The sequence below is a fragment of the Aptenodytes patagonicus genome, chromosome Z (assembly GCF_965638725.1).
Source record: "Aptenodytes patagonicus chromosome Z, bAptPat1.pri.cur, whole genome shotgun sequence".
Classification (NCBI taxonomy): Eukaryota; Metazoa; Chordata; class Aves; order Sphenisciformes; family Spheniscidae; genus Aptenodytes; species Aptenodytes patagonicus.
In genome coordinates, this window is record NC_134982.1 from 25,884,432 (window position 1) to 26,028,610 (window position 144,179).

At 41.1% G+C, this 144,179-nt stretch overlaps 1 protein-coding gene across 8 annotated transcripts; it reads left to right on the top strand.

Moving 5' to 3' along the window:
- The first annotated feature begins 12,107 nt into the window (after nt 1–12,107).
- Nucleotides 12,108–73,425, top strand: PIK3R1 (phosphoinositide-3-kinase regulatory subunit 1). 8 transcript variants are annotated; one of them, XM_076362446.1, is made up of 16 exons: nt 12,108–12,123; nt 17,055–17,818; nt 46,162–46,254; nt 47,512–47,586; nt 50,489–50,620; nt 51,518–51,719; nt 51,919–51,998; nt 62,300–62,402; nt 63,085–63,183; nt 63,309–63,489; nt 63,966–64,091; nt 65,135–65,277; nt 65,552–65,728; nt 65,823–65,891; nt 68,254–68,424; nt 68,883–73,425. In XM_076362446.1, the coding sequence occupies exons 2-16, from the start codon at nt 17,485–17,487 to the stop codon at nt 69,070–69,072; spliced, it is 2,175 nt and encodes a 724-aa protein (XP_076218561.1). In that variant the 5' UTR covers nt 12,108–12,123; nt 17,055–17,484; the 3' UTR covers nt 69,073–73,425. The 8 variants fall into 8 exon arrangements, with proteins under 8 accessions (XP_076218561.1, XP_076218557.1, XP_076218560.1 ...); XM_076362442.1 differs by lacking the exon at nt 12,108–12,123 and adding an exon at nt 12,190–12,253; XM_076362445.1 differs by lacking the exon at nt 12,108–12,123 and adding an exon at nt 13,273–13,294.
- Nucleotides 73,426–144,179: the final 70,754 nt, after the last annotated feature.

A 144,179-nucleotide genomic window follows, 5' to 3' on the forward strand; every position in this document is an offset into this window, starting at 1 on the left:
TCAATTAATAAATGAATGGTTATGTTTCTGAAATAATACTCGGTTCCATATGGGCTAACAATTTGCTTGGAAAGCAGCTGATAAAAATCTTAGACACAGAAGAGGAAATTGTTACTAGTTCCTTGCTCAATTATTTTTACTTTCAACACTGCCTCAGATAATATTCATACATTGCCCACTGAAGAATTCCAGCTCTTTTTCTCAGAGATAAGCATACCCACAGCCAAGATGTTCTCATAAAAGATTAAAATTCCTCCCCATATCAACAACAAATTAGTCATTCATTTTCACACTGTTGCACTCTGGAATCAGAAAAATATAAATTATTAACTATTCTTATATGCAATTTACAAAAGCAACTATTTTAGTTAATTGCTAATTTGAGCATGGCTTAAAAACAAATGAGAAAATGTACTGTAAATGTTAGCACTCAAGCATATAAAGTGGATTCTACCAGGAACAATATTAGCACTTAGCAGGGAGATTTGGGGAATAATTCTTCATAGGAATAACTCTTAATACAAAAAAGATTTGCTGAAGACTTCATTTTCCTACATGGTAGTATAAAAATGGATCAAGGTATTTAGGATACTATTTCTGTGTTATGTATCACTTATAACTAAGACTGTATTTTGTTCCCTCCTGTAGTGGAGAGTACTTTTATTGGTAGATACAGGAATATGGTTACATGCACTTGTGACTATTTAAGAAACCTGTGTGGTAAGCTAATGATAAAATCCAGTGAAATCTATTGACAAGATAAATAATTATGACAAAAATATTTAACACTTTAACTTCATAACATTCCAGAAAGGGAATCCTTTAAACAGATCTGTCTGCATCACACTCTTTTACTAGCAATGCACCCAGATACATAAATAACCCAGTGGCATAAATAAATACATGCTGGTTCACCTCAGGTGAGGATTGACAAGCAGGCTTCAACAGGGCTCAGCACAAGGACGTGGGACTATGTGGTTTGGTTCCTTTGTGGGACTAGATATGACAATGGTTTTCTAAGGAGTAAAATATCTTTTCACACAGGTAGGGTAGGTCCTGAAATTATAAGGAATGTTCAGTGGAATGTATTCCACTCAGAGTTATCATGCAAGGTAGTGGACGTATGTAAATAAAATATCAGTCAGCAATTTTCTGGTATGACAGAGGGCTGTCCCTGCCTCTTAAAGCTTCAGTTCTATGAATTAAAAATTATATTCAAACAGTAAAGCCATGCCAGAGAACGTTCTTTTTTCTTTCTTATTCATGAATCAAGCTCCCATTGGACTGAGTTGGTGATCCGTCTCAGTGCCCCACCAGGATCTTGTCCAGCTCTTCTGCAGATGAGAAGGCTCCAGCACACAGGCTGTGGCCAGGTGAGTTGGACAGAACAGACTGCAAGCACAGAACTTTGTACTTTCTGCTCAGACTATAGTATAAACAAAGGCTGGTGAGAAGCCAGAACTGTTGATTTGGCAAAAATGTAGGCCCACCACCCCAGGCCTATGTTCCATGGGCACATACGGGAAGAAAGAAGTTGTACTCTTATTCTGCTGCTATAGACCAGGTGCTGGATAAAGTTAATACGCAAAGTGTGAGCTCACCTGCCACAAACCGGGCTGTGCAGACTCCTAGCAGGTCTCTCAGCTTTGCACTGCTCTCCTCCAGTGGATCTGTGTGTTGCTTGATGCATTATGGAACAGAAGTTACTGCCACTAGCTGGAATCTAACTGCAGGGAAAGCATTGAGACTCAGGCTCTTCGTTCTGGAAGTCCTCAGCTTGATCCTAAGCCTGACTGTCCACTTCTAGCAACAACCCTGAGGGCTACCACACTTCCCTGCTCTACCACACTGCGTCACTGAATCAAGGTCACGTGCGCAAGTCAACCCCAACAGCAGTTTTCAGGGAGAACGAAGCCTCCAACAGAAACAGCACTGCAATAGTTTCCAGGATCGGGCACAGGCATGGGCAGTTTCTGTACTGAGCATACAGGGAGGCACTGGTTGACCTAAGCCCTTTACCCACCTCTCACCACACAGCTCCAGAGTGCACCTCCTGTTGCAACGCCTGCTCCAAAGATAAGCACAGCTGAGGCTTGGATCCCACTGATGCATCTAGCCACAGGGCATAAGCCAATGAAAATTGAGAGCTATGGATCACGTCTGTTGCTGTGAAGACACCCCTGCAGCAAAACTACTGAAGGGATCTGCCTTTTTACTTGGTAACAGAAGAGAAGTTTTCTCCTTTTTCTATAGTCACACTGGCCTCATCACTCAGCGTAAGCTATCTCAAGGAGGTCTCTTTTGACTGAGACAGCCAGGGCAACACACTGAATACCCCGCTGTTGTCATGGAGGGAGGGAGGACTCTTCAAGAAATACTGAGGCCTCAGAATGAATACTGGCATGGGAAGTGAAATCTATTTCAGAGTACCTCCAAAAATTGTCTCCCTTTAGCTTTTTCTTGCCAAGGCTCACTAACATTCCATGCAGTGCTGATACGATATGAAATATAGCACTGTGTAGGAGAAGCTCACCAGGCTTACCAGAATTACTTAATTCCCATTTTAGCTGTTACATTCCTGTATGGGACCCAGATCCATAGATCAAGCATCCATCCAGCCTGTCCCTGTTCCCATTACTAGTGGTGGAAGAAAATCAAGTTTGTATTATATGATCACAGGCCTTACAGAGAATTGTAATGCTTTATTAAAAATCTAGAATACATGATACTCTCCAACTCAAAATAAGGTAAGATTCCCAGTCCACAGTGAAGAGTATCTGTAGACTGTAAGCTCCTTGACTTTTCTTTTGAATAAGTGTTTTTTTCAGTTCACTACTCCATCACTGAAATGCTATTCTAAGCATTCTCTGCATTATTTTGTAGACCATTAACAACCACAAAAAAAAAAAAAAGACATAGGGGAAACTTGCAGTGATTTAAAAGTGAGATACTGGGCTGTGAATTCAACAGGCCCTGTCTTCCCCCAGCTCTCCTGAATGTAGCACCATGGGGCAGCATGTGCAACATAACACACACTGTTCACCCAGACCTCCCTCTGCTTCTCTCTACTGAAAGCAGAAACACTCTCCAAGGCCAACTGCTTACAACTTTTTTCACAGGTGAATCTACCACACATGCCCCTATAACTCAATTTCCATGTGGCTTATATTAGCCACATTTTTGCTCTCCAGCTTATTCCATTTTGCTGTTACTACAAGCAACTGAGAGCCAGTTGTAGCTTGACTAAGGCACATAACTCGGGCAAGGCACATTATAGGCTCACCCAACTTGGAGTTTCTCTGGGTGATACTTTAGTTGTGAATATCTAAATTATATTTATTACCTAAATATCTAAAGGCCTCTGTGCTGAGTGCTGTATAAGTACTGAGACAAGCCAACCTTGCAGGGATACTGGCCCTCCCTGGACCACCATTTCCTGCCTCCTGGCCTTCCAGAGAAAACGGATCATAGTCCTCAGGTGCTGCAGGGCAATCTGAGACACGGGATTTACTTCCCACAGTCCAGCCCCTTGGCAGTTTTGAGTTCAGTCACATACAAGAATAGCCACAGTTTCAGAACACGTCACACTGCTTTAATAGCACTTCCTCTCATCAGCTTCCAAGAAAATGTTTGCTGTACCAGCAATTCTTCTGTCCTGCATTTAACCATGATGTTTCTTACAGTGCACCTCACCATATCAGTCTGTTCCCACAGCCTATACATTTTGTGGGGGTTTTTTTCCTATACTCAAGCCATCAGCGTCTTCTGCTTCTTTTATGACTTTCTCTCTAGGACTTGTGAAAGTCAAACCATTTTTTTTCTGTGTCACATTTAAGACTTTTTTATGTTGGCTACTGTCTCAATCCATTTCTGTACTAAGTTCAGCTATTTCTTACATCTTCAAGGCTGTCACAAGATCCCTCTGAGATCTGACTTATGATATGACACAGCTGATGTACTACAAGTTCCCCAAATTCCTCTACTTTAAAAAGTGATGCTTCAGGAAACAGGCCAGAGGGCAGTCCTGCCTCTTAAGAAGCTGGTGACCCTACCATAAGCCACAGTTGCAAGGGATCTCTTTTCAGTAGCAAGTTGCATGAATAAATTGCACTTCATAACATAGTTTCTGCTTCAGGCAGCCGGCACACTCAAACACGGGCAGCAAGAGACCAAACCCTGCTCCAGACAACATAGCTCACTTTCATCATGATCTGAGGGGATGATGGTATCTTTGCACCAGCCACTGATTTTTGTTTGCCATCCAAACCTATGCCCATCCAAAAAAACCCCAGCCCCCTACACCAGCAACAAATACTCTTGGAGACTACATGGCTCTGTTTTAGGTCCATTTCCCTCTCTTGTAAAGGTTATTGGGAGGCACTCTTTTTGCAAAATGCATTTCATTTCCAAAGTCATACAGAAGAGAAATACTTGTTCTTATATGAAACGTGCAACAACAATGTACAAATTGGTGGGTAATGGGCAAACGCTACCATCCTTATCTTCGAATTGCCATTCTTTTCCTTAGACCCCAAAACCTTACTTGAAAACTGTGGTTTTCTCCACCCCCTCCCCTTTTCTTTGTGGTTTAACAGATAAAGTCAGAATGGGAGGAGGTTCCACCGCTTTTGCTGCAAGTAAAAACATTAAATTATTCTGTTATTCTGAGGCTCACTGATAGTATGAAGATGACAACTGAACACCAAGGATAGCATTTTCTTGTTCTGCTAGTAACAGAGAGCTTCTTTGGTTGGGTTTTTCAGTTTAGCAAATTCCTGATGCAACTGTCTTGATATGAGCTCTTCAAGTTTTTACCTCCATTTTTTCCCCAGAATAACATTCTTTTTCTCCCTTTTTTTTTATTTTTGCAAAGAAAGTAATTTCTAAACAACTATTCAGTTTATACTGAAATATACTAGCTCACATGCATTTGTCAAATCCTATTTTTCATCTAATTAAAAAGGTGTCCTAGTAGCACATACCAAATAAATATTCTTATAGAAACGTCACATGTAATATATTGACTCTACTACATTCCAAATGAAAATAAAAGCAAGTCAAATTCCATAGAATCACAGATCTGCAGAATAATTTAGGTTGGAAAGGACCTCTGAGGGCCATCTAGTCCAGCCTCTCCAGTTTGCTCCAAGCAGGGCTAGCTTCAAAGTTACATCATGTAAACAAAAAAGGTTTCCAAACACTAACTGCTCATATAATTGCTTGTTCTACACTGACATTCATTTAATAGCTTTGTGACATTTTTACAATAAGACATAATTTCTTGTAGTACAGCAACTACGTTGTTGCCATAAAACACCACAAACACCCTACTCAGATGACAGGCACAGTTAACAATCAATTACATGTGCATATGTGTTGGTACACATGGGCACTGAGGAGACCCATGATGAATTATCCTGTCCTACAGCTGCAAGGTGGAACTGGCACTGTTAGTTCCACTTGCTGTTTCTACCAAGGAAGAGGAGTAGGTAGGAGTAAGAAAGGCAATTTGCTGCCATGCATTTCCCCTTGAAAAAGTGAGAGGCAAATGTTCTCAGCTAACTGAGATTTAAGGAAGCCTGACTTTCTAAGGTGCAGCTCACAGCACTTATATTATCATTTTGGGCTTGCTAGAACGACGGCTGTCATGTTGTGTGATAATATTTGCAACAAACAGGTGGAAGCCTTGTTGCTACGCTGTTAGTTAGCAACAGAATACCATGATACAGCTAATTAATCACATTGCAAATTTGTCTCAAAATTAAAAAAAATGATAGCTCTGGCCCATCAGATTAAACAGCAAAGATTCATTCATTTATTGCTGCAATAAAAAAGACCTACTTTCCTAGCCCAGGCAGCAAAAGGAAACTGAATACACTTTTCTTCTGGCCCTGAACTCCTACTAGATTCACAGCATGAGCCTTAATTTTGTATTTGCTTCCTAGTACTGTAATTGTTAGAGATGTCACTCAAGATGTATTTTATGTAGGAGCAACAGCACATGTTCCTGCCTGGCAGAATTTGGATTATTCATGCCCATATTGCAGTGAATTTCGCAGGCTCTACAAAAACACGTCTAAATTGGCAAGCTTTCCAAGGCTTGCTCTTGCATCTTATGTACTTTGCAAGAGAAGAGAAGGTGCCATCTATCAAGTACCCATATTGAGACTTCCTGTGATGAGTGACTCCTATGAATAATTGATTTAAGTGTCCAGGATATCTCAGACAATCGGTAATAAGATGTGACCGCTTCCACCTCAATGTTTTTGGAAGAAACAAGACAACTCTTACTCTATACAAACTGATACAAAATGACTAAATGGTCTCAACCTAAATTAAACTGCATCTACTTCTCATACTGAGCTCACTATTGCAGGATGAAAATTTCCCTGTGATCAGATGTCAATACCAAAACCTACAAATGGCATCTTTAAGGAAACAGTCTCAGTAGAAAACACATCTACAGATGGCAGTGGAAATTTAGATACATTATTACTCATGGGGGTCTTATTACTCCTGGTGGTCTTATTCAGACGGTGCTGATAGACGTTGGGTGCACGAATGGTACAGTGCACGTGAAAACTTCCAAGATTTCTGTTCATGCCGCACCACTTGTCTACACAGAAGACACGAGTCTTGCACGGCTGTCAGGCCTAGACTTTTCTATCACTTAGCATACAAGCACTGAAAGAGTAGAGGAGGAATTACTCATATATTTCATAAAAAGCAGAATCTATGTTTATGTAATTTTAGACGGTTGAAAGATAAACACAGATGTTGCATTTGCAGATATGATATTTATAACACTATTTTATCAGTTGTGCTGTGCTTCAGACATGGAAAAACATTGTCTATTTGTCTTAATAGGCTGTAGATCAAAAAAAAAAATTCATACAGATTTTAAAAGGTTTCTTGACAAAATGTAAATTTTCATACATTTAGTTAGTCAAAGTTATGAGACTAGAGAAAAAGATTACATAAAAAGTCAACTTTCAGATGACTAAAAATAGTTTGGTTTTTTTAAGCAAAATATTTTGAAGACTTTTCATGAACACAAAGTATTTTCTGGCTGTGATTTGCACACAGAAATCTTGTTTTCCACTAGTTTTGTGTTTTAGAAATGTGGTCCAAAGCAAACTGGAGAAACTCCTTGCTAACAGATAATATTGCAGAGGCAAGGCCCTCTGCTTTTATAACTAAAGTCTTCTGGTTTTCAGATATCAGGTGGGAGCAAGGGAGCGATTAAAGTACGATTTCTCAGGGTTTGTGTCTTCTTCTGATAATTCATATATACATGCACTTACAGAATCTCCAGTGGTCATCTATTGCATCTCTCTGGCCGAGGCAGGACAACCAGTATCTCTGCGAGGCAGCTGTTCAGTTAGCCTTCCTAAAAAACTCCAGTGATAAGAGATTCCACCACCTCCTCAGTCGCCCTGTATGTTGAAGAATGCAAAAAAGCCTTAGATGTCCACCATAGCATGAAATGAATCATACACTGGAAATGTCTATAAAGGGAGATTTGTCTGATTAGCTGAGATACTGACATTTATTGCTGATGTCAGGATTTTAGCCAAATAGAAGCCATTCTATCCTTCCCACAGAACTGAAATAAATTCAAATCAAATCACGCTGTGATGCCCAGCATGGCTGGCACGCTGCTAATCAGCTTTCTTCCAGTTTTAACATGAAGGTTGTCAGGCTTACTTCTCTGATTCTTAATATGATAGCAAGCTTTGCTTCTTTCTTTCCTGGATTCCTCTATCTTATTTTTAGCTCATTTTTTTCCTTTCTATGCTAAAATGCTTTTAAGCAGGGAAGGAACCTGCTTTTCATGCTACTGTTTCGTCTTCTGAAACACACTTAAAACCACATTTTTGGGCAGCAATATTTTCTTTGTCCTAGCTATGACAGGAAAACATCACCATTCACAGTCTTTGATGCTTGTCCTTTTTGTGATCCATTTTATTTATTTTGTATTTAATTCATGTCTACAGTAACTACGGACAGTTTTTCCTGTCGTTTTCCTGACTCCCCACTACAGTCACTCTTTTGGGAATTTTACATGAGTCATTTAGCAATGTGTGCTAGTAGAACAGCATAGTTACACTGTATGAATTCATTTTCATCTTTGGGAGTAAGAAAGAATGTAAGCGTTGATTCTCCTTCAATTTCAACCTTCAAATCAGCTGGCTGAAACCCCACTGCTGCAGGATGGTACGATATTATGTCATGAATCACAGGACTCTGTTCTGAACTTAGTAAATGACATATGCCATTGGCATTTATCACACCTAAGGTGTATTCCAATAAAACTCCCCTCCACAGTCTCCTCAACCTTTGCCCACGCTACCCCAGGAGATCAGATTCAGCACTGATAAAATCCACTAATCTAGGCATCTCACTTTACAAATGTATTTGCCTCGATATCTTAGAAGAAACAGAAGGAAACCTCCCTGCTTAAAGTGTGCCAGTAAAGAAGAAAAATGGAGTTTGCCAGTTGTAGTGGAAGAGATCTGATGCTCTGGGAACTCTGCTTTCCCCACAGATCCTCTGATGAGTGCATTTTTTCCTCTCAGTTTCCATACTTTAAAATTTGCTTTCTAAGATCAAGTGAACTTTTTTTGCCAGAGGAAAGGAAACTTCCAGGGTAGATTCTCTCCAGTGCTGCATGACATTTACCACAGAAAGCTTACCCAGAGGTAAGATGCAAAGGCTCAAATCACCTGACTGCTACTAGTACTGAACAAAAGACCTGCTCACTTTTTTATTGCATTCCCTTAAGCAGCCTTTGGCAGAAATGCTCAAGAGATCTCCCGACAGATGGAGACTACAGTTGTCATCCTTAGCAAGAACAAGCGTGTATGGCTTGTACCTTGATAATCCTGCCCTCTACCCATATTTCATCCTTCTGTCTTTTCTTCTTTCCACTGACTGTTGCCTTGACAATCTCTCCTGTTTACATGTTGCCTCAATGACTTAACGTTTCAATTGGTCAAGAATATCCTTCTCAACAAATCTAGACCTAATCAAACATGTCTACATGCATTACACCCACTTTATATGCAAAAGCTTTATGCAGTCCTTAAGACCTCCTGAAAAGTAGCTGACTGAAGAAGGAACCCAGGTTTTCAACTTGTGCATCCCCCTCCTTATCAAGCTTTACACCGGAGTACTGCTTTGCAATGTTCCTAGAGCCTTCACCTGCCAAGATTAGAAATAGGAAATGATTCCTGGAGACACTGGGATATGCTGGGGTCTGTGGGGAAAGGGATGTGAGGGAGCTGGAGTGACCTTGAGACAGAAGTCACAACAGGCCTGGCAGTAAAGCCAGCAAGTGGTGCAACAAAGCAACCTGCTGCTATTGCCTACATTCCCTCTTTTTGGTCCCTTTCTCTCCTTGATTGACAGAGAAAGCAGCAAGTGAGAGGTGCTTGAGGTGAACTCAAAAGTCAAGTTCAGGGAGGAAAACTGGTAAAGAAAGCAGAGACCAAGATGCTCAGCTACTACAGAAGGGAGGCAGGAAGGAGGTCCTGGGCCCTGCTCCAGAGACTTTCCCCTCCAGTGAGGGACACCATGCCAACGGGAAGGGAGCACAGCCATGGACTCTAGCCCTGCATTTCACCTGTGGGACAAGTCCAGTCTCACCAGTTGGGAGGAAGGAGGTCCTGGACCCTGCTCCAGAGACTTTCCCCTCCAGTGAGGGACACCATGCCAGCGGGAAGGGAGCACAGCCATGGACTCTAGCCCTGCATTTCACCTGTGGGACAAGTCCAGTCTCACCAGTTGAGAACCATTACTCGAGAGGTTTTTAGTTCCCTTAAATACCCATTGTCAGTCCAGTGCCCAGGGCTGGCATTCCAACCAGCCAGTCTGTCTAATCCCCTTCAAAATCCATGCTGTTTTTGCCCTCAGCAACAACAAATGCCAGAGACAGCAGTCTGGACAGAAGAAATGGAACATTCTTTCTTAACTCTGCTTCTGCCTGTGTTTTCAATCCCACAAAAAAATGTATGAGTTTTCCCTCAACAATTTTACTATTTAGTATTTAAATTACAGCAATGCTTTTGCTTACGTACAAACACCAGTCTCTGTTCCCAAAGGAGTGTTTAGTTTAAAAGTCATTCTGTGTGTTTAGATTGCCAGATAGGCTAATGAGGACATTTTTACCATTTTCTGGGGACTGGATCCTGCGACTCCAAGGCTGCAGCCTTGCAGTGCTCTGTCACACCCCTGTGGGGTCAGATCCACGCTGTCATCCCAAGAGGCCTTAGCAGCTGTCATCTTCTCTCATCTGCAGTCCTGAAGTGAACAGAATCCTAATGAATCAATGCAGAAATGATTAATGGGTGTCAGGAAACAACCTTCTAGTGTCTCTTGGAAGCTTGCAAAGTTAGGAACTCAATGGGGAAAAAAGTAAAATCCTCTCCAAAGCATAGGAGGCCATGGAAGAGCACCTTTTAAAGAAAGTATAGCTGGTAAGAGATTTCCACTTTTTCCCCATACTCGGTACAACCAAATTTCTTGTTTTAGAACATTTTTCAGGAAAAATACCTCCGAAAGTCTAAGGATTCCAAAACCACACTCTGACGTATTGCACTTGGCAAAAACTAATTACACCTTGTTGCAGTAAAACTTCCACTTTTTCTCTCAGTTGTTCATGATCAGACTATAAGCTAATTTGCTGTTTCAGAATGCCCAGCTGCCAAATTAAAGCAAGGTGGACTCTTCCCACCCCCCCCCCAGCCAACACGTACTCTTCTTTTGATCATAAGACTTCAGGCTGTCTTACTTTACCAGTCCTACAGTTTCTCACAGGGTATTTCAAGGCCTGATCCTTGCACCCTGTCCTGACAAAATGTCTGATCTTGCTTTTGATGTTCTACGTATCTCTCATTGGGCTGCTTTTCATCAGGTCAACCCCTGGCACTTGTATTCACAGCACAGGTCTCAATGAACCTTTAGCTTGCTTCTTGCACAGCTGCCCTTGCGTTCATTCCCTGCCAGCCTGGATGTGTTATACCTTTGCTTAAACCACTTTCTCCTCTTTCACAGCGACACCTACAAGAACTGAGTCACGGTAACATATATAAGCATATTTAGTATCTAAAGATAAACAGAGACCTGTTCAAACACAGCACACATACCTCAGCAACACGACTCCCTTGCTGCAAACTCGTGGTGTTGTGTCACACCCTCGTGTTGTCAGATCCACTGGAGATTGTGTGCTCCTTGGGGCAAGGAATATGTCATTTTATTCTGTGCTACATGGAGCCTAGCAAACTTAGGCACCGTGCGATGGTAATTAATGGTATCAACTGAAGATCTCTGCTGCTGCAGACAGCTACCACCTCCACCCATTCAGCTGTGCCTGCTGCAAGGCAGCTCTGGCTAGGCTGGGGCTGAGAGGCGTTCGGCACAGCACGGGGCTCCTAATGGCGCAGGGCTGGACAGGGCTGAAGGGAGGACCATGGCCTGTTACGTGTTGTCCGAGGCAGGCTGCCGCCAGGCTGCCCCTGGGGGAGCAGATCCGGACCTGGTGCCCCATGCAGCCTGGCGAGGGACGGCAGGCTGCCATCGCCTTGCCGCACAGCATGACCCTACTCCGGACCCAGGCGGACACCCACAGACCAGGTACCGGGGTGCAGAGCCGGCTGTTTTGTTCTGGGCACGCTCCACCAACGTAACATATTGCATCAAGCTGGGGGGGTGGGAAAGAAAAACGAGGAGAAAAATCCCCAAAGAGGAACTAGCCAGAAGCACATGTTCCTCTCACTGCCGCTCCCCGGCCTAGCCTGGCCTTCCGCGGCCGAGGGGGCGCCCGGGCCTCGCTGGCACCGTCGTGCGCCGCGCCCGGGGTCGGCGACCCTGGACGCCCTTCGCCGCGGGCGGGAGCTGCGGGCAACCCAACGCCGCGCCCCCGCCAGCCGCCAGCCCGGAGGCCCGGCCTCCGCCGAGCGCCTGGCCGGGGCGGGGGGCGGGCGGTGGCGGGCACCGCCCCTCGCCCGCCGTCAGTCAGCGGGCGGGGGCGGGGGCGGCGGCGGCGCGGGTTGGCGGACGCGCCGGGGGGCGGGGCGGAGGCAGCGCCGGCGGCGGGCACGGCGCCGCTGAGGCACTGGGGCGGTGAGCGCGGCCGGGGGAAGCGGGGCTCGGGCGCGCGGTGGGGCGGACGCACGGCGGAGAGCGGGGCGACGCGGCGGCGGCTGCCCGGCGGCGGGAGAGAGACGGTGGCGGCGCCGCCGCCGTTACTGAGGTAAAGCGAGTGCCGCCGCGGCCGCCTCACCTGGCGCTGCCCCGCGGGCGGCCGCCGGGGCAGGGGAGCAGGGCAGGGCGGTGCGGGGCCGTGCGGCCGCCCGGCACCCGGACACCGGCAGACCCTGCGGGGTGACAGGCCGAGAGGGAGCGCCGCCGCCTTTTGCAACTTTTTCCCCCGTCCGGGGCCGGCTGTGGCGCCGCCGAGCCCTCCGGCGCGGCAGGCCCGGGCGGGCCGCCCGCTGCGGCCGGCGCCGAGCCCCGGGGGCGGCGGAGCTTCTCCCCCCCCGCGGCCGGAGGCGGCCCGGCCCGGCACTTCCTGGTCGGGCAGGGCGGCCGGCGCGCTGTGCCGGGGCCGAGGCCCGGCGACCGCGGGGCTGCCCGGGAGCCCCGGCCCCGCCGTGCGGCGTGGGGAGCCGGGCTGGTGCCGCCGCCCGGTTGGCGTCTTCGGGGCGGCGGAAGGGGTGTCCGTAGGAAGTGCTGAGGCGGCCGTCGCCGGGGGGAGCGGGCGGCGCGGCGTCGAGCCTGCTTGTCCCCGGGTCTCCGCCGAGGGCGGTCCCGGCGGCTCCGCGACCGTCCCCGGGCCGGGAAGCGCCGTCTCCGCGCAGCCCTGCCCTGGCGGTGGAAGGGCTGCGCCCCTCGAGTGGGGCCGGGGCGCGGGGACCGAGCTCCGGCGCCTGGAGAGAGGCTGCTCTGCGGCGGGGACCGCTGCCCGGGTGCACGTCGGTGCAGGACTCCCGGAGGGGTTAATTTGCCGGCCTCTTAACAGGATGGAGGCTCAGTTTGTACTGCCTTCCTAGGTTTTTTAATTATTATTGTTATTTTAATGATTTTTTCTGAAATGGTCTTGATGCTCCCCTGCCTTCTTCCATAGCTTTGCAGCCCATATAAAGTCTTTGAGATGTTTCAGAATGGGACATGCTTTACAGTGTCCACAGTGAGGTTAATGTACTACTTCTGTGTGTACGTATTTGAACTTGTTCGGCGGTAGAATCTCCACAGACTCTTTCCACACAGCTGTATACCACACAGTGGTATAAAGGTATGATAAGTATGCATCTCCTTCTTCACGATATATCATGGACCTCACATTCTTGCAGAAAATAGTGTTCCAATGTGGTATTTAACTTGGTCATCTCCATCTGGAGAGCGGCAGCATGGTACTTCAGAGATAACTGCAGTTTGAGTTACAGGTGTGTAGACACCTAGTGGGGAGAAGAGTCAGTCTCCGAGCAAATTCCCTGCTTACACTTCAATTCTCTTTATTTCAGTGCCTCCCTAAGTATGTTAGTCTGCTCTTCTATTGACGAAGCTCATAATTGCAGTGGAAGGGAAGTTCGTGTTAGGCACTGTTTCCCTGGGGATTTTTGGAATAAGTATGAGAGAGATGGCGGTATGAGGAGATGTGGTTATTAAATGTGTTAATATAAAGGTGAAGAAAGTCTTTGCTGTCTTGTATAGGGGTGCTGTATCAGTAAGACACGTGCACCCCTCTGGTTGGGCTGGTAGTAACGTGGATTCGTAGAGTAGAAGTTTTCATTCTCAGTCACCAAAGGAATGCTAGCTAGTGTGGGAGGAAATGCTTGGGTACCAGTGGAGTGGGAGCCAGACATCATTTTTAATAGGGGGAGAAGGGGGGAGTGGAGGGGAAGCTTTCATGTCCCCTTCCTTTTCCACTTAAATTTACAAGAATGTCTTGCATCTTTCTGTGGAACTTTAAATTTTATAGCTGCTTAAATGCCCAACATAAACCATTCTGTTGAGAGACCAGAATTCTGCCTGAACTCAGGAGTCTTTCATTGGGATCAAGCTCTTAGACAGTAAATAAAAAACAAATGAGCATTTGATTCTCTTACAATATTTATTCCTCCTTTTCCATTGCACCGGCCAAATGGAAATCCAGTAATACATCATCTCAAATATAACAATGTTTCGTGCCTAAAGTGTTTGGTGGGGTTTTTTTCCCCTCTACTTAAGATGGTCTCCGAGCTATTTATTTAAGACTAATCGGCTTAAGTCAGTTTGAGTCAAAATGTCTGAGTGTAGAGACCATGTAACTTCACTTGGAGTAAAGGGAATTTGTTTATATGGGATCTTAACAGAGCAGTAAGTAAAGAACTGTCAAAGAGAGCTCTTTGGAGATGCTGCACTGTTACTGGGCTGGTGTGGAGAACCGGTGTCTGTCCCTGCGTTACGGCTGTCTGCAAGGTTCTTGGAGTCTGAGTCTTTCTCCATCCCCAAAGCTGACAGATAGTGAGAATAGAAAAAGGCATAAATCCAAGAAATTCAGCATGGCTCACCCACGGGAGTGTCTCCAGGTACACGAACCGTAGATCCGTTGGGAGATAGAACGCTGGGGACCTTGTGCTGAGGGCAGTCCTGAGGAGTGAGTATGAACCGGTACTGCAGCTCTGAGCCCCAGGGAAACTGGATTTAGGGAAGCTTTGCTACTGTAACTGCATTGAGTTGTTCTAATACGCAAGTAAATCAGACCTTTTGTCCTATCTGATTCAGGTTTTTGAGTTTTTAAAATATGCTTAAAAACTGTCATAAGCAGTTTTTATGTTGTTATAACATTTCCAGTTCTGTATTGTCAGACCAAGCATAAGAGACACAAGTACTCATTTTAAATATCTGGCCATAAAGTTGCTATGATACATTTGATAATAAAAGATCAGAGGAGTAGGTCAAGTCAGTTAAATTATGGAGTGTTTAGAAGACTTACTTCGTTGACTGCCAGAATGCCCATAGGCAGTAGGAGTGAAATGAGTAATTGTAGCAGAGCACTTGTTGAACCTTTCTTAAAAAGAAAATAAATATTTTGGACTATTTAATGTAGTCAAAGTGGTAATTTTCTAGCAGGTTTTGCTGTGCGTAGTTGGTTTTGATTGGAAACATTTAGATTAGCTCCAACACTTAGATCTAAGGTGTGTAAGTGCATTTTGTTCCTTTGCTATGTGAAATGGGAGGAACCCATTCTTTTGAAAAGGCTTCTGTACAATTTAATTGATACTTGTGCTTTAGATTTGTTGCCTTTTTTTTTCCCCTCTAGTTCTTGTCTGTATGCTGTCCTCTGGTAGAAGAGGCAAAATGAAGTATCAGTGAAACTCTCTTCACGATCATTGCAAAGGCTGTGATGTTTGGTAGTGTGAGCTAAGCAGCATAGTTTGGTTTTTCAGAAGTGGCTGCAAGAATTTCTCATTAAAACTTTGGTGGGAGCTGGATGCCTAATCCACATGGATAGATTCGCAAGTTATTAAAATAAATACTTGTGTTAGGCTTTTTGAAACGAGAAGTCTAATTCAGGCTCAGATAATTCTTTTCTACAGCAAAAACTGGTTGGAAGCGATGATAAGGAAGTTCTTTGAGAACTTAGAAGACCTTCTGTGTTCTGTTACAGCAGATGTTGCGCAATAAGCTGTAGGGAATTATATTTAGACCTGATGGACTGAAGAGGAGCCACACACAAGTTAGGGATCAGGGTCATTCACTGGCAAAGGAAGCCCCTATACGTTCTTACAAACACTGTTTAGCTTGTCAGTTAGTCATGTTCCAGGGAATTGATGACTGAGACATTAGAGAAAATGGTGTGGAAAAGAGCAGTCAGAGGTTCCCTGTTGCAGCCCTGTCTACTGGTGTCCCTTTATAATGTAAAAGGAAGTGTTTGTCAAAAAAATCAGCTTTCTATACACTAAGTACCTAGTACACAGTCAATATTTTACCTACTGGTATTACAGAGCCCCCTCAGGTCTTTTTATTCAGCTGTAGTTTAGGAGTTTCAATGCAACTTTGAGAAGTTAGCACTTTCTGGTTCGTAGTGTAGCATTTCAAATTATGATTGGGCTTGCCTTTTTAAGTAGATGAAAATGAGTAACAATTGAAATAATGTTTAGAAAACTTTAACTGTTGTATATGTCTTTAAGCTACTGTTTCCTAAACTGATTCTTTTTTAGTCATATTTTTCCTTTTTACTTTATGGTTGGGCAACCTTGAGTCAAATGTTCAGGCCTGTATTCTCTTGCCTTTAGTGTAATTTAAGCATACACCCTGATACTTTCCTCCTGCTAGCGCTGCTTAGGTGGTCTGGGTGTGCCTGTTTCAGTTGCTGATTGTTTTTCTAGTATTATACCATAAACACATTAAACATCTGTATGTTGGGGGGAGTGGGGAAGCCCCTCTTTTTAAGAAAACAGAAATATGGTACTCATCAAGTAAAAGCATTTTGGACTTTTTGGTTCTCCTGCAGATTATGAAAAGACCGCTCCCACCAGTAGGTTTTTGGAATATAGGCTTTGGGCTGGGGATTGTTGCCCATCCTCATGCTCTGCATAAACAGCAGGAGACTGAATACCCCAGTGGTAAGTGTCAGCACTAATTACAGTGAGCTCCTCCTCTGTCCTGGCAGACCTCTTCTGGAGAAGGGTTGTGGCCGTGTGTCTTCAGGGAGATAACATGTAAAATCTTGCTGCCAGGTTAAATATTGCACTACAGAGATAGCTCCAGGGCTTAGCCCTCTCATTCTGAGACTTCAGTAGCCATAAGCCACAGAGAAGGAAGCATGTCTCATACTGCAGGGGTGCAAATTTGGTTCAAGTAATTAGACATACATCCTCTATAAAAACACAAGTGTTAGCTGGCAGATTTTTTTGTGACGTTGCCTTATTTTATTGTTATTTAGGGCTCTTTTGTGGGATACAACCTCTGCCAGGGTTGCAGAAAGCTTAAGTCATAAGTGGAATCCCAAGTTCACCATTGTCAAGAGAATTTGAAATGATTTCACCAGTTTTCTCTTCTCTTTCCAGGAAGAGCATGTGTGCAGAGTTCAGTGGCAGAATATTTAAGGTACATGGGCAATCTGTGGCAAGTACAAATGAAGAAGGTGTGACTAGCTACAAGAATCAGCTGAGCTTGAGTATGGAGACCCAGAAGTGCCAGCAAGCCCAGAAGAGGAACTAATTGGAAGAATATTGCTAGACATAGAAGAAGTGGAACACATACTTCTGCAACAATCATTGACTCAGAATAAATACATCAGTAAAAACATCAGCAGTGAAATGACAGATCCTGGTGCTTTTTGATTCTCTGGTGGATTTTATTACTTAGACATTGCTATTGACATTTTTATTATCCCATTTAATACATCTTGAATCTCTCTGTACATAAAAACATAACTGGACAATTGCATTTTCATACTGTTTGATAACACTTTTGAATGTTAAATCGTTTGCCAAGATGAGTGCCGAAGGATATCAATACAGAGCTTTATATGACTACAAAAAAGAGCGAGAAGAAGACATTGACTTGCACTTAGGGGATATATTAACTGTGAATAAAGGTACCTTACTAGCACTTGGATTCAGTGAAGGGGAAGAAGCAAAGCCTGAGGAAATTGGTTGGTTAAATGGCTTTAATGAAACCACAGGGGAGAGGGGGGATTTCCCAGGAACTTACGTAGAGTACATTGGAAGAAAAAAAATATCTCCCCCGACTCCAAAGCCTCGTCCTCCTCGACCCCTTCCTGTAGCACCAAGTCCTGCAAAAGTTGAAGCAGAGAGTGAGCAGCAAGGTCAGTACTGTTCTCAGAAGGCACGTGTTGCCCCCATGTTTTTCAGATATTTTTGTTTCGTAGACTTGTCTGTCTGTACATTTATGTGTATAACACCTGCTGATCAGCTTTTTTAGCACATGGCTCATTTCAGTCAATTAAGAATTGTTTCTACTTCAGAATATTTAGCTCACACTTTGTAGTTTCATGTGCTTTGTCTCAGGCACCACAGAGACCAATGACTTAGTGTGAGGTACATCTCACAGGTTGGAAAGCGTGCTTATAATTCACAATTGTAAAGACTTAAATGGAGAACGAGCAGGGTAGCATTTATTTTAGGTTTCTAAGAAGCTGGTGGAAGTATTTCCCTCTGTGGTTCATCAAACTCACTATTGAGAAACTTCTTGGTGAATCCGACAGTACGAATTCCAAATAAACAGTATGTTCCTATCATAAATCCCTTGCTAACAGCAAAAAATATGTACTTTGTCATTGAGGTTTACCTGTGGCATTAAAGGTAAGAGCAGGTATTTAAAAATGAACAATGGAATGATGATAAAGAGAAATTCAGATTTAGCATTTTTTGGGGGTAGTGCATGCAGTAGAAAAAATAGCACTTATATAAACAAAGGAAGATATTTCCTTTGTTTAAACACAGGTTGCTTTCTAACCTACATTTGCAACAGTGTATTGTGCAGAACTCAGAATTTGATCAGAACTCTTCTGTTAATAGAAGAAAGAGTCTTTTCTCTTTTTTAATTGGAAAAACTTCAGGATAAAAAAAACCCAACACCCTTCCTCCAAGTGATTTGTCTCCTTTACCTACTGACATTCAGATATTTGGGTTTTACGTATCAACAAGCCAAGTCCATTTAGATTTTACATTGGTCTTTCACTTCTCAAAAGTCTAGAATGGCTTATATTGCTTCAACATCTAATACGTCTTAAATTGTCAGTGTTTCTAGCTGTAGGAAATACGAGTTGTACTATGTGATCCTGATTCTCACAGTGACAGCATAGTCCTGGATAGTAGCATCACCCTCTTGCCTCCATAGAAATGTTTGCAGCATCACTTGCAAGGTTGTGGTATCAGTTTATCAGCTTCCATCCCACTGTGCCTATTATGAGTTTATATTCAGCTATGCTGATAATCAACGAAGATATGAATGGAAATACAGAAAATTGTATGTGGCAACCAAGTGGAAACCTGGCAGAAGCATTTCTAGGTTGTTGGGGGCTTAATAAAGAGTAAATCTGAACTGTTTTACACAGCAATGTTCTTAAGCCCTCAAGAATTGCTTGCAAGTATATAATGCCTAGGTGTACATCATTGTTAGAATGAAGGTGGGGCAGATGGGGGTGTAGTGGCATTTTAGGTTATACTGTCCCTATTTCTAAAGTCCTCGAACTCTTAGCCTCTAGTGATTAGAATCTCACGGTTTCTCATTAGATTAATTCTGAAAATGGGGTATTTGCTTTTGAAAGAAAACACTATTACTTCTTTAATCATTCCTTGTATTGGATATTAATATGTGCTGATCAAGTAATGTGACTTTTTTTCTTAACCCACCTGCAGAGATGGTTGTCTCCATCATGTGTAACTGCAGAATAAACATGGCTCTTTGGATAGACACCTCAATGCTGACAGGTCATTTTGAGAGGCAGAGGGTGGAAAGAAAATCTCATTCTTTACATGTGCATGCTTTGGTGAAGTAACCGGCATCCCAGACTTTGGTGCATTTATTGCTTTAAACTTAAAATAGTGCTTTGTAACTTGCCTGGTCTCTGTACTCAAGCTTGCTTGATGCTCCTGTTCACAGCTCCACACTCTGAGCTGGCCACAGCTGTGCGCTGCGAAGTCCTGGTGTTAATCTTGCAGCTTCCGAGCCTGCCCCAGGACTGCGTTTGTAACAGACATTTATGGGAGTTTCGGCTGCTGGGAGTTACTCTGGGAAATTCTGCTGCAGATCTGGGGGGCTTTGCTTAAATGTAGGCTTTCTGCTTCCTTGGGATGAGACAGTGCCACAAGCCTTAGTGACTAGATCTCTCCTAAACTGAAGTTTATTGCCTCTAGACAGAGTACTATTTGCATACAATGTATTTATTTTTAATAGCTTAGCACTGTGGGGATTTGAAACAAGAAAATGTGCTAATTTAACTGAGAATCTTAATCTCAAAGTCTACACACATGATCCTACCATGCTCCAAAATGTTTACGAATCAGCTTGCAATCCAGCCTTGTATTTTTCTGATTAAAAAAAAATAAGCTAAGTTCCCGTAACTCCTTTTGAATTAAAGATTTTAAGCTTTGTGTAAAAGGCTAGGCACCTTCAGTAATGCCCTAGGACCAGGGATCAGACCCCCCTCAACAGAATTAGGGGAAACACTGAAATTTGAACTCCAAATAGCTCAAGAGTTAGGTTTAATTACTTTTAAAATAATGTATGTTTACTTAAAAGAAATTGGGAAAAGTAGTAATAAGTGGTCTCTTTACAGATCTTTTTACTGTAAAGAACTAAGGCAGAGAGCGCTTTAAATCTTAGAAACAAATCTGGGAATGTTGCACTGAAAGAGTTTTATAATAAACAGAATGAAGGTAAAATTTTTAAGTGGGCAGAATGATACAAAAATTATATCTATGGTGAAACCAGAGGTGCAGGCAGAAATACAGTTCAGATAAAGAATAATGTAGCAATGTACGTTTGACTTCCAGGTGGCTTCACTATTTTTGTATATATGATTTGGTGCAGGGAATAGCACAGTTAATATTGTCCAGCAGCCAATGTAATGGGCAGTGGGCCAGAAGATTCTTCCCAGGATGGTACTTCTTCCTACACCTCTAGAGTGTATTTCAAATAAATTCATGTATAGTATGAAACTTGCTTGACCAAATACAGTCAAGTTTACATTTTCAGTACTTGATGATTTGAAACTGCTGTGGATCGAAATGACAAATTAATGGAGAACTGGAAGCAGACTTCTTAATGTACCTCAGTTATTTGCAATCCATATACTTTTTTCATTCTGTGAAGAGTCAGTTCTGTATGTACCTCTGTTGTGCATATGTTGAATAAGAATATCAGAAACTTAATTGGAGATTTTTAAAGACTATATATATTCATATGTGTTCTTTTAATTTTACTACATACATAGATTTATTTTTTTAAAGAAAATACTTTCTGATCATTTCAGTAGTCTTTAATACTTAATTATTTATTCTGAATTTTTTTTCCCTGGCCTTGTTAAGCTTGATCACTTGCTCACCGATGTCCAGATTGTTTTGTATTAGACCAAATTTGCAATGTTTAGGCACAATGCTACCAGTATTCAGAATGCTGCAGTACTCATACACAAATAATCATAGATATCTGAACAGACTTTGCAGTCAATGAGGCTAGTAACACGGGCAGAGTTGCTCATCAGGCAAGTGTTTTATGCAATCAGAGTCTTACTTATAAATAGGGAGCTCTTTAAATATTAAAAGCCAGTCTGAAAACAAATACAACTGCTGGTGGTCTCAGAATCTGTTAAAACATTCATTTATTTATTACAACACTTAAGTCAAATCTTTCCCCAGATTTTTATTTTATCCATGACCCATTTAAATTTCTAGAACCATTGGTCAAGACCAGAACTGGGTCGTCTTGACTGAAATTTTGGGACTGTTGCATTTTGCCCGTTTTCCCCTTACCTTTGTGAGTAAAGAAGTAGATTTAGTCTGAGTTTGTGGTTTGTTGGTTTTTTTTTTTTTTTATTGCATCTGAAAATATATGAAAATAAAGGGGCTACAAGAGCCCCAGGAAGTCTCTAGCACCTTTCAGTTTCAGGCCTGGTGCAGGTCAGGGCTATGGCAAGGCAAATTTAATTCCTGTTGCTGGTGTGAGGCTCTCACTGGCCCAACCTGCCTTTTCCCCAGGTTTCTTCTCCCACGAGGCAGGGGTGACTGGCTGCTGCTGGAAGGATCAAGGCACTTGCAACAGTGGAGACCCAGTATAGGGTCATCTTTATGCCCTCCACTAGACATCTGAAGTTTACATGAAGCAGTAAAGATTTGATATTAATTTTTTTTTCTTGAAATGCTTTTTTTTTTAAATTGGAACTACATAGGGCTGGTTCCTCTCACTTAGCCCAGTCTTGCCCAACTCTTTGAAAATTAAAAGTGCCTAAGCTGTACTGAGTCCAGCTGAGTTTTGTGCACTTTGATTCAGCTCATCTGATACAGCTGCATACATTCAGAGTTGGTTCATACAGTATTGTTTCTCTACCTGGTTTGTGAAGGCTGATCTTAAGCGGACTTTGGAGCATAAAACTTTGATTGATCGACAGAAATACTTTCAGATTTAACTTGAGATGCTAAATTCCCACTTTGAAATGAAGGTCAGATTGCAGAAGGGCAGACCAGAACTTTACATTAATAATTTGTCTGTTTTGATGTTTTGGAGCTTCCTGTGACTTCCTGTCTAACTTAAAAGGGTTGTGTATGTTGACACTTCATACCATTTCAGCTGAATTAGAGCCTAAAAATAATCCAAAGCTCTTCCTTCTTGTGATGAAACTATAACATAGATGTCTTAAAAAAAAAAACAAACCAAACTTTCTTTAAGCTTTTCTCTTAGAACAGATACAGATCAGCAAATTAGACAGCTAATGACACGGAACATTTGGAAACTCACTCCTTTCAGAGACTAGGTTATGCAATGTCTGACAAAGATCCAGACTGACGGAGAGCATAAAACCATTTGTGCATGCTTGAACTGAATATGCTGTAGGATTTGTTTCTTTAATTTTGCTATAAAGCCAGTAGAACGATTGTGTTTCTGAAAATTATTTACATTTGTAAATTAGGGGACGTAAGAGTGAGCGGAATGCAGTGAGCCTGGAGCCTCCATTGGAAAGAAAACAGTCATCATCTCTCCTGATTTAGGCAAATGGAAAAAGGAAATTATGGGGTGAAGTGATGAGTCACTATCGCATTTGGTAAATGTATTTGCCATTCAATCCAGAGCCCTTGGATTCATTCTAAAAAGCTGGGTTTGAGTGTAAGCCTTTGTCCTGGTGCAGTCATCAGAACTGCCCTGCAGTCACGGACTTCACAAGTTGGTTGCTTTTGACTTGCACTGAGAAATGGGGCAGGTTCCTGCCAGAGAGCTTGTGGTCACATTTCTTGGTGTACAAGGCAAATTTCTAGCTGCCAGATGAGCGCATGCATCTGAAAACAATATTTTTGCCACCTGCTTTATCGCTAATGAAAATGAAGATTTTGCAAGCTGCATTAAAGTGAGGCAGAGCATTTTTTTCAGTGATAAAATCAGGATGATGGTAACTAAAAAAGTCTTCGTAAGCACCACAGAGAGCACAGGGATATGCTTGCAAGCACTAGTACAAATTGCACATTAACAGTGAACCTGGGCAAGTTCATGGTTGATGCATGGCCCCACCTGCTGGTAGAGGAGGAAGGAAGCAAGAGGGAGGAAGGAGCTTCAAACCCAGCATCTTCCATGTTGTGTTTTAATAATAATAGTAAGGATAAGAGTAAAAGTGAGAGAGAGCTTTTGAGAAGAATATTTTAATTGAGCAATTGATATTTCTGGGAAAAATACATTACTTGGGGCACACAGAACCCTGTTTTGATCCTCAGAGATGACCTCAGACCTGAAAAGGCTCGTGTGGCTGAAATGCATCTTTTTTTCCTCCCCAGCTGTATCAATTAGTCTAAAAAAATACTGCTTTTTGTTACACGTTGTGTTTTAAGAAACTGAAAGAATAAGACACTCCTATTTTGATGCTACAAGAAATACTTGCCTGTTTTGTATCGCACCAATTTTAATATGCCTTTCTATAGTTACAACAGTGGCATTATGTTGAGTGACTTTGCTTATCTTTCTTTAGCCTTCTGTAATACTGATTCAGTCTGTTAATACCTCCTGCTGACATGAATGCTCCTGGGGCAGATTTAAAACAAGGCAACGGTGAAGTAGCCTGCTCCTCTCCCTTTGAATCATCTTGATCTGCTCCTGTAGCTGTGATCCAGGAACATCTGAAAAAAATACTGGTTCTTACTTAGGCTTGCATATGATAACATCAGTTTGTGAGTTTCAGCAACACATGGTGCTAAGTCTTTGCCAAGAATGGATCATTCTGCACCCAGAGCAAATAACTGTGCCCACTTAAATAGTTGTGTGATGCCATATATGCATCCAGATTTTCTTGTGTGAAAGAACACAGGTGTTGTAACTGCAGCTGGCTGTGTACTCTTTCACATCTGCGTCCTGCTCCAAAGCTGCTTTCCGTAATGAACATCCATGAAATCAATCTGAAGGCTAGAATACAAAGAACTGCTTTATTTTCATAGCTAAGAATGACAAGGGGAATTACAGGATTTTAAAGAAATATTTATTTTAACTGGAGAAGGATTTTAAGTCCTGAGAATACTTTGGTGAGAATCTAGGTACTTACAAGAATTTAAAGATAATTTTTGGCTTTAAAAAAAAAAAAGTAATAACCGTGGCTAATACATGGTAACTTCGGTTCATGCTTTCAGCAAAATACATGTCTAAAATACAATCCTATTTTGAGGTTTCACTAATAGAGATTTTTTTTTTTGCTTTTTTGTTATGTATTACATTTTTTGCACTTTGTTATAGAAATGCCTGCATCCTTGGACATTGCCTGAAGTCTTTTGGTAAAGTGTTAGCAGGTGTAACTTTTTGTACTAACTTGACTGCTTTTTGTTCAGTCTTCTATGAATGCTGTACGCAGCAGTCCACAAGAATGGCACCCAAACACTATTCTTTATTTTCACATATTGATCCACTTTATACAACAGTTTGCATGTAAGGCAGCATTTAAAAATAATACTTAAGCTGACAGCTTTTCAGGTAATAAGGATCTATAATCAAAATCTTCAGGACAGAGTTTCAAAAACATGTTACTGCCCTGAGCTAGGGAAAGATGAAATTGCACATGGTTTCTACACTTTAAAAATATCTTTTTAAGACTATCTTCTACTTCAAAACCACCATGTAAACTATGGCATGAATGATGAAAAAGGTCTTTAACAGTTCAGTTAGCTGTCAGACAATTTGCTTGTATAATCCACTGGATCTGTTTGTATACGCTTGGCATCATTTGCTGTGTTAGAGCATTTCCCAGAGGTTAATCTCTGAGTTTCTTCACTAGAGATTGTGGGTGTTGAGGGCAAGATGTGAGATGTACCCTTGGCAGGTCTGAACATACCCGTTTCCATTCATACTGGCCGATCACTTGGTGGTGTCTGGGATGGGAAGATGCTGCAGGAAGAGCAGTTACTTCTGGTCCACTCAGCTTCCAGAAGCTCTTGAGCAGCTATTGTATTTTTCAGTAAATAGGCAAGGCATAGATGAGGCTGATTCTTCTCTGTGGTTTCTTTGCCTTTTTTTTTTTTTTAAATTGAGTTTCTGTATGTTGGAAAACCAAACAAAGTTAACTCGGCTTTCCTTTAAAGTTTTGATGCTTCCTTCTAAAAAACATGCACACTTAAAAATGTAAAAATACTGGCCAAAAGTCAAACTATTCTGCTTAGACACATCAGATCGGTGTAATTCAAAGGGTCTCTTCCTTGCTCTTTCTCCCCTGTGGGACTGGATTTGTTGGATGCGGCATATCTGAGCACTTCTATGCTGTAGCCTCCTGCTCACCAGCTGGGAAGGAAGGGAGAGTAGCGCAACCTGAGATCTGTAGTCCGAGGAGGGAATGCACCTCCCAGGAGGCATGGCTGCACCACTTTTGTATGTCTTGTTTACAGATACAACAGTGAAATTTATTTGTTGGGGTTAGGAGAGAAAACTTTAGTGCTGTCACTGATTTCTTCCTAGATCTCCTCATCCCACTTGGACAAGATTGGTAGGTAGCAGATAAGCATGGAGGATTATCCTTGGCGAAGAAACTTTTAAATGGCATCAGACGCTACAGACCCATGTTTTGGAGCATGTTACGGCATCTCCAGCAGTCTGTCTCAAAGGGAAGGCTTTTAGTTCGTGATGTTACCTTTTAATTTCCAAGCCCTCTTCCTAAGCTGTTCTTGGCTGGACGTAGACCAAAGTGCTTGAATTAGGGAATTAATGAAAGAAACCACTAATTACGCGCAGTGGTAGATAAGACGGTACATCTGTGTCTGGTTTTGTTATCTTTCTATCCAGGAACATTGCAGAAATAGCAGTTAAGGGCAAAGATTTGCAGTCCTTTTCCTACTTGCACATGGTGTTCAACCCTGTGACCACACATTCTAGTCCTCTATTGCTAATTCACAATTTTTCATGTACTGCACCTGGACGGATACACGAAAATGACTGTTACATTTATGAACTTAGGCTTGAATTGTCTCCTTGCTGAGACACAGCTGCTTGGCACAGGTGAGGAGCGACAGAGGCCATGGCAAAGCCCTTCATCATTTCCTGCTTTCCTCCTAGTTGACTGGTGCACGCTTGAGGGGCATCTGCCCTGCTGTGGTCTGCAACGGGCTGTGAGGCTCCAGGGCACTGGGGTGCAGCGAGGTGTGATCTGCTCCCATGGTCTTCCCATCTCCGCTGATTCATGGGTCTTCTGCGAGGGGTTGATGCTCTTTGAGAGGTCCCCTAGGATGCTCTTGGCTGACCAGGCTTTGTGCCTCTTACTGTAATACAGCCTTTCATTCTTCATTAGATATTTATTGCACTGTTTGCAATATAGCCATTCCCTTGGGAGAAACATCAGAAAATGTCATCCCTTGACATTCTGAAGCAAGTTATTTTGGGTACTTTGGAGTCAAATCTGTACAGATGTTGAGTATAATTTAGAATATATTCTTGCCAGTACAAATCTGCTCCATTGTTCTGAAGCCAGAATTGCGTAGCTAGTCGTTAGCCTACATAAGCAATTTTCTTATGGAGAGAAAGATTTAGGGAGGCCTTTTGTTCAAGTGCAAGACAGTTCTGAGAATAAAGGGTTTTTTAGTGGTACTTGCAATCTGGCCTGGTCAATAGAGAAAGTGTTAAGGAATGAATATTGAAAACAGCAAGTAGCAAAAATTTCATCTCAAATATCTGGAAAGAAAGGACCTCTGTTCACTCAGTGAGGGGTCCTCAAGGGCACAGAGGGATGAATGTTTTAATTCTTTTTGCTGTGCTGTATTTATAATGTATTACCATTGGTTGAAAGATTAGCTTGCATTCCCCACCGCTTTCATGTTTTTCTAACTTCCTCTTGGGTCAAACTTAGTGCTGACAACTCCAAAACCCTTCTGGTAGTTTGTGTAAGCTGCAGCCCCCTACGTGAATTGAGAGATTTTCACAATCCCGTTATTATCAGGACACTTTTTGGGGGTTATATTAAATCACTGGCTTAACAATGTTTACAACAGAGCAACTAGCATGAAGTCTTGCTTCTTTTGAGCGGCTTTCTGGCTTTTGGGAGAATTCTGACTGTCTGCTAGAGCAACATTTGGCATTCGTCTGTGGTGCGTAATATTAATCATTGCTTTGGACTAACCTCATAGTGATAGTTAAAAGTCTCTTATATCTTCGATATTAAAACTTGCACTGAAAAGGATAGTGGGCTGTGGGTGCCTTCCCCAGTGATTTAAGATGCAGGATTTTTGAGTTGCATGTACAGTTTAGCAAAAAAGGGGAAGACAGTTACCAACTGTTACACTTTTTCTCCAGATGTTTCCTCTAAGACAAATATCTAGGGTTTTATTATGACACAGTAAGAACACGCCAATAAGATGAGAATGGTTGGGTTTTTTTTTTTTGCTTTTCATTGTCTGTTTGATCTAAATAGCCAGTCAATCAAATCCTGTGGTCAATTGTCTGGTATTTTAGATGGAACATGCCCATGCTTGTTAATGTGAGCTGCTCTCTTCTAAACAGAGTATTCAAATGCTTTATTCAAAATCCTTTTGGATGCAAACTAAAAATAAGATTATTTTAAAGTACTGATGTTCTTGAAAATATTATACATGGTTGGGATTTTTTTTGTTTACTTAAAAGACTTGTTCATACAAGAAGCAGCAGGCTCCTCTTCTACTTTTCCTTAAATTGGTGGCAAAACCCATTCTGACTTCAGAAGGAACAGGATCAGACCTATAGTCAAAGTTTAGCAGCATTGGGACAAATCCCACAGTTCTTATTCTCACTTCTCTCAGACAAAATTCCCATCACCTTTAGGGTCTGGAGCACAAATGCTAGCTCTGTGCTGAAGAGATTCCAGTGTACCAGATTGCATATAATATGAATGTGCATGAAATACTACACGATAAACACTGATGTAAAGAACAGTGTCTGTCTGTCCTTTCACGGATTTTGAAGTCACAGAACGGAAACACTGTTACGATCATTTCTTCTGGGGTGTTGGGCTAATGCAGGGCGTGGAATTTCACTCAGTAATTCCTGTATCAAGCTCATAACTTCTAGATAGATTTAAAGCGTGTTCCTAATTAGTCCAAACTCCTCCCTTTAGTACATATTTAATGTAGATGACTTAACTGTTTAGCCATTTGTATGTCCATTATACAGTAAGAATTGCAAATTTAGTAGTAGAAAGGTCTTCATTTGGGACACACACACGCATTTAATGGTATTTGGTGATGACAGTACAGAGATTATTTTCACCAAGTTATTTTCTTCCATTGTATTCAGTCCTCTTCACTAATGTATATGAAAAATTTACTCCATGCTGCTAGATACTTTGGCAAGCCTGTTTTTTTTCTTAGGGCTGCCTGTTTGAGTAACTAGTGTGACAGTAACGAGGGTTTTTTATAATTGAGGAAATTATATGGTGACAGTTTTAATTGTATATTCTGTTAATGTAACAAATTATTACATTTACAATAAATACAGCGTTTTATTACCTTCATGCATGTGCATATATACAGAGAATTATGCACTATAGTAGGAGAACGTTGCTAAGATTGCAAAACTATGCATCTGAAACTTGTGTTTGTACATGTAATTACACCTTCTTGTAGTGTATGCCATCTGATACAGTTTTTAATTACATAGTCGCCTGACCCTTTTTGCCGCTTATCCTTGCTTTGTTCATTGTCGAGGTCTTCACTGAATGGGAATTGCTTCATTCTGGTTGTTTAGTTTGTGGTCTTAAGCCACTTTTTCTTCACAGCCTTCAGGCTCCTCTCTGGAAACAGGTTTCTTCATTGCCTCTTCTGCTCTTTCCAGTGATGTGGCTGATAACCACATATTCATATTCACAAATACTAAGTCATCTTCTGCTCACTGTTGTGAGCAATGGTGGTATCATGATTCCTGTGAGGAATGAGGTAGACCAAAAAGACAATGAAAAAAATAACTACTGTTTTAAGATAGTTTAAGGTTGATCTCCTTGTAATAGAGAGGTCATGTGGAAAAACACTTCAAAAAGCTGAATCTGGGAACAGAACTCTTAACTTAAAGAACTCTTAACTCTAACACTTGAATGTTCATTGAGATAACTAAAACCAGGAACCCGAACTGCATTAGGTTTCACAGTGTAGGGCTTTATTTGTCACAAGGAGCGAGTACCATCTGCTTACTCCACGGCTGGCTTCAGTTATTGAGTACTGGGTGTCTAAGACGATTTCTTGCAGAACAAATCTTCCTGGCATACCTCTGCCTGCATCATCCAGCTTCAGCAGCTGGAATCCAAATATAAGCATCAAAAGCAAAAGAATTATTAGAATGTGAGTGCACAGATTCAGCAGATGTGGTGACATAATTTACTGTTGTCTCACTTGTTTCCCGATTCTGAGAATTCAAAGTTCTCAGATTTCAAGTTCTCAGTACTTTGTTGTACATGTAAAGCATGTCTTGCAATAGAAATACGCATTTCAGGGATGTGCATGTTTTCAGTACTTTTTGCTTTGCGTTTTTATGGTGCATATCTAGTATGCACCATTTTTTTCCACTGTATTGTAGTTGTGATTCACAATGCAGGAATTTTTGCAAATGATTATAGTATATTATATAGTAAATTACAGCCCTTGAAACCTGATTTTAGTTTTCTAATACAAATCAGTAACTCGTTTACTTGAAAGATGTTTTTGCTAGCATCTTTATTCTGCCATGTTGCAAACTGCAACCTTATTTAATCAAGAGGTGTGGCAGTGCACCTTCATCCTAGTGTGACAAAGTTTTTGCCTGGATTACTCTGTTGCTAGCATCATACATTGCATTTCTCTTTTGGGAAATACTAGTTTAGAAAGTGGAAATCGAGGCAGCTTCAGTGTGGATGATAGATGGGTAATGGGGGAGGTATGAAAAATACTCTTGACACCTGGAATGGTTATTCATTAGCTTTCCAGACACACTAGAAACATGGGAAGAGTGTTCTGCTGTGGAGGAATCTGTGCTGTCTTGCAGCAGGCCTCTACACCAAGTTGAAGGATAGGCTTACTCCATATGAAGTTGTCTGCACAACCTTTGTGTTTTTAGGTTTTTCATATTTTGTGTCTTCTAGATACCGATATGGAAATTGCAGGGTCATTGGGTTTGTATGTACAAATAAGACACAGGACTCTGAAGAATCATGGCATTTGATTTTTGAAAACCAAGAGTGTATGAATGCATGCTCCTATGAAAACCCTGAATTGCAAAAATCGTTTGTAGTGGGCTACAGAGGCATTTGACAGATTACGTGCAAGTACATACATGTGTGTTTCATTATTTGATTGCCTTAGGAGACTGGTGTTTAAGTTGGCAGATCTATTTATTAAAAGCAAAGCTCTTTGGCTGGCAGGATTACAGAATGCCAGAAGGAGAAAGAGACCAAATGCTGAGAGAGAAAGAGAGAGAACATGTAATGTGCAGAAAACATGGGGAAGCTATAAAGCCAGCAGGAAAAAGTAGACTTAAATGTGGTTCCAATTTGTTCTATTGGGCTCAAGTTGATAGCCATGCAGAAGTAAAAGCATGAAGTTCCCTCATTTCAATATGAATTTAATGTTTTGGAAAATACAGAGTTCTCTGTCATGTTAAGTTTTGGTCACCTGTTCACAGCCTGTCAGAAATCTTTAATCCATGCTTATTTTCCTGACTCACATTAAAAAAAAAAAAACAAAACAGGTTGCTTTGAAGCTTTACAAAGCACTGTCAGACCATGGCATAAGTGGACACTCTAACAGTCTCTGAAACTTTGTTCTTAGTCTTTATTAGCTTAATGCAAGACTACAGTATTAACTCGCAGTATATGTTAAATTTCTGCATGTAATTTGGTGATATGTAATTTGTAGCTATTTTGGGGAAAGCAAAACAAAAACCAACCCAGTCTTAGTAGTTTAGAACTAAACTATCTTGCAAGGTTTTGGAAGCAGCAGCCAAACAAGTTGAATATGTGAGTCTAGAGAAGTCTACACCTGTGGCCTTGGACTTTCTTGCTCGAGTTGGGTCCCTTCGCAACCTCAGGCAACACTGATTAGAATATTCACTTGGTCCTTTGCATTTTTTATTCTTAGCTGAATGCCATTAGAATAACCAGCCACCTTGCTCTGTCTCCAAAGAGTTCTCAGTTTGAGAGCAAGGCTTGAAATGTGGGAAGCTGACTGATGTAGTGGAACACAAGAAAAAGAGAAGCAGAAGGGCTGGGTCCCCTGAGAGATCAAGAAATATGGTATTTTAAAAAAAAAAAAAAAACAAAAAAAAAAAAGCATTTTCGTTTTCCTTAAAACAAGGCCTAGGTTTAGATGATTGCTCATACTGATACCTCTAAAAGAGGCTATTAGTGGCACATTTACCATGAAATATTAGAACCCTTTGGGAGGTGGCAGGCTCCTGATTCGCAATTCTGAGTCCTGCAAGAATTAGGTACCTGGTGGTAGGGTAGCAGAGCTTAGGTGAGTTACACTAGCTGTCTGCTGCATCTACCATTTTTGAGGAGCTTTATCTTGTAAAAGCCTCAGTAAAGTTCTCTGAAGATGCCATGGCTGAGCTAATTAGGATACAAGTTTTTCCGGCTTCATGCACAAGTTTGGAGGGGTAAAATTAGAAGGAGAGATAGGTAGAAAGATGCTTGTCCGATGTAGCAGGCAGTTCATGTGAACTACGCTTAAAAATGGAGTCGTAAGCCTGTAAGAATCAGGTCAGTTTAAAATTAATGTACTCCTCTTCCTTCTGTTCTCGACAGGGAGCTGTTTTTTCGGAAGGATTCTCCATCTGGGAGTGAAGTGAGACATCCTTTCCCTTCTTGGCATGGCCCACATTTAAATAAATAAATAAATTCATTTAAAAAGGTAAAATGAAATGAGAAAGAGGTGTTCCCTTCTAGTAGGGTCAAATAAAGGTAACTCTGGTTCTTTCTTTTGGCAAGATGACCAAGGGATTCCTCTGGAGCACAATAACAAAAACAGACATGTAAGACTTCCTTTTTTTCTCTTCCTCCCCCCCCATCCCCAGTAGGATAGCAGGAAAACAACCAGGATATACTTGGCCTTTTGACAGAATAGCAGCCAATTCCCAGTCCTTGCTGGCCAGTGTGGAAGAGGGCTTACTCCTTCCAGCCAGCAGCCTTACAAACCTCCACCCATTTCTTAGTGAGTCATAGCTGGAAAACCTTTTCACATGTTTGATCACATCTTGTGCAAGTCAGGGATGTATTTTTACTCCTTTATTGCATCCTATAATCGACATTCTGAAACAACTGAGTGATTGTAGCTTTAAGCTCTGTTTGTACATATGTGGAAATAGAGACGGATGTATAGATAGATAGTGCCATTATATTTTCAGATATGGATGGGTTAGTTAGAAGACTAGCTAACTTTATTGGCAGGAGCAGGGTGGTGGAACAACTGTTTGGGGTTTTTTGTGTGTGAGACCTGTAGAAGCTCTGTACACTTGCAGCACTTAAATATTCAACAGAATAGTATTTTTTGGCATGCTCATTTATACACTCAGTATTCCCCTGAGTTCAGAGGCAGTCAACTTGAGCATTGATCCTGCTCCCCATGAATTTTCTATAGGGAAGTTGGAGAACGTCCACAGCACGTTCCCCTGTGCTGGAGTAGGCCAGTGTAGGGCAGCTGCCTGGTGGCAGAGGCAAGGAAGGGAAGCAGCAGGTCAGAGTACTTCTTGCTTGCCTCTTGAGTCTTTGTAGAGGACATAAAAAGAGCTTCTGCCTCCCCGGCTTCTTCCTTGGAAGAGCAGCTTTCATTTGATCCACCTGAGTTAAAAATCACAGGGGGAACATGTTGTCAGTTCTTAACTGGATGTGTATGTTTTTTTAGTTTGCACAGTCTCTCTGCAGTTTAGGCTTTCCAAGACCACTTACAAAATACTTTCTGCGGTTATTTCAGCCTCTTCTGCTCAGTCTCACTCCTTCACAACACACTGCTTGTTTTCAAGAGGGATACATTTTTCTTTGTTTTAGACCCCAAGAAACTCTTTAATGCTGTAGGGTTGCATGGAGGTTGCAAAAGGATTTCTCTGAGTTGAAGTGCTTAGAATTATGCTTGGGTTTTTTTAAAGAGAGGATTTGCCTCTTGCTTTTAGTCTCTTTGCAAATGAATACTCCCAATGCAGACTGAAATCCTGTTCCATACCTCCTTACCCTGACTTCAGTTAATGTTTGGCTTGCAGACGGTGATGTGAAAAGAGCCAGTTTTTCATGCTAGCTTTTCATTAGCACCATCTTTGTTGTTATTTTCAATTCTTTTTTTACACTTCCAATAAATAGATTTTGCACTATATGAATTTCTGCAATGCAGTATGGTAGACAGTACACAAATAAAGGTCTTTGTCCAGTTGCAGTTAGCCAGCCAGTTGAGACCCTGACTGCTTTGTAAAGGTCCATGAAATTCATTCACCACTTTAACTGCTAAGATCTAAATTAAAGTTACTTCAGCAGTGGAGTGTGAACAAACAGTCGTTTATGGAAAAGACGTCTTTAAGTTCATGTGTTAAGTACATGTACTTCATGTTCTGTGACATCCTTTTTGTATAGTATCTTGATAGTGTGAAATATATTGGAATGAGAAATGAATGCTGACATTGCTATGCAGAGAAATCTCGACAGGTGTATGAGATGGGTGAAAAAATCTTATTACATACAGACTGAGAGTTTTCTTCTTCATCTGAAATTAAAGACGATAGTGGGATTAACTCTCTGTAGACCCAGTTCAGGAATTTCCTAATAATGTTGTTGTTTCTGTATCTATGTCAGATCAGCCCATGGCTTAATGGCTGTAAGGATTAACCCAGTTTTACTTTCTTATAAGAGTGCCTTTCAGCATTGCTGTATTTCTGTTACTACAGCTAGAGCCCTAAGCTTTTTCTTCCCCCTTTTTTTTTTTTAAGAGGAGGAAAAAGGCTTGATTTGAAATACATTAGTTTCCAGAATAAAAAAGCCCTTCTGATGCTGAACTGCTGTTACCATTGTTTGCATTTTTTTTTCTGGGTGACTGCTATACACTTATTATTTTTAACTTTCTGTGTACTTATAAATGTTTCCCATAATTCCCAAAAGATGAAGGAGCTGTTTTGGCTTTTATCTGTCAGCAGCTTCTGCCAGTGCTTTTATGTAAATCTTCTAGATCTAAACAACTTGACTTCTCAAGCACAGTAATACACAATATCTTTTTCTTGCAGTAGTGAAGCGCTTATTCTTTTCCTCTCTATTGCTTGCCTGTGGATAGTTTGAGGGGGATTTGTTGGCATTTTTTCCCCCATTAGTTTCTCCACAGCAAAAAGGTAGTAAAACAAAGTATTCTTTCAGAGCAAAACAACGTACTGTCCTGAATTTTTATGTATTGTGATTATTGAATAAAAAGAGTATGTTTTAAAATATGCTTCTCAAGCAGAGTTATTATCACAAACCAGTGATGGCCTTGTGTAAGAAACAAATCCATGGTACCAACAAAAAGGAAACAGCAGTAAGGAACAGGGGTCCTTTACAAGTGGGACAGGTCATTCTGGAGCGAGTTCCAGCATTCCCAGTATCTCACAGTGAATGTCCATCCAGCAGTCCTGTCTCGGTTACAAAGAGCATATGCTGCTGGAGCACCATTATTAACCATCACCATGGTTATGTGGAAAGGGAATTGAGGTTAGTAGTCTTGGTAGGTTAGGGCCAAACTACAGAAGAAAATACATGTCACTGCTTTTTAGGTAAAAACGGTTCCAGCACGGGAACTCACGTGATCTGTGAAGTTTTACCTGATGGAGTTCATTGAAATCATCTCACCATGACTCTCCACTAGCTGGCCAGAACTAAAATTTTCAAGTGCCTCTTGAGATGGACATCAGCATTCCTTCCCTTAAAAGACAGGCAGCTGTCTCTCTCTTATGTGACAAAGGTTTCCAGGAACAACCGAGTACGTTTTTCCTTCCCCACTTGCTAGGAAGAACTCGAGAACAAGTTGTGGAGCAAAGTACTCTTGCATGGGAAGCCGAGTTGATCTAATAGAAAATTCAAGTTTGAAGGGGAAAGTAAACAGGAGAATATGAGCCTACTAGGTGACCATGTGTCCTTGTACAATCTAGATAATGCTCCAGGTAATAAATACCTCAACTCTCCAGCTGGGTTCTGTCGCTTGAGAGCACTAGGCTTTGTGTGCTGAAATGGGCAGAGTAATTTCATGGGAAGAATGCTATGTCATTATGTGGAAAGAGACGAAAGGAAGAACTCAGATTCAAATTGTACATGCAGTCTTAGTTCTTTGTTGTCTTAAGTTTTGAGTGCTTGACCTAGTGGTCTTGATGCTCTTCTAATGTAGTTTTCTTTATTTGTCTGTGTAGTATAGCAGGCATCAGACAGGGGGAGCTTTGCTGCTGACTGCTTGTAGAGTGACTGTAGTAAAATACCATGTAAATGTATTAACTTACATATAGTATCTTGAAAATAAATTATGCTTTTACTAGAGTTTCACTGTTCCTTTTTTAAAAAAAAGTCTAGAGTGCAGAAGTTAATAGAATATCATGGCTTTAATATCCTTGGGAAAGACGAGGTAGAGTTTGTGGGAAGGCAGCTGGCATCAATTCTAAGACATAGCTTAGTTAAACCTCCCTTACTGGTCTTATGATTTGTTTGTAGAGAACTATCACAAGTTTGTTCTGATTCTGATAAGGGCTTCTAGGTACTACTACTACTGCAATCTGGATATTTAATGACAACAATAACCCTGAAGGTTGCGCTGGGAACCTGATAAGTAGGTCACAAGGTGCAGCTGCCAGTGGAACATGCTGTTTGTCCTCACACCTGTGCTATCCACACTACACTTGAATATTCAGTGTCATATATTTTCCTTCTTGATATCATGTATGGTTTCATGTCAAACCACTGCCAGAAGCTGGAATGGTAAGTTTTTCATTGCCAGTTAATATCTCTGAGGAGAACTGAGCAGAATTACTCAAATTCTTGTAGAGCTCAGCTCTTTTCTAGCCCTGGAGCAGCAATCCTGAAGGAGGAGGAGGGAATATAACAAGCCCGACTTGATGAAAGAGTTAATGTTTTGCACTTCACTGGGTCCAGCTTCTTGGTTGACCCTGTCCTGTCCCTCCCTTACTGTCACCTCTGTCATCATCTCCTTGCTTGTAGAGATGCAGTAACTTGGTACCCACGCCACATTTTATCTCTCATCTTCTAATATCTCTGACTGAAAACTGCTGGCAGGGAACCTGCAGACATCAACAAGACACAAAAAATAGGTGTTGGCTTATTAAAATACTTTCTTTCTTCGTCCTCAGAATCATGCTCTGAGGATTGTACTGGCTCGTTCTGTTTAGAGACATTAACCTGCTCTTCTATTTAAAGTGATGCTCTAGGGACTGCGAGAACACTGCTACCTGCCGTGCTCCTGCACGTCACACAGGGCTTGGGGTGATCCGTGAGAATGAGGGGTGCGAGGAAATTAAGCATCAGTCTGCCATCACTGAGAAAAGCGTGGGAAGCCTCTAGCCATGCGCTGTGCTCCAGACCACTGGAAGGAGGTGAGACGCATGTCTCCCGGAGACCGGCAGTAACAAAGCCCCGGTGCCACCCTGCTTGGAGTTCAGCTCCAGTGGTGTCTGGCCTGGGCCCCCTCTGTGCTCCTCAGCTTATTGAGTGCTTTCATCTACTTAGAAGCAGAAGGCATCTTTTACTACATTCTTGCTTATTTCTTATTTTACTGTTTCTGCTTATCTCACAGCTCTTTGAAAGAACAGTTGAATAAGCAGGCTGTTTTCACATCTCTTCCTTGGGTTTTTTGGGGGGTTTCTTTTGCGAAACAGTTTATGCATTATGTATGGCATTACAATGCAGTGTACTGCATGCCAGAATATTGCACTTAGTTAATATTTTTTTTGTAAGCCTTGCAATTTTTCCTCAGAACAGGGCTGCTTGTTTCTCTAATTATGTTAATTCTAATTGTAAATAGTTGCAGCCATTTCAAATCCTAAATTCAGTTCTAGTTTGAAAAGGAGTATTGCAAAAGCTCACCCACAGAGGGAAGCAGAATACTGTCTACAACAGTCTTAACGACAGGCTGCTTTTTAAAAATGATCTGTGCGTCAGTTGAAGCCAACAAAGAACATCTGTTGTCTTATTTATAGTTCCTATTTCTAAGAAGTATATTCTGTAGCAGATGAGAAAAGTCCCTGACAGCTCATAATTCATAAAGTTACTGAGGTTTAATCTGATAGAATATTATGTACAGAATTCCTTCCCAGTACAGACAGTATCACTTCCCTTTTAACAGATGGTAGAAATAGGGCTTTATGAAACATTAAATTAATAGGTGTGAAACATGATTAGCAGCCACGATTAAAAGTATTAAAGTATTATAAAGGAATATAGTATTCAACACTGTGTTGCTTGGTGGTTTTATTCTTCTGCTTATTTGTGCAGCTAAACTTCCCTCAAGCTAAACACCATCTTTTTTTTTCTTTCTCTCTGCACTTTAATTTTGTTTTGTCTTAGAGGAATTCTTTGTTGATTAATGCAGCAGCTCTGTGACAAACATTCATTTTTGTGTCAGAGAAGGGTGAAGAGACCCCAGACTTCTTTTGGGAGAATTGGTACATTATACATTATGACTTTCTATATCAAATCAAAGCTTTGTTCCATCTAGTTCTGCCATCTATTGTTTATAGATTATTTTCTTGCGCTAATCTGTATTTGCCTGGGCTTGTTCCCCTTCTGTTCCCATAGTTGCCCCTATTCTCCTTAGCCCTGAGAGTGCAGCTGGTGCAACTTTATAAATGGGGATGAAGAGAGTAATTAGTTCTCCCAGCCCCGCAAACTTCCTGTGTAATCACTGTGCACATGATATTTTATCAATCAGATCATTGCTTGCATATATGTGCTGATAACCCTGGAAAGTATCTAGGCAAAGTATTTGACTTGTCTCAGTTACGGCATTGATTTATACAGGTGACTATGTCTTTTTCCACATATTATGTGTAGCCAGGATAAAATGAAGTAACACTCAGTTTTTATTCTGACTCTCCTAGATTTAGTGGGTTGGACTATAAATGGCCCAGTCATAATATACATACATTTGTCCTCCTGGAAAAATGACTGCCTGGCCTTATTCTGTTAAGTGCCACATATATTACAACAAGTTGTGTACATTTTTCTACAAAAGTCAGTTTGAAATGCCCCTTTTTCAAGCTTATAGGTGATGTTGTCAGTACCTACCTCACGCAGATGATTCTGGAAGTGCTGGCTTTGTGTTTTGGGTGGTGTGCTGGGACTGACTGGAGTTCAGAAGGTCATGCAGGTGAGAACTCCTGCAGTCATCATCCTTTGGAATAAGCCCCTTGGAAAAGTTCTTGTCACTCTGTACTACTGATGTAGGATCACAGCAGAAATATGGATGCTTTAAAAAGCTATTTGAAGTCCAGAAGCATATTAACAGAGTACTGTTTATCCATGAGGGTTAAATGTTGTCATTGAGATGCCCTGGGAAGGGTGTTCTGCTTTATTCAGGTGTTTCTCCATTGAAGACAAAGGAGAAAGAGGAGTGACAGCTGATGTGATAAACCAGTTTTTCAGTACAGATCTGTATTTCCTTCTGTGGCTAAAATCTTCAGTGTACCATTAACAGAGAACATCTGAATGAAGTTGTCACTTCGTACTCTAGTTCATGCCCAACACCTACTGACCGATGGAAGAAGTAGACTGTGTTGGCCACATAGTACTGAAGGATTTTAGAATTGGCAGTATTTCAATCCAGCTTCCCAGTTGTACTCCAGTCATGTAAGGTCACCAGCAGGCATCATTTCCCTATTCCTTTTCATAGCTCTGGGGTCATTCATATCACAATAAATCTTGACTCACAGACATTTTTCTGCCTTCATAAAAATGGGCTTCTTGTGAGCCTAAAGGCTGATAGTGTTGGTGGGCCAGACCATTCCTTTTTCTAGTGCTGGGATAGTCTTCACCTCTCTTCATTTCTCCTGGATCTAGTCTCCTTTGACTGCCAAGGCTTCTGTGGTATTCTGAGTCTGCAGTCTGCCCGATTGACGACACCTGATAAAAATAAAAGACAAGTAATAGTAGACAAACTTATTAAGCCACTTGTAATGATGTGTCAAATTCACTGAATCTTAAATCTCTTTCATATTTTTCCATGAATAGTGCTGTCTTTTAAAAATCTTCTAATGAAACCAGTACTGGAGAAGGTGGTTGAGCGCTGAACAGCTCTTACTCCTGCTGCTTTCAGTGATGCTTTCAGTCTCTAGGAGAATTAACTATAGCCAATCTAAATTATCTCAGGTCAGTATGGTCTAAGGAGAGGTATTTTTCTCTTCCAACAGTTGCAGCTGAATTTACTATCTATTGCAGTCCTCGATTTATCAGAGACACACAGTGACATCAACTTCTTTGTCTTCGCTCTCACCTTCTTGTCTTTCATCCTTGCCCAGTGAAAACCTTTTGCTAATAGCAGTTGGGCAGTTCTGAACACTCTGCCTGTTCTTTTGGTAAATGCAATTAGGCTCTCTGAAATTGCAAATGGCAAGGCAAGGTTATGATCCTCAAATCTCAGTTAATTTCTCTCTGGTATTTATTTGTAATGCCAGACTCATCTTTTTGTGCCTTGGTCTGGCATTGAAGCCGAAGCACAGATCTTTGTGGAAACTTTCTCCATAGGGTTTAGGGTTTTTTTAATCTTTCATACTGTTCTACCAAAAGTTTCTGCAGGAACTTTCTGCTTCTTAAGTCTATAAAGAAACATATAATGGATGATGAAATGCCCTCTCACTAAAAGTTAGGAGTTTTGTGTCAGTAAGAGTTGTTTCACTCTGTGACGGGTTTTGAGGCTCAAGTAGCCTTTCTTCCCCAGCTGATGAAAGCAGGTGCTGAGGGGGCCACGATGGCTGAGACTCTGCATCTGGACCAGCTGCCACCACAGGGCTGTGAGAAGCATTGGGCTGTGCCGTCATCCGTGTGGAGGTACCTCCTGGTTACACTTCCACTGTTACAGGATCTGAACTCGTGTTTCCACAGGCATGGCTTTTGGTGTGTTCTCAGTGCAGTCTCCTGAACCACTGCTGTCTTTGGTCTGGGGGTCGCTAGCAGTCAGCACACAGGAGTACATGGGACTGCCTCAATTCATACCACTGCCTTAAAGGCTGTGCAGGAATGCCAAACTGCCCTCGTTTCCAATGCATCTTCACTTGAATTTGACATCATATACTGACAAGTGATTTAATTCAGCCATTATAGATCCTTATTGAAATTCAGATTCTATTTCAGGGAAGATGGGTGATAATAGTGGAACATTTTTTGAATTCCATTTCCCATACCTAGTAGAGTACACAACTGCTGAAATATCAGCATTTCAATCAAGAAAGCAAGCTCCCACGTTTCCCAGAATTTTCAATAGCAAGCATGAGTGTTGAACTTGTGGATAAACCTCCATTGTCCACAACTTGTCTTGCATTGTGCCACTGATGGTACCACTGGCAAAAGTATTTTAGGTGCTTGATCAGCCATTGTTTCTTTATAGTTTGCTGGCTAATCTTGTTGGAGGCATTATTACAACTTGCTTGACAATGACCCTTACTTTTGCATTTCTTATTCTGCATTAATTAATATGCTTATGTTTATTATAGTTAATTTCAGTGCTGGTCAAACCATTCACACTTGGACATGTTGTATGACTTTCAAACAAGGATATGTGTACATCTATGAATGCACAATTCGCTATGTTAGTGGATAGTTGCATGCATAAAGAGTATATCTGCATGCACATAAGCCAGTTATGATCATCTTAAGACCTGAGCTCTCAAATATTAGACGTTTATGTAGAGCTGTGTTGTCATCAAATGCAATATGTATGCACAAACTTAAATGCCATTTCTGAAAAAAGAAGAACGTGCATGGAGTAATCTTGACTCAAAGCTAAATTCAAATAATGTTGGTATATAGTTCCTGTAAAATATTTAGAAATTAAACTGCTTTCTATGGTGTGTAGTTACATTTTAAGTTATATTCTTTTTTTTTTAATACTAATTTTCATTCTTCTTCTAGTAGTAATGAAAGATTTGGCTCAGAAGCATTTGAAGTCAAATTGCAGCTTTAAATTTCCACTTGTCGTTGCCAGGTACTAACTCTAAAATAACTCTTTTTACTGAGAACCCTTCCAAAAGGTGCAGCTGTGTGCTGGTTTCATCTTGCACTTTGTAGCTGTGTTGGCAACCCTCGAACGTAAGGTATGCTCTCATTTCCCACATGGTGCCGTTGCCTTAGAGCTGTTTAGGCCTGTCTGTATCAGGGAGAGGGAAGAGTTTGCAGATTGGAGCGAATGCTGGCTTGTGGTTCATCTCATTGGTTCTCACTGTGGCAAGGTAAAAATAGAGCTAGTGGAAAATCCAGCTTTTATCATGTGTTATCAGAAGCTTCCTTACTATCTGGAGACCCACTACCAGACTTGTGGCTAGAAAGAAGACACGAAAACTGTATGACAGCTTTTCGGAACCTTAATATTTTGGAGACCGTGGAATTTCAAAAAAATTACCGGAATTTGGGGGAAAAAATGATTGCTTTAAGTGAAAAACTGATACCGGATTGTAGCAAAGGGATCTACAAAGTTGCTCAGATTCTTAAGAGTGGATTTGGTTCTCCAAACCTCTGTGCTGTGCTACAGCATGCTTCAAAGCAAAAGATACTTTTGAAATCAGGTACTAAATGCAGATTGCATGTGGGCTTTTGTTCTCTTCTCTTTTACTAAAACTCACCTACCTGAAAAGTTTTCCTTTTCCTCTGTAGATCTTAATACGCATGCTGAGTTTTCTTCTGGAACACCTAATCTAGAATCAGGACTTCTTCAAGGATATCTTGTTTTCTAGCTCTGGGAGTCAAATTGTTTTTTTTTTTCAAAATTAGGTGTAGTTTTCTTCAGTTTAGCCTCTGCCATTTCCTCTCAGCATTTTGAAATTGAAGGGCACTGTTCCCAAACTTGGCTGTCTTCTGTGCAAATGTTATAAACTGGCTTCAGTTCTATAAGTACTGTTAATTCTTTTTTTTCCAACAGATGTGTGTTTCGTGAGGCCTTTCGCCTTTAACTGAACATAATTTTCTATTTTGTATAAAAGTTGGGGAGTTTAAAGTACAAGTCAGTATGATGCTGTGAGTTAATTATATTGGAGATGGCGCAATGCGTAGGAAATCCTAGAACAGGTGGGAGGTTAAGTGATTTTGATTTGTTAATGCCATCTCCTACATGCTGATGAAGTGAATGTTTTTTTCAATGTTGCTGAGCACTATACCTGTGTGACTTAGATGTATTCTTCTGTCACTGCTGCATTGAAGGTAACTGCAGGTTTTGTACCTGCCATTGTGTGTGTGTTTGTGTCTTTTTGCTGTAGAGCTTATACTCACCAGAGTGTGCATATAGTATTAAGAGAGGTGAATATCCTAAGTTTTCAGTCAAATACACAAGTATTTTACAGTTTATGTATTTATGGAATAGAATGTCATTATTTTAAAGGCTCTCTTCATATCTAAAAGTTCAGTAATGTCTCTGGTAGATAGAAATTTCCAGACTTGGAGAAAAGGGCTGTAGGGAGGAAGAGGCATCAGAAATCCTCTGAACTCCTAAAATTTTAGTATTTTTCCAATTGCATATTTTAGGGTAGCAGAGGAGTGTTGGAAATCTTTCCTTTTAACCAGTGTGACATTTGCTTTACATACATATGTTCTGTAGACATTATAGATTTTTGCATAAATATAATGGTAAATGCATAGCTTCCAAAAGCCTTTCACTTTCCCTAAGAATATTATTGATCCAAGAATACTGTACAGCAAAGAGATTCAGTAACAGATTATGATACAAACCTAGTTTATAAGCTAAGATCCTGCTTAAAGTGTAGGTGAAAAGCATGGAGCGTCAGGTAGGTTGCAGGAAGAGACACTCTCTGTTTAGATAATCTGGATAAGGTCTACATCCACCCCATTCTTTATGTCCCATGGAGACAAACCATTTTCTGTAGTGTCTTTCTTCACCCTGCAAGGGCTTCTACCCATGAGCTGAAGTCCTCCCCTGACATTGCGTTCTCCTTTTTCCTTTGCTTGGACTTCATCCCTCATGTAGAAAATCTAAATCTAGTAGGAAATTGAGTTCTTTTTCTAAATACACCTTGTTTATAGGTACTTGAGTGTATCTCTTGCCATCATTTCAAGGCACAGTTTGGTTAATGCGAGAAAGTATCATTCTCTGCTGCTTAGTAGCCTGGATGGACCATCCCTAAACTGCTGAGCTGTCACCTGAAATGTTTCAAATGTCTGTCAGGTTTGACTTCCGTCCTCTATCTCTATTTCTCCTTCTTTGTCTCTCCTTTCTTTCCTCAGTTTCAGTTAAGACTGTTGACTGTTGCTGCACGCTGCCTCCAGCTGGAATTATGAGATGAGCAATTTGTTCAGAGATGATGCAATTTCATTGCTGTTATGCAAGAGGGAGAAAGGTACTTAATGTAACTAGCTACCTAAGGGAGTTACTCTCATAAGTAAAAATACGTAAACTCTGTTCTTAAAACCTGTTCTTCCTCTGCTACCATGTAAGGGATGCACTTTATGCCCTTAGCATTCTGTGAATCTATTGGTATCTCGTAATTTGAGTATTTTCATAGCATACCCTTTGGTATGACTCTGATCTGATCTTTCATTTATTCTTTCAATAGATTTGCCCTCATCATGAGACAGATTCATAGTCTGGGGTTGAAAGGAACTATCTGATCTGAATATTACAAATCAAATGGTCCATATTTCAGCATGCCTCAGCAGAGGCTGCTTGGAGTGCAGCATCTTCCATTTGAGCCCAACTTGTGTTTGATAAAGCACATGTGATGTTAAGCTAAAAGAGGTGTTCTGATGGAACCTGAAAGTGGTTTGAAAAAGAATTGAAAAGTCCATTCCTTCCCTGAGTAGCTTGTTCTGCTTTAATAACTATACTTGGAGATCAGCTGGTCAGCTACACCTATATAACATGTGCTTTTTTTAAATTTAGCTTTTAATCACGGTGTTATACTAAGTCAACTATCTGACAAAACTTTAGAATTTATTATGTCTACTCATTTGCATTTCTCAGCTAACTGTGGTGCCACCAGGGAAAGAAGTAGTGTGGGTTTTTAACAGAACCTATCCTCTAAAAAGCTATGCAGACAATCCTTAGTTGCAGTGCTCTCTTTTATTGCTTTATCATACAAGTCTAGTATCAGGTTTTCCTTTATTTTGCCCGGGATTGATAATGTAACTAGCATGTAGTCAACTTACTTGTACTTTCAGAGTGCGGATCGGGCACTAGAACTTTTTTGATCCCCATGAATTGCTCTGATTTTCCACGAGTCATTAAAAAGTAACGTCAGCAGGCCAGAGATCTGCTTAGGCAACTCTTTTGGGACTCCTGAATGCTCATTTTCTGGGCCTCCGAAGTTAAACTGTTATCACTAACAGATGTTTTTCTAATGTCCTTCTCAGTTATGAATGGACTGGAAAGTATTCCATCATTATCATACCATCATTCTGCTTCTTTTTGCAAGGGACATGTCTCAGTGTCCCAGTATGCTCCACTTCCATTACTAGTTCATAAATAATTATTATTTATTGTCCTTCATTTCTCTCCTCAGTTTTCTGCACTTCCAAACTTCTGTACCTTCCTTGCTGTCTTAACACTTTGAAATTATTTGCATTTTAGGAAGTTATATAATTGTTGCTTCCAAATAGGGTGAATTCTCAGCCAAAATGGTCTGCTTTCTCTTTCTCATTGTGGTATATTTAATTTTTTGGCTATCTCAAAGTTTTTAATTAAAAACACTCTATTCATATTTTGCTGTTGTGTTTTTCTTTCTTTTTGTCCTTCTACTTAGTTATCCTCATAATTTTGTTCAGTTTCAGTCTTCTAGAAATACGGTGTGTGTATGTGTGTGCATGTATGTATACATAAGCATGCAGGCACATAGGTGCATGTGCGTTTAAGAATTGCTCTCTATTTGTCCATGGTGAGTTTAATTGGGCAGAGATCACCATTGCTTAGGCAACTGGCAGCTTTTACTTCAGTGATTAAGCTTTGTTTATCAGTCATAATCCATCAAACTATGCCAGATGTTTCTGGCAGTAGTTTAATAATATCTTTATATAAATGTTTTTGCTTTCCAAGAGTTAAACAGGACTGCTCTAAAACTTTTGAATTACTCTTTTGGCAAAAGTAGTGCATTTAGGGATAGATCATCCCTCACATCACAGAGCCAGAACATTCCTTTATATAGTATGTTCTCTCCATGAAGAAACTAGATTGCGTGAAAACTGACTTTGTATAAAATCTGTATGCAGGTTTGTTTGAATCTGCAAAATGTCCCTTTCTGATTATACTGCTATTTATTCTTAACCAGTCATTGTAGAAAAGAAAATTCTTCCTTCAAAAAAACTATACTGTTAATAGCATTATGCTTGAAAATTGAAAGCAAACAGAAGTTATTAAACTTGTGTATGAGTGTGAAATACTTGTTTCTGCTGTAATTTCAGGCCTTTGTAAGTCTGTTTTACCCAGGAAATCAGAAACTCCCAGATGGTGATGTGTTTAGCTCCCTCATCTGGTGCACACGGGATGTAAATGTTTCAGACCAAAAGATATTTTCTTTTCTTCCTTGCATTGTATTTCTGCCCATCCATAGACTGCAAACTTTTACTGTGTTATCTTTTCCTAGGCAATATGGAGAGTGATTCTAGGACTGACTGAGGTCCCTAAAAGAAAATGCTATAAAAATGCAATTGTAATCAATTTTATTCAGCTTTCTGATTACTTGTGGAGTGTTCTTGTTTAGGCCTGACAATTGGGATGTTTGTTCCATACTTAAAAATTAACTGGTTGCATTATATGTCATGACTTTAATAAACAGAAATTGCATTCAGCTGTAGCTTGGCTTATTTTTCTTCTTTTTCTTTTACAGCTTTTTCACTTCCAGATCTTACGGAGCAGTTTGCACCTCCTGATGTTGCTCCACCAATTCTTATCAAGATAGTGGAGGCAATTGAAAAGAAAGGTAGGCTGAAGAATGATGTACCAAGGTTTTTTGTTACATATGTGAGCCAAGACTGCAGAATCAGATCCAGAGCTGGCATATCCTCTTTCTAGAGCTGCTAAAGTAATGAGATATAAAGTAATCTCATTTAAGGTTTATTGCATTGGTTTCTGCTCAGTAGAGGCTACTTGGACTGTAGAAGCAAAACCAAAGCTTACCTCAAATGACATTTAATAACTCAACTAAAAGTATTATTGAAAGGTAAGGGAGAAGGGTTTGGTATTGCTTTGTTTTTTCTAACTGATAAGCACCTTAAGTTGGTTAACGGAAATGCCATCATAACATTGAATTGGATACACAGCCAAACAAGTAATGTTTTGCCCCAAAGCAGGAAAAAGTAGAATTAAGTATGACAAAGTTACAAGAACTGGTTTTATGCTTCAGGAGCCAGTTCTTTTTTGCTGCTGTATGCTGAACCAGCCAGTGTTATTTTTTTTTGCTCTCCTGCTTTCCCATATTGATGTCTCTCCACCCTTTGGAGGCTTTCCCCTTTCTTGTGCTATGTCTTGCCTCTTTTGCCCTGTTTCTCTCCTCCTGACTCTTCCTGTGATGTCACCTTCGTAGTCCTGATGAGGTAAGGAGCAGCTTAGTGGGTCCTGCTCATTCAGTGGCCTTACAGCCAGGGAGCGAGAGGACAAGTGGTATCCTGATCAGACTCAGGCTGCTGTCCTTGGGGACATAGGTTCTCACATACTGCTCTGACACTTTAAGAGAGCATAAGCCTTTCCTGAATGAGTAGGATCTTGCTAGTATCAATGAGAAGGGCCAGTATTTAGCAACAATTTGCATAAGCAACCACTGCTTCCACTGCACGCTTCTCCACCTGAAAGACCTAGTGTTTCCAGCTGGCATGTAGAGTGTAAAGGAAGATGTTGCTCCCGTGTTGCTCCTGCACGCTGTTTTCTTCCCTGGGGTATGTGAATCTGTTTCCTAGTCCTGGCCTTCTACAGCCAGCCCATGGAGAGTTGTACAGAATACGTGGGACTGCTGGCATCTCTGATCTTCCTTGGCCAGCTGTTTCTGCAGACCCAGCAGTTTGCATGTACAAAGAGGTGTCTTACAGCCTTAAAAAGCAATCACATTCCGTAGTGTGATAGGTGGATGGTGGTGGGAGAATGTTGCTAATTTATACTGTATAATTTGAAGAAAACAGAAGTATGTTGTGTCATGGCAACAGTCACTGGAATATTAATGTATCCCATCGATTTTGTTCTGAAGGTCTGGAGTGCTCAACTTTGTATGGAACACAAGGCTCAAGCAGCTCAGCAGAATTAAGACAAATTCTTGAATGTGGTAAGTACAGTTCTCTTCCTTAAAGCACTAGACAGATTTTGTGGTCAGACCGCTCCTCTTCTCTTTGTTCCCCTACTCAGCTTATATATATGTGCTGGTTCTGAATAATATAATATCAAAAAGACATAAGTAAAGAAATTAAATATAAGTAAAAAAGGTTTCTAACTTTTACACTTAATATGAAAGGTATTTTTCACTTTTACAGGTTGTCTTTTTTTCATGGCTTCACTGCACGTTTTTTTCTAAGAATAATTATTTTAATCGTTTCTTGGTCACTTGCTTGTTCAAGGACTGACAATCTAGCTGTACAGAGAAAAACAAGGTGTTTTGTTCAGAAGCAAGATGAAGATAACTACTCCTGTAAGGCTGCAGGTTATTATTTTGTAAACAAATGGCCATTTGTTTACATACAGTTCTGTGTGTGCATTTTTTTGGTCCAGTAGGTGGAGAGGCAATAGCTGCACATTCCCTGCCTGCTACAGAGATGATGCTGGACGGGAAAGAGAGAATTGAATTAATGTTGCTGCAGTAGGCTGGGTTCTCAGGTTTTGGACAGTAAAATGCAGCTACACCACTAACACCACACAGCTGTTCAAGTTTCCTGAAATATATTTCCTTCTCTTTTTGGTACTCTTTATTTCTACTTCAGGTCAGAATATACTGGCTTGGCAACACTCAGTTGCACTATGAGAGACCAGGAGATACTGTAGGAGGAGTTGCTTGACCATGACTTTGCAAGTTGGGGTGCAATGTGGGGTGTGAGCTTCCACTTGCATAAAAGAGCACAAAAATACAAGGGCTAGAAAATGAAACTGGTTACATGCCACGTTGCCAAAGGGACAAAGGAAGCCAACTCAAACTGTGAATTAGCTCTCTTCATTTTTAGTAATTGCAAATATTAACAAAATGAACAAGAGATGATACTATGAGTTGTCTGTTCCTTCAAATCAAAAGAGCATCCTGTCCTCTGCTGATTGTGGTGGGAGTGAAGAAGTGTAAGTGCAGCAAGCAGGGAGAGGAGATATGCACATGGTGCTAGCAGCCTAAGCCATATTTTTAGTATTGTAATTATATTTTTCAGTCTAGATAAATCCAGATTTTCTGTGGCACCAATGTGAATGTATCTCTTAATTTATCTGAATTCCTTTTTAAGTCTTTAAACTGAGGTGTACTTTTATGGAAGGTTCATCTATCTCCTGAGATCAAAAACTTGTGGTTTACATGTATTGTTATTTAAAATGTAATTAGGTTTGAGAAAAGAAAGCAGGACTTTACCCTTTAGTAACAGTGTATCTTTCTGAGTTCTCTTTAAGATAGGATCAGAATCTTCCAGGACAGACCCGGTGCAGTGGGTGTCCAGATACATGGATACAGACAGATCTCATCTCCTCCGCCTACTCTCTTTGAATTAGCAGAGTGCTAATTCAGAGAGCAAAGTTGGCTTTGATCTCAAAAGTTGTGAACTGCCCTAGTGTGCTGTTCTGCTTACGGTTAAAATGCTCTCCATATTAATTGCATAACTGCCTGTTAGCTTCAATACAGTGCTATCTAGCGCCAAAATCAAAGCTGACTTGCATCTGGCCAGCTCGGCAGATGGAATAGTTCAGGTCTGTTTATGACATTACACCCAAAGAGTTGCAGAATACCACAAGTTTATTCTTACTCATGTATTCATTATAATAGTTTGGGATATACTTCAGAGAATGGGTCAACACTGAAAGAACCAGGATTTAACTTGGCTTATGAAATAAAAAACATCCTGGGAGCAACAAAACTAATGAAAACTATTTCTTATGAATTTGTGCTTGGATTCTCTGACACATAATTGCTCTTGTAGAACTCATACCCACACTGAAAGTTTTTTGTCATCTGAGCCATAGTGTCTTTTTTCTGATGTAAATTCTTTGGTGTCTGATAAGAATTGAGCTCATACTGCAAGCTTTCCTTTGGGGAAAATAGAAAGGAGATGGAGGAGCACTAAGTTTCTCACTATCCCCTCTTGACTGCCTTTTTTCACAGTACATGTAGACACACCGCATATCTGATTCCTCTCCCTCCCTGCTGAATTTGATTTAAACTGGCCAGATAGATTCAGGAGTTATTTTACAGGGGACTTGGCTAGCCTAGAACATTGGTCAGCATTAGCACGTCTAAATTCTTGTACCAAATGTAGATCTTTGTAAACGTTTAGACTTTACTGTGCCAGAGTTCCATGTTTTAAGATGAACCCTAACCTTGCTTGCGCTAAGTAAGCGTTTCTGTATTTTCCTATTTTTATTTTTGATGCTGATATTCCTTGCTCCAATGCTAACAAGTAGTCCTTTATGTGACACTCCCAAACCTTAGCCCAAGTCATAACTATCCTGGAAGGATATCAGGTTTTACAAGATAAATCCGAACAGCTGCATAAAACACCAAGCACCCAGTTCTGCACGTGTATATTTGTTTTGACTCACTCACATAAATATTTACAGACTTGGAGCCCCAAGTTGTTAATCAAACTTCCAGTCATAATAGAAGTAGTTACCAGTAGAGAAGCTGCATTTGCCCAAACCCTCGATTCATACTTCTTACACAAAATATTTACCGGGAAAACAGAGACCTGTTAAAAATATTCTGATGTTCCATAATATTGCCAACATGCAGCAAGTCACTACCGTTATTCTGAGTTCAGCCCTGCACTGTATATGACAGAAGGCCACATACAGCTGTGGAAGCCATTTGGTTCATCACATGCCAAAGGCTTGGGCATGGTCTTGAGCACTGTATGTTTTTCATCTCAGAGATGCTTCTTGGTGTCCTAAGTTAGCAGTTTTGGCTTGGTATAAAGCCCTAATATCATGAGCCTGTGGTTTTTTTCCAGTTTCTAATGTCTAAAAAGGATGTTGCTCTTTCCTTTTAGATGCCTCTTCATTGGATTTAGAGACATTTGATGTGCACACTTTATCAGAGGCTCTCAAGAGGTATCTCTTGGACCTGCCAAATCCCATCATTCCAGCAGCTGTTTACAGTGACATGATTTCTGTAGCTCAAGGTATGATTATCACATTATTTCAAATGTCAAACAAAAAAGCTTTTATTAGGATTCCGAATGTCCAGTGGTCCAGCTGTCACCCAGGGAAGATTCTGGGTGAACAGGGAAGATTCTGCACAACCTGGCAGCATCTCAGAAAATATATATACCTTCACAACCTTTGTTGAAAGCTGTTTCAATTCAGATCTAGACATGCATTATTTACTTACCTATTTAGGTAAACATATTGGAAAATATAAGGGATAACACAGTTCTCTTCATTTTAGTAAGTAGCATGACTATAGAAAAACTGGGGGGGGAAATCAAGGATTTATCTGTATGCAGAAAGCTAATTTTTAACTTTTTATCAGTGCTGACAAAGTAAATGTGTTAGAGGTTACGGTGTTCTGCAGTATGTTGGGAGTTGCAGATTATGAAGTGAGAAATACATGCATGTAAGATTCATCATCTACAGTGGTCATTTCAAATAAGTACGGCTTACAGGCTTTCAGCACGTGGGCCAAGTATTCTGTTATATATCTCAGGACAGGATATTGTTACTGGTAACCTTCAAAGTTAGAACACCACCTGTGAGACTTATCTAGTGCATCTCAGAATTACCCAATCATGTGTGACGCTAAACACAAGACAGACTTCTACCAGTACACTCTGAACACATTGTGGTTTTTACCAAAATGCATATCTGTTTCCATTTGACTTTTAAATACTTGTTCTTTATTCTTCCCTGAGCATTTCACTGTTTTCAAAAGAAGAAAGAAGTCTTAGGGCACTAATGAAGGACAGAATTTTTTTTTTTTTGCTGTAAAATTGATGCTTCCAAAGGAGTCGTATAGTTTCATTTTACTTGTTGAATGTTACTGTGCTGATACCAAGAGCCTTTTATCTGTTTGCTTGCAGAAGTGCAGAGCTCAGAGGAATACGCTCAGTTGCTGAAGAAACTCATCAGATCTCCAAATATACCTCCCCAGTACTGGCTCACACTCCAGTACTTGCTCAAACATCTCCTCAGAGTTTGTCAAGCCTCCAGCAAAAATCTCGTGAATGCAAGGTCTCTGGCTGAAGTTTTCAGCCCTCTGCTTTTCAAATTCCAGATAGCAAGGTACGTGGGTCATCTTTATTATGTTTTGTACAGTAAATATGGGTTAATTATATACAAAAGTAAGTCTAATGAATTAATTTTCTGACCTTACTTCTAATGTGGAGGGCGTTGTTGTAAATTTTTCCAATGTTTTTTGAATAATTCTAATGTAAACTTTTGCATTTTTCCTAGTTCTTATTGTCTAATCCATCTCTTGCAGCTCTGATAATACTGAACACCACATAAAAATCCTAGAGGTTTTAATCACAAGCGAATGGAATGAGAGACAGCCTGTACCAGGTAAAAACTATTATTAATTTAAAAAGTTATATACCATTGTTTTCTTAAATATTAAAATTCAATTTAAGGACAGTAAATGCGCGTTGTTTTTCTTTTTTAATCAAACTTATTGCAAAAGTGCATAATTACAGAACTAAGTAGAAGTTGTTTATATGTTCTATAGTGGTGTGCAACATTTGTTTTATAAGAAATTGTCTTTTTCATTAAAATCATTTTAGTACCCATAGTTTGTACAGCCTTAGGACTTTCATTTCTTTTTCAGTAAACAGTGAATAGGAATTTGTGAATTTTTAAGACCTGTAAACCTATAGAATACATATCATACGTGGTGGTGGTGGGGTAAATTCTGGAGATTTTATTTAACTCTAACTTTACTCCCAGGCAAATTTTCTTAGAACTACAATACCCCATAGAGATCATCAGAAGAAAGTAAGGTTTCCCCCTTTATTTACATATATGTATTTTTTAATCCAGAGACTCAAAAGAATTATTTATCAATATCAATAAACAACACGGAAAATACTAAAACCCCATTCAGGAAAGTTAGATTATACTTGTATTGATTCTGTGAGTTAGCATCTAGTTTAGTCAACAAACAGTAAACCCCACCTCTAATTTATGCAAAAATCCCTGTTTTTAAATCACGTATTTGATCGGAGCAAGGCAGAGTTGCTAACTGTGTGCAAATGAAATTATTAATGCTGGGGGACTTTAGATGTTAGCTTAAAGTAATTCATTTTACAGCTTATTAACAGAGAATAGCCAAACAAAGGATAGGACTATGGTGAACAGAACATTGGGCAAGCTGTAGCTCTCACACCTCTTTATTCAAAGTACGAAGTAAAGTTCATGGCAGTAGGATTTGTAGGGCTGCTTCAGATTTGAAGAGCTAGAACACAGCAGCAGAAAAATGCCTTATTTCTCATATTTCAGGTGGGCGCATTGTATAATCCCCTTCATCAACTAATGAAGATTAATTTAAAATGCCTAAGATTTTTGTTCCTACTGCTTTGATCGGAAGGCTTTTCCAACCTTGCCAGCTCTGTTAGTTAGGAACCTTTCCCTAACTTTTATTATACATCTATTTTCAGCTAGTTTATACCTATTTGGTTTTGTTCAATTTTATCAAAATAGTTAGGCATTTCCAGAACCACTGTGTATTTTTCTTCCTAATGCTTCATAACAGCCAGGAGAGTCCAAACTTTTAATGAGTATTTGTCCTATTTTACTAAGAATCAGCAAATAACTGCTAATTGTTAAAAGATTTATTTTCTTTGCCACCGTTAGAAGCCTTAAAAAGCAAAATACATTATTGAATCCTCTAATATTCTAAAGAGTTTGCTAATAGTATTTTTTTAAATTATATGTTTGCAAATGCTTTAGAGTATGTAAATTTATATGGCTAGAGGCACTGATTGGGAGGTTACAAAGGTAGGGTCAACAGTGAGAGTTTCTTAAGTTTCAAAGTGAGAGTTTCTTAAGTTGCACTTTAGAGATCACTTGGTTGCATATCATCCTGAGTTGCTTCATATGAGGAAAGTATAAAAGTGAAATGTGTTGATGTTAGAACTACTAATGAGGACAAGGATTCTAGTCATCTTGAGAGTATCATTAGGGCGCTTGAAGAAATGTGGCTCTATTCATCAGATTTATAGGGTTTGACACTACATTAATAATTATAATCTAACATCTGCTTGTTGTTAATATTGCTTCTGCATTAATTAATATTTTGTAATGCAATAATTCATTTTGAGGGTCCTCCTGGGATTTTTCATATGATCTGTTACAAAAATAGAACTCCTTCCCTGTGCATTTCAAAGTCCATTCTGGGCAGTGGAATGTTTTTTATTAGAACATTTGCACAGCTATTAATACGCTGAAAAAACCCTCAGATAAAAATTTTCAAGCTTTGTAGTCTATGGTTAGCTAGCCTCTGCTCTTAGGCCTGTAAAGCGCTCGAATAATTTTCAAAAGTTGAGTCTTAACAGAATGTTATGTAAGTTTACAGGATTAGGACACGAGTCCGTTTTCCACACCAAAATCATTCAGTAACCTGATCATCTGAAGTGCTCTGTTTTTGTAGTTCTCATAGAAGACTCTAAGATGTATTTTTCAGAATTATCATCTTCAAGATTATTGCTTGTAGTGGCTTGATTTTCCATAAAAATTGTTTAGAGACATTGTAATAAAAGGAAGATTCCCAGAAAAGATAACTTATTTGTCATATAAGTGTTCTGAGAATGACAATCTATAATAGAATTTTTAAAGTGCAGAAGTTAAGTCGTCTTAAGGAGAAAGAATCTTACTTGTTGAAAATAATGTAATGACAGCTAAGCCATAACAGGGAAGCCAATGCTGCCAGGTTTCTTCTCTTTTTCACAGGCTGGAGTGATAGCTTCCTCCCTGTTATTCTCAAGCTTCCTTCCTTTCTGTTATTCTCAAGCCTGGATGAAAACATTCTATCTAAAATGAGCTGTGCATGAAGTTTTAGTGGTATTTTACACAGTACATAGATACATTAAATGTAGTGTTGGGAGATAACTGATCTGAATAGGGAGGAGATCTTTGCACAACTGTGGGTTTTTTTCTTATCGCATCACCCACTAATTATCCTTCTTGCCTTAAAGCAATAGAAAATATGCAATTGGACTTTATGTCTTAATATGTCTTAAAATTAGTAGCTTAAGTTGGACATCTTTAATTGGACATCTTCTAGCTAGAGTGATGCTTTGCACACCATAACGCAAAAACAGGAGTTACTCCTAGGCCATTACCTGATTTTTTTATCACAGAACAACTCTGGACTGATTTTTTTTTTTTTTCTCTGTCACAGTGTTCAACAGCAAACTATGCATTTTAGTTCATGATTTAAAATAGTGCTTAGCCCTCCACAAAAGTTGAAGTACTGAAGTTAAAATACCTGTTGTGCCTATGTGTGTAGTAGGTGGAGACAAAGTAATGTTGCAGGAGAAGTAAGATTGGAGAAGTGGTTGGTGTTTTGAATAATTGGTAACCAGATCCATTTTCTGATCCTGTCTCCTTCTTTGAGTTTATCAGTAGGAGAGACAAAAGATGGTGTTAGTGAGCAAGCTAGGTGATTTATCATCCCGTTTTAACACCCCAACTTGATGAACAGCCACAAAGACATTAATTTAAAGAATAATGCTGATTTTACAGTCAGAAACAAAGTGCATGTCTCTAAATATGCTATTCAAAACAGTAGTATTTGAAGAAAATATCTTAATTGTAACAGATTATAGCTAACAGTGCTGCTTATGTCTCACAGAATCTCACATATCATATAGAGGTGTGAAGGCACATGTGCTTTTAGAGGTAAATATTGAAAAATAGGCTATATTTGTAGGTATAGAAGACTGGATATTTTTTTCAGTTCATTTTCAAGGATCATAAAGGCTCCTGGCTTTCCCGTCTGGAGGAGATCTGCCCTGGATGCAGGTCCCAGAGCCATCCATGGGGCATGGCAGGTGCTCAGGGCAGCGCAGTCGGTTTGGAGCTGGTAGCTGGGAAGGCAGGTCGTACAGAAGAAGGTGGGGCAATGGGAGAGTTGGGAGGGGATTTTTGCAGGGAACTCGGGGAGATGGGGGTCCTCTCAGGGTCAGGGGGTGTTAAGGAGTATGGAGTGGCTTTGGGTGTGTGAGATTAAGGTGTGTCTTATCACAGGAAGGCAAAGAGGAAGGGGGACATGGCAGGAGAGCGAGGGGACGTGGGGAGCTGGTGGCATTGTGGGGAGATGGGCTGGTGAGGAGCAGAGGAAGAGCTACTGCAGTGGCGGGAAGGAGCTGCCATCCTGTATGGATGAACTGAAGCCTCTAATGGCCTGTGCACTAACTCAAGCTGAGCTGCTTCATCTATCCCAGTTTACTCAAGTTTCCCAGGCTTGTAAATAACGTTGTAAATAATGGCTCAAGCTGTGAAATATTGCAGTTTGAAGCATGAAGAAGTAGGTTTTACTACTTACAGGGTCATAGCTAAGAATGAGTGAGGTAATGAGACTGCCTTACACTTAACTTCTCACTTGCTGGTGATGGGGTGAGAGTCCTGGCAGTATCCCCAAGGTGCAGACACTTTGCTTTTTTGCTGCACAAAATATTAGCAAGTGTGATAGCATTCCTCTTGGAATTGGACACAAAGCTCCCCTAGACTGCTGCGGTGGTCAGGCTCAGCCCACAGTCCTGTCGGTAGTGTCTTGGGGATACAAACAAATATGTAGGAATGCTGTCCCTTGTCAGGACTTTTCTGCATCATGTCACGGGCTTGGCTGGACTGTTGGCAGCACCAAGCGTGGTTTGGAGTGTGCAGAAGGCAGTATGTCCCAGGGAGAGCTGATGTCGCACGGGAGGGATATTGTGTGTCCGTGCCTCACCCAGCAGAGGGCTCCCCTTCTAAGCTAATAAAAATCAGGCTTTATACGCGATTTAACGGAGAGAAAAATGCTTTGTTAATCACCATACCTAGGAATGCTGTATTCTTGGTTTAGGTTTTGACAGTAGTCTATGCTTTATGTTTCTCGATACCTAATTGAAAGTATTTGGTAAAACTGAAACAACATGTACGACGTTATTAGAATTTTTTACAGATTGATAGATGTATGTATTTGTATGTAAGTATGTGTAACACATGCATGCAAGGCTGTCAAACCTGATCAGTTCTCTTCCTGTTTCATACATCGTTTTTTAGAAAACAAAATGCTTTATAGATAGAAGAACACTGTGAGCGTGACTGCAAAAAATAGTAGGCTGCTGACTTTCTGCAAATACAAATCTGTAGATTCAATGGGCACCACTCAAGGTTTTGAAATTTAAATTTAAATAAAAGTTAAGATAGGGCAATTGTGTGAAAATGCATGTGTGTACATGCCAGTATCTTTTTTTTGACAAGACACTTGATTCCCTTCTGCAGGATGATTAGAAACTCATTTTTGCACAAGGCACTGGAATCCGAACAAAAAAAAAAAAATTGGACTTAGGAACAAAGGCTTATCTTTTATCTCTGTGTGGGTACCTGTGCTTTTTAAAATGGTAAACAATTCAGCGAACGAGGTTTGGGTTGTCTTTTCTCCTTTGAGAACATGCTTCTGTATTGTAGCCCTATAAACCAAGAAGTGTTATCAACCTCTTCTGTAATTTTAACAGTAAATAGGAGGTGTATCAGTTACTGTCAGAAGTTGGATTAATTCAGAAACACAGGTTACCATCTCCTTACAGTAGGCTGTACCTTTATGACTGTGCTGCTTTAAATTATATATAAAACTGACAATTGTTCAAGTAGGCAAAGGCTAAAAGTAGAAAAGCAAGGGATTGTTATAGGTGAAGCTAATCAATCAACTATAAAACACCGAAAATGTACTGCAGATATTTGGGATTTCATTATGAGGTACAAGTGGGTTTGGTATGTTGTAGCATAGGAGGATTTTGGTAGGTGGAGTGTTCAGGAGGTGAAAACTTTTCAATGCCATTTGACTGCCATAAGGAGCACAAGCTGATCTCAAGGAACACAGCTACTAGAAGTTCTTACTGTTTCCAGCAAGTGGGAGGAAAATATTAATCCCCTTCTCTTCTTTCTCTGAATTAAATCTTGTGGTCTGCTTCTCCTTTCGCTTTGAATTTATTTCCTTGTAAAAGTATAGCTGGCAAAGAAGTTAACCTCTGTAGGCAAAGAGGAGCAGGCTCTTCAGTTGCTGCTCTGTTTGTTTAACAAGTCTGATCTCCACCAAACACTGAGGCAAGGAAAATATATTTGACCTAAAGTGCTCCCTCTCTCTATACAGTCCCTTTCCCCGCCTGCCTGCCCAAGAAATGAACAATCCTGACATACTGGAAAACACCATGGGTATGGACAGGTGTTTTTTCTACTATTTTCAGTTTATAGGAAATGGATAAAATGCCTCACGTCATGCTAAGGGTCTTCAAGCAGCACCTGTATTTGTGATCCAGCTTGTGTAGGAGGTGATGCTGTGCTTACAAGCACACTATTTTGCTTGCACAGGGCTGCTCTGAGAGTTGCAGCTTTTTTCAAGGAAGATTTTTATTCGTTTTTTTTTCTGCAGTAAGTTAGCCACTTCCTGTATTTGGCTGTTCATGGTGTTTTCTCAACTTTAATACTGCACTCAGCAGCCAGTGACAGAGACTATTTTAAGGCCTCTTACAATGGTCTTCTCATTTACTTAGCTAAAATGAGAAAGTTACCCCTGCATTGGCCACTTGTTAGCTGATGACAACTTTTACTTTGAATCTGGCTCCCCCTCCCCCACATGAAATCCCTGGCTCAGCAAATATTTGAACCTGCCCAAGTTAATCATGAAACTGAGATCTTTATCTGAGAGAGACGTGCAAGCTACCGAGGGCGGTGATGGTTTTTTTTTTTTTTTTACAGTACTAAAGTCAGGTTCACTTTTTAATAATGAACCAGAGTAAGTGGATACCTTCTGCACAGCACAGAGCTTTAAGCAGTTAAGAAGAGAGAGAAGGCTTGGATTTTCTCACTGCATGTTACAGCTTTTTTAGGGATTTTTATGGAACATTGGTTGGAAAGCAGAGCAATCTCTTTTTCAGAATATTTTTTTCTTCATTGCTTCAGAGGAGCTTCCTAGTAAAAGGAGGTTTTGGGGTTTTTTTTAAGCAAGATTTTTATAAGAGGAACCCAATTAATTTTTCAGGTTATTGGATTGTATTTTCAGGCTGTATTACAAGGGCGAGCATTTGCAATGCATAATTTACAAAGTAAGTGATTTTGAATTTCTGTGTGTGTTTTCTTCATCACCTCGTAGGATTATTTTACTATAACTGGTTGCCAGGTAGAGCTTTCATGGTCTTAAGATACATGAATGAAAGTCAAGTACCTCAGTACCTCTCCAGGTTATACAGGGAATGGGGAATCGCCTATCTGCCTCCTCTCTTTTCTTGCCTGCAAGCTAGGCTAGTCTGAGCACTAACCTGATTATACAAGTGTGGGCAGTCCAGAATTCGGCCACCAGTGAAACCCTGGAGAAGTGATTTTTCCTGAAAGCCTTTATTCAATGGAGTAGAAAAATCTTACTGGTCCCACATGAGACCTAAGTGCAGCAATGTAGTCTTTGTAGGAAATCTTTATAACCTAATTTAAATGATTACTTTGGCAACTCAACTGTTTGGGTAGCAGGTGGGCTAAAACCTCCAAGTTCAGTGTTTGGACTTGTGTCTGGGATGATTTTAAGTATCCTATTTCATTTTGGAAATGGAAGGAATCTTTGGAGCACGTCTACCTAAACAGGGAGGGGAGAGTCTGCTTCAGAATGAATTTAAGCTTATTAACATATAAAGCAAACTAGCATGCATTTTTTTGTAGCTGTTGGTACTCCAGACGTGTTCTTCTATGTTAATGCTTGTCTAAAAGGGGTAAGCTGCTGAGGGGCATAGAGAGAGGATGGATATGTGTGAAATATTTGGGAAGGATATAAATTGTGTTAATTTTTTTAATGAGTATTTGTGAGATAGAACACATTTCAGCCACACCAGGATTTCTTATGATGTAGGCACAGATAGTTGCTACAGCTACTCTTTGTTGTGGTTATTTTTGGTATCTGGTTTTCTGCCCCCATAGATTATAGTGAGTGTAAAGTATTCACATTACTTTATATAGCGTTCTGCTCTGGAATTAATAGTCTATTCTGTGTATGTTTCTTCCAAGAGGTCTGAGAGAGTTACAGTCAGCGATGGGGGGGAGTTAAGAAGGAGTATTTCTAAATGGTAGGAGGATACTAATGACAAAGTCAAGTGAGGAGGGAGACACTGACAAGGGACTCTTGCTTTTAAAAACAATCAACTTGATAAATATCTCAGTGAGAACAGGGTAGAGAAACAGTGTGAAAAGGCAGACTAAATCTTGTATCCTGACAGACTGGCTTTTTATGTTCAGCAAAATCACATTTCAAGATCTTGCTCAGTTTTGACTTTCTTCCATGGTTTAGGCAAGTCTACTGAATATAAGATTACAATATTTGGGGTTTGGATTTCAAAATGAGTTAATCTAAATTGATTGGAATTGTATTTTATTACAAAATGATAAGGGGGGGAAGACATGTCTGCAGTAAGCACATTTTATATAATAATACCAAGTATATCAGACCTGTGTGTCCATTAAAATAATATAAATCTGCACAGTTTAAAACCATAATCCATATTTCATTATGTGGAGATATATATGCCTGTGTGTATGTATGTGTAAAATGGGTGTGTAATGGATACACACACACACAGAGTCATGCTCTTTTCCCTTCTGCATCTTTAATATGTACGGTAGGTCCAGAAGCCTTTTAAAGCTTTTTGAATGGTAAACTTCAGGCATCCAAGCAGGAGAATTCAACTGAGATGTGACCGACCTACTTCTAAAGGGAGCTGCCCTGTGTGTGAGTGTGTGTGTGTGTGTTTTGTGTGCGCGTGTGTGTAAGAGCTACGTGCTGCAGCATATCAGCCTTTTGTCATCCTGCCAGGATTGGACTGTACCATGCTGCAAAGTCAGGAAAAGGAGCCAGGGAGGCGGGTGAGGAGAGCCCACTCGCTCCTTTTGTTTGTAATAGCAGGTTTATATTGCAGTACTGCTAAATGTAGATTCTTTCTGAAACTGAAATTGTTTTAAGATTAATGTAGAACAAAATGATGAAACAGGAGTGGTCTGGTGACATTATTTTGACATGATTGGCTGAGGATTATGATGTAATAGGTTACAGTGCAGCCCCTTATAGGTTTTAAAATGAATTCCAAGACACCATTACAAAGGGAGCCTGAGTCTTTTCTTGTATCTGAGCTTACTCAGTGAAACTCATACAAATGTACAATACTGTTTGGAATATGGAAGAACTGGATATAGAATATCCTAAGACAGATATAAATTGTGGCACAGACTTGATGTTTTACATAGAAATGGATCCACCAGGTAAAACTGCAGTCTTATTATGGAAGACTTAATTAATTTTGGTCTTTACAATAGCTGCTGAAAAATTCTTAGTGGATATGTAGGATTTCTTTACTTTGTCATTGATACAAATAGTTTTTAATTTTCCTTTTTTTCATAAATTAGAATTAAATTGTGGTTTAGTGCATGGTTATAGTAATTAGAATCATAATCTGTAGAAATACCTGTCTGCTTACTTAATTGAATTTTTACTGAAATGACCTGTTTCTGTTTTTATTATATTCTGCCAGACGTAGTTCTAGTTCTGCTATTATATCATAAAAATTTTGTATTCCTTTTACAATTATTTTTGCTATCTCTATTCCACAATGTGACTAAAAGGAGATGCTGTAATAACACTTTTATCTCCTGAAACAGTGATTATGAATCAGTTTTGGATTTTAGATTTTAAAATCTAGCAATATTAATTGAATACCTCATATTGCATCATTTTTTCATATCATATAAAAATATTATGCTATCTTGATATTCACTGCAACTTTAAAAACATCGTCTTTTGTAGCCGGTCATAATATATAGGGCAGGGACATTCGTAAGAAATGATGTACTTACTGGAGAACTAAAAGAGCTGGGTTGATCTTTAATCCTGATTCCAATGTAGTCCCCCTTGCTACTAAGTCAGGAGTGCTGCAGTATCTTCTCTGGCACCCACTGGTATACATATGCAGCTTTGACATTGAGAAGAGGGGGATGTGGTTTTTAATCAGTCCTGGCATTTGGAACACAATTTATTCTGTAGAATACTAAGATTAACACAAGGGATATTTGGGTCACAGATGGGTTTCTTAGAGTGTTTTTTTGGCAAATCATTGCACAGAATGCTGAGGATCACAAAAACCCAATTCTTCTCCTTAAAATATACAGTATTGCTGTGGGTTTGCATGTTTTATTACTCGGCTTCTAGGTAAGGAAGCAGCAACATTCCTCTAAGATCATTACATAGGAGGAAAAAAAAAATTTTACATTTTTTATTATTTATATTCACCTGAAGATAGTGGAAGAAGGTAAATGCAAACTTCAGAATTTTTTGTTCTCAAATGCTTTCTTCACAGGGGGTGGAGATGAGTATGGTGTTATATTTTGCTTAAAATATATTATTGCAAGAGTAACATACTTTTTTGAAACAGTACATCTTTGTTGTTGAATTATATTGTTTTCAGTAAAATATCTTGATTCCTCTAATGTCTTTTAAAGACTGTTAGTGATGGAAAACTCTATTTTGTAACTATTTTTTTTTTTCTCATTCATGTAATAATGTGTAATTTCAAGGAATATATGGTCAGGTTTTCAATGAGTTATAATCAACTTTTTTTTCCCCCTGTCATCTGCAGCACTGCCTCCTAAGCCACCAAAACCTAATACTGTAACTAACAACGGCATGAATAACAACATGTCATTACAAGATGCTGAATGGTACTGGGGAGATATCTCAAGGTAAATCAGCTCAATACATGTATTTCTTATGTTTGGCTTTATGTTCTTGCTATGCTATTCTGTGTGTATGTATTATGCTTAAGTATAGAAAAATTATAGGTCTAAGAGCCATTTTTAGGATATTTTCCAACAGAAACATTAACGGTTGGTTTTATTCCAAACATGACTAAAAAGTTACTGGCAGTCAGTTAGAATGTCGTATGTGAAATGATTGTTCTGTTACTTTAATACAGCTCTGTGAAACACTAGCATGAAAGGACAACACCAAGAAATAAGTATTTTCTTCTTGTCTTTCACCCAGAACCTCAGCTGTAGGCACAATAGTTAACAAGCCAGACTAACAAGTGCCATATATTAGCAACATTTTTAACTGTACTATATATAGGTGCATTAGACCGGCACTGGCTGCTCCGATTGTGCAGGCTTGTATGAACAAGCAGAAAGACCTTTGCATTAATATAATTTTGTCCAGCAGTGAGAGGACATAGGATATACCATTTTTATATCACAGTTGTTCTCCAGCAATGTTAAATAAGATATTAAATAACTGTATTTATTAATACGGAGACCAAGAAGGCTTGTAAAAACCACTTATTTTAAAACAGAAGAATTTAGAGCACAGTGAGAGGATAAATGAGTGAGAAGTAGCTGGAATAATGGGTTACTTTTGCTTTCATTTTAGAGAAGAAGTAAATGAGAAGCTTCGAGACACTGCTGATGGTACCTTTTTGGTACGAGATGCTTCAACCAAAATGCATGGGGACTACACACTTACACTAAGGTAAGATTAGTTACGCTAGGTCTGTAATACTTGACAGTAAAATGCAATACTGCATTTAAAATACAGTGTTCTTTAGGAAATAGTACTTGAAGTATGCCTAACTTTTCAACAAACTTTATTTGCAGGAAAGGAGGAAATAACAAATTAATCAAAATATTTCATCGAGATGGAAAATACGGCTTTTCTGACCCATTAACTTTCAACTCTGTGGTCGAGCTGATCAACCACTACCGGAATGAATCTCTAGCCCAGTATAATCCTAAATTGGATGTAAAATTACTGTATCCGGTATCTAAGTACCAGCAGGTAATTTGGTCTATTTTCTTTGTGTTTCACTTAAATACAGAGAAATTACTGCAGAGTGGGGAGTCATTTATCATTAAGAACTTCAGCTCTGTTAGTATTTGAAAAAATAAAGTGGGTATAAAAATGTGTATTTTTGTTTAAAACCAACTCCACAGTTTGCATATAAATAATTAAAACTTTAAATACTGCAGATACGTTATTAAGAAATAAACTTCCGTTAATAAATATCCCACTCATTAATGATGAGATATATAATTTTCAGTATAAAGCTGAACACTTGCAATGCAAAATTGCTTTTTGTCATTAATTTCTCATTTGCATATTATGCATCTAGTATATTATATCTCCATATTGATGAAAGAGGAGTCACATTTACCATGTAACTATCTAGGCATTTTTAAGCAGTTTTATCCTGAAAATTTGTGCAATATAATTGTTTCTTTACAAAGTATCTTTCCTTCTGCTCGTCATTCCAGGATCAAGTTGTAAAAGAGGATAGCATTGAAGCAGTGGGAAAGAAATTACATGAATATAATACGCAGTTCCAAGAAAAAAGCCGAGAATATGACAGACTCTATGAAGACTACACAAGAACATCTCAGGTGAGCTAGATTTGAAGGGAGAGTGGAAGATTTCTGTAGATTTAGAAGAGTATTACTGTAAATTCATACTGCCATCTTTGTCCATCCTCCTCCCCCTCCCTTCCGCCACCACTACCATTGCCCAAAAGAGGAAACATATCTGATGTGCTTGCTCAGTGTAGTAGAATCGCTTACTCATGTTTGAACAGTCACCACCTGTAACCTAACCCACCCTGTGCCCAAGTCTGACACCTGCATCCAAAGCAAGCACAGAACTATCTTGATTTACCAACGCTTCCGCATACTGACCTCATCAAGCCGAGTTATGGTTTTCAAGACACATTTACAGGGAAGCTTTGTATTTTATTACTAGTTTTTGAAGGGTCTGGTTTCTCCTATGCAGGGTAGAGAGATGACGTGTGTAGATACAGTGCAGGAATGAAAAGCTGCCTCTATCCTTCTTTCAACTTAATCAATTATTAGCCAAGTCTTGAAGTGCCAGTGAATTAGTGCTGTTTTACAGACCCAGAAGACTGCTTCTTAAAATGTGCAGGAAATACACCTAAAAATAATTGAAGAAAGGTGGAGAAGTGCAGGCAACTTGAACTAATGACTTAAAAGACTTAGCTATTGACTAGCTGTGTAGGGACAGGAGGATGGACTAGACGACCTCTTGAGTCCTGTGTAGGCCAGTATCTTACACTTTTATTTCAGAAAGCCAGATGTGTCTCTAAGGTCATTGGTTGGTACAAAGGGCAAAGTGCATTGCCATAAGGCTCTAATTATCACAAATAAAACTTATTTATACAAAACAAAGATCATAGCTAGCTCTCTGCCTAGCAGATTTTCTTTCTTTGAAAACCTCATCATGGAAAGCATCATCATGGTAGCCTTTTGCACAGGCCTGTTCTCTCTGTGTTACAAAGCTCTGCAGACAGAATGTGTTCTGGTAAAGAGATACTGAAGTCTTCTGTTGCGATGTACTGAAGTGTTTCTGTGATACAAGCCAATAAATCATCCCCTCTGTCTGATAACAACTGTAATAACAATTATTTTATTTTCAGGAAATTCAAATGAAAAGAACAGCTATTGAAGCATTTAATGAAACAATAAAAATATTTGAAGAGCAGTGTCAGACCCAAGAAAGATACAGTAAGGAATACATTGAAAAATTTAAACGGGAGGGAAATGAAAAAGAAATACAAAGGTCAGTATTTGTATTTGCATTTCAAATTGTATGATTTTGAAGAAAGAAACAATAAGTATAGATCTGCCTAAAACTAAAGCAAGATGGCAAGTTTAAAATTGTTCAGTTGCAAGCAAAGCAAGCCTCAAATGAGGTAGATGTGAACTTGCAAAATGTATAAGCTACATCTAGAGAAATAATCTGTTCTCTTAAGTGTCTACACCGCTAAATAGCAGATTATAAAGTTATGAATAAGACATCATCAGAGTGTAACCTACCACATTATTCCATTTAGAATTATGCACAACTATGAAAAACTGAAGTCTCGAATAAGTGAAATTGTGGACAGCAGGCGTAGATTAGAAGAGGATTTAAAGAAGCAAGCAGCTGAATATAGAGAGATAGACAAGCGTATGAACAGCATTAAGCCAGACCTCATACAGCTGAGGAAGACAAGAGATCAGTACTTGATGTGAGTATCATTATGAATTAATTTTTTAAGATTTTTTTAATTGGTATCCACCTTCTGTGACTAACAATTAATTTTATTTGCAATTATTGTCCAGGTGGCTGACTCAAAAAGGTGTTCGGCAAAAGAAGCTAAATGAATGGCTTGGAAATGAAAATACAGAAGAGTGAGTATTAAAAGATTTAAATATTTCTGGTATTTCAAATCGTCTTACGCAAAAGTGAGATAAAGCGTATTTAATTCCTGGACCACACAGAGGAAATCTCAAGCCTAGGTCTCCAGTAACAGTGCACACTGTTAACACATGGCAGCCTACATCATGCAAGTATTAGAAAGGACTCTGTCTCACGTCCTACTCTCCATTATTCAGGAAAGTGCATATAATCAAGTTACTATATCAAAGCACTGGAATTTAGCCTGTGTCTTTATTCTTACCAGCAAAATAAAGATCGTAAGGTGTTAGTATCTTACAGAGATGCCATATGGATGGATAAATTGTTCAGAAGGTCTCTTAGGCATGGGCAGGCTTTTTCCAGATTTCAAGTGTTGGTACTATGGTGCTATCTAGTATAGTGGTACCCACATTGTATATCACATTGCTGTTGGAGATGCTAAACTTGTATATGCTGAAGAGTGGTCCTTCTCTGGTTTTGTGGTCTGGTTAATTTGTCTGGGAAATGGCAGGATAGTGTTCTGTCATTTCAGCAATTCAGTTTACTATAGGTTCTGACAGGGGCTTGGCTAATGAATACATTTCACTTCATTCCTGGGAAGAAAGCAAAAAGCACCTGGGTGGTGTGTATGTAGACCAAATTTAAACAAAAGCAAGCCACAAAATAATATCAATAGTGTAGTAACAGTGAAGAATGAACAAATAGAAAAACAAAGTTGTCTGAGTAATATTCGTATCAACATTTTCTGCCTATGTAGTTTCCTGTGCACGCCTTTTACACTGCCTGGCTAAACATAAAGCAAAAGCAGCAGACTGACAATGACTGCTTTGTGGATTTACATTCTAGCCTTGTCCACATCTATTTTAATTTGGCTTGGTTTATTGAGTCTCCTACTGTTATCCTGGAAATTGTGCATCTCTGCTGTGGCTGCACTACTAGAAGCAGAGGATAAAAATGGCATACATGTTTTAAAGCCATGTTGTTCACTCAGTCTTAGCACAGCTTAAAGATGGTATGATGGAGAATATGTAGGCACCTGTTTCCAGTAGTACTCTCATCACTTAAACGGTAGACAAAGAACAATGCCAGGCCATACTTTTAACGTAGCATCAAAATAGTAAGTGAAACTGTTTAAAGAAAATCTTCCTTTTCTCTCACTCTGTGACTCTCCTTGCCAGTGAGTCTGGTAAGTGCTCAGGTTTCTGCTGAAAAAGTAAACTTTCAGAATATGACTTTAGAAAAAAAGTTGTAATGCAGAAAAAAACAATATAATGAGCAGCAGGAAAAACAGGAATCACTTTCTCTAGGTGCTGGTTGAAAATAGATCCACTGCTGAATGCATTTGAACATCATGCAGGACAAAGGAGTACGATGGGATAAGGGACCTAGAGAGAGTGTCAACTGAAACAAAAGAACCCTTCTTCTTTCTGAAAAATTGAATTCTGTGTGAGCTTGCTGATTTCTGTAGACTGCTTTGAGAATCTTCAGAAAGACGGAACTGTGGATGAGTGGGAGGTCATGTTTTCTTAGACCAAGGAAAACATTAAAAACCTATTACAGAGAGAATAAATACATTAGCCAAACACAGACTGATTGCAAGCTGAGCAGGAGAGGCAGGGCCCACCAGTGCAGGCTGCTGGTGGAGTGGGGAGCTCTGGAACTGCAGAATACCAAAGTGGTGTCCACACAGCTGAACCAGAGACATCTTCTTTCATGGTGGGCTTTAGCTTGGAGGGTTCTCTGTAACTCTGAATCAGCTTTATAGTTGGTGGCTGTTCTGGTAGAGAAGGCCCTATATTATGTGTTCTTCTTATAATCTGGTTATAAGGAGAGAGAGAAAGCACTCTACTATTCCACCCTTTCCAAAAAGCCATCTCCCCAATAAATAATTAATCTGTCTACCTGTACAACTGCTCATAGCTTTCCTAAGCAGCAGCTGTAGTTGATATATTGCATGATTTTCCATTGACCAAGTGTTCTGATCTTTGGAAATGAAGCTGACTCAGAGGGTATTGATTTCATTGGGCTTGCTATTTACCAAAACAGTGAGCAACGGTAGAAGTATTGAATTGCTCACAGCAGATTCTGAAAGATAACACAGCATCCTTTTATATTCTTATTCAGATTTACATGAGTGTTTTTAAAAGAAACAAGAACCAGAACTTAGATTTTATTTTTATTCAGTGGTTTAAATGGTGCACTATTACATGGTTTACATCCCGGGTTTTACCAGGGAGGCATCCTACTAACCACTGACTTTTTTGTTTTTCTTCAAGTAATATGAAACAGGGACTACGTGATTCATGGATTTTGCTCTGCTATGTGTTTCACAAGCATTTTGTCCTATTTCAACAGCCAATACTCTATGGTAGAAGATGATGAGGACTTGCCCCATCATGATGAGAGAACGTGGAATGTGGGAAATATCAATAGAAGCCAAGCTGAAAATCTGCTGCGGGGAAAGCGAGATGGAACATTCCTTGTTCGAGAGAGCAGCAAACAAGGCTGCTATGCCTGCTCTGTTGTGTACGTACCCTAATTTGTGAATGATGTAACCAACATTTGAGGCACCTACCTTGAGCCAGGGGCAGATAGACACTTGCATATGCATGGATCCCATTGGACCTTTGGGCTTAGAAGCAGACCGACAAGTCCTGAGGCCATCCTTATTGCTGCTCCAGTTCCTACACAGCTCAAACCTGTGCCACTCCCACAGATAAGCCTCACACAGAAGAAGAGAAACCAAAGCATGGATACAGTCCTTTATGTGCAGCTGCTAAGTCCTGCCTATCTCCTGCCTCCCTAAGCTAACACAGTATCTGGGAATTTGGGTTAAACCTAGGCTTTTACCATTATCCCACCATAGAAGACAGGAATTCTATGTAGTGACTAGCATCTTAAGATTGATTGCCAATACCTTATTTTCTAGCTTAACTTTACTGTACTGACAAACTAAAAACTGGTTGCTTTTTTTTCCTCTTTAGGGTGGATGGAGAAGTAAAGCACTGTGTGATAAACAAAACACCTACTGGGTATGGATTTGCAGAGCCATATAACTTGTACAACTCACTCAAAGAACTGGTGCTACATTATCAACACACATCACTTGTGCAGCACAATGACTCTCTCAATGTCACACTAGCCTACCCAGTATATGCACAGCAGAGGCGATGAAGATCTTAATACCCTGGGTTATTTGGTTTTTTTCTAAAGAAAAGATCTGACAACATTAAGGCCTCTGGAGAGAGAAGGCTCCTTTCAGTCTTACTCAAGAATTTGAGCTGCAGTATCAAAGCTGTCTGTCTTCAGATGGGACTAGAGCTTTCCTTCACAACTGCAGTGGGAGAGATCACAGTATTAAGCTGTGAACGTATGTTTCTAATCTGAAGTGCTTTTGTTTTTTTAATTAAGAAAAGAAATACACAAGAGAGAAAAATCCTAACCTGATCTCCCTGCAGGGACATAGAGGCCTTTAACCATGGTGCTTGTTTACGACCACTTCTGAAGCTTTACCAGCTAGAACATTGGATTCTCCAGACACAAGGTGTAAGAGGTCTTTGTCATTCGGTTATTGGAATTTCGTGGTCACGACCTGGCTTGGATTTGGTGTTGCTGCACTCAGTGGATCCAGACACACAGCATTGTGGATTTTTTGGTTTCTAGTGAATGATATGTAGCAGAATGGCACTTTCTTTTCTAAGGACACTTTAAAAGGACTTCAGTTACAGTATCTTGTTCAGAGTAATTGTAATAGCAAAGTGCCAGGAAGTGTTTTGTTTAGATGTTTAAAAATCCTGTTTTAAGAATATATTTAAGACTGAAGAAAACAGGACTTGCAATGGCATACAGTATATAATAATGTACATAGTATGGGATGACTAACTATCATTGATGGAAACTATCAATACCAAACTGCTTCTCTTTTCCCTTTTCTGTTTGCTGAAAGCTGAATTCTTAGACCGTGCTATGCAATACTGAATTTTCTTTAGGCTGTAGTCTTCTCTCAAGCATATCTACAGGTTAAGCTTGTTTTTCTCTCTTGTTTCCTTGTCTTCTTTTTTCTTTCTTTCTTTTGCCTGAGAACATTTTTCCTGATGATTTTTTTTTGTTATTCATTTTGTTGTTTGGTTTTTTTTTTTAATGTACAGGAAGCCAGGAAGAGTTGGCTTCAGAATTAAAACTATGAAATATTTTACAATTTTCTTTGTATAGAATATTGAGCTACTAGCTCGAAGTTTAAAAAGTTCGTAATTTTTTTTTGACTAAGTATTTTGTTGGGCAGTGCCTGATAAGCTTCAAAGCTGCTTTATTCAATAAAAAATATATGAACATTACAAAATATCACTGAGTCCAACAATATTGTTTCAGAGATATCTTTAGAATATGGTACCACGCTATGTTTGCTTCTTGAAGCATTTTGAACTTCTATCATGATTGTCTTTGTATTTGGAAGACAAAAAATTGTGTATCCTTCTCTGAGAGTGACTGCAGAAAAAACAGGGGAAATTTGGCTACTGGGGTAGATAGTTTGGATTTCAGAATGAATCCACTTCATAGTAAATAAATTACTTCTTGACCTACTGTGGCAGAATTTTTGTCAGCATGTAAAGGTATTTTCATTTCATATGAAGGAAGTTTCTCTAATCTGTTGCCTAGGTTTGTTTTTTGTATTAGTATTGTGAAAAAAAAGCTCCCACCTTTATTGAGAACGTTTGGATACAACGTAGAGCTAATTAAGACTGGAAAATGTCTGTTTTGAAAATGATTAGTCTATCATATTTAGCATTTTGGATTTATTTTCCTAAGTTTGTAGGCTGAGGCAGTATCAAAGTGAACAATTCTATAATTTCAGGCACCAGAGACTTTCAGAATTACGGTTTCCTTAAAGGAAACAAATACATTAATCCCACTAGAGAAAACTTACTAGGAATTGTGGGATAATTCACTGTGCGTGGTTTGCAATGGTTATTTATTGTCCTGACCACTGAGGAAATTCACACATTACAAATTGATAAAGTAATGAAGTTCAGAGAAATCTTGGAAAAGTTTTGACTAAGTGAACATATGAATTTATTCTTCCCCCAAGATGCAAACGCAAGACCCATTACTATTAAAGGGAGTTGCACACACAATCAAAAGAGTAAGACCCATGGAGTTCTCTCATAATAGCTCTGTTTTAGAGATACATGTGTTTTAATTCAAAGTATGCAGTGCTTATTAAGCTATGGGAAATAATAAAAAATTTGCCAGTCTCCAGTAGTTTTTATATTATCTTTTAATTTTTACATAATTCCTTCATTTCTGAGGCTGTAAGGCTTTTGATTTTATTTTGATTTTTGCTCTTTTTTTTTTCAGTGGGTTGTTTTCACTTTCCTATAGATGTATTTTCTTACTAGAATTTATATCAGGAAACAAGATTCAAACAGCTTTAATGTTTCGGGGTAGTCACCACTTACAAAATTAGTCTGAATATTTTTTCTGAATAGAAGTTTAGTCTTCATCCCTTCCCTTCCTCATTCCACACTCTTTTCAGGCCTGTAGGACCATGTAAATTTGGTTTACTAATAACTGGTTTTTACTATGACAAGCACCAACAATTACTCTAGCATGCCAGTTATACTACTGGGCTTGAAGTTACAAATTAGTTCGATATACAACAATTTAACACTTGTAGCAATCCAAGATATTCTTTGGACATATATTAATTTTTGGATGTTAAGTATTTTAAGAGTAAAATTGTATTTTTTTCTCTATAAGCAAAATATATGTAATCTGAATTGATGTTTCACATAGCATTTGTCAAGAAATTTTATCGTAGTTAAGGCATTTGGATCTAATTTTCCTCATGTTAAGAAAACCTCTGCTATGTCAGCGGGCCATATCCTTAGCATGCCCAGCCCAGTATGGGATATCATTTGTTCCTGTCATGCTGTACAACTTCTCTTCATCTGTGGTTGTAGCAGAGAAAAAAATAGTGTGTGTGCAAATTTGGCACTTGCTTTTCTTGCACAAGCAACAGTGAGAAATAAGCACTATATTGTGAGAATGAGAGCTTAGGGCTTCCTAAGGGGAAGTTCTGCCTACATAGGGTCTGTGCAATTTGCAAGGATCATTTACACCCTCAAATTGGCATGAGTGGGTTTTCTTTGGTACTTACCTGTTGTGTGGCCTCTGCATTTCCCTCCCTTCTTAACGCACAGAGCTATATCCTGCCAAAGGCCCTATTCACTGCAGAGTTGTTTGTCCTTAATGTACCATATTGTTCACTCCAGTTTTGATTTGATCTCAGACTCATATATACAGAAGAAAAGCATGTGGATATAAATGAAGAAACATGGTGCTTTTCTGTATTTCTATTGACACATAGTTTTTCCATCTACTGTGATTCAAGGGTGGGATTTGTTTTGTTATGTTTTTTTGGTTTGGGGATTTTTTTGTTTTATTTTAAATCTGTGAGTTATGCTGCACTGCAGCAGCACTTTCACAAGGCCTTTGAAAGGTATGAGACATAACACAGAGAACGAAAAACCACAAGCAAAATTAGGAGTTTCTGATTTCCTTAAGTTGAAATTTGAATTTGCAGGTTTGGGGATATGTAATATGTGTGCCCACTTACTGTGTTTATGTATGAATAGATCCCAGTATAGGTGCATTTTCACCAAACATGATCATTTTGCTTAATTCAGTAAGTGATATCATTAACTTTGTTTAAAGACACACACACATGCACACTAGACCTTTGTGGGTGCAGCACGTTTTCAAATACAGTTAGAAAACTGAGTTTCTGTGTTGTTGGATATTTTTTTTTTTTTTTTAAAAAGCTTGTCTGTATGGTTCAGTTATCTAAGAAATCTTGTCAAGCAATCTGTAAAACCAAATCTTCAAATTTTCTTTTTGGTGTCAACTGTTCTGTAGTGAAGAAATGGCTTTGTCTTGTAATTGGCAATGAAATAATAATGCTTGGGAAAACATTCAGATGCTTCTAATGGGGAAAACTTCTGCCGATTTTCACACAGTGCTTTTGCTATGCATGGTATTAAGTTGGGAAAGTGAATCCTGATACTATTTTTTTTCAGGGTCACTTTAGAAATGGGCAGCTCAAAGCACAATGCCTCCCATGGGACAAGGTTCCAAAATGTAACATTTTATGTAGAATCATGTTGTATTTACTGCAGCTGGAGACTAAACTGGACTGTGGGAGTTGGTAACATTACATTGCACTTGTCCTAATGAGACTGCATTAGCTGCCCAAGATGCTGCTATTTTTTTTTTATTCTTGTTTTTAAAAATAAAGCTCTGTTCTGTTAAATGTCTTTTAAAACATTAAGATTACTTTGTTTTAAAATGGTCTTTGAGGAGGTAGAGGGTAAAGTGGGTTGTAAATTGCCTTTACAAGGCAACAATGAAAACGAGCCTCCTTGAAGTTTTGTTTAAGCTATAGAGTTGATGGAGCTGTGTCTTGTTTTTAAGTTGCTTTAAAAATTGTAATAAGTCTTCAAGCAGAATAAAGGTTGTTTTGAAACTGCATTTGAGTTGTTGAGGCTTCAGTAAGGACTGAGATGTCTATTTACCAGCATCCTTGGCCAACTCTTCCTGTCTCTATGTGGCCTACTTTGAAAATGAGACCCAAATGCTCATATTATGAGAGGGAACTAGGGAGCAAATAACTTCAGCTGACTTGCAGCCATCCTATGTATTGAACTGGATGGAGTAGTTGAGTAGCTCCAAAATAGTCTCGTGTCAAAATGATAGTTCTGCTTATCTCATACTCTTGCAAAAGCAGTACAGTACTCATGATCTGTGATCTGCCTTTTACACTGCAGATGAAGTTCTGGTGGTTCTGAAATCAGTATGAGTTTTGTCACTGGTTTCCATGAAGCCAACCTGTCAGCCTTTGTAGCTAGAAGTTATTTACCAGTTCCATGGCTGCATCTAATTGTGAAAACCAATGTGAGAATGAAGAGGGAGGAAGTGAGGGGGGATTGGGCAGACTGATCCTGAGCATTGTTTCTTCCCCTCATTATTGGTATGTGGTGTCTGACTTCTTCGAGCCCATCCATATCTTGCCCCAGGAGAGGTCCTCTGGGGAAGTCAGCCAGCCACTCTGGAAGCAGAAAGAGATTCCTATTCCTGTTCTGTCCAAGGTTTCTATTCCAAAATCTGCCCACATTTTGCTCGCAGTAGTCAATACCCCCTGACTGAGGTAGCACAAGCTTGAAATAATTATTAATAATCACAACATTGTCACTGGCTCTTAGATGTTCTTATAAGAAACGTAGACTAAAGGCTATTACCATATTTTTGCCCACTTAATAGAAAGTGGGGCTAGATGTCCGATGAACATATCTGTTGCAGTTTTTCTCAGTTAGTGAGCAGATTAAACAGACACTGAGTTTGTCTCGTTCCTGCTCCCTGAACCGATGCTGAACACCACAAACTCTTCTGCAGCCTTAGAGCTCAACATCTAAAAATGTTAGCTAGGTCATGAGTCACGCATTGTCCCTCATCAGCTATTGAGAGAAATTATGACTGGCTGATCATAAACTGCAGAAATCTATGGACCGGCAGATGTCTTGCCTGTATCATATGTTGTATAGAAATCACTCTTGGCAGACTGGAAAAATAGTTTGCAAAAACTAAAATATTCTATTTTTGCTATCTGCAGACAAACACCCCCACATTCCCTCTCTGCTTGCTTGCTGAGGCTTGATGGTCATTTTTCATAGGGAATATGAAAAACTGCTTAAATCTATCTTTGTGCAGCTACAAGTGGGTGTGATATTTTTAAAGGCTTGGGAATTCTCGTCATGGGGTTTTTTTTCTCCCCAAGCCGCTTGGCTTGTGCGAAGTCATGTGCGAGTAACTTCACACAAGTCCCTTTGTCTGAGCCGCGACGCCAAAAAGGGAAGAGGAGATTTTAAAGCTTCTCACTGTTGCCTTCTTCAGGCTTCACTGAAGGGACAGGTGGTGTCTCCTCCCCTCAGACCTCAGCCTCCAGCACCTCACCCCACCCCACACCCAGCACCCAGGCTTCCCCGCCTCCCAGGGGGGAGCTTCCTTAAGCCAACCCACCGGGCCCACTGTAGATCACACGCCAGTGCTGATCAGCTGGCCAGTGAGCAAGGGGGGCTTTGGCAGGTGGAGGTCCCTGTAAAGCAAACAGGCCAAGCAGGGGGCAGGCACAGCCCGAGTGGGTGCCTGTGGACGGCTTTGCATGGACAAACACAGGCACTCCCATGGCTGCAGGCAGAGGCAGCCAGGCACAAAATGGCAGGGGTGAGGAGAGCCTTGTGGCACAGACCTGCCAAGGCCCTGGGCTGCCCGTTGCTGCCCGTAACGGCCTCCTGCACAGGCGGCCCTCCCTTACGCCACGGGGAAGAGCCCCTCTTGTTCACAGAGGGACCCTTTTGAGATGATTACGTTTAGGATACACCTAACATTTACCCCAGGGGCCCAACACTCCATGGAGGCCCTCGTTTAGAGGGTGGAAACTGAGGAAATGGCAAAAAGTGAGGTCCTGCCAGCATCCCTGGCTGGAAAGAAGGCTAAAAATAAGCAGTTCTGCTTTCCCTGCAGGACGGCACGTGGGGGAGCAGGGTCAGACACGCTTCCCGTCAGACACGGGCTGTACAAAAGGCACTAGGCCTTTCCTGTTGCCTCTGAAACAACAAAAAGCGTGAACCGTGGGAGCATTGCTGAGGACATGGTTCTGGTCTCTCTTCTTTTTTAATCCCTTTGAGGACCTATGTCCTCAAATACATAGACTACCAAAAATAGAAACTCTGTAGGGACCTTCTGGGTAAACAGATATCAATTGATCAGCCACTATTCAAACTTTGGATAATCTTTGCGGGGACCAGCACTTTAACCTCTGAACAGCAATCAGATAACCAGAAACATCCCGACAATTCTTTGAAAAAGCAGGTTTTTATCCATGGCTGCGCCAGGCCCTGTTTCCTGCCAGAACACCATTGCAAGGACACTTCTTGTTGTGCCGTTCTTTCCTTTACGAAGAAATTACCTTTGCATACTAAAAAAGAAGGCATTTAGGTCACTGATTTAAATGTGCAAATATTGACAGGAGAAAAAATTAACAGGTAGCACACAAAAGGATGTAAAACCTGCCATCCTCAGGTCTTTGGACAAACAATATTGACAAAACTGGACATGAATATAGTTAATTCAGACGATGATTTCACTGTCATGTGTCTGGTATTCCTAACTTGTTAGAAGACTGTAGTCTGAGAAGAAAGATAATGAATTCATGCTTGAGAGCATTTCTTCCTCTATAAATGTTTGTTTCCTACATGGTTTGCTTCATTTTTCCACAAATCTTGTGCTTGGTGTAAAATAAAAACGTTCTGTGAAGGTTGGTGGATTAATCCGTGTCATATTTTTTTTAATGTTGCAACCACCCAAAGTACTTCAGCAGATTTGTCCGCAGGGTGTTAGGTGAAACAGACACACCAAGAGACAACATTTGGTGACCTTCCTGCAGGGAATCGTGCAGCTGGTTTGTGTGATAGGGTGGTCCATCACACCTGCCTGTCCAGTACCCACGGCAGTGCTTCATACTGATGCTGGCTTTCATGTGCCCTCAGGTCTGTCACTGCACTCAGGGGAATGGGGTGACAGACCCTATCTAAAAGGTGGGTATAGCAACTCTTAGCAGCTTGTATGTTGTGAGGTTGAATGGGATTAGAGACCTGAAAGAGCATGAGGTGGAAATATGAGAGGAATGCAAATCTAGCAGCTGCCAGAGCTGGAGCCAGCCATGCCATACTCGGGGGCAGAGGTGAAAGGAACAGCCTCGTACCTCTCACTGCACCCTCTGGGCAAGGACGCAGACTGCACCGTGCTGGGGCTGAGGCCCCAGACGCCTTCCACCTTCCCTGTGAAATCCATACAGGATTATTATTCTGTTGGGTAAAGGCTGCCACTTAAAAACGGCGGCTGTTTGCAGGTTTATGCAATTTGCAGCTCTTCCCTCAGGAAGACAGTGAGGTTGAACATTTTGAGGTGGGATTCATCTCATCTAATTTTAAGCACTTAAAAGAAAGGCTTGTCATCAAAGCTATCTGGCAAAGCTCTCTTCACAGAGAGCCAGGCAATTCCCCAGGGTGATTCACCCCACCTACCTCAGGCACTATTCTTAGGATGCAGTGAATCACGCTCTGGAGTCACTCCATTGACTGGAGGGGGAGCCCAGGCAAATGGCTTACGCTAGACCTGCAACTTTAAGGGGGCTAAGGTTAGACGAACTCAGTGTCTTCCCTGCTGATAGGCAGTTCAGTTTTAATCTTTCCAGTACCAGCTGCGACATCTTCTGCTTTTAGGCATAATGATAAGGGACAATTAATTTGGGGCAGGAAGTTCAGTTGGTTTATAGATTTTGGGTCTTTCATAACAATTGTGAAGGTGGCAGACAGGTTCAAAAAGATGCTGAGCCATATCCTCCTTGGAGCTGTAATGCTGGACTCCACGCAGAAGAATGTGGGTAGGGAGTAATGCCAGGATGCTGCCGGCTTCTCTGCCTGCTCCAGGGCAAAACCTAGCACTGCCTCAGGCCTGGCTTATCAGTGCCTGCCAACGGCCTGTCTATGTGAAAGCTGTAGACTTGTCTTTTGGGGAATAATTTGGTCTCTTGCCAGCCATGTGGTCAGCTGAAAAGACACAGATGAAGAAGATGATGCTGGTTTTTCTAAGTGAGATCAGTTTTTTAGTCACCAGATTTGTATTTCCTTTCTTTCCAGGGGAAACTTACGGAACTTGACTTTCTTTCCTTCCAGTTGATCCATAGCCAAGAACACAGGGTGGCATATTGTGAGAATAAAACTAAGATAGGAAGGACTTCAGTCAAATTACCTCCCGGTCACACTGAGCTCTACCTCAGGGCAGGAGAGCTGTGTGAAATTCCCCATGCATCTACTGCATGGAAAATGCAAGAAGGTGGCAGGCCCTACAATATTTTTTGGGTACAGGAGTATATGCCTAACTATCCCAGCTAAACCAAACCCTTCAGTGGAGAGTGCTCTGCTGAGAAGGGTCTGCAGACTGCATGGGAAGTTTCCCTGTCCAGTGAAATGGAAGATCTGACCTTGCATAGTGGCTAGAGCAGATGCAGTGACAGGTCTAAGGCAGGAACAACATTTTGGGGAGAAGCTTCAGGAGACTTGAGGTGAAAGAGGAGAAGCTGTTATGCAAACAGCTGTTGCTCTACTGATAACGGGCGATGTAAACAAGAAAGCCATGGACTGTCAAACAACCCATGAGCACCAGGAGCCCTCAGGATATGTGAATAAGATCCTCAGAATGCGTTCATGGCATTGCATCTCTTTATGGTAGGTAGTGTAGGTTTCCAGACAAAATAACAATGCTCCTAGGTGAAGACAGACTGACCTGGAAGGTGAATAAATGTGCACAACCACTGTCCCGCAGGGCTGTATTTCAGAGGAGACGAGAGGACAAACTGATTAAAAAAAAAAAAAGCCAACTGGTGTACAAAAACACACAATTAAATGATGCTGATATTTCAAAATGTCTTGATCTCCGTTACCAATAACAGTGTTACAAAAACTGAAATCTTGTTTCCCACTGTAATCTTGGCAGGCACAGAAGAGCAAGGTCTTGTCCATGGTTCTCCAGTGGAGAAAATGCCTCTTATCTGGCTGGCCACATGGGCTTCCAGCAGGGTGCGGCCAGAGGCTGGACCCAAGTTGTCTTCCGTTAGCGCAAGTCACTTGGGGGTGTGTGCACTCTTTTGGCCAGCTGTGTGTGACAGCTCCTGGATAATGCTGGCTCAAAACAACCATTTTCGGAGGAAGGAAGCAGAGGGGAAGGGAAAGGGATTGCTATTAAAGCCTTGGTAAGAAATGTTGTCACAAGAATCTTCCTTTTGGTGTCACATACAGAAGAGCACATCCTCTATTAAGATGGTTCAGGAATGCTCCTTTTACTGGGGAAGGTGGTTAGCTGTGGCAATTAAATGAACAGGTTTCCCCCCCTTATTTTCAGAACATCTATAGCAATGTGAATGCACATGCTCCCTCAGCATGTCTATGCTGCAGACACTGTGACTACAATACCTGTGGGCACACCTGGGCTCACCTGACATTTCTTAGCTGAATACAACCAGTAACGTGACCTCAGGTCTGAAGACAAGCTGACTAATTGAGAATGTATTCAGCTTCTTAGCCAGGCTGTGCCAATGAATAGTCCTCATTTCAAAATGCCACACTCCCCCCAGTTTTAAAATTCATTTATCCCTTGAAAATGGTATAAAGTGGGTGAAAAGCATCTTGAGAAGCCTGAGAAATCCATGTCAAGGCCTCAGTAAAGTAACCACGCTGCACAAGTGAAACAGACTGCTGTAGGAGTTTTCCAGAAAAGATGCTCTGGAGCTTGGAAAGTGAGTCTACCACAGCTCCATCACTGCATCCCATCCTTATTGTACGTATCTATGATTTCTAGATCAGATTTGCTGGATTCATATCCAGTCAAAAAACAAAGACTGGGGTCTTTTTGACTGTCCTCAAATCTAATATTCCAGCCAATGACAGGGGAAGCAGCTGAAGCAGGCCAAAGCTGCTCCCACCCACACAACTGGGTTGTTTTCTGTGGCAATGGGGCTGCAAGGGAAGGTGGTGGCTAGCTTATGTCCTGGTATGAAATCAGGATGCACTTGAGGAACATGCCTGATCTCAGAAACTCAAAGTGCTCCCATATCTGGTAATGCATATGTAGGCCTTGCCTGATGCATGACCATGCCCAGTTCAACAGGTATTTTTTCTTCTTTGAGCTGTCATCTTCAAAGATTTTTAGCTCACAAGAAGCATCAGGACAAGTTAGGCAGCTGGTTTCTTCTGATTTTTTTTTTAATGTCAGCTCTACTCTGTACGGTCTTGAAGCTGAAATAACTGACTGTAGGCTCCCCACGAGAAAAATAATGGGTATTGTGGCTATCAGTCCCAGCAGATACTTCACATCTGAAGTCTCTCTACACTTTAACCTCTGTAGCTTCTGAAGCAAACCTGGCTCTCGAGCTTTGAGAACTGGCTCCCACAGGGAGAGAGGGACCATGAGACCTGGTGGATCAATTTCCTGGGAGATCTACTTAAATGCAAGGGGAAGGGTCAAGGCAGAGAAATATGATAAGATTGTTAATGACTAGCTTTTCTATTCACATAGTCTTCTAAAACCTCGAATTTACTTACTTTTTTAATTTTGCTCTGCAGATCATTAAGGAAGAAATTTTCCAGCCCAGCATCTTTATCAATTTAAAGTTATTGATGTATTCATTAGTGCTGATGCATTTGATAATCCAAGGCTACATTCCTGTGTCAGATAAATGTCTCACTCAGCAACAAGATGTCATCATTCTCCATCCTTTACTAGAAATTAATCTAGTCATGGATCTTGAAAGAGGCTAGGAATGTAAGGCTCAGCATGCACATACTAGAATTGATCAAGAATAGTTCTGCAAGGAAAATTCTCATTAAAAAAACCTCACTTGTTTGATAATAGAACCCTCACAAGGGTTATGGATTCAGCAGAACTTTTTCAATGTTCAGAATCAAAAGCAGAACTCCATTTTCCATCTAATATAGCCTGTTAGCCAACAGTGACCATGCTAGTAGTCACTTAGCATATATGAGGTCTAGGATAGTCTCTGGTGAGCAGTGGCTGAAGTCAGAGATAAGGTATCCTAGGTGACTGCTTTTCCCACCAAACTAAAGAGTTAGCTTCAATCCACTGGTGGTTTTATTCCATATAAATACAAATATTCATTGGGTTAAAGAAAACTGATTATACTGCCCAGTCATTATGGCACTCACCAGAGACAAGGGAAGACTGAATTCACATCCCTGCTTCAGTGGTTACTCCATGTATACAGCATGAAGCCTCAAGCTTCTTGAAAACTAAGCAGGCTTAGGCTGAGAAAGGTAATTGTATAGCTATAAAGATGGTGGTGTTTTTCTCTAAGTAGTTTGATTTCTTGTTTCTTTACTAACTATTACAGCTCAAGAAGTGACATCTAGATCAGAACTACTTTTAGATCAATACTCACATTTCAAGGCCTACTTGGTCTGTGATGTGAGTCTGGCTTTGGATTCTAAAGGAACGAAGTCTGGGAGGTTTTTCCGCCGTGAGAAACCATCTCATGCAATTGCAGAAATCACAAACCTTCTGCTTTGAACAGATAAAACTTAAAAACAGAACAGGAAACCAAACCCAGCCAGATCTGAGTGTGACACAGAAACCAGACTGGACTGGTGTTTTCATAAATGTACTTTATCAACCCAGAAATAAAAGGTATTTTAGATCCTCAATTTTGGTTTGGCTCATTTTTACTGAAATCTTAATACTGCCTAGTCTTTTGGATCAGAAACATGAACATTTGAAACCAGCAGTAACAAGAAGGCCAATGAATGTGTTAGAAGCTTTTATGGCTCAAAAAATGTACCACAGCGCAAATAACTGTTAACTGGTTGGAAGCTCCAAATCAGAAAAGATCCTTGGGTCTTCTGTTTCAAACCCCTTCCCTCCAGACTACTCCAATCCCAGCACAAATTCATGTGAACTGGAGATGGACAAATATACATGACGGGGCTGTGTGTTCCAAGAATCTCTTTAGGTTCACTGACTCCATCTAATCCCAGCACAAGAATCTCCCTAGAATTATCTTCATTCCCTATAGATAGATTTGGCTGCCATTCAGGTTACTATTTTTACTGTTAAATTAAAGTGATTAGCCCTGCCTACTTGCTAAGCTAAAATATTTTAAAATGGTTTCTGCTTTCTTTACCAGCAGTTTTAAATGTGACTGAACAGAAATCACTGGTCAGGCCTCCTAGCCTTGAAGATATGCATGGTCTGGTAAAGGAGAAAGTTTTCTCCTATCATTTGCATGAGAGCAGTATCAAAGTGCAAAACTCCTGAGTGGGTGATAGAATTACACCAAGGGTATTCATTAAAGAAAGTTCAGTAGAAGAAGAGTCACATTAAAACTTCACTCAAATAAAGCCTTTTGGAGAGTATTGGAGGAACACGTACTCAAATGCTGTTCAACCAGCAAAATGGTAATCTTATCCACTAGGCATTTATTTGACAACTTTTTCAATAATTTATCTAGCACTGATATTGCATTTGTAAGTGAGAAAGTGTAAATTATCAGTCTCATTTAATTTTGCTGCCACAAGCTCCCGTGGAGTGCTTTTATACTAGTGTCATAGAAACCTGTTCTCCTTGTGTGCCTGACTGTATGCACCTGGTGTTCCTGAATATTTGCAATGGAAAACAGAACTTGTGTTTCCCAGTTAGAGAGCTTGACTATTCTTACAGATGCTCGAGTTTCTGGAGCTCTTTGTCCATTGCATCTGAACTATAAACTTTGTTTAAATATTGTTCCCACAGGGGGGATTTCTTTTTTTAATGTTCACCTCCCTGCCTAAAAAATAATCTGGGGGGAGGGAGGGAGGGAAGGAGGGAGGGAGGACGGGCAAACTGGCAGTCTGATCAGATGCTTGGCTTACCTGGTCATCAGCAGTCACTTTCAGTATGGGACAAACAGTTGATATGAGAGTACATTCGCAGGGGCTGGTGAAAAGATATTCTTGTGGTGGTCACCTGAATCAGGAAGGTTCAACTTTTTCTATCTCTGTTTTATTGTGGAGATAGCTGGTAGGGTGGGGGGAGGAAGTGGTTTTTTCGTTAGTGGTAAGGGCAAAGGGAGGTGTACATTTCCTCTTCTAAAAGTGCAATGTATGAAGCTGCTCAGGGGTTTGTGTGTGTGTGTAGACAGGCATATAGGACAAGTCAGTAATTGTCACTGCTGCAGCACCAGCTTGCACCATAAGCACAATCAGCCAGAAGTCCCATACCTACCTTTTTTTCTCAGCTTGGCAGTGGAAATTCACATCTCAGTCTGTTGCCTTATCAAATCTGAATCTGTGAGAAAGACCTTATATAGTACCCAATCCAGCGAAGACCAGTTCATAAATCAGTAAGCAACTCAGCTGTTTCAAAGATAGTGGAAATCTTAGACTACATATGGTTGTGGTCTCCTTCATCTAGAAAAGCAGATAAAAAACCTAGCAAAAGTACCAGGTAGGACAACAAAGATGGTTGAAGGTGTGGAGTAGCTTCACTGAGAGGGGAGACAGCTAGACTAGGGTGCTTTAGTTTGGAAAAGAGGCTGATGAGGAGGTGTGATAGGTACAACCACTTCTGAAAGAGAGAGAGAAGGCAAACAGAGAAAATTAGTTACTGCTCCTCAGAACACGACGTCCAAAGGCATCAAACGAACTTAACAGGTGGTTGATTTAAAACAAATGAATACAAATAATACATAGGTAAACTGTGAAATTCTTTGACCTGGGAAACTGTGAATACTGAGGAGTGATAAGACAAATTCATGGCAGTCAAATCCATCAGGACTACTGAACAAAAAACTGCTGCTACAACTGCCAGGCAGTACAATCCTTAGACTGCAGGTAGAACTGAAGCAATGATAAACCAAGGAAGCTATTATATGGGGACTAATCAAGTATCTGAAAAAAAGTTATTGAGATAATTCAGACCTGGATTCCAAATTTGTTAAGGATTTGGGGGTTAGGCTCACTATATCTTCAGCTGCAATGTTCAGTTCCACATAGCTATTTAAATTTCTAACTTCAGAAATGTGGGGTGTTGTTCTGCTTTGGCTTTTTTTTCAGAATTTTGATTTAAACTTGTATCTCATGAATATTACTTTTTTTTTTTTTAAATCTCCAGGAGCTCATGACTGATCTAATAAAAGTTTTGCAGAAACCTGTCAGAATTCCATTTCCACCAGAGGATGTGAGACTCACTTTCAAACTCTGGGGTGTACAGTACCATAGCTACATGTACTAAAATTACACCAAGTATTTGTCAACATAAACAAATAAGGGAATATTCTTACTTATGACCTTTTGCTTCAAAGGTCAATGCAAGCTTAATTTCTAGTATTTCTCAGCTTTTGCAGAGGCATTCTAAGAGGCTCAGTTTTAAACAAGATTGAACATGTTCACAGCTGAAATCTAAATGGGTTCTGCATCCCTGTTGAAATGTTCTGCTTAAATGTTTGATCCTTAATGCAATCTACACTCTGCCCACAGCAAATGTTCCTCCCAGCTGCTGTTCTTCCCATTAACAGGAAGGGGAAGAAGAATTAAGGTACTGCTCTATCCAAACATGTTGAAGCCAAGAGTTCAGTAGCTGCCATCCAATATGCAGTGGCCTATAATAGATTGGGTAATTGCCCACCCATATATTCAGAACTCATATGGCATGAAAATAACATTCACTTTGTTAGAAACATTTTCCTGATCATTTAGTCCTTCTGATTTCCAGTCATTCAAATAGGGCTTCCTTCTCCTTTCCATTCTGGAAAACTCTCCCCAAAAAGGATAAAAAATTAGGATTTTTTTCGTTATTACCCAGTGTTTAGCCATAAGGGGAAGTTTTGTCTTGGAGTGGAAGAAGGGAAAACAAAAGCTTTAGGATCGTGCCAGATTCAGCCCTTTCATCCCTGAACTATCATAGGTCAGTCACTGCATTTCCACATGATGCATTTCTAAATTTGTATTCCCTCCTGCCATTTGTCTATTTTGTCATTCTCCATTACTTGAACAAGTACTAGTAAAATGGAATCTCTTTCTATTTCCAAACACTTCAAATACAAAAAAAAAACAAAACAAAAGAAAAAAAACTCTTTCAGATGAAGACAGTGACAAACCATTTTTTCCCTTTAGCTTTTTAGATAAAGAGTCACGCTGGTACCAAACTATATCATTCTGGGTAATTTTCAAGGCAAATGTCCCAATTCCTCCCATTCAGTGGTACATGAAGAAACATCTGGAATTCATACCAGGCGCTCTCTGTCATAGGACAGGTTATGTAACATGAGTCTCATAAACTTTTTCCTATTCTTTGATTCCTCAGTTTCACTCAGTAGCCTCACAGCCATTTTAATTCATTTTTAGCCTTGTGTGAGAATAGGACTTAACTGGCAGGAGGCTGTGCAAAAGCTGTTTGTCTATCAGACCAGGCTGTTCACAGGAATGCCACTGATGATTCTCATCAGCTTGCCTCTTTGATCTAGATGGCTCTGGGGAGAAGTGGACACAATTCACCTAAAATATTCATGTACCAAAAATGGATTCACCCCTCCCTGGGAATGGGATGGGTTCTTCCCTCCTTAGATTCTTTCTGTTTCCTTTTGTTTTGACTTTTCTTGTGGCCATCTGACTACTACACTGACTAATACAGTGTATTAGGCAAGCAGGAATTCATTTGAGCGTGTACTAAATTACCCAGTGCAAGCTTGTCATTGCAATTGGTCACATTTCTTCTTTTTGTCTCTTTCAGCAAAGCCTGAATCTCTTAGCATTCTGCCACAAGCTTCTTTGAGGTGGGGAGGAAAGGCATGAGAGAACACTCAATCCATACAAAATGAAAAGTGAAAAATTAGACACACACACAAAAAACAAAAAAACCTCTGAAAGTTAACAGAAGCAATTTCCACAGGTTCTATAATCACCAAGCATCCACTTCTAGTGTCTGGGAGAAATAATCAAGGACACTGCACTTCTGGAAGAGCATTGTGATGTTATAACTGCACACTAAGTTCAGCAAACCAGTATCACTACCAGACTCCATCGATACCAGTCTTTTTTGTGGGAGTTATTCCTCTCTATAGAAATAATTAAACATTCACAGGCCCAGAGCAAACATAGGTAATTAGGAGGGATATGATGGCCCAGTGGCTAGATCTCTCACCAGGGGATATAGGAGAACAAGGTTCAAGATCCTACTCCAACATCCATTTAATTATTTATATACCCTAATAGACACTATTTATCTACTTTAATAGCACTAACAAGAGATCTCACTTGAAAAAGTCTTGTTCCAAGTACCTATTAGCATCATGGTGAGAGTAAGCCACTGCATCGTGAAAAAGATGCTTTTTTATTCTTAAACTGACTCAGAGACAGAAGCTCATTAGCAATTAGCCATTCTAGTGAGCAGAAGACTGGTCTCCCTTCCCCTTGGGTTTTCTCCCACCAAACAAGAGTAATATGATTTATATTTCATTTACTTTCATGAAAGAAGAAAACTGTTGCCTGCCACTGATGTGGCAAAAATACTGCATCCCCACTGGCAGGTTGCCTTGGCTCAGTTGATACCTTTTCAGTGATTTCTGGAGTATAGAAGGAAGCCAAGGACTGTTGCAAATGGACTTCGAAGTCAGCTGAAACAGGCTTTGCTTGTGGAGCTGTTCAGCAGCGTGGCATCACCTTGTCTCGTCTACATCCAGGCAAAACAACCCCAAGAGGAAACATTCAAGACTTTAAAAGCTCAGGGTCGGGCTGGGGAGAGCAAGAGCTCTGGCCCCAGAATTGAGCTTGTGGAGGAGGCTTTGTTACAAATCAGCTTAACTGAGAAACAATTTTGTGAGGATTACTGAGAGAACAGCTAACAGCAGGATAATTTGATTAGAGACATGGAATTAGATGAAGGAATGGCTTAAAATAAACTCCTTAGATATTTTAAAGCTATGAGTAATAGGAAAGACTGGGAGAGTGCTCTGGATATTTTTTGGTTAGATTTTCAAAGAAAACATTCAAGAAGATTTGCCAGTGATGGAGCCTGTATGGAGGAAATCATGCAAGCACTAGCATAAGGAGCGGGGCAGAGGTAAAAGACCCCAAAGGGCTGGTGCAGAAAAGTCTCTCTCACAGGAGAGGGTGCTTGGCGGGGCATGGTTTAGGAACTGCCCTATACACATGGGTTGTTATTCCAGTGTGGACTAGGAAATATTTTTCTTAGTTTTAATAATGTATTATGGTTGCTGTTTACCTCAAACAGAAAGTGAACCACTGCAACAGCAAACATTATCATCTGCCAGAAGACTTTGGGAGGCAGAAAATCCATATCATGCTGTATGCTTGGGATGGGCTTGCAGCAGTAACAATACACCAATTCACCTGTGTGTTTAGATACCCTGGGTCTGAATCAGTAATGATCCACAATGGCCTCATCTCTTTCTTGAACTGAATCTAAATCCTTGGAAAAGCTGAGGCGTGGTTCTCAGTCTGGGTTTGAAATCAGCAGCCAGGAAGCAAACCCCTGCATGAATTTACCCATATCAAGCTGCCGTGTGCATTAGGAACAATGGGAGAATGTATTTCCCGTACAAACTTACTCAAGTAAAACAGAACTATTATGCTGATTTAGCTTGACTATTCAGTCAGATAAGTCATTCACCACAAGTCAGGGATACAGAAAAGGTATCTTTGATCACGTGTCTTTGATCCTTCTTTAGGAGTAGAAAAGGTGCAGCTAAGTTAAGATGATTGAAAAGCCCAGTACAGTACATAGCTGCAACTTGCAAAAATTAGTATCTCTCTAATATCCAGCAGTTTTTGCATGGGCTTTCATTTCACTATTGTGAATGCCACTGGAAACCTGCTAGAGAAGTTATATAGTGAAGCTATATGTATATCTATCTGCATACGTATCAGTGATGGATGTGTCTCTTTGGAATCCAATTATACCCATATGGCTTCCTGGTTTTGTTTATATTATGTTAAAAGCAAAGCAAAGTTTGAAGGTGTATTACTCTATGCATTGTAGCCTAGAATCCCCGGGCCAAACATGGGCAGCTAACAAGTTTTTAAGCATATTAGCCTGCAGCCTAACATAGTTTTTGAGCTGCATGAGTTGCATTGCTTGAGCTAACACGAGTGGCAAATGATGCTTTTTAGCCTACTGAGACAGGATCTCCAAGGAAGCAGGAACAGAGTTCAAAATGAAAGGATAAGCTTATGCTGAGGATTGTTTTTTCTGCCTGGCAAAATAATCAGGCAAAATCCTGAATGGTCATGAATGTTGTCATAGCTGTGGCATAGGTGTGGTGCAAAAGCACTTGCTCTTTGCTCTCCCCAGTGGGGTTTCTAGTCCTGTACTGAACCATAGGATTACACAGCCAGTGAAGCACAACACACGTTGTGGTGCTGCAGCGCAGAAGGCATGGAAAACTGCTATTTTGTCACTGACATGCAGAGGACCACCACAGATGGATGGGACTTCAATCAGGCACTCCTTGTCCAGCCAAGTCCGGCTCTCTGTTACACAAAGCCAAACTGCTGCATTAGCCCAGGACTGCATCTGAGCCCCTCAGGGCTGATGTTGATCGGGGGATCATAGACCTTTCAACCTCTGCCCAGCAGCAGATACACACTTCCCTACTTGCACTGCTCGGGCAGCTGATTTGCAATGAGCCCGTTGGCTCAGTTCTCAGAGAGGGGCAGTGCTGAGCACCTGATCCTTTTGACTTCTTGGGATTCAAAACCATTCATCACCACTGGGAATTACACAATTTTGGCAAGCCCTAAAAGAGGAAACACTGAATGGCATATATTTCTCTGTTACATCTCTGCTAATAGCTGCACATAATGTCAGGCCAAGCACAGGTTTGCTGCACAATTAGTGACTCAAAACCACAGCTAGTTTTCAGAAACCCTCCACTGTAGAGTTGTCAGCTCTCTGCTCCCTCACTGCACTCAGAATGCATCATCCACAATACAGACAACACTTCCACTTGACATTTCATCTCAAAGAAGGAAAAACTTCACATTTCAAATTCCATGACTAAGAAATTTTATTAGACATTTCAGAGCTGTAACTCCTTGAGGTTGCTTCCCATTATATCTAGAATAATGTAGATAAAAAAAGAGATGATGAAAGTTGCTTCTCTGTTATGGCCAATCTGTTCTGTAGGCCTCATTAGGCCTTGGGTATACTGATCCTCATCACATCAAGTCTAAATGCTTAAAATATTTTACAACTATGGACCATTACTCTACAACTGTGCAGGCAACACTGTTTTGCACTCTCAGCTTTCCCTTCTCCCATCCAGACTCCACCTCAACCCCATGAGAATGACAGCACACGTCTACACAGAAATGAAAGACTGAGAGATACTTTTAACAATTTTTAATGCAAGATCTTATTTATTTTTTCTGGAAAAGAACTGTAATCCTACTGTTCATTACTGTACTTAATTTCCCCCACTCTTGGATCTGTGGAGCATCAGACACCAGATAGCCTGCCTAATCTCCTGAAAATCCAGGGAGAACCAACGCTTCCTCATGGACAGTTTGGAGATTGTTAAATGCCCCTCTCAGATGTTCAGCAGAATGATAATTAAAATAATAATCCTGCCTTCCATCTTTAGCTTCAGAAATAGCCTCATAAGCAACAAGCAGTAAGCATTAAGTCTTTAAGTTATCCTCCCAATAAAACCAATAGTGTAAGTACTGGTCTCTCCCAAGTCAAAAGCCTTCCTTGACCTACTGCTTTTTCTCTCTGGTCCTCATCCAGTGAGGAAATAGTCAGAAGGATTGAGCCAGGTATTGGGAGAACTCTGAGGAAGAGATTTAGGTTTTCAGATTAGGAGTAGAAAAACCTGCAGAAGTTTTGAAGAATTCTTCTGTGCACATTTTTGTATGACTATGCTTATCTTTTTGCCCACTTTCCAATTTTTCCCTTCAACACACCTTACCAACTTTTGGGCTGGATTGCTTTATCTTGCAGCTGTAGCAGATCTGAAGGGCCTAGTGCCTATAGGCAGGAATAATGGTTGGGTACCCCAGTGACATTTCTGAACCGTACTCTTTATTTCAAGTCCCTCCAGACCTCACATCTGTAACAGCTCTTACAGAGGGTACTTGATGTTCCTGAGGAGCTTCTTAAACTTCACTAGACATAGGGCTGTGCTGTGCACTTGGAGGGAAGGGGTGCCTTGTGGCATAGCTTCTCAGTGGTGCTGGGACCAGCAGAACTGGGACCCCCCAGAGCTGATTGGACCAGCAGAACAATTTTGAATCTTCTGGGTGTGGAACTTGGAAATCAGGAAACCAAAATCTGCTAAGATTAAACTAATCCCAACTGAGGAAGATCATGTTTGATTTATTTAGCAAGACATATATACTTTTAAGCCAGGTCTTTCTATACTAATTTGGCTTCATTAATCTCCAGGAAGGTCACACTATTGTGAGCTTTACACTGATTTCTTCTTTATGGTATAAATCCGAGAGAATGTAGAACAGGATGAAATACATTCAATAATTAAGGTTCAGCTCTTAGAGACATTTTATGCATATGGTTAACTAAATGCAATGAACTCTCTATTGAATACATGTAAGTATTTGTAAAAATCAGATGTAGATTTTTAAGTTTATGATCTAATTTATGTACTGTAGTATACGCACTGTCACTGCCACAAGAAATCTCCTTTATGTACTTTCATCAGAGTGCAACGTGACAGAATCTGGGCTGCTCCTGACAGAATCTGGGCTGCTCCTCAAAAGAACCAAGAGAGAGTTAGAAATCTCTGGGATGGAGCTGGTTGCCAGAAGGACTCTCTATACCATGTAACATACTGTGCATGCAGGTGATCCTGCTGGTCTTTTCTCCTTTGCTGTGCTGATATCAATGTCTCAGTTTGCAGTTTAGGTGAAAGATGAGAGTTCACAGATCAAAACACTCACATTTCCAGAACCAGACAGTCAGAACTGGAAGGTCAAAAGTTAAGCAAAAGACTAAATGTTCGTAAGTACAGGGAGTCCACATACACCAGACGTCCCAGTTCTGAAATACTCTCTTCCTGTTTAGATTGCATAGAAATACAACTCAGTGCAAATTAGCACTTCTCTCAGATAAGATAACACTCCTTTGAGAGCAGGGATACTGTGTCAAGAGTTAGCTGTTCAGAGTCCAAATATTCTTCCCAAGAGCTTCCAGGGATTTAAATCTTTCCAAACCTGTTTAGCGAATATAGGTATTTCATTAGCCTTTGCTTGTTCTGCTGAAGATAAAATGCAACTCGGAGACAAGCTGGTTTTATCCTCAATTGAGGATTAGGTCGTTATCTGGCACATCCCTGAGCTCTGTTACTGCCCAGGTCCATGGGTTTCATCATTGTCTGGGGATCTGTTATGGCTCATTCCTACACCATAACACCACTTTACTCTGATCTCATGGCCATTTGTTAGAGCTATAGAGCAGAGCTGAAGCAATCCCATGCAGCCTCATAGGTGTGACACACAGAGGTGCAAAAGAGGAAGAACCCGGAGAAATCTACATTTGTCCTGCCTACCATGTGGGTAGCAGCCATCAGATGGAGCCTAGACCAGCCTCAAAATCATGATACTGGGCAATTTCATGAACCCCAAGAAATTACATGGCTCCTTCTCACATGCTTTTCCTCTTTAGCCAAGTGCTTTGTTCAGTACATCTGGGAAACTTTCCTCAGAAATAATCTGATAAAAACTTTGTTGCTTGTTCTTCTACTCCATTAAAGTAGTAGCTGCCCACCTCCAAAGTCTTGGCCTTAGGGCTTTTTTGGTCCCCACCCCCAGTCTTTAACTGCAATTCCTGTAGCAAAGTTTCAGACATAGAATGGGCTACATTATTCAATTGATGGGCTTCGTCACCCATTTTCCCAAACAGCTTTTACAGTAACTGATTTTACTTGCATAGTAAAAGCTAAAATAAAAGGTTGCATTTATAGCTCATTGCATCACCAACCACAGCAGCAGGCCCCATTAACAGCCACCTAGCTCAGGGAGAGCTGCAGTCCCGAATGCAAATCAGTTAAATGAGAAGGACTGGCATCTAATGGTAGATAAAATTATTTGACATTGTCGAGGTCACAATTGTCTGTCTGTTTTTGAAAGATACTGCTATCAAATTTAAAAGACGTAAAAGATCAAGTGTATCATTTTAGGAAATACAAGGTTAAGGAGAGAACAAGAGAAGGTGATTTAACTGCATGCTCCTTAGGTTATGATTTTCATAGATTATTCTTCCATTAACTCACAGAACAGATGAAAAAGAACAATACCTGTTTGTTTTCCCCTTACACCTGTCTCTATCTACTGCATAGACTTCGCAGGGTCTTGTCCAGCTTCAGGTAAAGGAACTTGGCATGCTTCTGGTGGGACCAGAATTTTATAGAACTCTTTGGTGATGGTGAGCAAAGTTTAGAGATTTCTTACCAGGAATGAGTCAGCTGTGGGAATCTTTTTCCCTAGGCACCTGAAGCTTGGTTTGAACCATTAACAGACAACAATGCCAATGTCATATTTCAAGTGCAGAACAGCAGCTAATCTCTTATCAGGGAATTATAGCAGTTGCAAAAACAGGGAGCCACCAAGTAAGACTAGAGTGCTTCTCACAAGTAGGGAACCAGACAATTATTCTCGTACATATTCCACTTTTCAGTGTGAAATTAGAGGCTGAAAACCTGTCTGTAGATATATTTCCTTGAATTAGATCAAAATTTAAGCTGCTTTTCAGTGAGTGTCACACAACATGCTTTCTGAGACAGGGTTTTGTCTGTGTTCTTTTCTTTTCTTTTCTAGGTATTAAGATTCAAAATCATCCATGCAGTTCATGTTTGTTCTATTTTGGGGAAAAATCAAGGCATGAACAACAGAACAGTAGCTGTACCTGTGGATAAATTAGGCCATTGGAAAAAAAAAGGTTTTTCCCTTTTCAGAGATGCCCTGTGATAGGGACAGTCTGATTAGCTGATTTACATTCCTATCTGTAGCAACATGACTTAAACATTTTTTCACTGACTTTGAGTTTGCTGGCATGTTTTATAGCTATCTGGCTGGATCTCTGCTGAGATACTGATTGCTGAAGATGGAGACTGCTGGACTGCCTCAGCACTGTCCATTAGGTTTAGGCTGTTGGGGGATCAGGTAGCTTCTAGCAAATCTGCAAGGCCAGACCTAGTCTTCAATGGCATCTTGAATCCATTCCCATTAGTGATGGAGCTCTGATCTTTTTAACATGATGGCTTGTTTCTCAGGACAATGCTGATCACAGAGCCTGTGTTGATGTGTTGGAGATGTGTTGTGTGTTCACAGCTGGGTGGGAACAAGCTGTCAGAGCACATTAGGCATGATAATCAGCAGGACATAGTTTAGACACTTTCAAAAGACCCTACCCCAAAGCATGTGGCCCTTCTGTTTCACTAGCGTCCTTCAACCCAACCAATTAAGAAAAAAATAAAATTAAAAAATCATATACAAATGCAATTAAAACAGGTAAAAGAAAAATAATTTTAAAAAGTCTACACGCAAACCAGAAAGTAAACAGACTTTTACCTACAAAAGAAAAAAGTATCTGAGTTCTGCAACATTTCACTATTGGTGTTGATTTTACCTGATAGGCTTTCAGGTACTCTGTTAATGGATGGCTACAGAAAATCCCAAGACAAAGAGTTGTAGATATATCTCTCAGTAAAGGAATTGCTTTGTCCTGAACGCCTGCATTGTTTCTCCACATCACAAAACTCCACAGTATGAAATTACCAAACCTGTAGACATCTGTAGTCCAATAAAGTGGGCACAGCTTCTCATAGGAGTCTTGCCTTGAACTAGAAATGTTTCAACATAAAGCGCACTAAGGACCGGTGGTAGCAGCTCTTTCCTTTTCCTTCGAAAAATCCGGAGACTCCTTTACATAACAAATACTTCAGTTTCACTCTAGTAAAGCAATCTGCTATGTATTAGCTTCTATTTTTCTATTACAATAACCAAAACAGCTGCATGAGGCAAAAGAAAGAATTGTTCTGGCTTTGTCTTTTTCAAAACAGGTACAAAAAAATCACTGTGAAAATCATCCCTCAATGGCTGATAAAAATGGAACCACAATTTATGCTCCCAAATACTACCTTTATCTTAAGGCTCTTAAGGAGCATTTTCAGTAATAATGGCTGATTTAGATGGATTCCCAGGGTGCTGGATCATTGCTGATGACATTAATGGTTTAAGGCTCCCTGAATTTTGATTGATTGCTGTAATCTGCAGAAACTATTTCAGGACATAGATTTATTATTATTAAGCCTATAAAATGGTGTCAGGGTCAAAGCAAGCTGATGATTTGTGTTGTGATGCAAACATTACACAGGAGAAGATGAAACCTTTTAATAAACGTGAAATTCATGAGAGAACAGTGTTTCATCTTCTTTGAAGAATCTGTGGCCAACCAATACAGACTACAGCAGCAGGGAGGGTGTATTTAGGCTAAGGTTGCACTGCAAAAAATAACCTTCAACAGCACACTAAGTCCATTGAGTGTTATTCCACCAGTGAGTGAGATCTTTCAAGGTGTTTCACTAAGTTAAACCATGTTTACCTCCCCTTCCTCATTCTCTATCAATATAATCTGATCTGATCTTCTTGATTTCATGAAACATTGTGGACCTAAATCCATCTGATAGCACACAGAATTTCAAAAATGCTTTTCTTGGTGAATTTTTTCCCCCATAGGACTCCTAGCTAAAGAAGAGGGAGACTGAACTATACTGGAATTCCATCAGAACATAATGGGAGAAGCCATGACTGAATCTGGAGAAGACTGGTTTTTTTCCTAACTTCGTGTGTGCTCACAAGCAGAATCAGAGCAGCTGGTTTCTTGTACAAAGGAGAAACAGGATTATAGCAAAGTAATTCACAGCATTACATGGGACAGATGCAAAAATATCCTTGTTTGCTTTTCCCCTTATGACTGGATGAAAAAAAAAGTTGTCAGATCCAGAACTAGTAATACAGCCAAGAAGAATGCGAGAAAGGCATGCTCTCAAAAATGAATTGTCACATGGATGTTTTGCCTTAGCCCAGCCTGCATGCTGATGGGTTATTTATGCAACTGAATACCTTTAGGCAAAAGTTTATTTTCTGCAGTTGACAAGACATCTACTGAAGCACTGAGAGGTGCACAAAATCTGATAATTCATTTATTCTGGTGGTTCTGATCAATTAATGACTTGGATAAGAGACTTCCAGTAAACTTCAAAAACCATGATGCTTATTTCAGGCTGGCACAGTTTAACTTCCTTGTGTCCTACTACGTCCAAAACCATTGCCATCTCGCTCTAACTTATTGTATTATTGCACAGTCCACCGTGATCAACAAGATGCAAAACCAGAAGGAAAAAGCCATCTTGGTCCCTACAAGGTACAAAAGTAATTTAAAAAGTAGAAAGAACTAAAGAAATATGATACAGGAAAAATAAGTAAAGTACTTGGGCTTTCCAATGGCCATACTGTTCCATAGTAGATTGTGCTTTTATGTAAATATTGGTAAGTGCTATGTTTTATGTCATTAGACAGTGTTCACTGGAGTTGAGGCAGGCTAGTGGAGGAGTAAGAGAGCAGAGAAACAGGCAGGGCAAGGAGCACAAATGCTGCTACAACAGGATATATGTGTGACCAAAAGCCAGTGCCTGCACAGCATGTAAGCAACCTCCCAGAATATAAGCAGTGCCAGCACACAGTGTCTAGTAAATGGTCACGTCAGGAGGCTGCAAAGACTTCTCCTATTCCTGGAAATGTGGCTGCTGAGGAAGAAGCCCTGGAAGATTAAACCGTGTTTGATAATGGGGGTCACAGAGGTGGAGTGGAGAGAGGAAAGGAAGGGAACTCATGTCTGGGTGGGACATGAACCTTTTGCACTGGTTCCCGCGGTTCACATGTCACAAGAAATGGGAACCTGTCAAAAATGGCCATAAGTACTCTCAACCCCTGATCACCCAAAAAAAGTTACACAAAACTGATGGATTCTGAGAAAAAATACAGTTTGATGAATATGTAAACTTTTGAGAGGCTATCTGAAATAATAAAATTCTTCTAGAGCAAAATGTTTCCCAGCTTTCTTGGTTAGTCTAATACCTGTTGCACCACCTGTAAGAGTCTATGTAGAGGATGTCTTTCATGCCCTGAAAGCACTCAAAATTAACTGCTCCACCCAAAGGCAATGAAGACTTTATTTGGGACAAACCCTATATACACGGTGCTGAATTCCTTCAGTTTTCTGTAATATCACTGGAGTCAGGCTGGAGCCCCTGGCAGGATAATGCTCAGGAGTACCTGAAGATCACAAGTAGTCTGTCTGTAGGAGTTCAGTCCTGCATCTGTGGCCACATTTGGGAGTCCTGCCCATAAAATCTTCTGTAGAGTGGAGAAGTAACACTACTGGAACTCTCTTTAGTGAGAATGTTCTCAGAAAATGCTGTCAGCCCTATGACCACTGCTGAAAATGTTTGGACAGGATTTGCTGGCAGTCTGGGGTTGGAGGGCTGAGAGAACAGCTCTGATTCTTTTCACAGAGAGTCTGAGCAAGACTTTGGAGAAGCTTCCGCGGTGACAACAAGCAATGTGCCCACATTCTTCTTCAGAACAAGCAAGCTTCATACCCCATGTAGATGATAATGCAAAATACTTCTGTAATTAGAGCTAATGAGAAGAAATAAATACTCTGGGTCAGAACTAAACAGTGGATAATATAAGTAGTTGGTAGTTTTGCCCTTTTCTCACTTTCTTCATGGTTTCCAAATCTTTTTTGATGTTTCTCCATGTGCCCAAGCTCTGTAGTACTCTTTGGTGGACTTTTGGGGCAATGGGAGGAAAGGAACAAGGGCCTTTGTGTGTACTGGCTGAAAGACAACTGAAGAGTTGTTCATTTAAAGCTAAGTCCTGTGTCAGCCAACCTTTCCAAAACTGGGATGTCAATTCTGGGGCCATGCTATGGGCCAGTCAGTTGGATGCAACAATGGCTCAGGGACTGAGGACACACATATGGCTGCAATGGCTGAGGTACTCAGGACACAGGCATGCATCAACACACCAGGAAACACTTGAAGTCAGTTGGAAGTTGGACATAATCAGCTCACAGGATGGGTACAGTCACCAGCCAGCCAGGTGGACAACCCTAATTTAAAAATTACTCGTAGACCAAGATAAAGCTGCTAAGTAGGGAGGAGCTGATCCAAGGTATCACTAGCCTGAGTCTGAGACTATGCAGACTTTCACCTGGCTCTTTTGTAAGTTGTTTTCTCAACAGGAAGAAGGAAAGGGGCAGAAAATGGGAGGCAAGTCTAAAAAACACAGTACATAATCCAGTGAAATTAGAGTGTAAAAAGGTAAACAAATTGATAAAACAGTTTTTCTGTGAGGACATTTGAAGAGAATTATTTCTGCTTATTCAAGTGGTAGAGTGTGAGGACTATAGGAATCTTTCCAAATGCTGAGCTTGATTTTTGGCCTGGTTTTCTAAGGCAATGAAGACTATGTTGTTGATCTGCTGTCTCTGCAATATCTTTTGAATAGATTGGTTGGTTTCTACCATGCTTAGAAGGGCAGAGAGATAGACTTGAGCTGATTTCGTGTTTGGTTTTTTTTCAGGAGAAACCTGTGTTATAATGGGAGTGGTCTTCACTGTTTCTTTAAACCAGAAAAAAAATATATATACATGAAAGTGTGTGTGATTTTCTAGTAACCTAGATTTACAATTACAGCTATAAATCTGTACAACTACATATATAAATACATACACACACATGCTTTCTTTTTTTTGTATAAACTCAAATATTAGCCTGATAAACGCTCTGACCTGATAAATGCTAAAACATGTCCAGAGGCTCCAGGTAGCTGCAGGACTGGCTGGAACTTTCTAGAAGCTTGTTTCTTCCTTTTCTCTGCTCTTGGGTGCTATGCTGCAGCTCTGCAGACCTTATCGGTGTTTTTCACTCACTGCCTTCTTTCTTAACATGTTACAGGGCCATGATAATTTCTGCATCTGAACAAGCAAAACATTAGCTAATTAAATCCCCCCACTTCACTGTTAGTTCACCCCTCTGCATTACAGACAGAAGAAGGGATCTGCTTGTGGCCACAGATAAACTTGGTAGCAGAGTATTGAACAGATGTCAGATCTTTTGAGTCACAACCCAACAAAATAGCTATTTTGGCAATTTAGCTCAATGCAAAAACCATTCAGCATTGCTGATAAGATTCCTGAAGAATGTTTGGAAGCACAAGGTAATGTTTGCAAAATTGAAGTGCATTTCCGTGGTTACGTTCCCAACCTCATGAGCAGGAAAGGCAAAGCAAGAAGGCTGTGGTTATATCTCTTTAAGGAGATCTATGGCCCCACACCTGTATTCTTCCTGGTGTCTGATAGCTGTGATCTCCGAGCAGGGCATACCAGGGGCATCCCTGGGACCGCCTCCCAGCAGTACCACCACACACTGCACCAGAGCATCCTGGAGGCACTGCAGTGTGGAGGAGTTAGAACTGAGCTCCTCTGGGTGACAGAGAGGCTGCTCTAAAAGCAGCTCCTGAAGTCCAGGGATGAACAGGACTGTCTGTAAGTGAATGACTCCCTCCCCAAGAGATCTGAAGGATTTCCACTAAACAAGCCACATGGCTTCCAAAAGAGAGTCAACCAAAACTATCTTCAGATTTACCATACCTTGCTCCATTCTATGCCTTCTTTGCCATTTTGGTGTATTAATTTCAGGTCATGGAAGAAAGCCAGAGCTTAGGTTTGAGAATCTTCTAAGAAAGGGACCTGTCCCTGGCTCCCAAAACCATGCGTAAGGCACTAATGTGGGGTGATCTAGTGGGCCAAGAGCAGCCTCACTTTGGGGCACAGGACCCTCTGTAGGACACCCTTCCCTGCAGGACTGACTCTGAGCTGTGCGTGGCAAAGAAGTCCACGTTCCCCTAAAACAGAGCAGAGACATCTCTGTCCAGATCTGAAGGTAAGCATTGCATCTGTTCATTAAACAAGACTAAGGGGGGAGCGAGCTCCTAAGGGTGGACATCAGCCTTCCTCCCTGCAGTGCCTGGACCTCTGGACCTTCCTTCTAAGGCAGTTGGGAGACAAGTGACCTGGAAAGAACCACTGGGCTATGAACCAAAGAAGTGTTTAACAGGAAGACAGGCATAGAGCAAGGAATGCGGAGGTTGGGAAGCAGAGGTGCTATCATCAGTCACCCACCCTCATCTCTCATATGTGAAGAATCTTTGGTACCAGACCCAAAATATTCTGATAAGCAAATTAAAAATCCTGTCACTTTTGGTGATGGGACCTACAAAGTGACGGAGCCATTCTATATGTGCTACAGGAACAAAGGAACCACATCTGGAGCAGAGCTGTGATAATGGAGGGAGGACTAACATGAGCTATGCAGGCTGCAAGGCCATGTGGAGAGCCTCAAGCACAATCTGGATCTTAAGAGGTGTTTCTGGGTGAGTCGTGCCCTCACAGAGGTACAGGCAGGTCTAGCAGGCCGAGGACAGATGACCGTGGCAATCAGACCAAGAGCAGAGCTTTGTCCTCCCTCTCTCAGAAGAAGCAAACTGCCCCGGATGCCCTGGCTTATAGGCAAAAAGTCTGTCAGACTTGCTGTGATCTCACTTTACTGGAAAGTTAGATGGGCCAGAAAGCAAAGCTTTCCCAAATAATTCAAAGAGGAGCTGAATTTTAATGCTGCACCTTTTTTTCTGACCAAGCTTGCCCTGACACTTTCTTAGCACCAGAAAGGTAGGGGTGTCCCAGGACAGCAATTCTCTTTCCATGCAATATCTGAAGATAAATAAATTAGCCAGTGAGTAAGGCAGTTCCTGCTTTCTTTTGCTGGAGTGGAAGGACACCAACACTTAACAGCTCTCTACAGTTCAGATCAACCTTGCCAAAACATCTTAGCTCTACGGATAAAGGTACATCTGCTTTACTTGGTCTAAACTCAGACTTTTCTGAGTAAAGTTCAAGGAGAATTGAGCTGGCTCTATTCATGCCAAAATGAGGTACAGACTTTTTAATTGCACATGTAAACAATTAACAAAGTTTATAATAAAGGTTCAGTGTGAGTCATGTGGTTGCTTCAGAGTCACATCTGAATTATTTCTTTGTGTAATGTAATCTGTGTCAAGTGCCCTTGGGCAGGAAGCCATTGTAAGCAAGTTGACTAGTTTACCTTCTTCCTTTATCAAAATGCCTTACCTAAGTAACCAGTTCTGCATTTAACTGTGAGATCTGTGAAGAAACACAAAATGGGCTACAAGAATAAACAGACTTGCTAATCATCCAGGTGGAATGAGTAATTCATGGTTAATAACTTATCCAATTAAGTCAACCTATTTGTCTGCTTCCAGAATATCCATAAGCAGACCACAGTTCCCCCCTCATTTACTCTTTATTTGCATTTTCCCAGTTGTTGCAAGACTGATTCTACTCTATGACCTGCTCCTCCCTCCTCTTCCTCCTGCCAGCAGGACTCCTTTAAATGGCTCTTCTTTCCCTGAGAGTCTCTCCCCCTCTCTTGTCCTCAGCAACTCCCCTTTGCACACTGAAATCCCTCAGTCTCCTTTTCTGAGCTCCTTCGGGTATTTTAACAAGACCCTTCGGTAGCTGGCTGCTACTGGCCTCAGCATTTTTCTTCCCTATTTTCTGACTGAATGGTCCACAGTGAAGGCAGAGGAGAGTCTGAAGTAGCTCTAAAGCAGCTGTAATGAAGAATTACAGCATCTTCTATAAAATTTTTGTTTAAGGCCACACAGACTTCGTGCTCAAAGAGTCTTTCCTGAGAGCAAACTCTGTTTAACTGGGTAAAGTCCTAATAGTCAGCGTCCCCCTCTTCCTTCTCTATATGACCAGACACCTTCCTGGAGGATACACCTCGTTTAGGGTGTATTGGAAGTTGCCTGAGTGGTTTGTCCCACAGGCAAACTTCTGAGCCCAGACAGACCTCTGCAACAGTCAGTCCATGCAGAAGTGTCCCCTCGTGCACATGCAGGACCACCTCCATGCCAGGATGACAGAAAAAAGCTCTGAAAACCTTTCCCTTCCTTTTTTCCAAATGTTGGTTTGATCCATTTAAAGTATTCCAGCTGTATGTTACAGATTGTTCTGGAATTTTCTGTCATCGCTTCTGTCAGTGACACAAAATAAACAAGTGTGTGTGAACCCATCATCACCACTTTGTCTCATCTCTCTGTCAATGAAAGGAGAAAGTTGGGAGCCTTCTGCTCCAGGAACCTACATCCCAAGCCTGCTGCCTCCCATGGACTTGTTGATGCACATGCAAATTTTCACTGAAGGCAAATAAAACAAATACATGAAAAATGCTGTTGTATTCCCATTAAGCTGTGGTACTGTCCAGAATGAATAATACCGTTCATTACAATGCTTGTATCACCCCAGAAAGCAAAGACAACCGTATGGCAGCTGGCATATGAAATCAGTGCTACGTGCTTGGCCCAGTGGAAACACAGAAGTGCACAGGTAATGTAAAGGTGGATGGACAGACAAATAGATGGACAGATTTATTTTCAATGTGTCTGAGACTTGTTTTAAGACTGTGGTGTTCATATGTACCTGTTCTAATACATTTGTTCCACAGGACTACAAGGGAAAGTTTGGTGCAACCAACAACCAAGCTGAGGAGACCTATCAATCAATGCAATAAAGTTTACTGTGATATGAACGCTAAGAAAGAATAGATCTGACTAGCTGGTGAAGATTTGTACTGGGGAGAGATGCACCTTCAGATATCTATCAGATTTTAAATTACCCTGCTTGAAATGCACCCAACCTGAAATTGGAGTCTATTAGTGAGAACTATTACATACATTTGTGTAACTGTCCTCTGTCCCATTCTACTGCATTTTTTTTTCTGCTCTGTTTCCATGGAAATGGGAGTGAGAAGGTCAGACATACGGTATAGGCAATTGTTTTAAAGGTGCTTGAAAGGCTTTCCTATTCTCTGATCTCATTTTTTCTGAGAATGGAAGTGGGAATGAAAGCCAGACACTCACTTTTTGTTGTTTTTGGTGGCATTTAATTTGAATCTGTAATCCCAGGAAGTCAGGAAAGGCCATTTTTACTTCCTTCTACACCTAGGAAGAAGATTGTTCTTGGGGGAAAGTGGTGTGATGGACAGCCCTGGGGTCTATTCCTCAACATATTACCACGGTCCTGTCATGTCACATGCTATGTGACACTGCTATGCAGTGCCTAAAAGGCCCAGTCTGAAAAAAGGACTCTGTACGTACCTGGCAAGGGAGCTTCAAGTCTAAAAAGTCTATTTGCCCATTATGAAATGGGAGTACTATTTACCTCAGGGATGTTTTGAGGCTAACTACAGTTACATTTAGAAAGCACTTTGAGATCCACCACTGGAAATGGCTCTAGATAGAAAGCGTTTGCCTTGTTGCTACTACTAAGCAGAAGTAAGATAAAGGTATTAGACTGCTCTCTTTTGATGATTTTATCCTACTTTATTGTCATGCTGCTAGCTTCCATTTCCATGGAAACAGGGCTAGAGAAGCAGTTCGTAGCAATGTGCAAGCTATAGTTGGGAATGACACATGTAGATTTTAGCTGCTGGATGTCAGCTGATAGCTATATAAGTGAAGGCACAATACAAGAGGAATGACAAGGGGGAAAGGGATGGACAAAGGGAAAGAGACCCAGAGATTTCAAAGCTGATAAGCACTCCTTCCTAGTAAAGTTTATGGACATTTTGTGTTTTCCCTCTGCGTTATTACCTTAATTTTCCAGACCTGTACTTGGACCTGGCCTTCTTTCTATTATTTCTGTTATAATTAGATAATATTTCGTTGCCATGGTGCCTGAAGGCCACAGAGAACGTGAGGCCCTCCTGTGCTAGAACCATGCAAACTTGGAGCAAGAGACATTTCCATAGTGGGAAGGATAAAAAAGCACAGGAAAGGTATAATGATTTGGCTGTCGTCACACACACAGGCTGGGGACAGAGCCAAAAATGGTCTTTATCCAGAGCTCATTGCACAGCTCCTCTCTGCTTGCTCACTGCTTGCTGTGCCAGTGCTGAGGGAAACATGCCTTCACCACCTCTTTCTCCAATGCTTTCTATGCTCCTCCTGAACCTGTGATTTCCTTCTAGAAACTGCCTTTCCTGCCTACGTATTCAAGTTGCTCTTCTAAACCTTATGCCTACAGCAGTCTACAGACCACTTCTTCATTAGCTCTTTTACCTGTATTACTGCGTTTCTCCCCCCAACACAGCACTGGCTCTGCTAAACCTGGTGTGAAAGAGCCATCTTTCCCTCTTTCCAGTGTATGCTAAACCATCACCTGCCTGCCCAAGCCACCTGTAGTCCTTCAGACAGAAGTTTTGCCTGTGAATTTATCTTTTCTTGGAAGCTCCTGACCAAACCATTCCTCCTCTTAAAAGTAGTGAGGCATTGTAATAACAGGGCAATTCTCTAATCTCCAACTCACAGTTATGGATATTTCACCTTTGAATTGCTCAGCCTGATAACACTCGGGCTGCTCCACCTTTCCACTGAATTCTGTGATCAGTCACCCTCTTTGCTATCAAAGATGTTGTCTCGGTTTTCTTCTTTGCTATCGTGTATCCTGGTTAGGAGCCACAAGCCTCCGAAGGATGCCACTATTTCTGAATGGAAAATCACGATGGAATTATTACATTTTAATTACTTGATTTTAAATAAGGTCTTCTGTCTAAAATATATGATATTGAATGAACAAATCTTTTATAGTTCATAAGGCAACAGGTGCATCACCTTGTTGGCAGATATTGATTACTGAGGAAGGTATTCGGCACTGGTTACTCTGCGTCACTGAGATACATGACCTTTAACTCACCTGCATTGCAGGAAGCAAAGTGCTGTTGCAGGGAGAGAGGACACAAGATGAACAGCCCAAAGGAAAATCTCCTAAAGGAGGACTGAGCTAATCTTTCTGATGATGTGGGAAAGGACTACATTTGGGCCAAGCAGAAGGGAGGAATTGTGTTTTGGAGGCTTTAGTGCATATGCCAAAGGCTTGATCAGGCCCAAGAGAGATGAGCTATGAATTATTGCATTACCACAGCTGACTAGAGCCTCTGCTACAAAAGCACAGGAACAGTAGGATGAGGGGCATTACTGTGAAAGCCACTCTTTAGTGAAAAGTGTATTAAAGCCTGTGTTTATGAGGAGAAACACAAATTCATGAAGTGCAATCAGTGTGCTTGTTCAGCTTTTCTGTTTGGATACTCTCAAACATAAGATCCAAATCTCATTTATGATGCGTGTCCTCCCCCCGCCCTTTATTTTTTCATTGAACTCTCAGGCCTATGTATGACTCTTTTCAGTCTAAGAATGGGAAGACTGAAGCACCCTAAGTATCCAGCCAAACCCAAAAGCTTGTTGTTCTGTAACTACTTGAACAAGTAGGTGACCAATCTTCCTCTGGGTGCTCAGGAAGGATTGGTATTCATAATGTTGGGGCAGGCAGCATAAAATCTCCTAACAGCAGATAAGCTAAGAACCTCACACATCAATGCATCACACTAAAGAATTAATTTGGTTTATCGCAAAACAATTTTAGTGTGTTAGAATTTTCCTTTTTTTTTTATTTTTTATTTATTTAGTGCACCAGAGCTCTTTTAATCATTTGCTGTTCTTCTTTATATACTTTCCAATAGGAAGAGAACCACAGACACAGAGACATTTAGGGCATTTTATACTACAGGGAGAATGAATGAAAGCATGTAAATTCATTTTATGATATAGTACTATTCCCTTTGTACCTTAAAACTCAATGGAGTAACATATCTTTTCTGTGTGTTAACCTCTTCTTCCATCTTCAGCCTACTACAAACCCCTTTGTTGCTTCACAGCTGAAGTGTGCCCTGTGGGAATGTTGCCCCCTCCTTGGAGTACCTAAAAGCTGATAAGGAATTATAGCTAAATACCAACGAGGACTGCTGTCACTGGAGTGCAAGCTGTCCCAAAATAATTCCTGCAGAAAAAATCAGGTTTAAACATGAAAAAAGAGAATAAAACAGAAGGCATGGAAAAGGTTATCAGATTCAGACATCCTCCAAATCTTCCCCAAATCCTCCATCACAGATGTGTCAAAGGCAGGGAGATGTCTCAGTTCTGCCTTTGCAGCAGCTAAATTCCTTCCCACACTCCAGACTGTCCCGACCTCTACATCCCCTTGTCAGCCCTCAGTGCTCCCCAGTGTCTCCAGAAATCAGCTTTGTGCAATGTCAGGGACTGGCAGACACAGGCGTCAAGCATCCCTGGCACTGCAGAAGCCCTTTCCATGTGGGAGCAACCACACTGAAAGCACATGAGAGGCTGTGTTTCCCCTTCTTCCAGATTTCAGCACATTAACAGAGCCAGGCATCAGAGAAGTGCTGAAAGAAATCAGAGTCACCACATGTAAATCAAACCCATTCCAGCAATAGCTGATGAAAAATACCTATGAGCACCATTACTGACAGAGTTTGTCAACACCACCATGAAGAAAGTGGCTCACTGGTTCTCCTAAACCAGAGCTTGGCATCTCCTGGGACAACTTTTTGGACCTGACTGAGCCTATAAATTACGCTTGGCTCCAAAGCGCTTCTGAGTAATGGGATTATGAAGTAACCAGAGAAATATTTTCTTTGAAATCTTTTGACCACCAGGAAAGCCCCTGAGACTAACTCATGATATTGGAACACGTTTGGTAACACTTACAGGTTAGCATTTACCTATAGTTATAAAAAAAATCTGTGCTTGCTCATGGGATTTGATATTCATCTCAGTTCAGAAATTGTTCAAGGGGTTGAAGGAGAAACTTTTGAAAGAGATTAGTTCTGATTAGCACCAAAATAACGGGAAGGAGTGAACTCTGAGCAAAGACCAAATGGAAGTAACAAAAAATACCTGAGTAACAAACACTGTAGAAGAGCAAACAACCTCACGACGAGCCTCTACATCAAAGGAGTTTGCTCCTGCAGCATCAGAATTGATTACAATTCAGCAGGGTGTCTGGCTCCTCCAGGCTGTTTTGACTAAGCTAAAGACTGAGCATTAGATGAGCATTAGATTCAGCCGAAGAGCTTCAAGTGCTGAGTGCTTAGCTTCTAATGGCAACCCCAAAATGCATTTAACCCCCCACATCTGGAAGCAGGCAAACAGATGCATCCTATGGCAACGTACAAGAGACTTTTATTCCACTTGTGCTGACTGTTCTTCACTGTCTCACCATGCAGCGGATGTGCCACAGGGTGGCGAAGCAAAAAGTTCAGGGAAATGTAGATGACTTAATCATTTTGCGTATGCCTAGTGCAGATGACTTCATCCCCCAAAATAACTGAACCCAGCAGAAAATTTTATCTAGCAAAGAAGGCTCCTGAATACAGTGATTACAAGACAAATGGCATTACATTTGACAGATAAGTTATTTCTTTTGTGCTTCCTTAAAAATCTTTTCCCTTATAGTCCCAAGACTTTCCATAGAAGAACTTACAGGAAGTTGTAAGAGGGAAGAAAACTCTTCCTCCAGGAAAGTTATACTTTCTTGGAGTGATTTTCCATCAGTTATTCCAATGGTGTGAAGATATAGCATTGCACTCCTTTTACTAGCTTGGGACCTTGACCAAGTTTCTTTTTCTTACACTGCAGAAATCACTGGGCTCATGTGTGCACGTGTAAATAAAAAGCATTATTTGCAATTGAGCCATGTCCAAATGTTTTCCTTCTTAGCATGCTCAATGAGAAATGGAAGCAAAACATGAAGAGGAGAGTGTGTCCCAGAAATGGAAAGGCCATTACTGTTAGTTCACATGCCAATGGATCCTCAGACTACAACCTCTCATAGCCAAACTAGCCTTGATGACTCTTGTTATGGCCTTTTCTGCAGGGTGAGTCTATCCTCTGGGCAGCTTATACACCCTGGAAATGAACATCCCCTCTTTGTGGTGGAAGGAGGGGAGACAGTGATCCTCTCATCATCCTCTCGTTCCTTGCCTACTTCTGATCTGAATAGCTAAGTGTGCAGAAAGATTTCCATGGCATCCAAAGACCAAATAAAAGGCAGGTGGTCAGCTTACAAGGCCCAAAGCCATCTTTCTTTGCTGTGAAAATTAGGTATCTGTCACCACCCAGATACAAAGAACTTAGCACAGTTATGGCCAGCTCATCCAAGAAAAACACCAGTGTCCCTGCAGCATTCTCTGTCTCCTCTTTGTCTGTGAGGTGATGCTTTCCTCTGGAAAACGGTCTGGTTCCCTGGTGCTGTTCCATATGCCAATACCTCCCTGAAGGCCGGACTGCCTCTGTCACCCCCATAGCCTCCTTGACCCAGCATGCTCACTCCTAATGCTTACAGTGTAGGTGGCAACAGAATTAGAAAAAAATTGGATCCAGAAATGATAGGAAGCATTGGCCCAGAAAATAGCCAGGAGCCTACTTTGAATCCCTCACCATCCTGGGTTTGAATCATTCCAGCTTTCCATCACACACATATCTCTGGTAATGTTTTTTTTTTAATGGAATGAGTTATCTGAAATGTTTCCTACAGTAGATTTTCTAGTTTAAATATTTTAAAATCGATTAAACTTCTTTCTACTTGAAGAACTGGATCCCTGCATTATTAAAAACTTTCCTTGCTCTACTCATTTATCTTTATTTCCTTATTTAGGTCATGGGTTTGGGATTTTTTTCTTTACTTCCCCTCACATTCTATGTTTTAAATCTGACTCAAATTGAGCACTTAGGGAAAGAAAGATGATACCATATTCTGTGCAGCCTCTCTCAAAGTTTATCAAAGAACTTGGTTAGTCAAATTTGGTCTTTGTCAGCAGTTAGCACACTATTGTGCTGACTTATGGCAGGTTCTGGAAACACATATACAGGGAGTAAGATTTGACCACTGCATTTATTCTCTAAGTCCCCTTGAAAAAGCTGCCTGTTTTCTTCATCCCAAGGAACTGCCATCAGACGGTTTGAGCCAGGAAGATGAATCAGACATTCCTGCCGTCTGTTTCTGGCTTTGCGTGACCAGGGAAAATCATTCAACTTCTCTGTGATGAAATTTCCTCATCCATAGAAATAGGAGAATTCCTGTTCACGTGGAGAGACACTGTGGATGCAAGTTTTGCAAAGTGCGTTGTAAGCAGCAGAATGAGGAGCTGCATTGCATGAATGTGAAGATACATTCTGTACAACCGCTAGTACCTTACCTCTAACCAACCACGTTTGCCAAGTCCTTAAGTCCATCACCCCAAACTTTTGGTGTCCATAAATGCTTTCCATAGGCTTACAATCATAGGGCATGCTTCTGGAGCTATTAGAGACAAATTCAACTTCAATTGCATGTCCCAGATCTATTTTTTTAGGTCTCTGGCTGGCTCTTTTTGTTTGGGGACTTTATCTTAGGAAAGGGTAAAATGTTCAGTTCTTTTGGGTTGTGTATGCTGTAACCAAGAAAGACACACTGACCTCCAAACCCCACATTTCAGCAGCAGAACTGTGAATATGTGTGGCTCACACTTCAGAAATGGCTAGAGTTAAAAGCTAGGGCTGAGTGGTAGGAGTTTATTTTTGTCACAGGTAATCACAGGCAATTATATTTGCAGTTGTGCATGGTCATGAAGATAAATCAGAGTTTATGCTTTGTGGCAAAGGAGAAAGCTTGTGGGACTCAGTTTCAAAAGACTTCTCAATGAATCAGTCACCTTCAGGGGCAATGCTGGCAGTTACTGGCAGTGCATACCAAGCTGAGTAGGAAAGGAGGATGTCTGTCTTTGACATACAAAATGAAGGCAGCCAGTTTGGTGTAAAATAAGCACAGGGGAGATTAGCATCATTTACTGTTTGTGTACTGAGGGCCTGCCTTAACATCTTCTCTTGGCCCTCAACAGATGAAGATTTATCAAGTCCTGCAAATAATCATCCTAAGGCCTGCTCCATGGGAAGATACACATCTGTGGAGAGATGCACCAGACAGTCCTCCTTGCCCCCGTGTGTGTATCTGGCTCACATAGCACCAAGTAGGGGATCATTGGCATTGTTTATTCAGTCATTTTCCCCCATCAGCACTGCAGCTTGCATCTAGCCCTAGTGTCCTGTGTCTTCTAACTGCTGACCAGCAATTGGCAATTTTAACTATTATTGCTAGGACCTCTTGAATCTGAAACAGCAATCCTGAAGAGGAGAGCAGCCACAAAAGAGCAGATGAAAGTTTTCATGCAGAAAGGAAATGAACAACTGCTCTTGCATAAAAACAAAGCAAGCTATAAATCGTACCTACAAGCCAAAAGAGGGAAATTGCAAAATAAAAAATACCCCCTGAAACAAACAAACCAAAATCTTGTGATCACCTGGAAGTACAGCCAACTCAAAGAACACCTCACAGCGCAGCTCTTTACATCATCACCAACGGTTGCCTTGCAAGATGCACAAATCAGAGGTAAGTCAACCTGCCTGTAGAAACTCAGACAGCAGCAAAGGAAACAAGAGTTGCAGAGCCACTTCAATCTTGAGAAGTTGCATCCTTCCTCCATGTTCTGCAAGGACAGGAAGAAATTCATTACCTTTTATTGGCTTACCCGGCTGATTGGAAGTCCTAAAGGGTCACTGCTGTTTTTGTACAGGTTATTCTGGCCACTGTAAAGCAGAAAACATATATTATATACTCTATATACTATACAGCTACCTTATAGCTGTATATAACATGCATGCATATAACAAACATATATAGCAACATAGCATATAGCTTCAGATGGGTTCACCTGAAATGTGACATCTTTGTGAAAATCTGTTGAGAGAGGGGGGTCAGTGTACCGACGCACCGAATATCAGGAAACTTTTCTCACACACTTCTGCAGAGGAAAACCCACCTAGTTCCATACAACGCTGGCAGTATTATATCAGACTTCTCCCCTTCACTTGTCCTTCTTTCTCTCTTTCTTTTTCTTGTGATTTTGTCTGACTGTGGTGCTTTACTGACACTGGCTAACCCCTTAGCTCCTTTGCGTTTGCTATTTGCTTCCACTGAACTGCATTTAGTGCTGTTTTCTGCCCATAAGGACATCACAGTCTGACCCTTTGTGCTTATACTTCAGTTTGAGTTTTTATTAATCTGAATAAAAGATATATTTTACTTTCCAGTTTATTGATCAGTTGTGTACAGTTCTTAGCTTGGGATAAAAAGATGTTTAATGAAAGCTGTGCTGCCTCCTCCCACGGAGCGGGATGGAGTCTGTAATTGCACATGACACTATATGCTTCTGCTATCCCTCAGTGACCACAGAGGTAAATCTAAACAGATACAGGTATTTATAATGATGCAGCCTATCCATACTAAATATTATTCAAGCAAACCAGTCTCCATCCACGGGCTTCTCCTTCTCACTAGCCTTCCTGGAGAGGCAGTTTTGGGCAATATAGCCATGCTCTTCTACTTCATGTGGAAGTGATAGGCAGCTAAAATGGGTTGTCTCTTTACCACTAGGTTCACGGGAATTTTTCTTCCACAGATGGGTCATTATATAATGGCTTTACTGCAGACTAATGTATGATTACTATTCTTGAGACACTAAAAAAAAAAATCAGATAATACTGTTCAGTCCTAAGCAGTTATCAGGCTTTGCTTCAATATGTTGGAAATCCTTTGCATAGGAGAAGCCTAGGACACATGCAAATATAATTTAGATTGTATCTGACATCAAAAATGGTAAAAGAAATCTGCTTATTAAGGTAGTGAGTCACAGGAGATTTACAAGTAAAGCTGTATATGATTTCTTAGGAGGAAATGATTTTCCCACTGTCTTAAATGAGCACAGAAAGATCCCGGAGAGAAGCAGATCCACCTAGGTGAGACAATACAGGCTGTAGGAAGGCTTCCTAGAGGTCCAGAAGGGAAGGACACTCAGGAGACAGCTATTTTCAGCAGGGCCATGATAGGAGGGACACTGGAGGATCTCAGCAGAGGTGGCATGTTAGGGCTGGGAAGGCAGCTGAGCAGGGCGGTGGGGCAGCAGCGGGCTCCGCTCCGAGGTTCTGCCCCCCTGCACCCCACAGGACTGAGCCTGTTCTGTCAAGATTCACACCCGCAATAGGAGCATGGGCTGACATACTTATAAACAGCTTGTTGCGGATACTGCAGCAAACACTGTGCCTCAATGGTGTGGTGCACACATAAAGGATGTGGAGAGAGGGGAGGCTTCTGCGTTACCGCTCTTTGTTGCATAAGTCTAAAATTTAGATCCTCAGGTTGGAGGGATTGAGTTGCTGAGAGCTGGTGGACAGCTCATCCTAGCCACAGTTGTAACGCAATCAGAAAATGGTATCTTTATCTGCTCCCAAATCCAAAGCTAATGTAATCAGCAGTGTTGCGTTTTTAACATGGGGCTATATTTGACCCTGTACTCTGCTACTGTCCCTTAGTTTTTTAATGTCAGAGTGTGCTTGGAGCTGTACAACTGGAAAAATAAATATAATCCCTGTACTGATGATTTTACGTTCACGGGACTGCTTTGCAGTACTGTAAGGACGTCTACAAAAAAGTTTTGTAGCCTTAGACTGCATGTAAGAAGAAATCATTTACCCAGGAGCTTTTGCATGAAGGCTGCAATAAGACCACAAGGGTGCTCAATTACCACCCTGAGTTCTCACCTTTTGTGAGTCTGAAAAACATTCACTTTTTGAGCTGAAAATGTTCGTCTCTGCTTTCTGGCCAGAAATAAATTATTTTAGTGAGCTTTATCCCTTCAATTGTTATTGAGTTACAGCAAAGTATAAAAAATATATCTTTTCTTGTGATGTAAAATAAATTCTTGCAATGCTGTTGTTTTTTTCTAAGCTAAACAACAGCAAAAAACAGCTGAGGTCTAAAAAATAAAATCTGGCAAGTTCAGCTCAGGATTGATCCTTCTGCCAGTCCTTGCTCAGGAAAATAATTTAGCATGGACATCAAGTTGAGTATGTGCTCACATCCCCTTCAGGTCAGTGCTAAAGTTACAGTTAAGTATGTGATGAAGTGTTGTGTGGGATAGGGAGGGTTTACTGAATTGTGACCCAGCTAATTTTCTTGTCTGGAAAATAAAATGTCTGAGCAGGAGCTGAGGAAAAGCCTTTCAAAACTAGGTTCTCACGACACAGAAGAGACAGGCTAAGTCTGCAGTGGCACACTTAAACACAGAGGGTCAGAGCCCCAATATCCAGGATACTGAGAGTAAGACTTGCCCCAAGTTCTCGCTGCAGCTCAGACAGTCCCAGAGCTGCAGAATTTGGGAGGGGAAGAGGGGACATGGCTCCATTGTGCGGGGATGCTGGCCCAGCGCTGCCCACAGAACATTCCCAGAGTCCAGGCAGGCTGGGACAGACAGAGAATATTATAAGATGCTTTCCTCTCTTCAGATCCTCCAGTCTTCCTCACCCCATGCTGCTGACCAGGCTTCGTGAAGGACCAGGGAGCCACTGAGTGGCTCCACAAGAACATTTTTACCCCAGGATGCTGCATCTGCCCTGCAACCAGTTTAACTGCATCAGCTCTGCACTGCTGAGAAATCACAAAATAATCCTAAATTACCCAAATGAAAATTCAACCTTTCTGTGCAAATCTAAGACTTCTGCTGCTATTGTGCCCCTTATCTCTATTTCCTTTTTAATACTTAGTACCGACAAATGACAACATTGAGCTAATGTGTCCCTCTTATTTATATTTTTTAAAATAGACCACATTGATATACTCTCCCAAAACACCAAAATGTCTAGTTTTCTATTTGATTTTTTTCATGGAAGAAGACTCTTGAGGGCTTGTAGGTACTCTGCTGGCAGGGTCTGCTTTTCCAGGCAAGCAGTCTGTTTCAGGCTTGCTTCACTCCTGTACAGGGATTTGGAAATACTTTTGTCCATCTAATGTGAATTTCCAAATCATAGTGCTTTCTCTCAGTCTGTAAAATTCTACTTTCAGGATGGTGCACTTCATTCAGAAACCACAAGTCATGCTTAACAAGCTAAACATTGGACCTGACGTGGATTCGTTAACTAACGTGACCTAAGCAGAGACAGCATCATGTTCCCTCCTGAGCCGGCAGCAGGAGGTCACATTGTGAAGTCTGCAGAGCCCAAAAGCGACGTGAGCAAAGCTTTCCTGTAAAACAGAGACACATTAACTCAAGGTTCAGAGTACAGAGCAGCCGTGTGAATGGAAACCTCTGATTAGGGATTGCAAAAAAGAGGTTAATGTTTAGCTGGCTTATCTGCTGACAAAACATTGCCAAAGATCTTCCTTAGGTTCTGATTTCTAAATGGTACATAACATGAGTTGGGTATCACGGGGCAATTTCAGCTGGGTCTTTTTGAGCTGAGCAAGAACATAACAGATACACTACCAAGTATATTTTGTTTAGCTTTAGCTTGTTTGTTTTTCAATTCTGTCCCCATCTTCGGTGTTCAATAATGCATACAAGGTATCTGTTCTTTCAACATTGGAATGAAACGGGGAGGTGGAAATGGTTCAAAACTTTTTAAATTGCTGAAGCCTTGTGTGTGTGAGAGGTTTAAAAATGGTAGATAAATAGTTCTGAGCAAATAAATTAAAACTCTGCTGAAGACTGAACTGGGAGATGAGAGCATGCACTGCTGCAGTTAGCCCAGCAGCCACACGTGCAAACACCACAGCTCCCTTTTGTGTTTGAAGCCATAACAATACATCACTGCCAGGGGATGTGCAGCACCCTAACATTGAATTCTGGTGCTTTCCCATTCATCTTGAAGGCAGTGGAGGAACTGGAAGATGCTGGAGCAATGCTGAAGGAGCGCAATGCTGTCTTCCCCCCACCCCGCAGATTGAGTGACACAGTATGTTGTATATCTGTGGTATGCGCGTTGTGTGTCACTGCTGGGAGCCGCCACAGCAGCAGGTCTGGCAAGGGGACCCCATTGCCATGTCCTTGCCACCACTACTCTTTACAGCTTTTTGCAGGGATTTCTTCACATCAAGGGCTGATCTGGGCCAGAGCCAGGGATGCAAGGCTAAGCGCTTTCCCATGCTGTCCGCTAAGCCACAGCACTAAGCCAAACCATTAGAAACACTGCACAAAGCCATTTTGTGTCTATCAGGTTTTTACTGAGTCTCCAGTTACTGTCTTTTCTGTTTTGCTGTCATCCCTTTTACCTATCTCATGTTGCAGTTTCAGTCTTCCAGGGTTCTTGCAGAAATGGAGCTGGCTTAAAAACTTATCCATGTCGATTTGCAAAATCATTTCTTGCTTCTGGATCAGCTGATTGGGCCTATCATGCAGGGCTAAACAAGAAAGCAGGTTTATTCGTCTGATTTGTGGGCATGGGAAATAAATAAATGCTATTTACCTGAAGTAGAAGTGGGTTGACTCCATCTATGTGCATTTACCCAAAATTGCATCAGTGTGAGATTTCACAGAACAAATGTCAATGAATCAGGTCCCTTTTTGAACAGCTATTTCTGGTGTCACTGACAAAATTTTCTAGGGCAGTGGCCATCCCTTGTAGCTGCGCACTCAGGAGGCCAGAAGGCTTTTTAGGACCGTGGTTATTTTCTCTGGGATATTTTTCGAGCATGGTTCATGGTGACAAGGTGCCTGGGGCTGCACGGAGCTCAGCACATCCCCGGGTAACAGCCCCGCTCAGTGGCTCCCATCTCTGCATCTATAAGGATGGATTTAAGCAGACTTCTGGTTCTGCTCTACCTGCTGCTTGATTTTTGTGCACTCAAGTGATGACTGGAAGAACCACAAGGCAACTTGTGGAGGTACAGCTGTTTTTGCAGTTGTCCATGGGCAACCTGACAGCATTAGGTTGCCCGTGTGCTGTTGTGAGTGTGAATACTCTGTCATTTTAGCCAGTGCCCTCCTACTGCTTCCCTGTGCTCTTCCATCTGCCCAAGCCCTCCTCTTTCTGCTATGCTGCAGTCTCCCAAAGGTGTAACTGCCTTTGCTCTGTGGTTGCTCCCTGCTTGGCACTGTGGCTCCTGGCGCGCAACAAAGACTGTCAGTTCCTGCAATAATAATATTAACTGACTACTACTGCTGCCATTGCTGGGGCACGACAAGGTGCAACCTATGGGTCTTAACTGGACTGAATGGCCCAGTCTGCCGTGTCCCATCATTAAAAGAGACACAATGAGAGCAAAGAAATAAGGTATGGCACTGTGGAGTTAATATGCTTATCTGGCCCAAGAGCAAGAGTGTTGTGAGCCTTGGCCAAGGTTTGTAGATGTCACAGTAATACGAAGACACAGTAGTTGTAACAGTGCACAAAAGCACTTTTCAAGAGGAAGACAACTTGTCCCCTGTCTCTGTGGAAAAAAGGGGTCCCTTACAATCTGCTTCAGATGCAAATGACTTTAAGAGCAATGAGAAGGGAGGCAATGAGTTAAGGGAATGCCATTTGGTCCCAGATAAATTGTGCACACCTGCACCTGGATGGTATGAGATTCCTTATTGATGTTAGGTATTTGTATTCCTTGAAGGTGTATATACCCTGTGGCATTAAAGGTATGAGCAAAGAGAGGATATGTCAGGAGCTGTTAAGGTTAACACATATTTTTTGAATAAAATTGCTCTGTCTCTTTTTATGGGACATACTATCTTGCTTTACTAGGTTAGGTATAAGCCCACCACAGATATCACTATACTCACTACTTTGGTGAAGGAAGTAAAACAAGAAGTAATGTTTTTGCCCCTTTTTCATCTGTAGAGACTGAGCATTGAGAAATGAAATGAAGTTGATTCAAATTTAGACAAATCAACTTCAAAAATAACCAAAGAAAGTCAACAAAGGAGATAAATACAGAGGAGAGGCATACCAGATCCCAGAAAAATCCAAAAGGCACTCTGAAAAGCAGTTTACAGCAGTACAGATCCCTACATAACATAGCCATAATCTGAGGAAAATCAATAGTAGCCTAGCCCTTTCCACTGCCATCTTGGAGAAGGCTGTACATGTAAGTGCCTGTAAGTGATGTGATTTACTGTGTCCTAGGGAAACATTGGGCACAAACATTTGTGTCTGAAACTAGATCCAGGATCTATGCCTGAGTCCCATATGCCTGAATAACAAAGTTTGACTTTCAAAAGTGCTGAGCCTCATTTGGACCTACTAGAGTAACCAGCATTGGAAAATGGGGCCAGTTCCCTCTAGAGTCAGTTGTGCTGTAGGGTGCAAAATCTCAGCTCCTGCTTCTCTCTTATAAATGTAGGTCCTGGTGCTTCACTGCATTTTACCTGAGAGGCAGCCAGCCATCAAAACAGAGCTTTATCCAAACTTAATGTCTATGACAATAGATCCAGTGGAAGGACTTTGTGCCTTGAAATGTTTGGGAAAGACTTTCTACATTTGAAACGTCTCATTTAAATTATTTTTGAATTAAAACATATTAACCATTTGCTGTATCATGCTGGGTAGGTACTATGGTAGCAGTTAGAGGGAGAGTGCTGAGGACCCCTGCACCAGCTCGGCCCCACTGTTCATAGGGAGGTGGTGACAGGGCACAGCCAGAGGTGTGAGCATTTACTTCCAAGGGGATGCCTTCTGGAGGGCAGTGGGAAAGGGAGAGCAGATCAAAGATGACATATGACTTCTTCCCAAAGACAAAAATAGAAAAAAGAGGAAAAACATATTTGAAATTGAAAGACACTTTGAACAACACAATCCAGAAGGAAGGGGGGAAGAGGATTTGGCTTGGCTTTTGGTATTTCAACTTCCTGCCTTGATATGAGATACAGAAAAATTGTGAAAGCTTGAACATTCCCACAGATTGAGAAAAAAAAAAATCTGCCCCTCTCTAGTTATTAACATCTCTGTGTCATGAACTCAGATCAATACCACTTGTCTGCAATGGCAGCTGGTTCTGGCTTTTTAACTCTTAATGTCAGGCCTGTCCTCCTTCTGGTCCAAACCTTATCCCCAAGCCTTTCCTGGGAGAAGAGGCACAAGTGGTGGCAGACGGGGCGGCGTGAGGAAGAGCGTGCCCTGCCAGCCAGCTGTGCTCAGTCCATACCCACTCTGGCTATCACTAAAGGAGGTATTAGAGCTTCCTATAGGCAGATTTAGGAAGGAACTTCATATCCCTATGGATGATGAGCGGTGGTCAGTGCAAACAGACGCTTCCACATCAGCTGGCGTTCAGAACTTCTCAGAAAAATGCAGTGTGAGGCTCATGTTCAGGAGCACTGAAGAAATTCATGAGGAAGCTATTAATGCCATTTAATTACACATCCTGTTGACTGTTACTTTCTGTTCACTATATAAAGTTTTAAAACTATCTTTAGTGGGGATAGGATCTAAATAGGAAGTGATGCTGCTGGTATAATGATCTGATAAAAAGAAAAATCTAGAATGTTTTATTTTTCTTGTCTTCAACAAGGACTTTTCTATAAATTAACGTAGCTACAGACCATGAGCCTTGTGCCACTTCAAGGATTTGCTTTACTGAAAAGGCTGTTTTATAACTCTCCACATAGAGGAATCAAGCAAAAGCTTAAGGCAGCTGGCTGTGCTCAGTGTATGAGCATAAAACAAGGGCATGACAAAGTAGTAACTACTGAAGGATAACAGGGGCTCAAGGGGACACTGGACAAGTACCCAGAAAAAAACAAATAGGCAGAGGCACATCTAAGTCAGGATATCCCCCGAGCTGAAGTAGTCAAGGATGGGAGAGTGCTTGGGGGAATATCAAATGGCCTGCCACTCCCCTGTGGACACTGCTCCCAGTGATTTTCTGCAGCCTATCCCTAGCAAAAATATCTGTTTCCTCCCCTCATCCCCACCCCCCACCCCCCCCACCCCCCCAAGAACAGAAACAGGAAGGATTAAGGGAAAGAAACTTGGGAGAAAAGCCAAGTGATCTCAGTACAGAATATGTTTCTGGTTAAAGACCCAGCTAAAAATCCTTCCTCACTGTTGGGTGGAGAACTTGAACCCTGAATCCACCACCACAGTCAAGAATGGGAGCCCCATCTTTGGACTACAAATTCCCTCTTTTACATGTGTTTTTCTCCTATGGTTTTCACAATGAACATCAAATGCCTTCAGTAAATTTTGCTGCAGAAGTGGCAAACTGTGGTAATCACAAAACTTTCTGCTGGACATGAAAAAACATTTCTAGCCCTCTTCCACTAGTGGTGATCTGATACAACTGACCTCCCAGACACAGGTAACTTGTTTGAAGCTTTGTATAACCTGGATTTCCCCTGTGAAACCACACCATGAGATTGCAGGCCCACTGCATCTTCCTTGCGTTGTCCAGGACAGTAGCTGTGATTACGTTGTCCATGTCTCTGGTCCCTAGGAGTCTGAGCAACAGTTTTTATTGGAAGCACACTAGGTGATTGCAATGAAAAATTCCACCCCTGCAATGCCACCAGGTCTGCTAGGAAAGTGGTTTATTTTAATTGCCTTTGAATTTTCCCACACTTATCAGAAGTGACCACAGTGTCTTATGGTCGGCTGGCTATGGCATCTCTGCTTTCCCAGCTTTTATTCCAGATTGGCTGAAATGTGTCCTGGAGAAAACTTTTGCTGTGATATGGCTGCTTTTACATATGATGTTGTCATGGTCCACTGATCCCGTCTCACCAGTCTTCAGAGGCAGATCATGCCTTGCTCTGATTGTTCACCCTCCCAACAGAATGACTGGCATGAACACTTGCATTTTGTTGTTTTATATAGCTTGTTCTCAGACTCTTTCTAATCTCTGTCTCGAAATTGCCTCATAACTACCTTGATTGATGTTTTCTGTGTCATTCTGTTGCCTGTATTTCTTTCCAGTTGATTATGTCATATTTTTGGTGAACTGCCATGCTTCATGTTACAATGTCCCTTTGGAAAAGAAGCCAGCTAGGTACATTTCAGTCTCCTAAAGCGTATATTTTAATGCCAGCTCTGCAATATCAGTAGCATGTGATGAAAGCTTCCAGAAGCTGGTAGTAATGGCTTTTTGAAAAGCTGTCTAGTCATTCGTGGTCACCTTCTCTTTGAAGGTTTCCCACTCTTGGACACACTGCATGTATTTCCCATGTACTTTTCACATGTACACATGTACACGGTCCTGCAAGCCCCTGTTTCAGTGTGGCCTTCAACAGAAGCCACTTACTGCTACTTCTGCAGCCTCTGTTACATCTTTCTTTACACATCCCAATATTTTGGGATAGGTAGGCAGTCTCTGAATTATGGGATAGCTATGCCATGTTGAGGTAACCGTATACCACGTTTGTGTAGCAGTAATCAAGAAAGTTTACTTACATCTAAAGATTCTGGGGGAAAAAACGTGTAGCTAGTTTACAAATGCTTATAGGCTGTAAACTGACTGAATCCCTTTAGTGTGGATGCGTGTTTTATTACTTGTGCCTTCCCAAGGCCAGGTGACAGACCTTGCACAGTCAGTGGACTCCTGCATGTGACACCACTACCAACTGCAGTCCTGCATCTCTGGATGGTCCCAGAAGACAGTGGGGATTTCTGCCGTGATTCGCAGCAGCCTTCCCCAAGCTATCATTGTATCTGTGCCGCCAGAACACCATCCACTATGATGCAACTTCCTAAGAATCTTGTTTGTACATCTTTCTGGTAACACTGAAAGTCTTGCCCTTAGTTTTTATCCCAAATGTCATTCTTTGCCATTTCTATCAACCTGATGACATCCCAAATATGGTGAAGTAGCTCCAACGACATTTGTTAATATCCATTGTTGGCACTGGTAGCCAACATGTTTTGCTGATGTCAAGTCAGTTTATATTCCTCCTTTTGTGGGCCTTTGACGTTGAGCTCTTTTTAGTGCTTTGTTTGAAGCACTAAGGGTCTCTGGCAAATAGTTTGCCTGGTTTCTAAGCAAGTACCATACTACTCGTCCAACTCTTGGCTTCTGTGACAATATGATCTCCTTTTCCATTCTCTTTGCGGCTCCCATTGTTAGTTGTTTTGCTCTTGTAATGGAATTGATTTTCTGGGAGTCAGCTCCTATAACAGCCAAACTGTTTTATCTATTATCACATGTAACAAGTCTGGAAGACATCCCGGCCCATCAAAAAAATAACGTGATGGTAATTTACTAGCCTTCTGGCTGCCTTGATGGAACAGAAGATTTAGTTCCTCCTGCTACACCTTCAGTTTGCTGTTTGTCTATGAGAGGAACATTTCTTTTGGCTTTGGGGTTGCTAGGGTCATATATTTTAATAAAAGCAGAGGCTTTTTTGTTCTCTTTGTTCTCTACCTGTAATCCCAGCTGCCTTCTTTCCCTGTGCCCTGCTTTTAAGTTACTCTATGTTTCTGGTTTTGTGAGCATGCCATCGTATGATTTTAATTTGCTTTGTTTTGCTGCAATTTCACTTTCTTTCCTTGCAAAACACTCAGGGTGCCTTTGTGACCTAAAACACCGAGCCATGTCCCAGTGTCTGTTCGGCTTTTGGCTTCTAGTTTATTCATGGCTTCAGCCCTTCTCTTGCATCTGGTACTCCACTGAGCTTTACAGGCATGTTCTGTTCATTTGTGTGTTTTGTGGTTGGTGGTTTCCTTTGCTGTTTTGTGCTGTGCTGAGCTCATGTGTGTGCAAGTACTCACCCCTTGGATGCCTGCTGGTTTCTGTGATTTTCTTCCTTTGTTTCCCTTGTTTGTACACTTTTTTCATCATGGCATTCAGCATGTTTTCTCCGTAGTTTGTCTCCTCTGTATTCGGGCATGCTTTCCCTGTTTATGCCACCACATTTTCTGGCAGCAGCCCCTTTGCCTAGCCCATCTTTGCTCTGTCTTCAGATGGAAGATTGCCCATTAGCCTTGCCCAAGACTGTCAGTCTTGCTGGAGTTACATGGCTGCTTGGGTCATTTTCCTTTGAATGCCATTGTCTTTCATCCTGATTATGAATCTAGCCCAATCTGTTTCACCTTTTATGAGCTGCTCCTTGCTCACGTCAGTCCTTTTGCATGCATTGTAATTCGATCAATCTCTTGTTCTCTCTCTTTGTGAGTACTCCCACTGAAAAGATGGATTATTGTTTTATGTCTTTGAGCAGTTGAGTATGCTTTTTGAGCATTTGTAGGATTTTGGATGGAGCCTCCTAGTCTGCCACTGCTGGATGCTGCTGATGCAGGTGATGGCCTTTCCCACCATGCTAATATTATAGCTGGTTCTTAATTTTGCTTTCTTTTTTAGCCAGCCTTTTGCAATCTTCTAATTGTTCCAGCACAATCAAAAGAAAATAGTTTTGCCAAAAGAATTGGTGAATTGGTAAATCCATCCCTTTTCAAGAGTATCTGCTTGGGAACAGGAAATTGGTCGCTACCACAAGAACCATTTTCTTTGTTTGAGGAGAGTTGCTTGCACTGTTGGGTGCACTTTGGAGTTTTTTTGTTTTTTCTGTCCCTGATTTGTGTACTCTATTGGGAAGTCTTCTGTCATTGTCAGCTGTATTTTCTTGAAAAATGGCTATGCCTGAATAAAGACCACAGTCCCCTTCTTCTCCCTCAACTGAGGGACTGAGTGCCAAATTACTATGGCTTTATAAAGAGAATGAATAATGACTGCACCATCTTCTCTTAGGACAAAATCTACGGGGAAAATTGCAGGTGTTATTCCAAACACTACAATATGCTCCAACCTGCTCATAACTGGGCAGTTCTATGCTGCCAATAATTTAAGAATGCCTCACAAGGGAGCAGTTTTGCCTCTTTGTCTACAGTATAGTCCATGTACCAGCTGTCTGTACAGTCTATATTAGAAGTGCGGGACACAACATTACACAACAGGTTTATTCACAGTCTTCTGCTAGAAGTGCTATGCATTGTGCTTAAAAATATGCTAAGCATAATAAAAAAACAGTATAAAGTGCATCCATCTGATATGAGGCGCAGCAAAAGGCAGAGCACCTTCCGTAAGAAGTGCTTCCCGCTTTGTGGGAAATTGTTCCATTTCCAGGGCAAAAATGTGTTTTACAGAAATTCTTTCCCAAATCTCTATGATAAATCATGTTGTGATTAGAGTGATGTAGTCACATTCATGTAACACAGGGAACTCCTCCTACATTTCATCTGGGTAGCAAAATGTTAAGGCTGCCATGCTGCCATGCGTGTGTGACATTCCTAAAGTGCAGGGTATTAATAGCTACTTAACAAGTATAATTCATCGTGCTTAGGCCCTGAACAGTTGTAGGGTGCTGCTGCTCCACTGAAGGCAACAGGCTCAGGGGTCTGAAGAAATCAGACAAGTTCTATGGAATCAACAACTCAAGACCCTCTCAGAGAAACACTCCAGCTCTTTTGCCTGTATGAAACTCCAAGTACCAGCAATCTCCCACATGCTCTGCATGTAACTCTGTGATAACACCCATTTTCTTGTTGGGCTGAAGTCCTCAGCTTCTGACAGCAGCCCTAGCCTTTCAGCTAAACTTGACTGTAATCTGGTGTAATCTTGCTGGTTGCTGGTGAATCAGCCCCCTTGGGCAGGCTTCCTGCACACCACCTAAGCCTGGTGAGCAGATAAGCATGTTTGTGGGAGACTGCAGCATAAAGCCGCCTACTCCAAGAGAGAGGTTTCCTGGGTTGGTTAGCGTTTGGTTTAAGTTAATGTTATTTTGATTATTTATGTCATGGCACTGTTGGCACAGCTGCTCAGGAAGGAGAAGGTGGGACAACAGCTTCCCACCAACCTGCGTCAACTTTGTCACAGCAAGAAGTACATGGTGGAACAAACCTTACCTGGGCTCCGGAGACTGTTCGCCTCATGCTGGAGACTCTTGACACTCCCCCTCTGCTTAACAGCAGGAAAAAACATTGTGATATTCAGGGCATGCACTTCTATGCCTGTAAAATTTTCTCTATAGTCTATAGTCTGGATTACAAATGCCAGGCAAATTATAGTAGTATCTCTACTGCTTTTAGATATTGATCCCTCAATCTAGCCTGTAAAGAAAATAACAATTACTGTAAAGAATATTGGAGATTACAGCTAAACCTCAGGAGCCTTCCAGCTACAGCTGCAGACTGGGAGACGGGCTTATCTTCTGACTCATAACCCAAACAAGCTCCTGAATGTGCATTGTACATGGGAATAGATGAGAATGCTCTGGAGGAACAGAGCCAGGAAGAACAGTGCTGAAGGTAGATAAGGTCAGACCAATTCTGGTAATAAAGGCTAATTAGTAAATCAGCAATGGAGTGTTTCAATAATGTAGGCTGCATTGCATCAGAAAAAGGAAAGTCAGAGTGTACCATGTGTCTGAAGGGATGGAAAAACCCCGAAGGGATGAAGTCAGCATGACTGAAGAACTACCTTTACTTAACCGTTGAAGGGCTGGGTATGAGACCCATCTCAGACACTTATGGATTTATTCACTCAGCATTTTTTCACCGCTGGAGACCAAAAAGTTTCCAGGTGGAGCTTACCTGGAAAAGGAGGAGCTGAATGATGTTCAGCATGAAAAGGACGCAGTTGGTCTTAGACACGGGTTTAGACTGAAAGCCAATGTCCCAGCAAAAGCTCTAGCCTCACTTCAAGACAAAAGTGAAAGGTCATTTAAGTGTTTGAAAATGTAAGTATAATATGTTCTGTTGCAATGAAGAAGAGAAATATTAATGTCATTGTCTGAAGAAAGATGAAGCATGAATTATACAAGTCATACCATAGGTCCATATCAGATTTGGCACCAAACATTATTGAGAGTAAAAATGTAGTACTATACGAGTACTTCCAACAAAAGTAAAAGTGAACAAAGGAATAATTAACAAGTGTATGTCATTTATGTTTGCCTTTGCATGTCAACAGGCCTGACTTTTCACAGTGAGGAGTAGGAGTGAGAATAGCAACATTTCTTTTGCTTTAGATTGCAGTGGTATTTTTATGAAGACCCCGCCTGTGAGCCTTCCCTGTGAGGGCTGAGGTGCAGCTGCTCAGACCTGTGGCTGTAAAGTAAGAATGAAAGACAGTATTTAGTCTTCTGTTAAGGGGTGACTCTTCAGCACCTATGGAGTTACAGAGACCTCTATGAGGAGAGGCTGATTGCACTGTGAACCTGCAGCACTACAGACATGACAGCGGTGCACAGCACCATGTAGAGACTCAGCACCATGGGGTCCCCAGCCAGAGACAAGGGCAGCTCTTCTCTCCCTTAATGTCATTGCCACTGGCATAGTAGCTACAGGTCCTGCTTCTAGATCAGGATCCCAGTGACTGAGCGAGGCTCTGCCCTAATGAATAGCAAAAGACTGTCCCTTCCCCTAGGAATTTCTATTTCTTTTTCATCAGAAATGCAGGCTAGAAAACCCTGCAGACTAGGGAGACCAGGATGAGTGAAGAGGTAATGAAATGGTGAGATTATGCAGGGCAAAGAAAGCTCAGTAGGAACAGGTGGGAGTGACAGAATTTCAAGACAGTCTTTTCAAAGCTCTTTGTCTTTTGTTTGCTTTTATTAACACCTAGGTAACATCAATTATTAGTTAACAAATGAAATAAGAAAGCTTTTGTTAAAAAATCCACAGTCTTCATTCCTTTTCACTCAAACCGCTAAATGCTCCTGAGACTTCCCCTTCTGCTCCAGCGAACCCAGAAGACCAGAATGCCACTTCCAGTATTTTTAGTACGGTAAATCTGCAGACCCTTTCTTAGCTACCTCCTGCCTCTTCTCCCCCTCTACCTGCCTGTAACCATGCTACAAAACATGGCCTTTCCCCCCAGATTTATAAGGCAGCTCAGACCAATATAAATCAAATAGATGCTATCTACAGCAGTCTTGGTGTGCATTTTTGTTATGAAATGGGAACTGGTCAGACACATATTTAATAGAGAAACATGAATTTAGAGGGATTATTTTACAGTATTGATCTGATGTTGATCTATAGTAGAGTTGGCAGGGAGGGGTTTTTTGATTAAAGTTTTTCAGGGAAAATTGATGATTTATTGACTCATGAACACTGTCCTGATCTTAGCAATCTAAACTCTTTCAAATAACTAGTGTGGAGAAAAGGTGTCATTCCCGCCTTGCAAGGGGACAACCCAAGATCTTGATGACAGAGCCTTTCTTTCAGAGCATCCAGGGATGAGGATATTTGTCTGGGCAGCAGCTGACCTAGCCAGCTACAGGCTCCTGACTGTGATGGGCACTCCAGCTGTAAGTACACCCTGTTCTTGGGCCTTTCTGAGGAGGCCTTCAGCGGCAGGTGAAAGCAACCACTCTCTCTTCCTCCTTTCCACACATCCTTTGTGTTCAGTAGGCTCAGGGTATGTGTGTGACAATGAGCTGCAAAGTGGAATAAGTAGGAGGATGTAAATGTTGTGAATTCCAGGAAGACTTAGTCATGAGGTTCTCCCTGGACAGCACTATCATTTGGATATCTAACCCGCCAGCAAAAAAAATGCACAGATTTAGACGCTTGTATTGGAAAATCAGATTCAGAAGAACTTACCCTGTCAAATGACAAGTTGTGAGTAATAGCGGTGCCTGAAAGTTTAAGTTCTGATGCTTACAGAGACATTTAGGCTGCATCTATGCAGCCTTTATGATCCATGAAGGGAGCCTGGGGCCTCCGATCAGCTGGTGAGGGATGAGTCATGCTCACGCTCTTCATGATCAGCCCCCCTGGAGCAGACTGACTGCAGCAAAACTCAGAACAAACTTTGTCGTGGTCCCAGTCCCAAGGCCCTTCATATTCATTCACCAGTGTGCTCCTGTAGCTTCACTCCTCATCGTCTGTGCTGCACTCTGCACAGGACCACAACAGAGCACACCAAAACAAAGGCAGCACACCTTCGTCATTACTCCCTGGCAAAGCTGACCTTCAGCCTGTTCCTGCCCCACTTGCACCCACGGCTTCTCGGCACATGATGGCAGAAGCCCTTCACTGTCATAGCCTCAGCCTGAGGGAGCCCAGCTGAGATGGGGCAGGCTTGGGTGAGGGGTACCACCAGATAGGGTGCAACTCTGGCTCCTAGATCTGCAGGCCACACTTGCTTTTAGCTTTCCCCAACACAGCCCCACTTGCTAAACAACCTGTTTTTGATTGCAACCTATGGCAGTCCTTTCCTTGCATGGGGAAGGTTTGGGGTTATGGACACCAGTGTCTATCACTGTTGGGACTAGTCATGTGAGATTGCCAACCCAGGATGCAAAATTTAGAAATATGGAAGGCCACCTCTAAGGTGCCTGGCTGGGAACTGGGAGCCCCCTTGGAGCCACATCACCACACTTCAAAGCCACTCCAGTAGAAAAGGTGTCAGACTTAATGGAGCCATTGATTTAAGGATTGAAAAAAATCCATTGTGGTCACACAGGTGATAGATGTTTGCAATGCCACTCTGCGGAGTCTGTGCACCCACATGGTCCACATTGCACAGTCAGGGTTACCCATTTTTGGGGAGGAGCTACTGATTAGCTCCACGTCCATGCTCCAGCCAGTGGGCCATAGCAGGAGAATGCTAACTGGTTTATACAAGCTCAGTGACAAGGACCATCCATTGACCTGCCTCTTGGATGGGAAGCAAGTGCTTATTGCCACCTGTGCACGTGTAACTGCCCTAGCAACAAATAACCCCTGAGCCTGACTCACCCAGCATCAGTTCTCAGCTGCTTCCAGAGGTTTAGTCTCCCTCTGGAGCACCATCTCCACTGGGTCATAAGGGATGAAGATCCAATGGTGATGTGACCCTTCCTCTGGTTCCACCTCCTTAGTGCTGAGAGTTGAGGACATGGAGTTGGCAGCTGGGCTTCCTGGTCTATTGGGCTCGAGACAGAGCCCCAGCCTCAGACCAGAGGGACATTGAACATGGTACAGGAGAGATGGGCCAGTAAAAACCTCCTCACCAACGACTCAGTGCTGCTTGTACATTTACGTGAAGTTGCACCAGACCTTTTGGTGGCATCTCTGGCCTTGGAAAACACCGGATTCAACTTCTGAAATGCAAGCTGGCACAGTTCAGCACAGTGGTTGTATCTTGTACCAAGCTGCCATGCCATCTGGTGGGAGCTGCCTGGCCAATGGAGTCTAGAGGGCATCTGGGATGCCTTTGATCTCTTCAGCCGCAGCTTGTCCCTCAGTGCCCCTGCAACTTGCTAGTTGTTCTTAGTGTACCAATTCAAGATAAGACAGATATATTTAGAGAAAGATCCTTGACAACCCGTGAGCGCGGTGTTTTTATCTCAGGAAAGCAGCAGTGTGTCATGCATGCATGGGATGTGGGGGAGCCCAAGACTTACATAGAGAATGTTGAAAGACTGGTGGGCTGAGCGGTGAACCCTTGTACAGCCCACATCCTCTTTGGCTGCATGGAGTAGATCCTGGAGCAAAGTCCTCATCCACCAGTTCCACATTTCCTCTTGGGAGGAATTAGTTGGTCCACGACACAAAGAAGCTCAGGAGCAAACTAGCATATATGCAGCTGGGCAATCATCATGGCAGGGCTGGAGGGACCAAGGTCCAGAGGAACCCATGGAGAAGTGCCTTCTTTAGTACCCTTCATCCTCCTTGAAAATCTGGAGTCTCCAGTCCCTCACAAGCTAGTAATGCCTTAATTGGAAAAAAGTTTAGCTATTCCTGCTTTGAACATACTTGTGTGAGGAGTGGGATGGAAATATTCCTTTTAACAATGACCCTAAGATGATGTACATATATGGTCTCCCTGTCCTGGAGAGTTAGCAGAAGTGCTGCCCTCCTCCCTGCTTTGTGTTCAGCTGGGGGTTTCCAGGACAGAGAGCTTTCCTTTTGGTCTCTCTGGTGAGTCCACCCAGTGAGTTCATGTTTTGCCCCCTGACTCAGCTGCATTCCTGCCACCCACCCGGCTGGGATCAGGGGCACTCATTAACCCCCTCCACACCTCTGGGTGCAGCTGGGGTGGCTCAGCAGAGGTAGTCCTTAACTAACTAACTGTCCAGGCTTTCTGGTACTTGATTAAATTCCCAGAAATCCAGGTGGCCGGCATAGCCTGACTGAACGTGCCACTAACCACAGACCCTCCCCGGGGCCTCTTCCCATCCTCTGCTCCTTACTTTCCTATAATTAAATCCCCTATCTAATTTCTTCTCATTGTTTCACTCACAGCATTGAGAGCTGCTCTAGAGTCAAGTAGCTGTACCTGAAGACTATCCAATGCTGCACAGCAAGGTGCCTTTCTCCCATGTTAACTAAAACAGGCTCCTGCCCTCAACAAACCATTTTCTGACACTATATGCTTAGCTGTATTTGTTATATTGGAGCATATTATTCAGAACCACATACTGTATGTGCCAAGCATTGCATTTTAAAACAAAGTAAGTACAAGGTATTCAAATGCAAGAACAATAACTTTTTTAAAAAATAAAGCCTAGCTGGAAAATTGTATTTCCAATTAAAGGACTTGTAGTAAAACTCAGCTGCTAGGTGGGAAGTACAGGTGGCATTTTCTGAGTCTTTATTGAGCCAATTTACCAGCATGATGTGAAGGGGTCATGGCACTTTATGATAAAGACGAGAGATAAAACTGAGATCTTGATCACATGGTACTCATTAGTTTTGATGTATAAATGATAGTTATTTTTCTTAGGTGAAGTCAGTAGGATTTTTAATGACTTTTCCTTTGTTTCTGGGAGAAACCACATCTTACCCTAGGTTGTAATTTTGATTTCAAATGTACTAAGGTGAGGTAGTGCATGCAACACTCTTGTTACCTGCAGCAGGCACCACTTAACACACAACTTTCACCATGGGAAGGACAGTAAGGGGGGAAAGCTGTTCTCTGGTGCACCAGAGGAGATACTGCATTACTGCAATCACTGTGAAGTGGCAAATGTTATTTTAATGATGCCCAGCTTGGTAGTTTCCCAAGGGTGAAATCAGTATCTTGATGGTTAAACTGAAGCTACCGTTGTATTACTGAGAACATATGTATGACCTCACTGACAATACTCAGAACATTGAGCTGAGAAAGGGAAATCTCCCTGCTGAAAGGCTACAGACGTCCAAATTAATCTGCAATATGGAAAAGACATGTTCATTTAGATAATGCTGGAAAACAGCAACAAAGTAGAGATAGCTAAATGTTCATTATAGGAGAGGTTCCTTCTGCTGCTTTTGAGCATAAGCAGTAAAAGGTCACGCTGTCTCTAATTGAATTGCTTCGTATTGTGCTAATCTACCTAATGTCCTGTTTGCAAATATAGCATCATCTTAAGCACTTTGTGCCATGTGGGCTAACATTCAAATTGTGCTCTTTATTGCACTTGTGCGTTTTGTAATTAAGTAACTGTGGTATCAGAAAACTGGTGGCCCATTTATAGCTTTACATTCCTATCACTGGACTATTTGTTACTGAACTCTTTCCTCAAGTCTTACATTTATCTCACATCTTCAGAATTTTTACTTGCAAAAACCCTGTTCCATTTGAATCTGGGGGAGACCTCTTGCAGCTGATGCTAGGGACTTTACTTCTGAGAGTAAGAGTCCAGTTTTGTTCCTTCAGCTCAAAGCAGGGATTATATTTACAAAGTGCTTTCAGAAACATGCATGAGTTGCACTTTGACTGGCTGCCCCTGCTCTGCCCAGGGGAGTGAGTGTCATGTTGTGGGTTGGGAGGGGATTGTTTCTGATTTATTTATTAAATTTTACAAAAGATAACCTTAGGAACAGTGTTGGGTTTGCAGATTTCTATCTATCTGTTTTACTCCTTCTTATTCTTTTTAAACTTTGCACTTCATTCTTATGGAATTCCTTGGCACTGAGGATGTGAAGATAGCCGGGACTTCTGTAGTGAGGAAAACACTGGTTAACATCCATATGAAAGTCACAGAAGTTCTGTCCAGGTAGAATGACATGGTAGGGTAGGGAAATCCTGCAGGAATGTGCTGCTAACCTTGGTGTGTGATTATCTCTGAAGAATGAGGACTCATGGGCAGAAGGTACATCGTTCTTCCCTTCTGTGACATGCACTCAACTTTATTCTTAACTTATCACTGTCACTTTAGCAGTCTGAACATCACTTTTTGCCCAAGCTTTTCCCTAAGGTCTCATCAGATTTTCCACCTCACAAGGAAAAGCAAGATGCCTCCAGCCATTGGTAATCTAACATGGCATCTTGTTCCAAGCCCATGTAAGTGAATGGCAATGCTTCAACAATTTGCCACCTTATGGGAAATCAGTCTGGTCAGGTATGTTGTCAAGAAAAGGCAAGAAACCTACAACTGAGACCAGCTAATGAGCATACATTTCTGGAAACTGCTTAGTAAGAACATCTTTACATTTACTTATATCTGTACTACAGTACTTAACGTTAAAAGGTAGAGATAGGAGGGATAGGAGCAGACAGACATCAATAATCTTTGGGTAAGGCCCTCCATTCTGGTGTTCATTACTTAGGTTAGATTAGGAGTAACTTTTTAAACAGGCTTTGGGTTTACACTGAAATGATTAGGGTCATGGCCAAGTCTTAAATTTTTTTTAAGTATTATTTCATGGTCATTAAGGGCTGGGAAGAATAACTTTGTGAGCATCTATACAGTTATTCTTGCAGGGTGGAATATCTTGTTGATCAATTGCCATGTGATGATTAGCAAACCAGCTCTCACCAAAAGGTAGTGTATTTGTAGGACCCCTTCATTTGCCACTAGAAATTCTGCTATTGCCAGGGAGATGCTTGATTCAGAGATGAGGAGGCAAATTTGAGCTAAGTGTGGACAGTATTTTGTTCAAACAAGGAAGGTGAGAAGGTGGTACAGACAATTGTCAACTCACTATTCAGACAGGTAAGATGGTATCATCATTTTATAACCTTTTATTTCTAAAACATGCAACTTAGATTACAAACAAACAAACAAACAAACAAAACCTCAAACCAACACAAAAAAAACCCAAAACCACACCAAACCAAACAGAAGAAAAAAACCAAAAAATTAACCCAAAATACTCAATCATGAAAGTTGCAGCACACAAATCTTGCAGATTTTTAAGAATAATTAATTTTGTTAGGAAACATGAGAACGGATAAATGATTTCATAGAGAGCTGTTTCATAACTGCATTGCTGTACCTTTATTGGCTGAATGGTGACTGGTTTGAAATCACAGCAATGCCACCACAGCTCTAATGTACAGGACTCGGTAGGTATCGTCCTTGACTCACTGAAGTTGGTAGCATCTTGCTGCAATCCTCTTTGCAACCAAAATCATGCTCTACAGTGTTAAGTTACAAACAACTGGCCACAAAATCCAGGTAAGCATCCAGATGAACTTCTCTAACTTTTTTTCATATGAAAACTTTTAAAAAGAACATCAATAGTCATAGGCAGTAGTTAAAGTGAGAATACAGAAGTTGAAAATGGAGCTGGTATATGAAAAATACTTATAACATCGTTTGAACTGCAACACCTATTCAACCATCCATAATAGACAGGGAATATCATCCAAGAAGTAGTTTCAAGAAAAAAAGTTTTCTTTCACTGGAAGTCACTGCTACACCATACTTAAAATGCATGTTTTGTAAACAATTTGCATTGTCATTTATAAACCACTGTCTTGTTGACAGTCAGGAGTTTGACATGTGGAAGGCAGTTCAGCCTAACTCAACGAGAACTCAAAATGCAAGTCACTCCAGCTCAAATTCAAAAGCACTCCAGCTGCAAGTGTGTGTATGTGTACTTTGTTGACTACTCATAAAATGTAAGTAGCTGTTTTAATAAAAATAATAATTATAATACAGAACTCCCATACCAAATGTCAAAGGTTCTCTGAGTGACAAAGAAAGCAAATATTTCATTAAACATTATGTGAGCAGAAACCAACTTGAATTATCCCTTGATCATAGCATGATCGCAAAAAGTAGGAAAGATGATCTTCATACCATCTAGTGAACTTATCAGGTAACAACTGATCAGAGGCTTTTTGTCTAAAAGATTTTTCCATTTGAAAATGTCTTTTTTTCATAAAATGCTTTAAGTGTAGCAAAATTCAGCAGAGGGAAAACACTTTGAAACAAAATTTGATAATCTTCCAAATAACATTTTCAAGACAGAATTTGTTTGGAATGCAATTATCTTGTTAACTGAAGATTTTAGAACCTTTTTTATTACTTTACTTCTCTATTTCTTCACAAGTCAGTAGTTGTATATAATGTTATACAACCAAGCACATATGCAAATAAATGAAAAGATACACAATTTAGAAAAAATAAACATTGTAACAAAAATATTTAATTTAGGATTCGCATTTCATAGGAAATTTGAACATATTTGTATTTCTGAACAGAAATTAAAATAAATTTTGGATGTAGAAGTTTCTAAGAAGAAGCTGAAATTCCATTGCTCTTGGTGAAGCTGTTCCTGCAGTTCCCAGAGGTCAGCACATTCACTGAGCTCTCTCTTTCTCAGCACCACAAACCCACACAGAGGAAAAGAGCAACGTCTGAAAACTTGTTCACGTTTAAACTCATGTATATTCAGTCATCTTTGACTTTCGTACTCACTTTCCACAGGCGCTTGCACGTTTTGAGTGTTAGTGTCATGAATACTGAGGGAACCAGATGGTCACACTAACCATCACTCACCTCTCTGTAAATGTTAGAAATGTCAATTACAACTGAAGTGCTTGTGAATAGGCAAACCATGTGAAAAACTGTTTTTCTTAGGACTCAGAAGGATTTTCTGTGGATCTGATGGCTTTATGCAATTGACAGTGTTTTGTGAGCCATCGGGTCCTCACATGGGGCCTGTGGGTTTGTTGGGCAGTGACAAAATGATGGCTAACATAAGCTGAATGGGTGACAGGCAATAAATCTCTGTAGGGAAGTTTGGCACATGTGTGCCTGGTAGGTCTACTGTAATTAATGTTAAAAAAAAAAAAAAATCACTGAACTACTTAATTTGTAAGGTACATATGGGCAGGAAAAACCTGAAAAGTCTTTTTCTCTCTCCCCCTCAGCTGAAGCCCCAGTACATTATAACTACCACAGGGAGAAGAAATATTTTAACTGAAAAACAATATTCACAACTTGAACAATCTGTTCTTGCTGTATATTTGAAGTTTAGATTCTCTTCTCTGAAATTACTGGATTAAAAAGTGGACCGTCATGTATAAACTATTTTTGATGTGTAAGTGTGAACAGTTTTGCAATGCTAAATAAGCCTACTGATTACTCCCTGGACAAAACAGCTGAAAGTAATTTTCCATGTATTTCAGTACTTCTTGTCTGCTCCATTATACATCACTGCATTAAGCAATGTAACTTCTGAGATCTAGATGTGTTAACAACCACATGCAAGGAAAAAACCTACCACAACTGCAGTGGGTTTACACTGGCCAACAGACAAACTCCCACCCAGATGCTCTCCACTCCCCTCTCCCACAAGATGGGAGAAAACAGAAAGTGAGGAGACTTGTGGATCATAGGGAAAGCAAAAGCCATGTGCACAAGCAAAACAAAAAGAGGAATTCATTCACTGCTTCCCACTGGCAGATGGATGTCCTACCACTTCCCAGAAATCAGGGCCTCAGCAGGCGTAAGGGTTGCTGGGGGAGACAAACACCATAACCACAAATATCCCCCTTTCCTCCTCTCCCTGAGTATTTATTGCTCAGTATGATGTCATATTGTACGGCATATCTCTTTGGTCAGTTGGGGTCAGCTCTCCTCGCTGTGTCCCCTCCCAACCTCTTGCCCACCCCCAGCCTACTCGCTGGGGGAAGAGTGAGAAGAGAGAAAGCCCTGGCACTGTGCCAGCACTGTTCAGCAATAGTCAACACATTGGTGGGTTATCAACACGGTTTTAGCTACAAAAGCGATACGGGCTGCTATGAAGGAAGTTAACTCCACTCCCACCAGACCCAGTACAACCACAGCCAAGCAACCTTGCTTGCCTGAAGTGTGCAAACTGCTGATTGTAATGGGGCAACCTAGATGCAAGAGAGCAGGAGCCTGCTGCAGAACCTGTAGCACTGTTGCATCACCTTTTCTTCCCTACCATTTATTTCCCACCTGTAACATCACATAATAGTGCTGTAACATTTGCTTCATGTAAGAAGTCTGGCTTGAAAATAGCATCTCTTCCTTTACTCTCTGTGTCTTCCAAAACACAGCCATGACTTTTGCATACCAGAACCTCAATCTTTATCTTAATATCAAGCAGCACTCTTGGGATTTCATGAACCTTTGTCAGCAGCATGTGATTAAGAAAGAAAATTTAGCTGGCATTCTGGGGAGACGGAATATGTCTTGCAACAGAACAGGGTCTCTGGCAGCTACGATGGCTCTGCAGGCGGGACTTATTAAAATCTAGTGTGAAACAGTCAGCTGTCCTGGCAAGTGTGACATGGGAGGAAGATACAGCCATCAGTCAAACTATAATTTTACAGAATAGTTTTCCACATTGCAAGCAGACATATTGGACAAGTAAAACTTACCCAAACGGATGTGGAAATCAATGTAACACTAAATCATGCTATGGAAAATGCTCCCACAAGAGTTACAAATGGTCACAGAGCTACCTGTTTCAGTGGCTTTATCCCTCGTAACAATTTCAGGCAGTACAAATACAAAATGCCTACCTGCTGTGCCTTGCACATGCTCCCATCCCCGAAGGCAGAAACCATCAGTCAATAACAAAACAATACACAGAAATCCCATGAGTGATCTTGTTCATCTTTTTGCTTCCCACCTGAGGAAAGGTATTTTAAATATTAAGGAAGGCCCTATATGTCATGATAAGAGGCAGCTAAATGCAATGTACACCTCGTTTGAAATGCTCTCTCAGGTTAGAGAGCTGAACTGTAAAGCCGAAATTTTAGTGTCCACTGTTTCTTGACACTGTCTGGTAGTCAGTGATTGACTCCTGACTGCAAGCCTCATTATTCTAGGGGTTTTTTTAAATATACTTTCTCTCCAATTCAGTGTACTCTGTGGTCTGTACCTATACTTTGTTCCTTACTGCACTTAACATGTGCAAGGTAATATATTGCATCTATGGAAGAAAGCTGAACTTTTACCTCTAAAATAAGATATATGCCAATTATCAAGTTTAAAAGGTTATTAGAACTAAGTAATAAATGAATGGGGAATTTTGTTCGCCCTTCTTTCAACACTAAAACTTCTGGACGTGAGAGCATTACAAGGGAATAAGCTGCTGATCAGCCTGTCCAGCTGCCCCCAGTTAGCAACGGGTTCACAACAGGTCTTCAAACCACAAACCTCATATACAGCTATGTTTAGGTGTCAGCTTGACCCAGTCTTGATGTTTTACTGCCACGTTTGCAACTCCTCAGCTAAAAACCCAAAGTCAAGCTTTATCAGATACTGAGAACAGTATAGATTACAGGCAGAAAAAAGTCATAGAAATGTTCAAATTTTCTTCGCCCCCAGCAAAATTCAAGGGTAGGGTTGGAATTGAACTCTGAAGAAAAGCAAGGAATATCAGATGCAGTTTGCATGTCTGTACAGACTAATTCTGTTTTGTAGCAACCCAATGAGGAAAGGAGAGAAGACACTGAAAAAAATCAAATCTATTGTTAGAAACTTGTTTCATCTGCCACTGCAGACTTTAAGCCTTAATCTCCCTGACAAGCTACATGAAGTTTTAATAGCTGTGGAATCTCTTTGTAAATGTACTTTGCTATAACTGGACTTTATACTGTATGTAGAATTGGAGATTAAAACCTGCTAAGAGTTAATTTTGCTCTTCAGTGTATCATGTGGGAAGAAATTACAGTGAAATTACATTCAGGAAAATCACTTGTTTGAAGGACCAGTATCATGTTTGTTGAAGAACTGAAGTAACACAACTTACTAAAGGAATTTCAGTTGCTGGATGCTAACAGGAGCTGGGTAGCATGAGCTTTAGCAGGGACTACGTAGTATGATGAATTTAAGGATCTGGATGAAAAACGGTTAACAAATAACTGCTAAGTTGGCAAAAAGAATAGTATGGCAAAAAAAAAAAAGGTGCCCAGCACAATCCTCAGTCCAAAGAATTAATGAAACAAGACACTACAAAGAGTTGAGTAAATGCCCCAACGAAGAAAGTTATAGTAACCGTTACTCATTAACCCTCTTTTAATAAAAGGTTTAATAAAACAATAACCTGCTAATAACCTCTACAAGGGATGGTGACTTTGCAGTTAAGGGACCTCTGCAGGTCAGAATGGCTCTTGCTTGTGCAATTTCACACACAGACACAAAATCACAGTTGGTGGAAAATTTATTTTTATTTTATAGTCATTTTCCACTCTACTAGACTTTGACATTTTTGAAGGAGGGACCACATCCTGTTCGCCCTGCACAGGGCTTGACACCTCCAATGTGACTGAGGTACCTCAACAGCGTTAGGGGCCAGACAATGCAGCACACGCAGGAAGGAGTAAACAACACCACCGTTCTGATGACAATGATCCTCCCTAAGTATCATGACCCTCCTGACAGTTCTGTTCTTAGGCCAACACCATTGTTTAGGGACAATCCAGAGAAGAACATAATATTAGCACAGAACAAACATATCTAATGTCTAATGGACCTCCAGAAAGTGAATGGGTCTGCCTAAGAAATCTCTGGACAACCTCTGAGGCACTTACTCATTTCTATTTCTAGATGAGCAGCATAGTCAGGTTACTCTGAGACGGCTGCTCTGTTTTCATGTATAAACCTAGAGGATCTAAACAATGCCTGCATTGGGTGGGCTGCCCCCCCAGCCCGAACGTGAGCATGTGGGTTTCTTTTCTGTGAGTTTTAAAGGTCATATATCATATCACAGAGCCCTTGTTTCAATATTGTGTGGAAGGGATAAAGTTGATAATAGCATTCTGGGACTGATGCTCTAGCAAAAACAATTTAAAAAAAAAAAGAATATAACTGGTTAAGGCTCCTGTCTGTACTCTTGTATGTAGCAGCACATCTGAGAGAACAAGATGTGCTCTCTGCAGTTCACAGTTTTTGACTGTCCTCCGGTACAGTCACCAGTTACAAATATTTTTATCAAGTGAGGAAACAATTATGACAAGCTGGAAGCTCTTAAACACAAAAACACCTGTACAAGGGGACCCTGCTCCATTCTAGTTGGACTGCCTGGGGTAGGTGTCCAGCATGCAACAGGCAAAGGGAGTTTCACAAGAGCCAGGATCATCAAGTCCTTCTGACTTTCCCTTTAGCCCCAAAGGAGAGAGGGCCTGGGGGAGGAGGCAGGGGAGGCTGGCATGTCAGACCTCAGCAGCCTCCTGGTAGGTGTCTGGGGATACAGGTTGTCCCCTCTGTGGCAGGCAGAGATGAGGAAAGGACTTGCCTGGGTTAACTGCACATTGCTGCAGAGTTGTACTGAGGTCCCTATTGCACCAGCAGACAAATGTCCCCAGCTGCTGTCTGCTTCCCAACCGCAGCCACGAACCACATTTCGGTGGCATCCTCCACATAGGAAGCCTCTCAGTGCCCCCAAAAGCCAACTTCTCTGCTTTCCCTGCTGTACAATGTAGCTCTCCACATGGAGATGCAGCAGTGACAGGATGACAGTTTTATAACTCAGTCTCTCATTTATGATCTTTTTGACAGCTGTTGCTGTCATGGGGTTACCCACTAGGTGGGAGAGACCTCAGGTATAGCTGAGCTCTTGTGCTGGAGAAGTTCTTCTGCACCAGCTGAAGTATAGTGTGATCATGCACATTTCTAGCCTCAAATGCATGGGGTCAGATGATTTTCACTGATGCTTAAACTACCGCCTTTTACGCTGAGAGAAAACAGTTCGTTATTGTGGCTCAGCTGACGTACATGAACTTGTTCCTCCCAAGGACTGAGAGCTGTGCCTGAATCCTGAGTGGGCAGAGTGCAACCTCAAAGTGTCTCAATGGTTGAGATGATGCTTTATTGGTTTCCTCTCATGCAGCAGCTGTACAACTGGAGGGAAGTGACAGCACTCAGTGCAATGGGCTGCCTGAGAGCTCTGCGTGAAGGAACTGTTGCATCCTCACAGCCAACTGTTGTTCTTGTGTTTACCCTGGACACATAACACATGCTAGCTCTGCGGGCCTGCCCCAAATTTTTCTTTAAAACACCTTGCAGGACAGAGCTATGGGTTCACCCACTGATGCTGCTCTTGCAAATTCCTCAGCCTTTCTTGTCCTAAACTCAAACCGTTGGGTGTGCAACCTCCCCCCAGAATGCTTGACAGCCGGTGGTTGATTCTCCAGGATTTTCTCCATGAACCCTTCAGATGCAGCACATGCATTGCTCCACACAGGAGACATCCTCATGAGCCTTTTCTGGATCTGTGCTTGCCCCTTCTGGAGGTCTGGTCAAGAAAGTCACTGGAAACCTCCCAGGCGCGCAGGCATTCAGAAGCAGCCAAACTTCAGCTCTTGAGGTTTCCAGTAAGCCAGAGACAACAAGCACAGGGCACAGACACGGCTCATTAGGATAAACGTTGCCTGTGAAAAATCTCACTTTTACCTGTACTAGTTCAGCCCAAATCATCTGGCCCCAGGAGAAAACTTCCAGTACTTATATCACTTTTTGATCCAGTGCCAGTTCCCTATTTGCAAGATGTCACGTCTCCTCCAATATAAGCAGATGAGCCCTTTTTCCTGGTGACACCCTGTCTTCCTTCACAGATCTTCTACACAGACTAAACCCTGCAAGCCCTGCTTTCTCTCGGTCCTGGAGAAAGTTCAATGTCCCAGAATCAGTGGTCTTTTTGGTCTCTAGTTATCCACGTATTCTGTGGTACTTTCACCTCCCCAGTTACGAAATTTCAGTGAAGCCCAACCAACTAGAGACATGATTATTAGAGCCATAGTTTTCAAATGTCCAATGGCTGTGATGAGTCTCCTCCATGAGACACCTACATAAAACACCAGATCACAGGGTGATCAGAGCTGATCCTGCCTTAACTAGTACTTCATAGGAAATAAACTCAATGCAGCTGCTTCTTTACAGGTAGGCATTAGTAGGACCTCTGTGGCTCTTGTTCCCATCTATGCAAGAGATATCAGGTGCAAGACCTGTGTGTTTTACATCCACTTTGCAGGTCATCAAGGTCCCAGCTCCAGAGCAGCTGTGCTACAGAGTGCAGTGCTCCTACTGTGTGGCTGGTTCCTCCATGGGAGCACTGTCCTGGGGAAGCAGGACTGGTCCTTTGTGTCCCCTGCCTTGACAATAGAAAGTGGACCTCCTGCAATGCTTCTGCATCACTTCTTGCCCCTGGCCACAGCACAGTTCTCCAGCAAGGCAAAAGAGACAACTATCCAGGAGGACTCCAGCAGCAGCAGGACCTGGCCCTGCGATGCCATGGGCAAGACACCAATGAGTCATCTCAGGAACAGCTATTCGCTCAGTGGGATGCCTTCAGTCCCTTGGGTCATCCAGTGTGAGGTCCCCATCCCTCAGGCTGAGCTCAAAGAGCTTTCCTGTGCTGTGAAGGAAATCCACAAATGGGCAAGAGGTGAGGAACAGGGTACAGAAAGTTGTGGGGTTTTGTAAGCTCCTCAAATAAATAAATGTGCGACTTCCTCTGCATCTTTATAGAGTGGAGCACTTTATAGCATCTGAGTTTGATCCACAGCTTTGGACAGAAGAATATGCATAGTAGACAGAAATTATATGTAATAAATTTAGATAAGGAAATAAGAAGCCAAGTTCCCTGACTCACATCCATCTGTTTTAATGTACCTTTGATGCAAAACCAACCTCTTAGGCACTTGCATGCTTTCAGCTTGCTGATGGATCCAGCTCTTTTACTTCAAATATGAAAGGTACTCATGGAAAGATAGCAAAGTCCTATAAACTTAAAAAAGAACCTCCCAGCAACTCTGACGCTAATAATACATGTTCCTAATGAAGAGAAACCCAGCTGATAAGACTGACTAAAATAGCAAAGGATCTACGTTGATGTGACCTAACACGAGAAGCATTTCTGTCATAAAGGGAAGGCTTGTTTTGTGCTTGTCAATGTATCTTTACATCTCTAAAGACTTTTGTAGCAAGTTCTATATGGGAGTTGTCTCATTATTTACTGTGAGAAAACCTCAGAGAAAGACTTGAAGGGTAAGCCACAAACTGTGCTATTTTTGAAACTCCTGTATTATATTTATTCCTACTTGACCTTTTCTTGAGGTACTCTTGACCTTAGGTCTATGCGCTAGCCCTAGTGCCAGTCTAATTCCTAGCTCCCCATCTCTATTCTTCTGAGGGTCCCCTTGGATTCTTAAAGATGTTTCAAGACCACCCAAAACACTAGTCTCCTGGCTATACTTTTTTTGGGAGAAATGCACATAACTTCTGTCTTGAATTTCAGCTGGGGATGGAGTTCAAAATAATATGTGGCTTCCATGATACCTCTGTAAATACATGTATGATGCACATATATGTATGATATACATGACTGTAACTGACAATAAAACTTTCTGCTGCTAGTTAACACCTTGCATTGAAAGAAAAAGCAATTAGGAAGATCTGCCATTTTATTGTGTGAGTAGACAGGTTTTGGTAAGCCAGGATAAAGCTTGGTCTCCAAGATAAGGAGTTCACACCTGTAGGGTGAATGTTTCAAGGTCTGCCAGTGTAAATCCCATTAATTCATTCCGACTGCTTCACATCGATCCTTGGATAGTAGGTTTTCACGGAAAAGTAACAAGACAGTGTTGTTTCTGTAGACAGTACTTTGTTGGCTCCAGCCACATGAATTGAAGGGCTCATTACAAAGAAAGAATAACTTGAGAGCTGTCTTGTTCTCTGTCATTGTCAATGACATGCACACACCAGAGATCATTCTGGTTAAACCCTACCTTTATCAGCTGTGCCCAAACCTGGAATGGAAATGAAACAGCTTTGTTCCAGCTGGTGACTGTATCATCTCAAACAAATGTTTTCATTACCTAGAAGCTGGTGACTTGGTAATGAAGATTGACGGAGACATTCATATTCGTGTCTCTTAATAAAGAAAGTAGAAAGCATAGTTAGATATCCAAAGGCAGAGGATGGTCTTGTACAAACGAAAGGCAGAAAAAAGCTGAAATTGCAGCTGGAATGCTTTCATGTGTATGCGTGTGTCTGTGACCTGGTTTCGGCAGGGATAGAGTTAATTTCCTTCCTAATAGCGGGTACAGTGCTGTGGTTTGGATTTAGGATGAGAATAAAGTTGATAACACACCGATGTTTCAGTTGTTGCTAAGTAGTGCTTACACTAGCCAAGGACTTTTTAGTTTTCCATGCTCTACCGACTGAGAAGGCTGGGGGTGCACAAGAAGCTGGGAGGGGGCACAGCCAAACTGGCCAAAGGGACATTCCATACCATGTGACGTCATGCTCAGTACATAAACTGGGGAAAGCTGGCCGGGGGGGGCCGCTGCTCGGGGACTGTCTGGGCATCGGTCAGCGGGTGGTGAGCAATTGTACTGTGCATCACTTGCTTTGTGTATTATTATTATCATATTATTATTATTATTATCATTTTATTTCAATTATTAAACTGTTTTTATCTCAACCCATGAGTTTTTCTCACTTGTGCTCTTCCAATTCTCTCCCCCATCCCACTGGGTGGGGGGAGTGAGCGAGCAGCTGTGTGGTGCTCACTTGCTGACTGAGGTTAAACCATGACAGTCTGTTATACAGAGCTCCTATGTGTAGGTCCTGTGTGTGGCTCAGTTACAGTGGGGATTTGTTCTTCTCCTTATTATCCAGGTTTTAATGAGGAACTTCTGCAGAAGGAAAAAACGACAGATTTTAGCTTTCCAGTTTGTCTGTTTGCTACTCCTTAATCATTCTATTGGAAACTATAGAAGAACAGTTCTTTGGAGAGTAGGGAGCACTTCTTTTGTATGACATTTTCCATACATAAATATTGAGGAGAGCAATCTGAGATGTAGAAGCAACAAGTGTGAATGAGTTCATTAAACTGAAATGCCACTGAGAATCACAGTGGTTACTCTATCCCAGTTAGAAGTAGGTCATTACAATTACTCTTATCACAGGACTGAACCTGATGGGGGACCTGGATTACTGTCCTCACAGAGCCAGGGACTGGAACTTCATTCCATGTCCCTCAACAATGTGCAGATGTAATCATGCAAAAGTCAGAGGCAACGTGCACTGTAATTGATGTTATATTTAGCAAAAAACATACAATGAAACAGTAAGATAATTTCTGCTCATTTTCTTTCTTTTTTGGTAAAAGAAAAAAAAGGTGTACAAAATGAAACTAGATTTACAGGCCATACTGTGACTGGTATGATCTAGAGATGACCTTTCAGCTGTACCTGTTGGAGGTGCTTGACAACCATTCTTATGGGAAGTGGTTTGCTCACACTGAAGTTAAAACTTCCTGGCCAGGTCCCTTGCCCTCTCATATGACTTAGATGTGTCCACAGCTATGCAACAGCTTTAGATGCAGACTCACACAACTATTTATTAAAAAAAACCTCCTGCAAACATGAAGTCATACCAGAAGATTAATTCATCCTTCAAGAATAATGATCTGAGTGTGCAGTTAAACATCCCAATGTGTTCCTCATAATGCCAATACCTGGACCATTTGTTCATCTTCATAATTTGATAGTGACTCCATGACAAGATTATATCTGTATATGGATTATAAAATACTTTATGATGAACAGATGTATGAGGAACCTCACCAGAACCACCCCTATGCATGCTCTTTGACACTTCCTCGAATCAACCCTATGCACGCTCTTTGATACCTCCTCAGTGACAATTGCATTTTGAGACACATCAGTAAGTTGATTTTTAATCCATCTAGCATCATCCCCATAAATTGCATAATTCAAGTGTTTTAATTACAATGTCATTCAGGATGCCTTGAAGATGTCAACTATTGTATCAATACAATTACCTATGTCAACCAGACCCATAATCATGTCAAACAAGATTGTTGCCTTCTTTGAAAAGACCTGAATTCCATGAAAATACAAGTAACATAAACTTCTATAATTTGTAACATGTAAATTCAAAGCTAAGTAATATAAAATGAAATGAACATATTCTGTTCTGATAAGGTAAAAAACGAATCCAAGCAATTAATTTTCATTTTTCTAAATGTAAGCTTATGGAAATAGACATATTTCACCTAATTTCATCCAATATTTCATCTAAATGTATCAGAGTTTAATTTTTCAGTGGAAGAATGTTTACTCTGAACTTTTTTGACCAGCTGTGAAACCAAAGCTCTTAACACTAATAATTGCTGGCAGGTAAGAGGTGGACTAGACAAATCATTTTCTCACAAGTCTGTCATCAACATTGTCCATGCACCTTGCGTGGTCTCTCTAAGAGGCCGGTAACACACCATAGATCACAACTTTCACAGGACACATGCATAGTTAAGTCTTTTTATACTATTGGTACTATTTAGTATGCAGATCCAACAGGCACAAGCATTAAATGGCCCATATTGGGCAGCAGTAACTAAACAGCAAGCTGATAGAGATGAACCAGAGACAGGAGTCCTTAATCACCCCTAAGGGTGATAAAGGGCAGCCCACCTCCTAATGGAGCCGCCTATGACATTTGCATTTTTACCTAAATTCCCTAGTACCAGTGAGTGCGGGGCGGGGAATGAAGTGAAATTTTGTAGTGAAGCAGTAGTTCAGGAGAAGAGGCGGAAGTGGCTATTTAAAGATACAGAGGAGTATACGGGACCCTGTGACATCAAAACATGGTCCACGGCCCTTCAAGCTGATACAGGCTGTAGCCAGACTGGACGTGTCACAGAGAGCTCACCCAGCTTTGCCTCCAGAAAGTGAAGCACACACTCAGTTGCTGCTGTATCCCTGTCCCTGAGCTTCATGTTTGGGTGCTCTCATAGAGCAGAGCCTGGGCACTAGAAAACTACCCAGTTTCTATCTGGAGTGCCGTTATTTATATTGTCCTTTCTTGTAATTTATTTCTAGTCTTCCAGTGCAAAGCCTGACATTCAGCCTTGATTAATAAGAATCCTGTTTATTTTGCCCCTGAAGCCTGTCCCAGGATATGGGAGCAAGGTAGAGGGGGGAGGAATTGAGAAAGTTACTGAAGTGGGGTAATGAATCCAAATAAAGCAGTGTGGGTGCTCTGCACACACGTACACACCTCTCCAGACATATTTTAGAGACTGATGTGGTGGGATCACTTGCTGTCACACCACAAGTCTGATTTAGGAGGAGAGTTTCCACCCTACAGGCATGAAGCAGCCTTGCAAAGAGCAAGGGAAAGACCAGACAGTCCCAGGCAAACAAGTGGGACATCAGGCCTGGGTATAAAGCTGTCAGCACAAGACTGAGACATTAGCATATAAAAGCATTCCTGCTCTTCTCATCATCTTTCAGACATAGCTCTCAGTACACAGCATGGTCCAGATTTCTTCAGCGTTCAAAGGAAAAACTGTTTCTCTTAGCCGGGGAAACTAATACACTGGTATATTAGGAAGCAAAAGGCTGATTCCTCTTCAATAAAGGGATTTCATATATATTACATATATTAACAGATAACTGGCCTTTATGCCTTGTGGCCAGATGGGAAACATGCAACCAAATAATTATAAATGCTGAGATCTTTAAAGGCACTTGTGGTTGTGTCTGTCTAGGAATAACCAGTGGTCAGTGGCCCTGGAGTTTGAGATGCTAAACCTGTTTTGCTGGCCCCTTCAGATCAATCACCTTCACAGAGCTGTGGAGCTCTGAAC

Excerpts from the sequence above, each read along its gene's own strand:
- PIK3R1 (XM_076362446.1), top strand. The coding sequence starts at position 17,485 with ATGAGTGCCGAAGGATATCAATACAGAGCTTTATATGACTACAAAAAA. Across the intron at positions 17,819-46,161 it reads AGCAGAGAGTGAGCAGCAAG|CTTTTTCACTTCCAGATCTT; the intron begins GTCAGTACTGTT and ends TTTCTTTTACAG. Across the intron at positions 51,720-51,918 it reads TTCAAATTCCAGATAGCAAG|CTCTGATAATACTGAACACC; the intron begins GTACGTGGGTCA and ends CATCTCTTGCAG.